General features: G+C 37.9%; 21 protein-coding genes, 3 long non-coding RNA genes and 1 pseudogene across 35 annotated transcripts in view; 9 read left to right on the top strand and 16 right to left on the bottom strand.

The window, feature by feature from the left end:
• LOC109949125 overlaps window positions 1-4,339 on the top strand; it is a 5,048-nt gene extending 709 nt beyond the window's left edge. For 2 of the 3 annotated variants that reach the window (XR_002271613.1, XR_002271611.1), the window contains exons 2-6: window positions 1-62; window positions 1,350-1,504; window positions 3,343-3,434; window positions 3,621-3,683; window positions 4,018-4,339. The exon at window positions 1-62 is cut by the window's left edge. This is a non-coding gene — a long non-coding RNA (uncharacterized LOC109949125). Of the gene's footprint in view, window positions 63-1,349; window positions 1,527-3,342; window positions 3,435-3,620; window positions 3,684-4,017 lie in introns of all 3 variants that reach the window. The other variant, XR_002271612.1, reaches the window with a different exon arrangement.
• LOC109949123 overlaps window positions 1-5,670 on the bottom strand; it is a 6,732-nt gene extending 1,062 nt beyond the window's left edge. The window contains exons 1-3 of the mRNA XM_020563524.1: window positions 5,127-5,670; window positions 4,700-4,723; window positions 4,040-4,200 (exon numbers count right to left, since the gene is read on the bottom strand). Of these exons, the coding sequence (XP_020419113.1) occupies window positions 4,040-4,200; window positions 4,700-4,723; window positions 5,127-5,175 (234 nt within the window). The 5' untranslated portion in view covers window positions 5,176-5,670. The remainder of the gene's footprint in view (window positions 1-4,039; window positions 4,201-4,699; window positions 4,724-5,126) is intronic.
• LOC18778027 lies at window positions 7,981-9,936 on the top strand (annotated as a pseudogene).
• LOC109949130 lies at window positions 11,252-18,531 on the bottom strand. Its single transcript, XR_002271617.1, has 5 exons — window positions 18,212-18,531; window positions 14,031-16,248; window positions 12,752-12,871; window positions 11,748-12,207; window positions 11,252-11,405 (listed from the first exon to the last, which is right to left on the bottom strand). It is a non-coding gene; the product is annotated as an uncharacterized LOC109949130 (long non-coding RNA).
• On the bottom strand, window positions 21,551-24,679 carry LOC18777704 (3-oxoacyl-[acyl-carrier-protein] reductase 4). 2 transcript variants are annotated; one of them, XM_020563544.1, is made up of 11 exons: window positions 24,117-24,679; window positions 23,883-24,028; window positions 23,745-23,798; window positions 23,537-23,617; window positions 23,394-23,439; window positions 23,219-23,313; window positions 23,093-23,125; window positions 22,868-23,002; window positions 22,541-22,634; window positions 22,196-22,278; window positions 21,551-22,103 (listed from the first exon to the last, which is right to left on the bottom strand). In XM_020563544.1, exons 1-11 carry the CDS (start codon window positions 24,274-24,276, stop codon window positions 22,071-22,073), a joined length of 960 nt encoding a protein of 319 aa, XP_020419133.1. In that variant the 5' UTR covers window positions 24,277-24,679; the 3' UTR covers window positions 21,551-22,070. The 2 variants fall into 2 exon arrangements, with proteins under 2 accessions (XP_020419133.1, XP_007209370.1); XM_007209308.2 differs by having other exon boundaries at window positions 21,726-22,103; window positions 23,883-24,025; window positions 24,117-24,396.
• LOC18777822 (transcription factor GTE10) lies at window positions 25,815-32,353 on the bottom strand. 2 transcript variants are annotated; one of them, XM_020563543.1, is made up of 10 exons: window positions 30,182-32,353; window positions 30,026-30,068; window positions 29,747-29,905; window positions 27,944-28,017; window positions 27,651-27,720; window positions 27,479-27,559; window positions 27,281-27,396; window positions 27,093-27,159; window positions 26,842-26,972; window positions 25,815-26,751 (listed from the first exon to the last, which is right to left on the bottom strand). In XM_020563543.1, the coding sequence occupies exons 1-10, from the start codon at window positions 31,505-31,507 to the stop codon at window positions 26,380-26,382; spliced, it is 2,439 nt and encodes an 812-aa protein (XP_020419132.1). In that variant the 5' UTR covers window positions 31,508-32,353; the 3' UTR covers window positions 25,815-26,379. The 2 variants fall into 2 exon arrangements, with proteins under 2 accessions (XP_020419132.1, XP_007210895.2); XM_007210833.2 differs by having other exon boundaries at window positions 30,020-30,068; window positions 30,182-32,352.
• On the top strand, window positions 39,922-41,414 carry LOC18775976. Its single transcript, XM_020564769.1, has 2 exons — window positions 39,922-40,379; window positions 40,412-41,414. The coding sequence occupies exons 1-2, from the start codon at window positions 40,215-40,217 to the stop codon at window positions 41,159-41,161; spliced, it is 915 nt and encodes a 304-aa protein (XP_020420358.1). The 5' UTR covers window positions 39,922-40,214; the 3' UTR covers window positions 41,162-41,414.
• LOC18777105 (malate synthase, glyoxysomal) lies at window positions 48,115-50,957 on the bottom strand. The gene is made up of 4 exons (XM_020564882.1): window positions 50,345-50,957; window positions 49,746-50,074; window positions 49,302-49,632; window positions 48,115-49,059 (listed from the first exon to the last, which is right to left on the bottom strand). The coding sequence occupies exons 1-4, from the start codon at window positions 50,744-50,746 to the stop codon at window positions 48,400-48,402; spliced, it is 1,722 nt and encodes a 573-aa protein (XP_020420471.1). The 5' UTR covers window positions 50,747-50,957; the 3' UTR covers window positions 48,115-48,399.
• On the top strand, window positions 51,737-56,232 carry LOC18776051 (cyclin-dependent kinase G-2). Its single transcript, XM_007210222.2, is given in 5 exon segments — window positions 51,737-53,656; window positions 53,782-53,917; window positions 54,005-54,087; window positions 54,200-54,409; window positions 54,411-56,232. Coding segments are annotated over 5 exon segments (1,956 nt in total). The 5' UTR covers window positions 51,737-52,223; the 3' UTR covers window positions 54,505-56,232.
• On the bottom strand, window positions 56,366-59,429 carry LOC18775818. The gene is made up of 4 exons (XM_020564883.1): window positions 58,551-59,429; window positions 57,673-58,104; window positions 57,088-57,394; window positions 56,366-56,974 (listed from the first exon to the last, which is right to left on the bottom strand). Exons 1-4 carry the CDS (start codon window positions 58,977-58,979, stop codon window positions 56,832-56,834), a joined length of 1,311 nt encoding a protein of 436 aa, XP_020420472.1. The 5' UTR covers window positions 58,980-59,429; the 3' UTR covers window positions 56,366-56,831.
• Window positions 60,829-61,335, bottom strand: LOC109949270. Its single transcript, XR_002271834.1, has 2 exons — window positions 61,290-61,335; window positions 60,829-61,126 (listed from the first exon to the last, which is right to left on the bottom strand). It is a non-coding gene; the product is annotated as an uncharacterized LOC109949270 (long non-coding RNA).
• On the bottom strand, window positions 63,340-67,109 carry LOC18775963 (4-coumarate--CoA ligase-like 9). Its single transcript, XM_007209024.2, has 6 exons — window positions 65,971-67,109; window positions 65,065-65,254; window positions 64,754-64,899; window positions 64,566-64,633; window positions 64,058-64,160; window positions 63,340-63,934 (listed from the first exon to the last, which is right to left on the bottom strand). The coding sequence occupies exons 1-6, from the start codon at window positions 67,012-67,014 to the stop codon at window positions 63,809-63,811; spliced, it is 1,677 nt and encodes a 558-aa protein (XP_007209086.1). The 5' UTR covers window positions 67,015-67,109; the 3' UTR covers window positions 63,340-63,808.
• On the bottom strand, window positions 68,924-72,453 carry LOC18775759 (4-coumarate--CoA ligase-like 9). The gene is made up of 6 exons (XM_007209025.2): window positions 71,122-72,453; window positions 70,669-70,855; window positions 70,342-70,487; window positions 70,164-70,231; window positions 69,655-69,757; window positions 68,924-69,531 (listed from the first exon to the last, which is right to left on the bottom strand). The coding sequence occupies exons 1-6, from the start codon at window positions 72,163-72,165 to the stop codon at window positions 69,406-69,408; spliced, it is 1,674 nt and encodes a 557-aa protein (XP_007209087.1). The 5' UTR covers window positions 72,166-72,453; the 3' UTR covers window positions 68,924-69,405.
• LOC18776949 (mitochondrial pyruvate carrier 1) lies at window positions 74,593-77,189 on the bottom strand. 5 transcript variants are annotated; one of them, XM_020564572.1, is made up of 6 exons: window positions 77,043-77,182; window positions 76,069-76,136; window positions 75,527-75,641; window positions 75,375-75,429; window positions 75,149-75,284; window positions 74,593-75,009 (listed from the first exon to the last, which is right to left on the bottom strand). In XM_020564572.1, the coding sequence occupies exons 3-6, from the start codon at window positions 75,614-75,616 to the stop codon at window positions 74,970-74,972; spliced, it is 321 nt and encodes a 106-aa protein (XP_020420161.1). In that variant the 5' UTR covers window positions 75,617-75,641; window positions 76,069-76,136; window positions 77,043-77,182; the 3' UTR covers window positions 74,593-74,969. The 5 variants fall into 5 exon arrangements, with proteins under 5 accessions (XP_020420161.1, XP_020420159.1, XP_020420157.1 ...); XM_020564570.1 differs by having other exon boundaries at window positions 76,052-76,136; window positions 77,043-77,181; XM_020564568.1 differs by lacking the exons at window positions 76,069-76,136; window positions 77,043-77,182 and adding an exon at window positions 76,521-77,003.
• LOC18776784 (uncharacterized protein At1g04910) lies at window positions 79,672-82,366 on the bottom strand. The gene is made up of 6 exons (XM_007210064.2): window positions 81,419-82,366; window positions 81,006-81,174; window positions 80,803-80,892; window positions 80,391-80,674; window positions 80,040-80,298; window positions 79,672-79,922 (listed from the first exon to the last, which is right to left on the bottom strand). Exons 1-6 carry the CDS (start codon window positions 82,072-82,074, stop codon window positions 79,692-79,694), a joined length of 1,689 nt encoding a protein of 562 aa, XP_007210126.1. The 5' UTR covers window positions 82,075-82,366; the 3' UTR covers window positions 79,672-79,691.
• LOC18776372 (probable aspartyl aminopeptidase) lies at window positions 83,410-87,088 on the top strand. Its single transcript, XM_007209898.2, has 11 exons — window positions 83,410-83,655; window positions 83,835-83,970; window positions 84,122-84,200; window positions 84,324-84,526; window positions 84,694-84,763; window positions 84,960-85,082; window positions 85,268-85,423; window positions 85,632-85,799; window positions 86,032-86,106; window positions 86,183-86,323; window positions 86,574-87,088. The coding sequence occupies exons 1-11, from the start codon at window positions 83,562-83,564 to the stop codon at window positions 86,793-86,795; spliced, it is 1,467 nt and encodes a 488-aa protein (XP_007209960.1). The 5' UTR covers window positions 83,410-83,561; the 3' UTR covers window positions 86,796-87,088.
• Window positions 87,493-90,772, bottom strand: LOC18777377 (adenylate kinase 4). The gene is made up of 6 exons (XM_007209457.2): window positions 90,445-90,772; window positions 89,362-89,507; window positions 89,134-89,253; window positions 88,835-89,002; window positions 88,474-88,563; window positions 87,493-87,912 (listed from the first exon to the last, which is right to left on the bottom strand). Exons 1-6 carry the CDS (start codon window positions 90,560-90,562, stop codon window positions 87,811-87,813), a joined length of 744 nt encoding a protein of 247 aa, XP_007209519.1. The 5' UTR covers window positions 90,563-90,772; the 3' UTR covers window positions 87,493-87,810.
• LOC18778104 (nucleolar protein 56) lies at window positions 91,183-95,183 on the bottom strand. Its single transcript, XM_007210504.2, has 8 exons — window positions 94,513-95,183; window positions 93,648-93,862; window positions 93,320-93,477; window positions 92,931-93,118; window positions 92,583-92,835; window positions 92,296-92,444; window positions 92,042-92,176; window positions 91,183-91,851 (listed from the first exon to the last, which is right to left on the bottom strand). Exons 1-8 carry the CDS (start codon window positions 94,715-94,717, stop codon window positions 91,505-91,507), a joined length of 1,650 nt encoding a protein of 549 aa, XP_007210566.1. The 5' UTR covers window positions 94,718-95,183; the 3' UTR covers window positions 91,183-91,504.
• Window positions 99,662-103,822, top strand: LOC18777912 (probable inactive leucine-rich repeat receptor-like protein kinase At3g03770). The gene is made up of 9 exons (XM_020564953.1): window positions 99,662-99,982; window positions 100,152-100,273; window positions 100,445-101,774; window positions 101,895-102,028; window positions 102,161-102,404; window positions 102,793-103,004; window positions 103,082-103,104; window positions 103,211-103,322; window positions 103,445-103,822. The coding sequence occupies exons 3-9, from the start codon at window positions 100,463-100,465 to the stop codon at window positions 103,673-103,675; spliced, it is 2,268 nt and encodes a 755-aa protein (XP_020420542.1). The 5' UTR covers window positions 99,662-99,982; window positions 100,152-100,273; window positions 100,445-100,462; the 3' UTR covers window positions 103,676-103,822.
• LOC18776767 (beta-glucosidase 24) lies at window positions 103,860-107,499 on the bottom strand. The gene is made up of 13 exons (XM_020564954.1): window positions 107,319-107,499; window positions 107,137-107,231; window positions 106,990-107,059; window positions 106,832-106,890; window positions 106,631-106,706; window positions 106,331-106,408; window positions 105,713-105,800; window positions 105,357-105,615; window positions 105,124-105,239; window positions 104,758-104,981; window positions 104,630-104,658; window positions 104,291-104,505; window positions 103,860-104,089 (listed from the first exon to the last, which is right to left on the bottom strand). The coding sequence occupies exons 1-13, from the start codon at window positions 107,392-107,394 to the stop codon at window positions 103,915-103,917; spliced, it is 1,560 nt and encodes a 519-aa protein (XP_020420543.1). The 5' UTR covers window positions 107,395-107,499; the 3' UTR covers window positions 103,860-103,914.
• Window positions 108,161-112,495, bottom strand: LOC18776898 (argininosuccinate synthase, chloroplastic). Of its 2 annotated transcripts, XM_007209878.2 has the most exons (10): window positions 112,208-112,495; window positions 111,881-111,939; window positions 111,647-111,734; window positions 110,522-110,663; window positions 110,247-110,295; window positions 109,944-110,126; window positions 109,563-109,637; window positions 109,266-109,451; window positions 109,026-109,114; window positions 108,161-108,933 (listed from the first exon to the last, which is right to left on the bottom strand). In XM_007209878.2, the coding sequence occupies exons 1-10, from the start codon at window positions 112,272-112,274 to the stop codon at window positions 108,387-108,389; spliced, it is 1,485 nt and encodes a 494-aa protein (XP_007209940.1). In that variant the 5' UTR covers window positions 112,275-112,495; the 3' UTR covers window positions 108,161-108,386. The 2 variants fall into 2 exon arrangements, with proteins under 2 accessions (XP_007209940.1, XP_020419680.1); XM_020564091.1 differs by lacking the exons at window positions 111,647-111,734; window positions 111,881-111,939; window positions 112,208-112,495 and adding an exon at window positions 111,029-111,109.
• LOC18776290 (protein ROOT INITIATION DEFECTIVE 3) lies at window positions 112,861-116,350 on the bottom strand. Its single transcript, XM_020564092.1, has 8 exons — window positions 115,916-116,350; window positions 115,220-115,333; window positions 115,008-115,141; window positions 114,755-114,899; window positions 114,462-114,664; window positions 114,072-114,193; window positions 113,559-113,770; window positions 112,861-113,388 (listed from the first exon to the last, which is right to left on the bottom strand). Exons 1-8 carry the CDS (start codon window positions 116,141-116,143, stop codon window positions 113,143-113,145), a joined length of 1,404 nt encoding a protein of 467 aa, XP_020419681.1. The 5' UTR covers window positions 116,144-116,350; the 3' UTR covers window positions 112,861-113,142.
• LOC18777316 (cycloeucalenol cycloisomerase) lies at window positions 118,872-122,190 on the top strand. Of its 2 annotated transcripts, XM_007209368.2 has the most exons (8): window positions 118,872-119,077; window positions 119,171-119,313; window positions 119,488-119,571; window positions 120,179-120,220; window positions 120,652-120,762; window positions 120,843-121,034; window positions 121,574-121,671; window positions 121,804-122,190. In XM_007209368.2, exons 1-8 carry the CDS (start codon window positions 119,071-119,073, stop codon window positions 121,994-121,996), a joined length of 870 nt encoding a protein of 289 aa, XP_007209430.1. In that variant the 5' UTR covers window positions 118,872-119,070; the 3' UTR covers window positions 121,997-122,190. The 2 variants fall into 2 exon arrangements, with proteins under 2 accessions (XP_007209430.1, XP_020420282.1); XM_020564693.1 differs by lacking the exon at window positions 120,652-120,762 and having other exon boundaries at window positions 118,914-119,077.
• On the top strand, window positions 122,628-130,896 carry LOC18777440 (ribonuclease J). Of its 2 annotated transcripts, XM_007210436.2 has the most exons (17): window positions 122,628-123,033; window positions 123,163-123,385; window positions 123,722-123,845; window positions 124,664-124,720; window positions 124,959-125,150; window positions 125,229-125,306; window positions 125,644-125,826; window positions 125,953-126,033; window positions 126,559-126,624; window positions 126,723-126,815; window positions 127,234-127,359; window positions 127,902-128,015; window positions 128,747-128,842; window positions 128,929-129,026; window positions 129,138-129,589; window positions 129,829-130,271; window positions 130,365-130,896. In XM_007210436.2, exons 1-17 carry the CDS (start codon window positions 122,847-122,849, stop codon window positions 130,458-130,460), a joined length of 2,709 nt encoding a protein of 902 aa, XP_007210498.2. In that variant the 5' UTR covers window positions 122,628-122,846; the 3' UTR covers window positions 130,461-130,896. The 2 variants fall into 2 exon arrangements, with proteins under 2 accessions (XP_007210498.2, XP_020419886.1); XM_020564297.1 differs by lacking the exon at window positions 122,628-123,033 and having other exon boundaries at window positions 123,257-123,385; window positions 123,722-123,831.
• LOC18777392 (calcium-binding protein CML38) lies at window positions 133,280-134,138 on the top strand. Its single transcript, XM_020563465.1, has one exon. It carries the CDS (start codon window positions 133,459-133,461, stop codon window positions 133,879-133,881), a length of 423 nt encoding a protein of 140 aa, XP_020419054.1. The 5' UTR covers window positions 133,280-133,458; the 3' UTR covers window positions 133,882-134,138.

The following is a 134,380-nucleotide window of genomic DNA, read 5'->3' as shown; positions in this document are numbered from 1 at the left end:
AGAGAAGTACGAAAGAGAGAGGCCTCAGAGATCATAGTCGTCTTCTCTAATTCTCGAACAAGGTAAGTCTGCATAGTTCTCAGTGGGTTGGTTTTTAAATTTCCCGTCAAATCATTGTTTGTTAGGGTTTCTCAATTTGGGTGTTTGATTTCCGAATTTTAATTCTCTCTCTCCTTCTAAGTTTGAAAACTACCTTTGTTATCTGGTTGGAGTTGTTGATACAACCAGAACCATATTTTAGATTCAGTTGGGATTGTTGGGAGATAAGAATGGAAGATTTTTTTTGGCTGGCTCTTTGTCAGTTGGGATTTGTTTTTCTTTTCTTTTTCTTTTCTTTTCTTAATGTTGGTTAATTTCTGTTTTGCTTTAGCAAAGTGTTCAATTTGCTTGCATGAATTTGATCTTTCTGTTAACAGAGCATAGGAATTAGCTAACGGCACCATGTGAAAATGGGTTTAATTTTCTTTAGGTTTATAGTGGACAAGTTAATTGTTTAAAGGGCTTTTCTTCAAGAACAAACAGATAGTGTAATTTAAGATAAACAAAAGGAAACTAGTCTGACAGAGGGAAAGTTTTATTTATAAATTGACTTAAGTTATGTATGAGATGGATGATTTTTATCTCTTTAAAAGAAAGTTGTAGTCACAGACCATTTAGATTGATTAAAGAGAGAAAAAAAGACATTGGTTTGATGAAAATACTAAATGCAAAACATACCTGGGTATAACAACAGCACACAACATGGTTGAGGTCATTTGGGACCGTTGTCAGAGTAAAGGCTTTAGCCTATCAGACAGTAAAACTGGCTCGCCTTATGGTTTAAATAATTTGAGAAGGTCCAATTCTGTTCGTTAATGACTTGCAAAGTCTCAGCATTGACCAACATTGTGAATGTTTTGTAAATCCCTGAGCAGTAACCTAGGGGAGTCTAGATTGTCTAGAAAAACCTCCTTAGGGTCAGTTGCTTTGTTCAAATATATAATGCATTTCCATTGTTTCTAGCATATGCTATTTGCTTTGGTGTACATCTTTATTGTTTCTAGTTGCAGACAGATCTAGAATGCTTTTATATCAATTCTTTATTTTATGTTCTGTAAAATAAAATCATCTGCTGGCTTTGCTAACATTGCAAATTCTTTTTAGAAGTTTTATATTATACGAAACTGTCAAATTAAAGTATGACAGGACGAGTATAGGATCTTTTTTTTTGTGATTTGAAAAAAAAACAGTGTGATTCAGTGGGCCGAAACTATCAGGTCCATTTGGTTTAAGATTTAGAAGTTTATGAATAGATATGAAATTGCATTTACATGTTTGAGCTACAATTAAGGTGTCTTTTTGTGTTGCAGTTTCCACCAGTACCAGGTTGTTTGGAGGAAGCTCCCTACGGGATTTTATGAGCTCCCCAAGATTTACGGAATGAAGCTCTGGGCATAATCGTTCAGCTCAGCCTTTGTGATCCCAATTCTTCATCGGTGAATTTTGCATTAGACTTAATATTGTGGTAAGTGCTTGCCATTAATGAGGTTTGTTCTCTCTCCCGTTTATATTTTATTTTTTCTAATTAATAAATTTTGTACCCATTTTGATTATTTGTCAGTGTCTAATGTAGTAATATTTAACGAATTAATGGCTTGCTCATGGGTTTCTGAGCATGTTGTTGAATCCTTTGATTCCTTGCCCAAATTGATTCTACTGCTGTGATGATCTGTTGTAGTAATATAGTTGTCGTGGGAAAGTAAGCATGCCAATTTCGACAATTTGTAATGATTTTGCTGCTGTAATGGGTTGTTAATTTGTTGTTGTGATGATAGATAGAGTAATAACAATACTTAGAACTGAAAAATCACTCTTTCTCTTAATTACTTAGACAACAAAACATGAAAACTCTTTTAATCCAATAATATGCTTACAAAGGTTAGAACTAATACTTAGAACTGAAAAATCACTCTTTCTCTTAATTACTTAGACAACAAAACATGAAAACTCTTTTAATCCAATAATATGCTTACAAAGGTTAGAACTAAAGAATCACTTTATAATACTTCAATTGATTTGCTACTTATTATTGGATTCCTGGGTATTTTTTCTTCTTCATTTTTTAACTTTCATACCATATTAGTAAATTTTTCTGATTAATTAAGGATTGAGATTGTGAATGAGGACTTTGAGATGAGTTTTTGAAATTCTCCATTTTTTACTTTACAGGAAAAAATGGAAAATTGTTATTGATTATATTAGTATAATTTGTTTAGTCATCGTCTTTTTGGGATTTTGTTGCTTGCAGAGTTTATTTTCTATGTTTTTCGTTTTGAATCATTAAAACTGAGGTATTCTGGCTATCTCAGCCTTTAATTGTTGCTTTTGATTGAACTGGTTGATGATTTTGCTTTAGATTTGGATTGTTTTGAGACTTTTGTCATATTTTATTTTAAATTAAAAACTTTTGGGCTTCAAACAAGGAATTGATTTTTAATACATGAGGTTGATCAACAAGAGACAATTTCTCGGCATCTATGTTGGTAAATGAGTGATTGTTGATCGACAAGAAAACTTCAATCCAATTTAAGCAAATGCACAAATTGGTTAATCAGATTCCACGAATTATGTGTGAATGATGTGCTAATTCATAAATAAAAATAAAAAAAATTATCCAAATAGTGAAATTGATTTGATTGTGTTATTATTTTGATGAAATCAGGTTAAACAATTTAGTTATTAAAATACTATATGTTTGCTTTTGGTAAGTTTTTCTGTTTGGTTATTAAACATTAGTTGGTAAACCCTGAAAATCGGTATTTGAAAATGCTGGTTCCTTTGTTACAGGGTTTAGGATAGCTCTGTTTTGGTAAGCAGGATATGCTGCTATTTGGGTAGCTCTGTTTAAAGATATGTTTGTTCTTTTACTACAGGGTTTCAATTCAAATTCGTTCTTATACTGGTTTATGGGACACGGGATTTGAATTTGATAATTTTTGTTTTGGTAGGGGAAAGAAAATTTGGGAGTGTGATTCTAGGAACTGATTGCAATGTTTTAACATAGTTGACTTGAAGAAGACTGGTTTAGGAAATATGTGGGATTTGAAAATCTGACTTCTGAATTGGAATTCTGTTTGTGGACATTAGTAATGACGAGAAAGAATTCAGAAAAGTTAAAATTCATAATTTTTTTGTTTGTGGGTTTGATTTACCAAGCAGATTTTTGCTGATTTTTGCGTTGAATGGAGACTTATTGAAAACTAAGAAAGTTTGTATATCCTAATTTCAGAATGCAGAGTTTGGTTCTATTGTTTGTTTCCTTTTCATGGGCTAATAATTTGGCCATGCTTCTACTCTTTGCAGTTGCTAGGGACTGGAATGGTTACGCAGGATACATCTCCTTCAGTGTTGCTATTCTTTGACAAGCAAAGATTTATATTTAATGTTGTGGAGAGGTAAGGAACTCAATTACATACATTTTCCCTGTGGTTTCTTTCTGTACAGATTTTGCTCAAGCTAATTTTTTGGTTTAATGAAAAGATTGTGCATGCATGAAATACTCAAGCTAATTTCTTCTCCGACTTTTCTTCCTTTTTCTTCTCCTTTTTTTTAAAACCATGTTTTCTTTTGATATTTTGCAGGTGGTCTTTCGTTGCTTTGGATAGAGCGGTTTGGTTGGTGTTTTCAGGTCTGTTAAGTAAGGGGTGAGTTTCTTTGCTGAAATTTCAATTAATTGTTTTAAGTTTTGCGAATAGAGCATAGGAATTAGCTAATGGCATCAATTGACAATTGGTTGGTGTTAATTTGTTGTTGTAATGATAGGTTTAGATGATTACAATATTTGAACATGTTGGTAAACCCTTTGAGTGTTTTGGCAATTGGGTAGTTGAGATGTTCCCTGCCTATTTTCTTCACTTTATACACATTTCACGCAATTTTAAAACCCGCAGCATTGCGTGGGCACCTTTTGCTAGTAATAGCAATGCATCAATCACACCAAGCAAGCATTGTTTATTTTTTTATTTTTTTTATTTGTAGTGAGTAGAATGCAGGTATGTACCTCAACGGCAAGCTCAACCCATGACTTGCAGTCAGGAGCATTAGGATCAACATCCTTCCCATCCGATTTTGGAAATTTAGTTTTGTGAAAATCTGAACGACGAACAACCTTACGAACTCCGTCTGGGTATTTCACCACAACCTCAGGAGGGCAACTAGGACATGATTCCATTAATATATAGCAACATTATATTAGATTTCAATATTAGCTTGTTATTATGTATAGATAGAGATATTGATGTCAGCAGCATAACCATATGAAAACCTAAACTAATTAATTAATGTGGCCGTTTGATAACCATTTCAATTTTTTTTTTTTTTAATGATGAGTATAGAGGAAAATGAGAGTGAGGATGAGATTGAGCCAGAGATGAAAGGGAGGAGTAACAAAAGTGAAAACAAAATCTTGAAAGTGAAAATAAATCTAATTTTAAATAGATTTCAGTTTTTAGTTTTTGTTATTCCTCCCTCCCATCATCTCCTCTTTTTCCTCTATACTCATGGCACAAAAAATAAAAACTAAAAACGAAAATTAAAATTAAAATGGTTATCAAACGGGCCTAATGTGTCCGTCAAGTAGAGCATTAATTGATTATGTATGTTGATGAAACCCCAGCATGCAATGTATAAAATTAAATTATAAGGGCTCAGTTTTACTTACACCTCTTGGAAAAAGACCTGGATTCTGCAAAATTAGGGTAAAGGAAACATATGTCAATGTCAATACCAGGCCAATATATATACATATATATATATATATATATATATCATCAATCTAGACATACACTAATAAAAATGCTTTTATCAGTTAACCTAAACCCTAAAAGAAGAGAGAGGAGAGCAGAAGTAAGGTGAAAACTTAAATATCTATGTACCAATGAATTTTACTACCAAATTCATATCCAATATTTAATTATTCATACATAGTATAATAATTATGCAAATCCCAAGAAGAACCAAAAATCATAACTAGAAAGGAATATATATATATATATATATATATATATATATATATTACAGATTGTATTAGAGAAAACAGGGGTATCAACATAATAACCAGAGATAGAATTCTAAGCTTACTTAATTACCTAAGGAAGGGTAAGGGGAATAGGCACGGGCACGTTGAATATGAGACATATTCTTTGGGATTGACAAGGCAGCAACTGCAATAGCGATGGGGTATAAGGGTTCAGGACGGTTTTTCCTGTGCAAAGGATATGCAGATATTTTATCAATACAAAACCCTAACTAACTGTGATCTTAGGGCTCGTTTGGTACACCTCTCTAACTTGGACTGGTTTGGATAAACAATTATCCCATGTTTGTTGTCATACGGTTCTAGTTTTAAATGGGATTAATAATCTGGGGCCCACCAAATACACCTTCTTAACTGAGCTTAGTGAGACCCGTCTGTGAAGGGGGGACAAATAATCCCCTCCTCATCGCTCCCGACTTCCTCCCCTCTCCACGCCTTCGTCTTTGCCATTAGTTCCCACCCCACCACACATCTCATCACAGCCATCACCTCCCACCTAAGCACACACCTTGTCACAGCCATGGCCTCCAACCCTCATCCATGTCAACTGCTCTCTCTCTCTCTCTCTCTCTCTCTCTCTCTCTCTCTCTCTCTCTCTCTCTCTCTCTCTCTCTCTCTCTCTCTCTCTGCTACAAAACCCAAATGGAGGAAATAAATCAATTAATTCAAATCCCTTTTTCTTTTTATGAAATTGGGAATAACCTCATAAAACAATAGCTAACCATCAAGCCATTCATCATTAAAGAATCCACCCAGGCAGAAGCCTCCTCAAATAAGCAAATTCCCAAATTTTGATTGTGGGTTTGGGCATGTGGCTATTGAAGAGAGAGGAGGGTGAAGAGAGAAATAGTGAAATAGGAAAATGAGAGAATATAAAATTTTCAATTAAGAAGCAGGGAGACAAATAGATTGAGAAGAAGTGGAGAAGGAGAGAGGAGGGAGAAGAAGAAGATGAAGTTGCAGGTTGGAGATGAAGTTGCAGGTTGGAAGAAGAAGATGAAGTCGCAGAGAACAAAAGAAGAAAAGTTTAAAAAAACAGAACAAATAAATCCACTTGCCTTTTTTTTAAAATTAAAAATAAAAAAGTCAAAAAATTTAGTCCTAGTCTAATTGGCACCAAACACAGTACAAGTCTTATCCAGCTTATGCCAAGTCAAGCCAATCCAAGACAGTCCCAATATTTAGTCTAGTCCATGACAATCCCGCGTATCTTTTGTCTAGTCTTATCCAGCTTATTCCTACCTGTTGTCTTAGGTAGGCCTGTAAATAAAGCCCAGGCTAGCCCGAATCTGGCCCAATTTTTTGAAATATGGGCTTACTTGACCTGATGCAATGGGTGGGCTTAGCCCGCCCCGATGTTTAATGGGTAGGGCTTGGGCCATAATCTTTAAGCCATTGAAAAGCTCGGCCTGGCTCAGTCCGAGTATAATTAAATAATGTATAAATATATTTATTTATGTTTATTGTAACAAGATAATCAGTTTGGGATTTATTTAAAAAACAAGCAATATGCTTTCTTTTTTTTTAAGGACAAACTGTAGGGTCATTATTAAGTTTATACCTAAATTTAGAGACATTTACGAGTACACATTCAAACTCCCGAAAAACCTACAAATTGCCCTTTAGTTAGCCAAACCGTTAGTGAATCTATGATGAATGTGGGTTCCATATTTTACTGACCTGAACTTCCATATATCTTCTTTTTTGGTCAGTTCTTATAAATATAATGTTACTCTTACCACATTTGTATACCACATTTCCATACCACCTTATGTGGCAGATGAGTTGGACAACCACATCAATTAAAATTAATATAACATTTTCTTTTCTTTTATGATTTATTGACACTTTTTAGTTGATGTGAATGTCCACTTCATTTGCTACATAAAGTGGTATGAGAATGTGGTATACAAATGTGGTAAGAGTAGCATTACTCAAATTAATTTAATATTTTCTTTTCTTTTATGATTTATTGACACTTTTTAATTGATGTGGTTGTTCACTTCATCTGCCATATAAGATGGTATAAAAATATCGTAAGAGTAGCATTACTATAAATATAATGGGTTAATCGTTTTATTAGTTCCTAAACTTAGATCTGATTTACATTTGAGTCCCTCAATTTCCAAAATCGTTCCCGTGGTCCTTTAACTTCAGTTTCATTAGGACAAATGGTGATGCCATCAATTTTGTTAACTTTTCAGTTAAATGTAGGGGCAAAATGGTTTAAATTGATTAAAATATGAATAAAAAAATTAAAATTAAACTCTCTATCTCCCCCTCTATCCCTATTTTTACTGCCCCAAAACTTGAATTTTTTATTTTTTTATTTGGTTGGTTTTTTATTTGACTTTCTTTTATTGTTATTTTAAAGATATGAGTTTTTATTCATTTTTTTGGTTTTAATATAAAAATATCAGTTTACCCCTGCATTTAACAAAAAAAATAAAAACAAATTGACGGCATGACCAATTTGTCCTAACGAAACTAAAGAAGTACCACGGGAACCATTTTGAAAATTGAGGTACTCAAATGCAAATCGTGTCAAAATTCAGGGACTAATAAAAATGATTAACCCTAATATAAAAATATCAATTTACCCATGCATTTAACATAAAAATAAAATTGATGGCAGGACCATTTGTCCTAACGAAAGTGAAATTAAAAGACTACGAGAACAATTTTGAAAATTAAGGGACTCAAATGCAAATCGAGTCTAAGTTCATGAACTAATAAAATGATTAACCCTAAATATAATCTACGAAGATTACCTTTGTAGCCAGCTCAAGCATCTTGTTGCACGTCTATATGTACAAGTGTAACCACCACCCTAGCATAAGACAATTTCACGCCCAATTGAGAGAGAGAGAGAGAGAGAGAGAGAGAGAGAGAGAGAGAGAGAGAGAGAGAGAGATGGTGTAACAATGGGGAATGGGTTCTTCACAAGAATAGGCAAATCATGGAGCCAGTTGGAGAAAGGGTTAAATGATGGAGTCTCAAAGAGCAAAGTTGGCAAGTACTTGCCATGGGTGCCTTGGCAAATCTGCCCTTGGGCTTAGCCCCAAGCATGGGCCCAAATGCTTACTCGGCTTATAACTTGGTGGGTTCTCATGGAACTGGGAATATGTCTTACCAAACTGCACTAGCTGTGGTTCTAGTTAGAGGAATGTGCTTTTCTTGAAATTTAAGCTTTTGGGATCAGAGAAAAGCTGGCCAGGCTTATCCCTCAACCTGTTGGGCTTGCTCGTGCAGCAGGAATTGGCTTGTTCATTGCTTTTGTGGGCTTGCAAATCCACCAAGGTGTTGGCCTAGTTGGACCAGACCCATCCACATTGGTCACCATCGCAGCTTGTGCTAATACAAACCCACAAACTGGTGAGTGCCTTGGTGGAAAAATGCACAGCCCAAAATTCTGGCTGGGCTTTTAATTACATGTTATGGCCTAATCAAGGAGACTTAAGGGTAGCATGATATATGGTATTGTCTCTGTCACAGTTATTTTTAGGTTTTAGGGGCACACGTGTGAGTTTTTCCCAACACACCAGTTGGGGACACAAATTACAATTACTTCAAGAAAGTGGTAGATTTTCACAAAATTCAATCAACAGCTGGAGCTATTAGCTTGAGCAACTTCAACAGGTTTGAGGTTTGGGTGGATTTGGCTACCTTGCTATATGTTGATGATGTGCTTGCCACCACAGGCGCATTGTATTCCATGGCTGAAATGGGAGGGTTTGTGAATGATGCAGGAGGCTTTGAAGGTGAGTACTTAATTGGTCGACGCTGGCTATACTTGGTCGACGATGGCTAGACCATCGTGAGGTCCGCAATGGGGTGTCCCCCATTGCAACATATGTCGAATCTTCAGCGGGTTTGAGAGAAGGCGGACGAACAGGGTTAACAGCAGCGACAATTGGTTTATGTTTTTTTTGTATCATTGTTTTTCATTCCTCTGTTGTCTAGTGTGCCTCCATGGGCTATAGACCCTTCACTGGTCATGGTTGGGGCGATGATGATGAAGGTTGTGAAGGACATTAACTGGTGAAACATGAAGGAAGCTGTGCCTGCTTTCGTAACCATGCTTCTCATGCCTCTTACTTATTCTATAGCAAATGCGATTATTGGTGGCATTGGGCTCTACCTTTCTCTTAATCTATATGACTATTTGGTGGTGCGGCTTAAGTGGTTGGCTAAGATGAGAAGAATGGTGGTCAAAGAACACAATCAAGTGTCTGCCACAGCTGCTGTAGTCTCGGCAAATGAAATTATTTGAAGGGTTGGAGCTCAAAATGTAATTTTGTTGAGAAAGAAAAGTAGGGTTTGGTAAATTCAAGCAACACCTGTGTACAGATGTAGTTTATCAAATTTTATTATTTCATGAACATCCTCCCTTTCACGAAATTTATGCAAAAGCTCAGACCAGCATCATGTAACAGACAAGAACTACTGTAAAAGCATCTTAACACACAAAATGCAGGGCTACTTGCTCATGAAAGGAGCACCTAATCTAGGCCATACTATTTAGAATCTAGTGCATATTCATAACACGAGTGCTGGTTTTGCAGCTCTGCATAAAGAGTTTTCTTCGGATCTCAATTACCATCTCGTCATTTTCTAATTATCTGGATGGGACATATGCGTTCGACTCCATTTTCAATCCCAATAACACACCCATCTCCTGGTTGAATGTTGTTTGCCTTGCTGAAAGCTTCCCAACCGCTTGCCAATGTTTTGAAGTAATTTCTTTCAATGTAGAGGACTGGCCACAATCTCATTAATGGGTCTCGAAGGTAAACTACTCTCCTATCTGTTTTAGGCCTTCCTCTATAGGTCATGCGTATTGGCAACCCCATTGGCAACTCCTGCAAAAGTATCCAAGGAAGGCAAAGCCAGTTAAGCAAAACCAAAAGAACACTCGGTATTCAGTCAACAACGATAACATGGTGAAGGTGAATACAGGGTTAGGTGCAAAACTATACAAATATACAATTATCAGATGCCCCCTTCTGCACATGTATACGGCACGCAATGATAACTAAGTCTTCAAAGTCCCACATTGATTTTTCTTTTTGGGTCCCAATTCCTATATATTGATTAAAAAGTCAAACTTAATTGTCAATTGGTTGATTTTTACAAGATTGTCAAACTAGCACAAGTCTGAAGAGATAATATATCGCATATCATGGAGAATAGAAACGTTCTATATAAGAGTATAATTATCAGATGCAATTTTCTCACAAAATGAAATTACAGAATTTGGAAGACTAAAAAGATTATTGAAACAAAAGCATGCAGTGAAGGAGGCACCAATACCAACAAATGGTCAATCACTAAATCTATCACATAAAACCAGACTACAATTCAATGCAAGCAATGCGTATAAGAAGAGACAAAATATATACAGTGCAAAAACTAGCATACAAGAAAAGATTGGCTGCCTGCTTTCACCTGACAGGAGAAACTGCATGAGATTGGCAAGGTTATGACTGGATCAACAGGTTCAGATTTTACCACAGGAACAGCACAGTCATTTTCCGTTCTAATCATATTAGAAATCTTACTACACACCGGGTTGACAACCTTTACGAATCCCTGCATTTAGTTGCATTGTAGTTAAATCAGAGCAGCACACGGCAAAACACTCTCATGCATCCACATGCACAAACACAAACAGAGCTTTCCTTAACAAAATGATGTGGAAATACAGTTTTACCATTTATTTGTGGAATGATTTTCTGACTGCACGGATCTGAAGTTAACTCCACAGACTATTTTAGAGATGCTTCGCCTGTCTTCACATAATCAGCGTTGGAATCATTGGCAAATCTCTACTGAAATGAGAGCAGCAAGATCTCAGTACGACAATGTTTAGTTAGAGCATATATAATCTAAGAGGTATAATTTTCTCAAATTCCAAGAGAGAAGTATATTGCAATAACCCAAACCTTTATTGGAGCTGAGCATATATTTAGAGCCTCTTGCCTATCGTCAGTGGATGAACAGGTCGATGAGCTGCCAATTGCTTTCAATCAAGACATACTGTTCTGATTGAGCATTTACTTAGCTCTGCCCTAGCTCTTTTTAAACTTAACATCAAAACAAACAATTATAGTATAGTTACATTTCCACTTTCTGTATATATATATAACTGACAGAGCATATTGAATTTGAAAGCATACCAGCCGTCCAAGGTGCTGACCGAGCCTGATATATATACGCCTCCATTGCTGAAACATAATTCTTGAAGCTTACGTGCAGACCTGAACTTCATGCTTAGCTTTTGCCCTCTCACTGCTTCCCTCAGGCAGTCCCCATAGTGAATACTCATAATCTATCCACAAGGAAATATGGAACTCCATTCTAATCTGATTTTTCACTTACATTTAATGAATCTGATGCAACTAACTACAGAACAACACAAACATTCACAACTAAGCTAAACCTCAGGCTAGACCAAAAAAAAAAAAAAGAAGCTAAACCTCAGGGACTTAATGCTCGACTGAATGTAATGCTAAAACGACCACGTATCATGAACCCTAAACGCTAAGATTGCGAGGAGTACAAGGCTCCTCACTGAGGCTAGAACTGAATCAGCAACATTGTACAGCATATAACTCAGGTCTCAAAGAATTGCAAATATTGCGAAAGCACTTAACCCATTGTAAGAGCTCACCTGCAGTTCTGAACTGCCACTTCTGCTGCCCTGTATAACCAAATGATCAAAAGCTGGGTCAATGACCATATTCCAAGGTCTCATACTAAGAATCCCTGCAAATAATGGATACAAATCCTCTCCAGCACCCTAATTTTGCACTATTTTTTTCTATTGCTTTGGCATCAGCAAAAATCAAAGCCTGCAACAATCATAACAACATAGAGAGCACAACAAAGTAAGTTGCTAAAATATGGAGGAAAACCATTCCAAGAAACGCAATGGTGTACCTTCCACAGTTTAGCTTAGTTAGTTCTGGTCTCAAAGTCAAGATCCTTATACATACCAGGTCTAGAAGTCTAAACTGTGTTTTTTTTCTTGCCTGTACATGAGAAGGTGGGGAAAAACTATTTGAGTTGGGCATGGCCTACATAATGTTCCACATAATAAAAGAAAGCGCAACGGGCACAATATCCACCAACTGTATGAGTACGACAGAGATGTAATACACTTCCACAGTCAACATCATATTCTACATGGACTTCTGAAATAATATTTCTCAGGGTTTAGAGAACATAGAGACTTGAATTTTTGATGAAACAGGGGGGAAAGAACCCCAAAACCCAAACCAACAGCTACACAACTCGAACCAAATAGAGACTTGAATTTTCAACTACTTATGACCTGGCTATATTGTGCTTCATAATTTGGCCACAAAGTGCATCTACTTATGACAAACCATCACTATCACAGTAAGTTTTAGAAACCCCAAATATGATTGGAATCACACAAATACTACCAAACAAGTTTTCAGCAGTATTATAGTCATCATCGTGATTCAGATGATAAAGATATCATGAAAGAAAATATGCCAACTCACTCTCAGAAAAGTGCAGTGGGTATTATAATCACCTAAGAGCGAGGCAATGGTTTACTTTTGGTTGTGGTTACTAAAAATTAAAACCAAAATAACATTACTGTATAAATTCTCAAATGATAACCTCAACAACACAGGAGAGTCTCACCTAGAATGCTCTTGCCGCTATAAGGCTATAAGGCAGAGGTCGGACTAACAAGTTGGCAGCATGTGGGTCACAATGCACAAACCCGTGTTTGAACATCATTTCTGCAAAAGTTTCACTAACCTGCATAAAGTACATTGTGTCTTAGTTTCTTTTCTTGCCCAACTTGGTCATATTATATCCTCACAAAGAAATTGAAGCATAAACAATGAAAACATAAAGGGGCACAGGAGTCCAAAACCAGCATTTACTGAGGGTCTATCTATTTTTTCAGCTTCAACCTTCAACCGCAGACCCAAGGGTTCAGGCAAAAGGGAAAAAGAAAAACATAAACGCAACGTTGTGGTTCCAATGTCCTAATACCCTTCATTCATTTTGCAAAGTTAAATCGATTTGCACTATTATATAATCGACGACTGTAGTCAACAAATGATGAAGGGGATCTTTGAGAAGCAAATGTAATTCTGAATGGAGACCAGTCCAATTTTTTTTTAAACATGATTACCAAAATATAGATTGTCAGAATTTGACATGAAGCTCATGGACGTACTAATCTTGCAACTTCATCAAGTTGAATTCCAAGTCTTCTGATGGGCTTAGATTCCAATAGACCTTGGTGCATATACATAAGCTGCAATATGAGTAGAAAGCTTCTGAAAATTTTCCAAGCATTTCTCACTGTTCTTGGCCTCATTTATGAAATCTAGTTCCTGATTGCCACAATAACATATGACCAAATGACATATGTGTAGTGATAGAAAACTACTTCATATCTTAAGATGAGGTCCAAAGTCCCCTTGTTTTTTTCTCTCACGGGCACATTACGAAGTAAAAAAAAGCGTTTTGTGCCACAAAAACTTATGAACAAATAAACATTTTAGACTAATTGACATATAATGTGGACAGATCTCTACAAGTTTACAGAGAAGCCCATCAAGGGTGAGCCATTTAAGCAACTTGCCCTTGGTAAACTTTCATGCATCTCATCAATCAACCAACTCTTCATGAAAGTAAGAATGAAAAAACAGCAACGATTACCACAGAACTACCTGTAATCTAAAGAAGGGAATCACGGATATTGGAATAGGATCAAATTCAGCAAAAATCTGCTAATGTAACCACAAAGAAATTTGAAACTCCATTACAATCTAAGCAGTTTCACTTAAGTTTAATGAATCTGATGCAACTAACTTCAAAACAACACAAAAATTCACAATTACGCTAAAGGTAAGGCTAAGGCACTTAATGCTCGACTGAATGTAATGCTAAAACGACCACGTACCGTGAACCTGTCAGAAGTGAGAGTACCGAAGGCGATGTCATGGCATCTCGAATAAGGCCTAGGTTAACGGTTGTGTAGAGTCATGGCAGGGTCGTTGGAGGTGACCAGTCGCCGCCGCTGATGAGCGCAGTCGCCGACAGAAAGAGCTTCCCCGATGCTGTATTGCTATAATCCGCGGTTTGGTTCGGTTGATGCCTAAGTCATTCCAGTGACTACAATTTAAATCATTTAAAGCAAAAGCAGAGTGTAATTATAGTCTCTCCTCCAGAAAAAGAAGGGAAAATACAAATTTTTGTGACTGACTTATTGATTACACTATTCTCCATGTTCGACAAAAAATAAAAAAAAGACCGATTACACTAACTCTTCATTCTTCCTAACCTCTTTTTTTTTCATTTTTAAAATTCTTCCATGTCTTAAACCTCCAAATATCTCATGAAGCAAAGCTTCTCAAGAATTCCACCTTCTCCCAGCCCCCTCAATCGCACCAGCACCATCTCCTCCTTCATCACCAACAACTCCACCATCCGGCTTCCCATCACTAGGACCACTGCCACCTTCAGAATGCTTCCCATTATGACCGCCGCCGCCACCGTTAGCTCCTTCACGGCTGGGTTTCACAACACCTCCATTCTCACGACCATTACCATTCTCGAGTTTCTTAGCATGCTCTTTGTCCTCGCCTCCGGGGCTGGAGCGGCACTTGATGACGGGAACATGAGGCACCTTTGGTGGAGTCGTTGATCTTGGTCCCAATTCGGTGCTCAAGTCTGGCTAAACCCGCTCCTCTAACAATCGTTTACACTCTTGAAGGGTCCGCTATTCCACTGCTGTGAATCCACATCCCTTGGGTCTGCTCCACTTAGCATCTTCGTTTTCAGCAATTGCAAGCAGTGTTTCCTTGAGTTCTCTCTTGAAAAGGATCGGAAAAGTCCTAAGGCAGTGATGCCGGAGTTGAATGTGGGCACAATCCTCTCTTTATCCATACCACCATTGACATGGTTCTCACTAGAGCTATCGGTCTCATTGGAACAGCTCACAATACCGACACCGATCCTTTTGAGATCAGCCGGATCCATACCAACAAGTCGGCGTAATACTTGATAAAATGAATCCGGTTGATCTCAAAAGGATCGATGTCAATATCGTGAGCAGCTCCAATGAGACTGATAGCTCCGGTGAGAACCATATTAATGGTGGTATGGATAAAGAGAGGATTGTCCCCACATTCAACTCCAGCATCACTGCCTTAGGACTTTTCCGATCCTTTTTCAAGAGAGAACTCAAGGAAACACTCCTTGCAATTACTGAAAACGAAGATGCCAAGTGGAGCAGACCCAAGGGATGTGGATTCACAGCAGTTGAACAGCGGACCCTTCAAGAGTGTAAAAGATTGGTAGAGAAGCGGGTTCAGCCAAACTTGAGCACCGAACTGAAACTAAGACCAACGACTCCACCAAAGGTGCCTAATGTTCCCGTCATCAAGAGCCGCTCCAGCCCCGGAGGCGAGGACAGAGCATGCTAAGAAACTCGAGAATGGTAATGGTCGTGAGAATGGAGGTGTCTTGAAACCCAGCCGTGAAGGAGCTAACGATGGAGGCGGCGGTCATAATGGGAAGCATTCTGAAGGTGGCAGTGGTCCTAATAATGAGAAGCCGGATGGTGGAGTTGCTGGTTATGAAGGAGGAAACGGTGCTAGTGCGACGAAGGGGGCTGAAGAAGGTGGAATTCTTGAGAAGCTTTGCTTCATGAGATATTTAGAGGTTAAGACATGGAAGAATTTTAAAAATGAAAAAAAAAAAGGTAGGGAAGAATGAAGAGTTAGTGTAATCAGTCTTTCTTTTTTTTTGGTCGAACATGGAGAATAGCGTAATCAATGAGTGAGTCAGTCACAAAAATTTGTATTTTCCTTCTTTTTCTGGAGGAGAGACTATAATTACTCTGCTTTTGCTTTAAACGATTTAAATTGTAGTCACTTGAATGACTTAGGCAAACCCAAGGGATGTGGATTCACAACAGTGGAACTGACAGGAGGACCCGCCTCGAATTCCTAGAAACCCGGGACGAATCCTGCAAAAATTCCGACATCACACCGATGCCGGGCCCACTTACTAATACTATAACCTCCTTTCCCTAACAAAATGAATATGGACACGAGGCTTTCTGACGAAATTTCGACAATTTCCCATGTAAATTGGACTTTTCCCAAATTTTCAACCTGTAAAAAAATCACAATTAAAGAATCCAACTGTCAGCACACACAATGTAATAACAGTTTACAGACAAGGCTTCCAGCCTTCAAATAAATCAAGGCAGAATAACTAGCAATGCTCTTAAGTCGATTAATACATTAGCAATGCAATTAAGGAACTCAAATCATTTTACGAATACCACTGCAATCAACATAAAATAACTTTCCAAATTTTTAACCTATGAAAAGGCAATAATACTTTCAACAAATCTTCGGCATGCAACAACTACCATGTGAGCAACACCCAAAATTGTAAAAATACGAGTCATTCTATTTGGAACAAAATGCTGGAACATTCAAGAAAACCATTGTGATAACACAAGTATCTTATAGTTTCATAGGAGGCTACACAGTTATTCCTGAAATCACTTCTTTGGCTTGTCAAAGCAAACCATACAGCAAGATCACCAATAACACAATATATTTTGATTCAAACTTTTTAAATACTGTAAGCCTTGGAAAACAACTCATATCTTGTATTTATTGGTCTGGCCCCACAGCATGCATACAGGGAAGACATTAATTTAAAATAACGTATAAGAGTCTCTTCAAACAATAATGTACAAACTTTTTTGTATGCTTCAATTTATAGTACAAGATACATACTAAGAGATAAAACTAATGAGGGCACACTGCAACAACTCCACCCCATCATATACCATGAAGGAATAAACGTGTTCAGGATAATTGTAGAACTTTTAAAATCTAAATTTTTTCAGATTTTGTAACAGTCACTTTTATGTTGTAAACTTATTTCACTATCCGCTAGGACCATATCATATCTCAGTATTTGCAACACATCTATTACAGCATTGGGGGTCTAGTCCTTTCCAAAACGTTCTAGTCACTAAATGAAGTCAACTGTTCACTCACATAAAGTAAGATACACCTATTCCTTAACTAGAAGGATATAACTTACATTACCCTTATTCCTTTTTTACAAGATGAGTAGACATAATTCTAACAAACTGGGAGAAAGAAAACAACACCAGCATTCCAAATCAAGTGATCCACACTTTCTCCAGAAAATCTAAGTCAACATTATAATGGTTAATTGACAAAAACATGCGCACATTCTTTCGATTTTTTTTCTTTAAAAACACAATAACCTAATTACTAACTCTCACATCAAAATGACAAAAGAGCCTCTTGAAGAGCCATTGAAATTACATGTACTATTGTATATCAGAAATACCAGTTTCAGAATGATTAAGATGCCACCTCTTACTCCTAAAAAGACATGCAAATTCAATGATATCAACTCAATGTAGAACTAATGGATTCACATAAAAAAGTGTCTCAAACTGAAACATACACAACAACGAGGTGCTGCAACCAAGGCAAAGGTTCTAAAGCATTAATTACTACTCGGTACAATTGAATTTCACTTATTTTCTTTAATTGTTGCGAAGACCATGTTCCAGTTTACACTATGGCAATGCAAAACATAACCTATCAAGCAAGCAACATACACAACAAAGAGGTGTAGCCACCAAGACAAGGGCGATAGAATTTCAAACTTAAAACCCCAAACTTTCCAACATTAACCAATTGTTGATATGATCCTTCTTCCTGTTTACTTCCCGCCAAGCGTTCGAGTTCAAGGAATACGTCAAAGGTCAAAATTTCAGTTTATTTGATGTCCAATCAATGCTCAAATTCAAAAGCCGCAGTTGCCAATATGCAAAAGAACAAAAATTTCTGATAATGATCTAAATGAGGGATTAGGTTAAGCACCAAAGAATTGATAGATTCCCCAACTCAATCTAAGCAATGGGAATCTTCAAACACTCGTATTCAACCACTAACCCAAAAGAAAGTAATTCCAATTGCTCAATCTCTCAATACCCCCCTTTTCAGATAAAAAGCTCCTTTAAGAAATAGAGAGCTCATATAAATGCAAGGAAGAAAAAATAATTTAAAGACTTACACGAGCAAAACCTAAACTGGGTCTCTCTCTATATAAACCCCCAGGTTGAAAACCCTAGATCGCGATGGATGGGCCAAAGCCGAAGCTAAAATGAATGGGCGTGACGACCAATAGAATGCGCTTGGTAAAACAAAACCCTAGAACTGCTTCGCAGGAACCCAATTCAAAACCTCGATCTCGTTGCAGAGCCGTTGAAACGCGCCTCAAACCCTAGAGCCCTTCGTCGAATAGAGAGAGAAAAGAGAGGGAGATAGGAAGAGGAGGAGAGAGAAAGAGAGAGATCTTAAGCCTTAGATGAGTATGTGCTCTCCCCTCTGACCTCCTTTTAAAGGCCCGAGAGGCCTCAAAGACCGCCGCTGAAAAAGGAATCTTAGCCGTTCATCAGCGTGTTGGATAATCCAACGGCTCCTGTTTGAACATATTAGCACACGCAAGATTCAGATCTGACGGCTTTCTTTTACCACTTAGACATGTTGATTAAATTAAACTTGCAGCCCAGAAGCCCATTATAAAATCCAATAATTGAGAATCAGATAAAACCGTACTCGCTCGAGTATATAAACTACTAACACTCGCTATGTTGCTCGTGCATGCTTCCATGTCACGTTACGCGGAAGCGTGGCCTCGTTGAGAAGCGAGTATATTTACGATCACTTGCCAACGAGAAAACTGTTGTGGCCAATTTGAGAAAGTAACTGGCGGTGTCGACCACGTGTTGCGTTTGACTTTTTACCGCCACATGACGCCGGAAGCCATCTACTACTTTCACACGTGGTAGATATGGAGCTGCCAGCTCAGCGCATCTTTTTCTTTCTAGATCACTGCGGTGTGTCCAATAATTAATGTTTTCAGCTGCGTATTGGAGTTTGGGCTATTAATAAAACACTTGTCTTAAATGGACCAACGCTCACCCAAAAATAAAATGGGCCAACCCAAATTTATATACTCGGAATTGATTATAAACCTAGTGGATTCTTCGAGTGTTTCTGAAAATGACTAAAACCGCTATCAAATAACGACAAAACGTTTGGCAAATTAAGTTAAAAGCGCTTATAAATTATAGAAGCGTTACTTTGAAAGTAATTTTTGAAGAAGCACTTGGTGGCAAACCAAATTAATTTGGAGTTTCGATGACATAAAACCGTTACATCAAAATGCAATGGTTGGCAGTCAAATTAGATTAAATTTTGAGGCAACCCTAGTTGAGCACTGTGGGGTTTTTGATACGTACTTTGCGCAGTTTGGGTTGGGGCTAATCTTGTAAGGAACATTGACTCCACACTTGGCGGGAAGCTCTTCTGCCAAGGTTGGATTAACTCCGGTCAAGCTAGGAGCATTCTGTTTCAGACAATTGCAAATGGTCCGGCGCTCAGCGGTGGTTCTTCCCAAGTCATTGAGGTTGCTAATTCCTCTGCAACAAGGTTCAGGGACAGCACCGCAATTCCTCAAGTAGTCTAGGCATGGAACGAGGTTGTGGGACACTTGGTCACATGTTATGGCATAGGCTATGGGTACACTCACCACCATGCACAAGGCCACAAACACAGCAAGCTTAATCAATGCATAGCTAGCCATAAATAATGACTTTGATGCTCAGAGAAAAAATTGTGTATGAAAATTTCACTTGATTAGTTTGGGGACTTGGGTGAGTAGTAAGGCAACATAGTCTGGTGATTTATATAGAGAGGAAATTGGGTGAATGGAAGGTCGAGTGACAAGACTTATCATCGGATCATTGGATGAATATGTTGGTGTTGATGAGTAATTTTTGAGTGAAATTTGTCACACTATCATATAGTGTTTACACTTCACTCGTTATGTTTTATCTATTGATATTATATGTATAAACTCGTTATCTATGGCTAGCATGTGGATTAATGTGTACTTATTACATTAACTATTAATATTAAGGTGAGTATAATTACCTTGGTAACATGGTAAAAGAAAATGTAACCACCTATTAAACACATGTGAATTCAGGTGGGAACAGAAAGTTTACATGAGCCAAACACGTGCGTAGGAGTTGGGGAGAGCAAGTCGGTGTTACAGTTGAGTCCCTTAAATGCTGTTAGGCATAGATTGATCAAACTTAATTATAGCCTAAATAATCTGCGCAGTTCAGGTGGTGCACCGACCACCATGCACATGACCAACATACAGCCTACCATCTAGCTTCATTGTTCCGGTTGGTCTCTAAGATTGAGATATTTACCATCACAAGCCCTAGTTCCCCATTTTTTTAAAAACACAATATACATGCAAAAGACTCACTAATATTGTGATTTAGAGTATTTATTCTTTTAGACAAAATTTTAAGTTCGAATTCTAGCATCCGTATAGTTTGATTTGCTAAACGCAGAAATTTCTCAAAACTAACACAACCAGCAGCTAGAACACGTCGAGAGGTTGAAAAATCATACCTGGATCGTCCGAAATGGTGGCCGGAATCACCCGAAACGAGCTTGAGAAAATCTGTCAAAAATCCGGTCTGTTTCAGGGCTGTTTCCGGCGACCACGAAGGCACATCGAGGCTGGGACCGGTCGGGAATCGAAGAGGGAAGTGAGGCGGTTCTAACGGGACCGGTGCCGCCCCAAGTGGCGGCGTATGGTGGCGGTGGCGACGGTGGGAATTTGCTGCCGTCGCAAGCCAAAAAAGCAGAGGGGGGGGAGATGTTCTGTTCGCAGGAGAGAAGAGAGAGTAGGGTTTCAGATTTAATAAAAACACACTTCAAAAAAATTACGGTTATGCCATTGAACTTGTTTTGACCGTAACTGACTCGTCTCGATACTCATCTCGATACGATTTACACAAAAATATCAGTCCCTGCCCCGAAATCTTCTGAATTAATAAAATGATCAAAATACCTCTGATGGCAAAATTATAAATTCAAAAAAATTCCTGAAATTAATTAAATTCACATTTCATTTTATTTTTGGGTCAGGATGTCACAGGAACAGCAAACCCTTTAAGAGTGTAAAAGACTATTAGAGGAGCGGGTTCAAAAGTGGAAACATTTGTCAATGTCAATACCAGGCCAATATATACATATATCATCAATCTAGACATACATTAATAAAAATGCTTTTATCAGGTAACCTAAACCCTAAAAGAAGAGAGATTGATTCAGTGATAGAGAGCAAGAGACGAGAGCAGAAGTAAGTGGTGAAATATGTACCAATGAATTTTACTACCAAATTCCATATCCAATATTTAATTATTCATACATAGTCTAATAATTATGCAAATCCCAAGAAGAACCAAAAATCATTACTAGAAATGAAAATATATTACAAATTATATTAGAGAAACATAAAGAGTCTTAAGATGTATAGGAATCCTAATTAAAGTTAACATCCATGTTATGATACTATCCACAAAGTGGTTAAAAGATTTGTCCAAACCCAAAGGAGGGCTATGTGGCCTTTCGACCAATAGCTTTACAAAGTGGTTAAAAGCAAGCCTACAGGCTTCAGATTTTCTACCTCCACACAGAGAATAACAAAAGACTTCATATGCAACCCATATAAACGATACACAGCCTGAAAATTTAAACTAGTAAAGTAGAACGCTTTAGTATCATCTGGAGACTGAAACCACTACACAAAAATAATTCCTATCAAGTCTTTTTTTCTCTTACACTGTTCACAAGTGTCACAGAATATATTTTAACAACCTTTGCTAAACGAAAAATATATATATATATATATTATCCTTCTACTCTTCTATTCAGTTTGAAACTAGAAGCCGGTCAAGAATGGAATATAAAGAAATGCCTCTTCGTTTGAAACTTTCTGTAAGATGAAGCGTCATTTAAAACCTTCTGTAAGATGAAGCTCGTGGGGTGCAGGACTTGGCCTCTCACATCACCATCCCTCCATCAATGGTCAATACCTACAATGGACCAGTGCAAAACTTGACAGCTCAAATGGTGCCATTTCCCATTTGTCCAAGGAAAAATTATCAGATTTCTAATAAAAATTTACCTGTCCAGTAATGTAACTGGCAGCGGGATTGAGCGCTAAGAATTCCACCAGTCCTGCGACTTCTTCAGGTTGACCATATCGCCCTGAAAGAATTATAAAACTGATTTATTTTCTCTAATTTATATGTGAGTCTTCAAATATCAGGCTTTAAGTTTAGGCAAACCAGGGAGGAAGAATTAGAGAATCAATCAAATTTCAATCATCCCAATCCAATGACTCAATAACATTTATATCTCTCATCTAAGTTATATAACCAACACGAGTAGTCTCTCAATAATTCACATTAACTACGATAGATTTTGATAATAATGCTTAAATAACTAGTAGCCAACTGACTATTCTCACCTAGGGGGATGGTTCCCAAGATCTTCTTTTCTATGTCTTCTCCAAGCTTGGCAGTCATATCAGATGCAATAAAACCAGGTGCTACAGCATTGACCTATGGAAAAAAAGAAAGCTTTAGATGGATAATTGCTTTAGGCCCACCACGTAAGACTGGAAATATGCAAGAAATTTAAAAATATATCTGCTTGAATGTTGAATGTCATGAAACAAACCACATAGCCATTGCTAAGTGTGGAGTGGGGTTACACGTATTAGCAGGGAAGCCCCACACACCGAAAACAGATAATAAAATTAATTAATTAAAAACCTTGAATCACATGCACATACATTAATGCTCCTGCTTGAATATTCCTTGGCGACACTCTTCGTAAAGCCAATTACTCCAGCCTTTGCAGCACTGTAGTTGGCTTGTCCAACATTGCCAACAAGACCAACAACAGATGCTATATTGATTATTCTTCCCTGAAATATGATGAACAGACTAAGGATCTAGAAGCAAAATAGGATTTTCACATTGACATAATACAAGAAAGGAAGACAGAATTTGATTACCTTTCTCTGTTTCATCATAACTTTCGCTGCAGCCTGCAAAAAGCACAAACCATGCTAAAAAGATCAGACAATTCTAAGCTTGAACAACTACAATTACTAGATCAACATATGCCCTAAACTACACACCTGTGTGCACAGAAACACGCCAGTAAGATTCAAATCAATAACCTCCTGCCATTGGGATGTTTTCATTCTCATCAACAAGCCATCCCGTGTTATTCCTGAAAAGGACTGTGTCAATTGAAATTGAAAGGAAAGTCAAGATAAGAAGCTTAAATACAAGAAGTAATATGATGCTGACCAGCATTATTAACCAACACATCAACTGTTCCCCATGCATCAACCACCTATATTCATTTGATTGAAAAGATGTCACGTTGCTAGCGATAATTGCAACCACACAAAAAAAAAATGTAGTTAGCATAAAAGAGCGCATTTGCGTACAGTTTTAATCATTGCCGCTACATCTTCTTCGTTTGAAACATCACCCCCAAATGTCAGAGCTTGACCACCAGATGCCTCAATCTGCAGCATTTAAACCGCAATAAAACATGTTTAAAATGCGGGATATAATTAAAACCAAATATTTCAACTATGAACTGATTTCAATATATGCATTTCATGAAGGCCATTATTTTAACAAAAAAGGTACCTCCTTGGAAACTAATTCAGCTTCCTTAGATGACCTTGCGTAGTTTACCAGAACCTGTAACAGTGAAATGAAGCCTATGGTCATGCCTCATCGAAGAAAGCAATTGAATGGTGAATGATGAATGATGATGATGATGACCTTACAACCAGACTTGCCGAGAGCGAGCGCAACAGCTTTGCCAATTCCTCTAGAAGCTCCAGTGACGATAACCACAGGAGCCTCCACGTTCTGAGCTACAGCAGCGCTCGATTGCTCGACGGCCGCCACCTGCGCCCTAATTCCTGCTATTTGATTACATTTCCATTAAAACATCACCAAATTGTTCTGATGTAAACTTCAATTTACCATAACAAGAAAAAGCGATTCATTTACCAGAGCCAGAGGAGGAGGATGAGGATCTCGAAAATCGGGTCGGGGCAACGCGATGCAGTCGGATCCTGCCGAGAAGTGGATAGGAGCTTCGTGGGTGAGATAATTGGCGGGAGAGTCGACCCGAAGCTCCAACGGCGTTGAAGGCGATCGTGGCCGCCATTGAGAGTCTGAGAATGGCTGGTGCCACAGACGAAGAAGAGGAGGAGGAAGAGACAGAGGCAAGTAAGGTCGCCAGAAGATCAATCTATCAGACTGAGAACTGAGGAAGAATGTGAAGATGGGCGTGTACTCTCTCTGAGCAGGGGTTTTAGCATATCGGTGGAAATGCGTACTGTGTACAAGGAGTTTTTTAAACAAACTTTCAAATATATCCAAAAACTCACTTAAATTGTCCCAAATACCTCTAAATTAAAACCTTACAAAAAGAAAAAGAGCTAATTGTCATGTTCTTCCAAATCGTCGGCAGAGTACTGAGCACAAGGGGGCTAAGCCTCGCTCTCCCCCACCCTACCCTCAAACACAAGGACACCGTCCCTTGTCAATCGCCCTTAATGGATTTTCTTTGCAGCAGTTTTTAAGGGTTTGGATACATACATTTCATGGAAAACAAGTATCGACAATATCATGTTTTACATGCACCCACACTAGATGTATATTTATTTTTTTTACTCTTTTTTTTTCCATTTCATTTTATTATTATTTTTGTTTGATAAAGGTATAAGGGAAAGCAAAGTTAATATAGGCAAGTTTGTGTCGTGGCAGATAGTTTGCCTTGCAATTTTTCTGGAGTTCTTGTGCTGAGGGAAGGCAGAAGCACATATGCTGGTTTGCAAGAAAGTTTAATCCCCACATCAAATGCGGACCAAAAACAAATTTATTCATTTATGATACGAATTTTGCAAGAAAGTTCCACTCTGTTTTTTTCAATTAAAAATTATTATGTCAAGAAACTGCCTTTTAACCTTTTTTTAAATTATAAATTTATGATAGGATTCATAGGCATATATGACTGAGTTGACGAAGCCAATTTTGTTTTAGAGCTCATGCTATTTTGGGTTTTAGGTGTAATTGAGATTTAAATTAAAGGACATTTGGGTCAATTGAAGTGAGTTTTTGGCTATATTTGAAAGTTTTTTTAAAAATTAACATTTATGAATTTTAGGGCTAAATTTTAGCTAAATATGATAAAAACTCGTGTACAAGACGCTAAACACGACGTGTCGTTTGAGCCAAGAACCAAACAACAGTCGGTTTGCACATTCATTTGTAAAAGAACCAAAAAAGTTCCTTTTTTATAATCAATATTTTCTAGATCATCTTTTGCCTTTTTCTTGTTTTTTTCTTTTAAAAAACAACGATAATGTCAACAGAGTCTAAGCTAGTAAAAAAACGACTTTGACTTGCAAACCAGAGGTCTCATATTCAAACCCGAATGACATCATAGTTGTGTGTATGTAAGAAATCCCCTCCCTTGTAGTTTAAACTACAGCTTGTAATTAGTTTAGATTATCGATTGTACTAAAAAAATGATGCTCAATTGGTTTGCTAATTTGAATATAAAATTCTCTCAAATTGGAAAATTAAAAATCCAAAATTTAAAGAACAAAAAGAAAAGAGCAACTATAATTTATGAAGTGAAATGCTTAAAATTTAAGCCAGTAGCTTTGATGCTATTTAGCCAAAAGTAAAATCAAATCAGAAAGACAAAACACAAATGTTCCAATTGTTTTTCTAATATCCAATCTGTCATTATTCCTAGAACTCCAATAGAAGACATCTTTTTTTCCCAGGAAAAATGGGTAGAATGCCATAATAGTCTGAGGACTGATATTTTACAATTCTAAAAGCCGACCTTTTCTACCACCTAAAATTAACGCTTTTTACAGACAAAAATTGGATTTTTCCTTCTTTCATCAAAAACCCACAGCACATCATCATCCACCATGGGCAAAATTGATTTGAATGGGGGTTTACCTCCCCAAATGTCCACTCCATTTCCCAAAATGAAAATCAAAAAATCATTTCAAAGAACACAAGCCCAAAACCCAAAACCCAATCCATGACTCATCTTCTCCAGCTACTTCTTCTTCTTCCCGCTTTTCAGGCTTAACAGCTAAACCTCAAACAGGAAAGAGATAATATTATGGTCCACAAAGCCTATAAAAGGATCCCAAGTCACTGCCCAAATACCTCAGGACCATCATTTTCCATTTTTGCTTCTCAGTCGGTACAAGAACATCAAGAACATGAACAAAAAATCTCATCAATCAATCTCTCCTTCTTCAAAGTCATTTGCTTCAACGGCATCATTTGCTTCAATGGCATCATTTGCTGCTTCTGGTTCGGGTTTAGGTTCGAGTTCTGGTTCAGGTTCGGGTTCTGATTCTGGAGCACTCTGGGGAGGTTCGATTTCTTCTTCCTCTATATCATCATCCGCCTTCATGAACAAACCAAGTTGCTCTAAGGGATTACTACTTCCTTGTAGCTTGAAACTACCCAGCCTGGCAAGCTCATTCTGAGAATGCTCTGGGCTAGTCTCCTCCGTGAAATTTGGCACATGTTCATCATCAACAGCCCTAAACATTTCTAGATCTTCCATAAACTGACTATTCTCAATTTCAACAGTCTTTTCCATCTGCATAAAGCCAGATATTCATCAGCTGTCGTTTAATTAAGAGAAGGTTGTAGAATGCTTCCACCAACATAATAATACATCCACCCTTACCATTTGCAATGCCTGACGTGCAGCTTCTCTCTCTAGTTCCCTCTGCCTTTTAGCTTCGGCTGCAGCTTCTGCTTCAGCCTTCTTTCGAGCCTCTTCTGCAGCTTTGGCCTCAGCTTGTAAACGTGCTTTCTCTAATGACACACAAGAAAATTTGAATATTTTAAACGACTGCAAAACTGATGGCCACATTGACTTCTACTGCACAAAATGCCACATCTTATCTCAGATAACTCAAATTTTGAAAGCCAAACCTTCTTTTTGCCGCTTTTCAAGTTCCTCTCTTTCAATTCGCAATTTTTCTGGATCCAGCTTTTCACCCTGAACCACAAATATCAGATGAACTGACCACATCTCAAATGCAAAATGCAAAGAAGATTTTGGATGGGCACATCAAGGAAAATGAATAGTAGGTTGCCCAATGTGGCAAGTGGAAACCGACCTTTTCTAGTGCCTTTTCTCGGGCTTTTAGTATTGTGTCAGCAAATCTATTCCGCAATAAAGCTGCACGGTAGAGCTTATCGGGGGAGACTTGCCTCTCAGATGGAGCACTCTCCCCTACGATGTTACAGCATGAATTGTAAGATTGTACCCCAAAATTTAGAGCAGACAATTTTTCTTGATGATTATTCATGCTTACCCTCTCTATGTCCACCCTCCTCAACAGAAATTGGTTTAGACCCGGAGTCCTGATCCAGTGGGGCCACCCCATTTATTGAATCTGCACAAGGGTCATGACAGAGGTTTTTAGAGAACACTCCTGAACTACCTATTCCAATAAGTAAAAGATGCAGCATAAATTCTCAACTCACCATTGCCAATTTCTGAATCCCCAATATCATTTCTCTTTTGGTCTGAATTTGCTCCAGTACCCACATTTTCCTGCCAAATGAAGATGTAAGAAATATTTTCCACAACTCATACAAACAAACAGAAGGATACAGTGGGGGGAGAGGGTATGGCGGCTCAAATATATATATATATATATATATATAGAGAGAGAGAGAGAGAGAGAGAGAGAGAGAGGGAGAGAGAGATTGATGGGTGAGAATTTAACTCCACACAAAGCAGAAGAACCAGGTTTAAAAATTTTACAAGATGATACCTTTCCTCCACCAAATGAAGCTGGAACTTTAGCATCATCTGATTCACTTTCAGAAGAACTGCCAGAGTCGGAGTCTGTGAAGAAATTATATCATGTGAGCAACACCCAAAATTGTAAAAATACGAGTCATTCTATTTGGAACAAAATGCTGGAACATTCAAGAAAACCATTGTGATAACACAAGTATCTTATAGTTTCATAGGAGGCTACACAGTTATTCCTGAAATCACTTCTTTGGCTTGTCAAAGCAAACCATACAGGAAGATCACCAATAACACAATATATTTTGATTCAAACTTTTTAAATACTGTAAGCCTTGGAAAACAACTCATATCTTGTATTTATTGGTCTGGCCCCATAGCATGCATGCAGGGAAGACATTAATTTAAAATAACGTATAAGAGTCTCTTCAAACAATAATGTACAAACTTTTTTGTATGCTTCAATTTATAGTGTCACATAAGTACAAGATACATACTAAGAGATAAAACTAATGAGGGCACACTGCAACAACTCCACCCCATCATATACCATGAAGGAATAAACGTGTTCAAGATAATTGTAGAACTTTTAAAATCTAAATTTTTTCAGATTTTGTAAGAGTCACTTTTATGTTGTAAACTTATTTCACTATCCGCTAGGACCATATCATATCTCAGTATTTGCAACACATCTATTACAGCATTGGGGGTCTAGTCCTTTCCAAAAAGTTCTAGTCACTAAATGAAGTCAACTGTTCACTCACATCAAGTAAGATACACCTATTCCTTAACTAGAAGGATATAACTTACATTACCCTTATTCCTTTTTTACAAGATGAGTAGACATAATTCTAACAAACTGGGAGAAAGAAAACAACACCAGCATTCCAAATCAAGTGATCCACACTTTCTCCAGAAAATCTAAGTCAACATTATAATGGTTAATTGACAAAAACATGCGCACATTCTTTCCATTTTTTTTCTTTAAAAACACAATAACCTAATTACTAACTCTCACATCAAAATGACAAAAGAGCCTCTTGAAGTGCCATTGAAATTACATGTACTATTGTATATCAGAAATACCAGTTTCAGAATGATTAAGATGCCACCTCTTACTCCTAAAAAGACATGCAAATTCAATGATATCAACTCAATGTAGAACTAATGGATTCACATAAAAAAGTGTCTCAAACTGAAACATACACAACAACGAGGTGCTGCAACCAAGGCAAAGGTTCTAAAGCATTAATTACTACTCGGTACAATTGAATTTCACTTATTTTCTTTAATTGTTGCGAAGACCAAGTTCCAGTTTACACTATGGCAATGCAAAACATAACCTATCAAGCAAGCAACATACACAGCAAAGAGGTGTAGCCACCAAGACAAGGGCGATAGAATTTCAAACATTTTCTTTAACTGCTGAGAAGACCATGTTCCAATTTAACACTATGGTAATGCAAAACATAGCCTTTATAGGAAGCAGAACAGCTAGACAATAATAGAAGACAGTTGACACTAAAATGAATGGCTTAGGGAGACAGGGATAACAATCATATCATGCAATGGTCAAGGCAGACAGGGATAACAATCATGGACTGTAATATTACTCTCAAGCTGCACCTCAGACTTCATGTGTATCTATGCGTGTGTGTGTGTGAGACAGAGACAGAAACAGGGCATTTAGTAAAATAATAATTTGCATAGGAGGAAATATGTACTTCTCAACAGCATATCCTCTGTCTAACAAGCTCCAAAACTAGAACATTGAAAACAATTTATAAACCTACATAAATGAAAAGTAGGTAGAAACACAAACCACTGGATGAAGAGCCTGATTCACTACTGGAGCTACTTGAGCTACTGCATTTACTGTTTCTGTGAGCTGGATCTTTCTCTATCTCCACTGGAGGAAAGCTTGAAATAGGAGCATCGTTCCCACCAACAATATCCACTTCCTCATCGCCTGGGTCATTGCCTGGGTACATGCAAGTCATAACAATCCGTGCTGTTAGAAATAAGTTCCTTGCAGAAGACCTTTTTTTAACAGTTCACTAAATGAATATTCGTAGAGCTGTTATTGAAAATGAACCTTTACATGGTTGCATTGATGAGTTGCTAAATCCTGACTCATTAAGAATCTGCAGTAAAAAAAGGTGATACACCAATAAGAAATCCATGCACATATTCAGTTGGAAAACTAATTTAAACAGATAACACATGCAAACATTATAAGAAAAAACTACGAACATACCTCCATTTCACAAGGTTCAGCTTTCGCCTGCCTTTTCTGTTTCTCCAGCAGATGGTCATCCAAAAGCTTCCGTAAAGCAAACAAGGTATCATCACTAAAAGCTTCAAGGTCAACCTCGATCTCATTATCATTGGTTTGCCCTTCACTATGACTATGCTCTTGTAGGAAATTAACAATATTTAGAGGCACTTCTGCGTCCATCAAAGCCTCCAACTCCATGGTCAGTTTAGCCTTCTCCTCATCAGTCAACATGCGTTTCAGAGCTTCAGGCTTGACACTAGTATCATTTGGTGTACTTTTCTTCTTTTTTGAGGGTGGCATAGGTGCAGCAGTCACAGTTTCCACGCGAAGAGCCACCCTTGAAGGCAAAGACTGCACATCAGTAGTAACTGGAAGCTTCTTCTCTATGCCTTTCCATCTCTGTTCAAAATATTTACTAATCGTCTCGGCCATAAAGTGAAAATCATTTCCAGGTGGGTTGTAAGTCAAAGCATTTGAGAAAGTAAGCCGCACATCAGCAGCAAAACCTAATGGACATGAGTATATGCCTGATGTTATCTTGCTCTTCACAGTGCCCAAATCCATTGGATGCTTAATGACTGTAAAATAATCTGGTATGTTCAACTTCACCACATCAACGGGAGTATTGAAAACCCAACCAAACTGATGTGACATCAAGCGGCCTAGCAACTGCTCGCATTGTTTCAACAACATAGAATTTGAAGTGGTTGCTGGAGCCACCGGCTTCGTTGGCTCGACAGGCCCAGACATGCTTTTTTTTGTGCGGGCACCATTGCGGCCAGGAGGAGCCCTTTTCTTAGCTTGTGGCGCAGAAAATTCCAATGATCTCTGATAACTATCAAGTGGGGGCCTCTTTTTGCCATCACTGCAACTCCGAATATCACTGGATGGCGATAATACAGCAACATTTGAACTTACGGTAGAAATTTTCTTCTGAAGGATCCGCACCTGTTCGAGCTCCAATTTCAGCCTCGATTCCAAATCCTTCCTTTCAGACCGTGACATCCGTGACAACGGCAACACTTGCATAGGCACCCCAAAACCATCATAACCATCCACATTCAGACTAATGCATTTCCTTTTAGGCGCACATGAATCCTCTGAAGCTGTCATTTCTGTGTCAACCCGTCCTGAGCTTCCAAACCCCTCTGATTCAGCAATGGTCTCGACAGCATGCCGGTAATCTGGAACAAAACCAGATAAATGCCCTTTAGAGTACTTACGTGACTTTCCCATCATCTGTGAAAGCAAACACTTCCTTGATTCTTTCTGTCCAGTGAAGTCTATTGGAACAGTTGGTGCCATAAGATAAACTCCCAATTACTGCACATATCAGCTGTAGCAATTAGATTTAGTCCCTCAACCTTAATTTCAATGACACCCAAAATGTCCAAATTTACGACAATATAAGCCTTCCAAGTTCACAAAACCTAAAACCCCAAACTTTCCAACATTAACCAATTGTTGATATGATCCTTCTTCCTGTTTACTTCCCGCCAAACGTTCGAGTTCAAGGAATACGTCAAAGGTCAAAATTTCAGTTTATTTGATGTCCAATCAATGCTCAAATTCAAAAGCCGCAGTTGCCAATATGCAAAAGAACAAAAATTTCTGATAATGATCTAAATGAGGGATTAGGTTAAGCACCAAAGAAATGATAGATTCCCCAACTCAATCTAAGCAATGGGAATCTTCAAACACTCGTATTCAACCACTAACCCAAAAGAAAGTAATTCCAATTGCTCAATCTCTCAATAACCCCCTTTTCAGATAAAAAGCTCCTTTAAGAAATAGAGAGCTCATATAAATGCAAGGAAGAAAAAATAATTTAAAGACTTACACGAGCAAAACCTAAACTGGGTCTCTCTCTATATAAACCCCCAGGTTGAAAACCCTAGATCGCGATGGATAGGCCAAAGCCGAAGCTAAAATGAATGGGCGGGACGACCAATAGAATGCGCTTGGTAAAACAAAACCCTAGAACTGCTTCGCAGGAACCCAATTCAAAACCTGGATCTCGTTGCAGAGCCGTTGAAACGCGCCTCAAACCCTAGAGCCCTTCGTCGAATAGAGAGAGAAAAGAGAGGGAGATAGGAAGAGGAGGAGAGAGAAAGAGAGAGATCTTAAGCCTTAGATGAGTATGTGCTCTCCCCTCTGACCTCCTTTTAAAGGCCCGAGAGGCCTCAAAGACCGCCGCTAAAAAAGGAATCTTAGCCGTTCATCAGCGTGTTGGATAATCCAGCGGCTCCTGTTTGAACATATTAGCACACGCAAGATTCAGATCTGACGGCTTTCTTTTACCACTTAGACATGTTGATTAAATTAAACTTGCAGCCCAGAAGCCCATTATAAAATCCAATAATTGAGAATCAGATAAAACCGTACTCGCTCGAGTATATAAACTACTAACACTCGCTATATTGCTCGTGCATGCTTCCATGTCACGTTACGCGGAAGCGTGGCCTCGTTGAGAAGCGAGTATATTTACGATCACTTGCCAACGAGAAAACTGTTGTGGCCAATTTGAGAAAGTAACTGGCGGTGTCGACCACGTGTTGCGTTTGACTTTTTACCGCCACATGACGCCGGAAGCCATCTACTACTTTCACACGTGGTAGATATGGAGCTGCCAGCTCAGCGCATCTTTTTCTTTCTAGATCACTGCGGTGTGTACAATAATTAATGTTTTCAGCTGCGTATTGGAGTTGGGCTATTAATAAAACACTTGTCTTAAATGGACCACCGGTCACCCAAAAATAAAATGGGCCAACCCAAATTTATATAGTCGGAATTGATTATAAACCTAGTGGGTTCTTCGAGTGTTTCTGAAAATGGCTAAAAGCGTTATCAGATAATAAAAAAGCGTTTGGCAAATTTAGTTAAAAGCGCTTACAAATTATAGAAGCGTTACTTTGAAAGTAATTTTTGAAGAAGCACTTGGTGGCAAACCAATTTTAGTACGAATGTAGCTAAGTGTTGCTGATCAAACCAATTATCTAGTAACTGAGTTGTTGATCGTCATATAAAATCAAGATAATCAAGTAGCCTAATATAAGATTTCTTTTTTTTCTTGGACTAATAGTTATGAGATGGATTGCAAAAATAAAATTCATACCTTTCAACCCACAAATCCCTTGGGCCCCTTAGAATTGAGTGAATGATTTGGGTTGGGCCTCCTTGGGTGATTGAGAGCAAATAGTGAATCTTTATTTGGGCCATAAACTATTGAAATGTATTTTTAAACTTTTACAAAAAAAATTTAAAAAAAATTGAATAGTGTATAAACGAACGACCTTTTGAACAAAAAAAACAAAACAAAGGACCATGAAGTGGAAAGGATTGGGCCAACCTATGGCGATAGGACCTCATGAAAGGAACGGTAGATGTTGAGAGGTTCCACTTCCATATTGCAGACAGGGGCAGCGTTTGGCAGGAGCAAAGTACAGAGCCCCATTTTGAAGGTGACCTCACATTAAATTTTATTTTATTTTTTATTTTTATGGTAATATGTTGATGTAGCTTAATAATTACATTAATTTAATAATATTAATAGTTATTTTCCATTTGTCTTTCACTACAAAATAAGGAAAGTTTGGCCTCATAATAAATTGTATTTTATTAATGTGAGTTTGTTATATTGGTATATGCTTTGGCTTCTCCTATATTAATAGGATAATATTAATGTTGATTTTCCTATTCTTATTTAATATTGATTTTCATGTAGCCCATGCATTTTCCAGCTGCATGTATCTTTTTTTCTTCTTTTTTTTTGCAAGTTTCAGCCTTCAACCACTCAACTCTCTCTCTCTCTCTCTCTCTCTCTCTCTCTCTCTCTATTTTTTTTTGTATATTATTGGTTTTTTTAATTGGCTATTGATAATTAGTAATTTAATGATCACATAATTTTGATTATATAGTTTGATTTTTTTTTTATATAATTTTTTGTAGAATAATTTATTTTAAGAGGTTCTCCTGTTGTTTTCACACAAAATTCCCAAAATTTGAGGACCATCACTGATTGCCCAGCCGAAAGACAACACTTCCATGCATCATAATTGAAGAGATGATCTATATGCTACAATACATAGACTTAGCATGAAAATTTAAAGAATAAAAATTTGGAGAGACATAAATTACGATCATAAAATATTTGAAAGGGATCATAATTTGCATGTGTCTTTTGTTGACCTAAAGCTCTTTCTTGGATTAGGTATAATTGAGTCATCCTTGGAGTGGCATATGTAACAGAGCTCGACCCAAACACCAAAGCCCTAGCTTAGCCTAGGTGTTTGGTACCACATCAACACGTGTCACAATACTATATAACTTAAGCTAAAGCCAAATTATTCAGGTCATAAAGAATAGGATTAAAAATAATCACTTTAATAAACCAAATATTTAATTTCAAAGCTTTCTAGGTAAACCAAAGATGTGTTGAAAGCTAATTGGACCCAGCAGCTGAAATCATGGATGGTGGCCAACACTCAGTGCTAAAGTAGGGCAAGCAAAAGCAGGTTTATGATAAACAAGAGCTTTGCTTTTGTGTGGTGTTTCCCTTAAAAAAGTAGGGCTTGGGCACATCAATGTCAGCAGCAGCCAATCTATTCATGGCAACCAACTTTTGGGGCGCTTCTGCTTTTCATTTGTTTATTTTCTTCTTCTGGAACTTCACTATCAAAAGCAGAGACATCACCCCAGTTACATTCAAGATTCTCTTAATCCTTCTATTAATGTCAACAACCAAATCCCTCGTGTCCCTCATACGAATTCTCTGGTTTGACTCATTGACTGTGGTAGGCACAATTTACAGAATATATTGGATTGGTTTTCAACGAAGATAAGATCGTCATGCAGGTAGATCTGAAGACTTGATTTAAAGCCACAAAATCTAGTGGGTTGAGTGATATAGATCATCGGCAGATTCAAGGGACCAGCCTGATTAAAATTAGTCCATGAAATGATTGACCTAATAGCTTGAGCAAATCTACATACAATGGCTAAGTATATTATTGTATGTTAGAGCAAACTCATCATCGAGATTTTTGTATGTTAATTATATTAATTAGGTACCACTAGATCTTGGAAGTTTAAAAGACTATTAGTTAAGTAATTAAGAGTATACGCATACTCCTTATTTTGTAGTTAAAATTTAGCTAAAAATATGCAAAAATTATTTTAGGAGTTCTCTGTAAAACTTGAACTCCAATCATACTGCCTAGTTTGGAGAGTCATAAATATTATAATTATTTTTAACTTCAATATAATTGGTCTATCTCTATAAAAGAAAATGGTTAGCATTAATTAAATTTTTTAAAAATATGCATCAAATGAAGCAACTTTAAATTCTAAAGAGTCACCAAGAGTCTTTCCTTTCTCCTCAAATTTAGACGCTCCTAGAGGAGTATGGTTGGAGTTGTATTTCTTCAATTTCTCCCTAAAATTTGTTTAGAGAGCTAATTGCGGATTATGGATGAATGACAGAGTTTATTTTTCTCCTTTTAGGAATTAGTATATATAAATATTCACTTATATTATAATATGTGTACAAGATGTACCATGTGACTATACTGTCGTAATATTTTATAATATCTCCAAAATGAGATTTAGGATTTTATTAACATTAATGCCAACATTTTAATATGAAAGGTTTGCCTAACTCTGTTGGTACGTATAGAACAAACAAGAAGGTTACTAATTGTGTGATTTGAAAACTGAAAGAAGTCGCGATCACTTCAGTTGAATTATATGCCACGAAATAAATCTAATTGATCAATCAATCTCTCTCTCCCCCTCTCTCTCAATAACCACAATTACTAACACATGCCCGGCATGCCTTATAGTGGAATGACATGTGTCTACCATCGGACATTTGTTATTGCTAAGGTTGATCTTGCAATCTATGGTTTAATCAATCCAACAAATCAGATAAGCTCAGGTCGCTTGGAGTGCATGTTAAATCACAATGCCCCATCCTCCCAAAATAAGAAAGGGACAAATCAGATTATTGTATGTTAATATATAATAGGTTAGCTAGCTGATATACATATGCCTAGTAATAGTATATACATTATTGGTGAAGTATATATTTATTAATGTGAACATATAGTTGTTCCCCAGCACATTACCCGTGACGTTGTTATGCATATAACTAAATTAGGAAAGATGTCACTGTCTTAATACTCTCCCATTGTTGTTGATTTCTGTGACCTCTCGGTCTTCTTTGCAGACCTATATACATGTATGTTACATGATCTCATGCATATGTATCTATATATGCATGCATGTCCTTCGATCTCATTCTCTGATGCTTCTCTCAATAAGTCTTCCAGCCCTACCATATCTGATATTTAATCAGAATAATATATTCATGTAATTTTTAATTGAATGATAGTACACATACATTATTCTCGAAGTTTCAAAATGAATCAAATAATAAAGATATATATATATATGTATATGGAACATGACACCAATAATGTTCATCATCACCTCCCATAAGCCGCAATCTAAACTTCAACATATAAAGTTGAGTAGCGTACAAGTCATATCGAATTTGAGATATTTTTCTAATGCGGGAATGAGTTATATATGATCACTACAATCAGATTAATGCTAGTTAAACAGATTCACAATAATCATTATTTTTCATGCATGTATGCATAAAAAATATATCAATCAATAATTATCAGTTATCCGCATATAGTCAAATATTATGACAAATGAAGGACGATTCGATGACCCGAAAGTACTCAATAACAATAAACAACTCTAGACATGTATATCACGCCTAATTCTCCACATAATACACAAATATACTCCCAATTTGTAGACCCTCAATAAACTTTTAGTCAATAATGCAAAGGTTCATGGTCAACAAGTTGGCCATCCCGAAATTATTGAACCATTAATTTGTCTCTACGGATCTTCACAGTTGGAGGCAAGCTGGAAGGTTTAGGTTCTTTTCAAAGCTTCAAGAAAGGCCAAGCGTCTCCTTCAAACTCTGGACACGTGTCTTATAATTATAAGTAAAAATCGAAGCCTAATTTTCTCCCTATAGATTAGTATTAGTAGTAATAATTGAGAAAGTTTTTATCAACAATAGTCAAAATTTATTCTATATTTTCATAAATATCAGTTTTGATAAAAAAAATTTAAAAATAGTAAAAAATTTATGTAAATAGACTCAAATGCTCTCAAAACTCAAACTCACATAAACCTAAAAAGCAAAACCATGTCCTAACAATTGTTTGGTAGACCTCTACTCTTCGTGTGTGCAGCATATTCACAAGGAGACAAAGCACACCAAGTTACTTGCAGTAGACACCTCATTGTAAAGCTTCAAATATTTGAATTATTTTGGTGACTTTGCATCACTGTTGCACACTCTTGGTTGCGAAACAATAATTAAAGTTATAGTTGTTGATTTTATCTTTGGATTCCGTAAGCAAACATTCAAGTAAAGAGAAATAAATTTTACTAGTGAGAAAAAAAAAAAAAGAATCAACAAGCCAAAAATTTAAAAGGATATATATATATTTTTTTTTGTAGTTACACAGTTCTTCACTTTGTAGCTATGCTTTCTTCGTTGGTTTGATAGACCATTTGCCTTCAGTTTGTTGTGCTATGGGTGCCCTTGCGTTATTGTAGGGGCTTTTTTGTTTGTGATTGTTTGGGGGGGCCTCTCCCCCCTTTTGTTGGCTCCTTCAACCGTTGGTTTTGCACCATGTAGCTTTGGTTTTCTTAAATGATTTCATTTTACAAAAAGAAAAAATTATTTTGGAATATCCTCTTTAGATTTTGAGTTCATTTCACTGAACACTTACTTTTTGCTTGTTAGGTTTATGTGTGTTTAAGTTTTGGTGGCATTTGAGTCTATTTACGTGAATTTTTGGCTATTTTTGAATTTTTTATATATCAAAACAGATATTTATATAAGTATGAGGTAAATTTTGGCTATTTTTGATATGGCCCTAACTGTATTGGGTTATCTAGGTCTTACAATAAGGGAATGGAATCTTTACTTTCGTAATATTGCTTTTTAAGTGCTAATTAATTAGATTGATCCCGTGCTATCTAATCCATCCAAAGGATGGGCGCACACAAAATCCTTTGCACCATAGTGTGCAAAAGATCTTGGAAATGGCTTTTCACCTTCCTCCTCATATATGTTTTCTGGGTGGTGGTGGATTATGCTTCTAACATTTGTCCCAATGAAAGAGAAAGCATCATGTTCTTGGGTTAATTTGTGGACATTCCTTTTCCATTGAAAAGGTGTGTTTGGATCAAATCGGAAAACACAATGATGATGTTATGCAAACCAATTATACGTGTGTTTTCTTAAATTCACTCTTGATAAGGTTTAGATCATTCGTTGGTCCATGTGTTAGAAGTGATTTGGACTAGTGCTCTATTTGTGCTCCATCTCTACACGCCTTCCACGCTGTAGAGTACATTTATCTCCAAGGTATATGTAAAGCTAGAAGATTTCGAATTTCCATATCTCATTGATCAAAAGTATTACTATAGATATACACACACAAATTTACTGTTTCCAAGTCAACAATAGTGAATGTAGGTAAAAGTCTTGAAGATGATAGCAATATGTCACATATAAGTACTATTGTAACATGTGGGTGGAATCAGTTCATTTACATTTTCGGTTCAACTCTGACTTTTTTTCTCTTTTCTTATGAATCATAAGTATTATAGTGTGACTTATGTAAATATTTTTAAACGTTTATTTGTATCTCATATATATATCATAACTTCGTGTAACATATTCTTTTAATTTTCCTCGTCCATCAAAATAAAAGATGAGAAAAAGAGGGTAAATCATGTTGAGAGTCAAAGCTGACGAGGGTCATCTTTACACCAACCAAAATTTCAAAGGAGACTTTGGAAAAGGCCAAAGGAGAGAAATTTTTTTAAAAGAAGCCAAAATGGACAAAATTGCCCTTATTTAGTTTTGAATTTCTTAAGAAATCCTTTACATTTGCATGTATTTATTTTGAAAATTGAGAGATTTTTCTGTCTTATTTGAAATTTTTTTAATTTTTTCTAAAAATGAAAATTTTTTTGTGACTAAAACCTGAACTTACTAAATCACTCAAAGTGGTGAAAGCAACAGATGCGTGGTTCATAATAGTTGGGGTTAGATATGTGATATCTCAATCAGTCAATTGCAAGGTTGTAAATGAACAGTACCACAATCCAACCATACAGACAGGTCACCAATACAGAATACCCATTTTGCCCATAATTCTCCTGAAAACAACAGAAGCAAAAATCCTGGTTGGTCTACTCTTGATAATTTTATTGTATTTTGGTTTTGTCTATTTTCTATTTTCTTTCTACATTGGGCTTTCCCTGAACTGATAGGCTGAAACCAATCCACGAATCAGCAAATGCTAACTCCAACCAGAGCATGTCATTATCCAAACTCTCAGCTCACGAAACACGAGGGCATATGAGTCAAATCGCTCCCCATGGTTCTTACCTTTCTTCTCCAATCACGGAGACAAAGAAAAGAACAAAACACAATCCAACGTCCCTCATGGAATCTAAGCCCGAGGCCACAATCCGACCGTCCACCTGGAGAAAAACGCTTCATGCCAATTATAGAAACCCGAAACGCTTGTGGCGTCGTGTCCACCTTCTGGAATCTGCACTCAGTCACCAAAAACACTCTCTTCAGGCCTGACACCTTTCGCCCTCCCATTGGCAGGCTTGCAGGGCCCAATCAAAACCCTCTCGCAGCTCTCAATCACGTGGGCCCGAAACATCACAACGCCACGTCTCGGCTCCCAGCCAATCCCCTCTCTCCTCCCTTCGCTGTTGCGGTAACTGTTCACACACGTGTCTTTTCCCACAAGTGTCTCCTCCCACGTCGCTCTTATAAATCCCAAATGCCCTCGCCACCTCCATTGTTGAGCTATCAGCTTTGAGTGCGAGACTAAACAACTCTGCCCAAAAAAAAAAAAAAAAAAAACTTGGGTTTTGAAGAGAGAGAGAGATGGATGGGAGAGGAGGGTGTTGTATAGCGAGGTACGGAGGAGAATATGATATGTCGCAGGTGGATAGGATAATGTTGCGGTTCAGACCGATTGCTCCGAAGCCGGTCAACGGAGGAGGGTTGGATTCCGGTGGGTCACCCCCCGAAAACGGTGACGTTTACGTTAAGAGTGGAGGGGGAGGGGAAGGGGGAGGGGGAAGAGAGTTCGGAGGTGTGTGAAGCAGGGTTGCAATAATAATAATAATAATAATAATAATAATACCAGTAAGAGAAGGAGATCTTCGAAGGGTTTGGGTGAGGAAAAGACGGTTGTGACCCTGCCTCTGTTGCCGGAGACCCCTGAGCCAAAAGGCTCGGAGAGAGAGAGGAAGTCGAGTGGTTACTCGGCCACGTGGCTGAGTTTCGAGAGTTTCGAGAGTAATAGTAGTAGTATTTCTTCTACGACATGTCGTAGGAGTAAGGTGGTGGGGGAGGAGATGAGTACGATGAATAATATGCAGCAGCGGCGGCCGGTGAGGGTGGTCGGGTCGTGCGTGACGGTGGACTGCGTGACGGACACGTGGGTGGGCGGAGATGGACTAGGGCGTACGGACGTGGAGAGGAGGATGAATCTGGAGAGGGACACGTGTCCGGGGTTTGTATCGGACGGTGCGGGGAGGGTGGTGTGGACGAATGGGGCCTACAGGAGCATGGTGGGGGAGCAGGAGGAAAGGGAGACGATGGTGTGGCTGGTGACGAAGGAGAGGGCGGCGAAGGCGGTGGGTGTGATGAGTAATTACGACACGGCGGCATTCTCGTGCAGGGTGAGGGTGCAGTACAGCGGGTGCGGTGGGTCGTCGGCAAGGGATTGGAGCTCGTTGACGCTGCCGTGTGACGTGTGGAGGATGGAGAGTGGCGGGTTCGCGTGGAGGCTGGACGTGAAGGCTGCTCTTTGCTTGGGTCGGTAAACCGACATGGTAAAAAGCTTAGCTAGAGATGACAAATAACTGATGAGGAGTTGCTTTGCGTTTTATTAGCAGTAAGCTTAAATTAATGACCGTAATTAACAAGTGTGAATTATTTTTCCTTATCGCAGTTGCTTTGCGTTTAATTTCCTTACATAGCTAGCTCTCTGTGATCTGGTGAAAAGCAAAATTTGAATATGTTCAAATGTCATGTACTTTTATTTTGGGTGCAGTCAAGAACATTTTTTTCTTTCAATGGTTCACATGTGATGTGATATTCAGCACTGTTTATGCACAAAGCACAAACTGTACTGTACTCATCTCCGTTTCATTGTCCCCTGGTTCTATTTTTTTCTCTCATATCAGGGAGAAAAAAGAATAGCAATGAAACGACGACAGGGAGGCATTTTTCAAAGGTAAGGGCATCTGACGAGAGAGATGGTGTGTGTCATGTCATGTGGTGTTATATGTTTACTTTTTGTTGAGGTTGGAGAGAGAGAGAGAGAGAGAGAGAGAGAGAGAGAGAGAGAGAGCAGTGGGCTTGTGGCTGGATGGGGGGACAGGTGGAGGGGGTCAGTTGGATATGTATGCGTTTAATTTGAATGGTTTTGAGCTTATCATCTGCTGCTGTTGGGATGGGATGAAAGTCGATCTGTTCATCCTCTTTTCTCTCACTTTATTGCACCACGTAACCCTATCGGCATCATTCTCTCTGCATGCAGGCCACACCCATAGGCGTGTCGTGTTTCGCATACTACAGTCATTGGTCCTTTCCAATGGTACACGATTCCTATAGCTGTCTATGTATCTATGGCCGACCCACCCAATTTTCGGACAGGAAGTCTACTATTCCTTCGTACTTATAGTACTTGTTAAAATAAAATATTTATGTTGCTCATTTTTAAAAAATTCAACTTAAAAACAAATCAGAGGGCTCATTTTTTAAATTATAAAAAGTGAGGTTTCAAACTAATTCAACTTCCTCTCGTTTCTTTCGGGGAAAATTATCAACGTTCTTTCTAACATTCTCTTTTATGTATTGACTTAATATATTATCGCCTCTTTCATTAGAAAATGTCCTTAAAAAAAATTTAAATTTTTATTTATTAATACATCAAATAATACTTTCAATTATTTGTTAACAACTTTTTCTCTCTTCGAATAATCACAGACTTGCAGCCCCAAATCCAACCCTCCCTCTCATCATTTTAAGAGAGCCAGACCTTCACACCCGAAACAACATCACATCCCCAACAAAAAATCAAAATCAAAATCAAAATCCATCAAAATCATTTTGTATATTTCTCGGATGAGATTCTTAAATGTGGGCTGGGTTGTTGTTGTTGGTGCTTGGTGATGGTCCTCAAACCCAAATTTAGTATAACGGCCAATGCTTGCCATGGCCTTGAGGGTGTTCTTACTGTAGCCAAAACTTGCAGGGGCTTAGTTTTGTTTGAAGAGAGATTGGTGGAAGAGAGAAAAAGAGGGAGAGAGAAAAAAGAGAGAGTATGGGAAGGTGGTGAGGAGAGGGGTGGGTTGGGGATGGGTGGCGCTAAGAGCATGTACAGCGCCAGGGGTTGGCCCAGGCAAAAGGCAAAAATCAGCCCAAGTCCAGCTCCAGCGCGCGCAAAGCAGCCCGGGCAAGCTGCGGGTCCCACGAGCCCGGGCAGGCCCAAGGGCGAAAATCGACTGAAGTGCGCTGACGTCGTCGTGACGTCAGCGCTGACGTCACCACCAACGGTTACATGCCACGTGTCGGAACCGGGTGGCTCCGATTGGATTTTTTTCAGAAATCCTACGGTTCTCATTTTTTTGGCCAAAAAAATTTTAAAAAAATCCGAAAAAATCCGAAAAAATTCTGAAATTTTTTTTTAAAAAAATACCAAAAATGTATGTATTTTTTCCCTATAAATACCTAACCATTTTATCTACTTTCAACACCAAATCTTCATACAATTTCTTCTCCATACAATATTTTCTACTCTCCACTCACATAATTCATTTTCCACACCAAATCTCCATACAAACTCATCTCCTTCCAATATTTTTTACTCTCTACTCATATTTTCCACTTTCCACACCAATTCCATACAAACTCTTCTCCTTCTAATATTTTTTACTATCCACTCACATTTTTGTACTACTTTCCATTTGTAGAAAATAAACAAATGGCATCTTCTGTTGAAATCGGAGGCTCGTGGTCAACCCAGGAAGATATTGCGTTGTGCGAGTCTTGGGTGAACGTTAGTCATGACCCTATCACGGGCAATGAGATGAAGTTCCATCATATGTGGAGCAAAATTCATGGAGAATTTTGTCAAAGATCGGGTTCCATTCGGACCGAAATGGCTTTGTCTAGTAGATGGAAAATTCTAAACAAAGAGTTAGGGAAATGGAGAAATGCCTTGACAAAAGCAAAGGAGAACATTCGGAGCGGTGCGAATCTTTCCGATGAGGTAAAATATTTTTAATTGTCATTTTAATCAATTTAATGTAACTTTTTTTTATTGCATATTCTATTTCTTTTTGTTGCACAATGTTTATTTTATTTTTGCATTTCCTAATTGGATTTATTTATTTACATAATCAATTTTATTCTTGCATTTCAAATATGTTTATAATTTCATGCATAATCTTTATTTTTTGTTTTTGCATTTTCAATTTGTCTATATTTATTTACATAATCAATTTTATTCTTGCATTTCAAAATAGTTTATAATTTCTTGCATTGTATATTTTTTTAATGCACTTCCAATTATTTATTTTGAATAGATCATACAAGCACAAATGTGGTTCGGTGCCATGGGACAAGGGAAAAAAAGTTTTGTGCATTTCCAATGTTGGGAAATTGTCAAGGATTGTTCCAGATTCAAAATTATTCTTACCGCACCCCCGGTTGTGTTGCATGAGACGCCGCTCCACGAATCGCCATTAACCGATTCACCATTGGACTCCCCAATGGAAACGGAGTCACCACTCCCACGTCCGCCGAGACCTATTGGGAGAAAGGCGGCAAAGGCCAAGAGAGGGGGCACTTCGAACATTGATTGTGTTCAAATATTCGAGCAAATAGCTAAGAACAACTCTCTAAGATTGGAGAGAGACTTGAGGAGAGATGAAGCGGACAAGGCACGATTGGAAGCCTTTGCAATTGAAAAGCAACATGCAAAAGAAAAAGACGAGGATGACAAAGAGATGAAAATCATGGCCATGGATACGAGCCATATGTCTCCTGAAACAAAGGCCTATTGGAAACATAAACGAAGGGATGTGATGAGAAGAAAACTTTTCCATGACGACGGACCTAGCAATACGGATTGGCTAAATGATGAAAACCATTAGATTGTATTGTTGTATTTTTTTATAATTGTTGTATTTTTTTTAAATTGTTGTATTATCCTTTAATTTGTTGTATTGTTTCTTTTTTATTCAATCAAAAAAGCATTCTATAATTGGACTACTTATTAAAAACATTTGAGCATTCCTCACAAAGATTAATTAAAAACAAACCTTCATTTATTGCAAACAACACACAAAACAAACCATACATAAAAGCATAATAATAAAAAAGACCTCGCAATAATTCCACAAAACACAACACACAAAAACAAAGCATAATTAAAAAAAAAGCATAAATCCAAACAAAGCACAAATCTAGCCTTCATCCATTGTGATTGCCTTTCATCTGCCACAAGTGCTCGATCAAGTCAACTTGACGTCTTTCGTGAACATATGAAGATTGCATTTCTTGATAACGATCAATCATGGGGTTGTTGAATCGACCATCCTGAAGTAACGGTTCGGGCTCCAATGGTAGTCCATTTGGTCCTATCGGCCTTTCATATATTCTTGTCAACGCCGTGTTCATAGGATCGGGTTCAAACACCTCTGGAGCATCGTAGTCATACTCATCCTCCACAATCATGTTGTGGAGGATGATGCAAGTCATCATAATACTCCTCAGCACCTCCTCGTCTAGCATCCGAGCAGCACCCCTGATAATTGCCCAACGAGCTTGCAAGATACCGAAACACCTTTCCACGTCTTTCCTGTAACCTTCTTGAAAGGAAGCAAAGCTTCTTTCCTTCTCGGATTGGGGATTCGGAATTGTTTTCACGAATGTCGTCCACCTAGGATAAATTCCGTCGGCAAGGTAGTAGGCCCCAGAGTATACGGTATTGTTGATTTGGTATGTGACCTGAGGGGAATGACCTCGCAATACCTCATCGAACACCGGGGATTGACCAAGGACATTGAGGTCATTCTGAGATCCGGCAACCCCAAAAAAGGCATGCCAAACCCAAGTGACGAATGAAGCTACGGCCTCCAAAATGATACTTTTTTGGCCCTTCCGATTCCCATACTCTCCTTGCCACGCAGTAGGACAATTCTTCCACTGCCAATGCATGCAATCAATGCTTCCGATCATTCCTGGGAAACCTCGAGCCTCGCCTTTTTGTAGAAGCCTTTGCAGGTCCCTCGGAGTGGGTTTGCGAAGGTACTCCCTCGTGTACAAATTTTCCACTGCATCACAAAATCTCACCAAGCACTCTAGGATAGTAGATTTTCCCATCCTTGCAATCTCATCCACCTGCTCTGCAGATGCCCCATAAGCAAGCATCCGCAAAGCAGCTGTAAGTTTTTGCTCCGGGATAAGACCCAAAACTCCAACAGCATCATGCTTTTGAATGAAGTATGTGTCGTAATTACAAATATCATGCATGATTTTTTGGAACAAATGTGGCTGCATTCTATATCTCTCTCGAAATTTATGAGCAGGATATAACGAATTTGGGATAAAGTAATCCTCCAAGAGATTCTTACCCCGAGACTCTCTGCGTCTTTCCACATTCGGGGCACGACGACGATGGTGTTGGCTTGATTGATTCATCATACACACCGCCGCTACTTCAAGCATTTCTTCCTCTTCTTCATCGGCGTCCCGATCTTCTTCCTCACGTCTACGCCGGATTTCTTCCCATTCTTTCTGTTGCCTCTCCAACACCCTCCTGAAGTTTGACATTGAGAGTATAATGGGAAATTGTAAAATCTGAGAAATGAAGGAATATATCAGAGATTGTGTGAGAGGAGTGGTGTTGATGGTGTAGTTATATAGAGGGATTCAGAAGATAGAGATGACACGTGGCACAATTTTAGAGGGTGAAAATCTTATCTGAAATCTGAGATCACTATTTGAAAAAAATATCTGAAAATCTTATCAGACATGGGACACGTGGCACAATTTTAGAGGGTGAAAATCTTATCTGAAATATGACATTATAATTTTTTAAAATTATCTGAAAATCTTATCTGACATGGGACACGCGGCACAATTTTATAGGGTGAAAATTTTATCGGAAATCTGATATTATAATTTTTATTAATGAATATCCGAAAATTTTATCTGGAATAAGACACGTGGCAACCGAGATTCACATCCGAAAATCTTATCCGAAAATTTAATTACAAAAGATTATCAAAATTAATGATTTAAAGTATTAAAAAATAGGAAATAAAGTACAATGAATAGTAATTGCCCTAGACTTGCCCTAGACTTTGCCCTTGTGGGTGGAACCACAAATGGCAAGGCTGACACTATTCACGTGAATAGTGTCAGCCCTTGCTTGCCCTTGCTTGCCCTTGCCTTAGACTTTGCCCTAAGGGGTGGAGTTGCTCTAAGGAGATGGCGAGGAAGATGGATGTGCTGGGCTTTGGGGAAAAGGGTGGGGACGACTTGAGATAGGTTTTGTATTTTGAATTTTTTAATGTTTAATAAATTAATACAATAATTTTTTACAAAGTATTAAGAAAGCTGTAAAAAAAATTAATAAATTAAAGAATTGAAGTCAATACATCAAATAAGGGTAAATATGGAAAACTAAAGTTAGGTTGTTTGATGTATTAATGACATTGTTTTAAGTGTAAAGAAAATAACACATGTTATGATGGAAAGGAAGAAGATCAAAAAAAGAAGATTGGAGAGAAGATTATTTGCATTCTCCTTCTGGTCTCTATGTCTCCTTCATCTCTTCTCTCTCTCTCTCTGTGGTCCACCACCGATTGGGACACATCACTATTTGAAATAAGGTGTTTCTAAAATGCCCATATGAAATAAACTGCTTGTCTGTTCCCTAGAAAGAGATGCTCCTCTTTCCTTACGAATCACGATTGCGAGATACTCCTTATTTCATGCAAATCATTGTTTGACACATGTGCAAAAATAATTCATAAAAAAAAAAAAAAAAACTTATGCACACATGTTATGTTGCCATTGACAGAAATATAGGAGTTTTTACTTATAAAAGAAGGAGAGAAGTATTTTCCATATGAAAAAAGGAACCCATTGCCCTACTATTTTCAATTATAAAAGCGCAATGTGATGATGAAGATCATAGGGTGAAGGATGGTGCCATTGGTGACGTGTACCAATCGGTGTGAAACTTTTTTTAGAGCTTTAAAATAGTTTTGGAAATATTAAACAAGTTTTTAGATCTTAAAAGCAATATTTGAAACCTCGTATTTTTAAAAAATTATGGTTTTTAAGTCCTATTTTTTTTTAGTAAGATACCAAACGGGCTCTAAATGTTTGTGTCCAAAATTGCCACTCCACACAACGAGTGTTTTTTTTTCTTCAATTTCATAAGATATATATTATTATATATGGCAAAAAAAAAGGAAGATATATTATATATACATATGTGAGCTCCACTGTTTTGTGTCCAAACTTGCCACTTATGCTTAACGAGTACTTATTCGACTTTTATAATTTATGTTGTAAAAATGTTAATTATTTATACTTTCCATTTTTATTTTTCATTTTTGTCTGAAGAAAAATAATTCAAAGAAAAAAAGAGCGGAGAAAGCTGAACCATTAAGTGATTGTTCAATTCCAATGTAAGTTACAACTACTGGACGATTTCATTACAGAAGACATACATATCATGATGGAAAATATGTTTACAGAGAAGTACAGTTGGATTGCATGAAACCACCATCAATACATTGGATCATATATGAACCAATGATTCTCCATGACTGAATTACAGGGTGCACATGATCCATTGATCATCCATTGACTGATAACTGATGATCAAAAGTCCAGTTATTGGAGAGAGAGAGAGAGAGAGAGAGAGAGAGAGAGAGAGAGAGTACATTATTATTGATTTGGCAAAGACTGCTAGAGGAACTGATCCTTAAACTAAACATTGAAAAACCAGGTGATTAATTAAGATAATCTGATTTTAGAGCCTGGATGACCCCCTTGGATGATGCATGACAATGTGATTATAAGCATCTAGGGTGAGAAAATCATCAAGTGTTTGAGCAGTGCATTGCCTGGTGAAGAGCTTGCAAGCTTCCTTATACATTCCCTTCTTGAACTTCTCTTTCCCAACCTCTCTCTCGATCCTCTGCATTTCTTCCTCCACCACTCTCCCAAACAGCTCGTTCCCAACTCTCACTCCAAGCCCATCTCCATCCAGCTCCACTCCATACTTGATCCACTGCCAGTTCTGCACCCTGCTTATCTCAGCTGTTGCAGCATCTTCCATGAGGTTGTAGAGAGGCACTGAGCCTGTCCCAGTCAGCCATGCTGCCAAGTACTGGATCCCGACTCGGGTGTTCAGGCGGAGGCCTTCCAGCGTTCGAACGCCTCGGGGCCTCTCCAAGAGGTCTTCTTCAGTAATGCTTGATGCATCTTCTCTCCTCATGGATTGGATTTGGTTAGGGTTGTTGCTGCCCATGTTGTTGGTGAAGACTTCCATGCAGGCTGGGATTAGCCCTGGATGAGCTGCCCATGTCCCATCATGTCCTGCTTTCACCTCTCTTAACTTGTCCTTCCTCACTAAATCCAGTGCTGCTTCATTTGCAGCAGGGTCATCTCTGATTGGAATTTGAGCTGCCTGCTCAATCACAAATTGCCAACAACAATTAATGAATTTGGTTTTTTATCATTTCTAATTAATTTTCATAAATTCATATGAATCTGCAAGTCATTGTGCGACTGTTATCACTTAATTAGCTAACCAAGAATTTAGTTCCCATATGCATGTATCAAATGCACAAAGCTTGTCCATAAAAAATACATGCACAAAGCTTGTCTATGGCTGCAGACTCCTGCTATATATGTGACAGAAATGCTTACCATCCCCCCCATGGCGTGCACGCCCCGCCTATGGCATGTTCTGATGAGGAGATCAGAGTAATTCCTCATGAAATGCTGAGTCATGCCCACCAGAAACCGGTCTGGTAACAGTCGGTCAGGGTGACCCTGGAAGGTTTTGATATAGCTGAAAATGTAATCCCATCTTCCACAGTTCAGCCCAACAGAGTGATCCCTTAGCTCATGCAGAATTTCGTCCATTTGAAACACAGCTGGAAGTGTTTCAATCAGAACAGTTGCCCTGATGCTTCCTCTCTCTATCCCTGCCTTCTTCTCTGCCCTCTCAAACACACAGTTCCATATTTTAGCTTCCCTGCCAAAATCGTGACAGAAGCAGCACCGAAAAATAAGTCTAATTTTCATGCATCTTCCAAATTAGACAGATAAGCAGAGAGATAAATTTTCTAGGGATAAGTCATTGGTTACCTTGAATTCTCCATTTTAGGGAGATAGAAGAAAGGGCCAAACCCTGCACCTTGGGTTTGGCGGAAGCCTGCATAGTTGTGGAAGAAATAAAGGCCAAAGTCCACAAGGCAACCAGTTGCAGGCTCTCCATCAATTAAAATGTGAGCCTCAAGCAAGTGCCATCCTCTTGGACGCACAAAAAGCTTGGCTGTGTTTTTGTCATTCAGCTTGTAAACTCTGTTTCTGGCCTTGTCATGAAAGGTTATGCTCCCATCAACAGCATCCTTCAGATTCACTTGGCCTCTCATTAGGTTCTCCCAAGTTGGTGACAGTGCATCTTCAAAGTCAGCCTACATAGACAAGAACCATTTTCATTTGTGCCTATAAAATTATTTGTACAACATTTATTGGTCACATGTCACATTAAAGATGAGATTCATAAAATTGAGTCCGTATCTAATAGAGAGGTGATCTATGTTATAATTTAGAATTTAAATGAATCACGCTACGTGGTAGTACGGCGATGACACTCAAAAATCTCTCTCATGACTCCAGGGTGACAGAAGATTGCAAGACGTGCCAGCAAAAAAGATAAATAAAAATTGATTAATAATACTGACCATGAAAACTTTGGCTCCAGAATTGAGAGCGTTGATGATCATCTTCCTCTCCACAGGTCCTGTAATCTCCACCCTCCGATCAGCCACAGCTGGTGGGACAGGTGCACAAACCCAATTTGTTTCCCTAATGAACTTGGTAGCTGGATCAAACCCTGGCACAGCCCCCTCATTGTACCTCCTCTTGGCTTCCTTCCTACACTCCAATGCATACTTAATCCGGTTCCTAAACTCCCTCTGCAACTCCGCCACAAATTCCAAAGCCTCCTTGGTTAGAATCTTGGCAAATTCTTCATCGAACCGTCCCCGGATTTCGACCCCTTCAGGAACATCATAGCCTGCAGCAGCACCACCACTCCTACTGGTGCCTGGTGCAGTGTTCCCATATGTGCCAACTCCCATCATTTTCGTGTCTTTTTTCTTCTTTTTCCTTTGGCTATAACAAAACTAAATGCTATGCCTGTAAGAGGAGGTGTGGTGATAGATATGTTATATAGAGGCGTGACCAAAAAGATAAGTTTGTAGAGCATTATCGTTATGGGCTTGATCCTGATGTAGGCGGTGCATGGCATTATGTGCGTAAGGTGAGCAGGTTATTCATGAAGATTAGGAGGATAAGGAGGGGCGGTTTCTTTGAATTCTGTGCCCGCCTTGGGGTGGGAAATTGATGAGAGGATTGGTGGGACTATGCCACCGGGCTCTAGGGTCATTGGACCTTCACGTCGTATAACTCATGGGTGTTAGCAATTTGTGTCATGGGCTCTTTGTTCGTGTTGGTTCAATTTCTTTATTTGATTTGTTAATGTGTGGGTTATTCGTGGTTGGCAGTAGACTGACTCGTTAATTATTTGTGTTAGTAAAACTCGACATATTCGTATTTATGTCCAGCAAGCAATGATAAAGCAGAACATAGCATATATCAAGCAACCAAGTCACAATCGAATCGTATTAATTCTTCAGAGTTATTCTATAGTGAGGGCCTTATATATGATCCTTAAATGAGGGTTTATTTTTTAATCGGTGAATCAAGCTAACCAATTTGATTCAACGACTAATCAATTTGATCTAATAATTAAGAGATCCTCCCACTATAGAATTCTTGTAATTCATCAACATGATCTGTTCTTTTCGGAGAAGAGTACAAATTGGCCCAAATGGCCGAAAGCTTATGGTTTCTACAGAGTTTCTTTAGTTTTGTTAAATAAAAAGGCCCAAAGGGCCTAAATTTGTATCCGTAAGATGGGCAGGCTCAATGGACAAAAACCATGTGAAATAATTTGTAGGCCCAGAAACATAAACACCACCAAAAATGAAAATAAATATTTCCCATAACAAAAAGGAAAAGGGCACAAAAAATACAAGTACCGCGCGGTTTCCAAACCGACGCCAAAGGATATAAATATATAAGCTAGCAGGCAAAGTCAGAGGGCAGACTTTCTAAACGCGTAAAAGCGAAGAACCTTGGAGGCTGATCGGTGTTGTTGGCCTTCTCATCGCCGTTGCGCTTTCGTTTCTCTCTGTTAGCGATCTCTTGCCGGTAAGGCCTTCCGATACCTGTGAATTTCTCAAGGGTCTCACAGAAATCGAGGTCTAGGGTATTTGCTCACGGTCTTCGTTTGTTATTCGCCGATTTGCCTATCTGTTTGTGATTTTGTAATTGAATATTTTGTGCTCTGTGTTCTGTGTTTCTGTGCTGATTGATCTTGGGTTTGCTCGGAAAAAAAAGATTCAATTTGTTATTTTGGGTTTGGATTGGCTAGGGTTTGAACAAACTAAATTATTGACTTTTGGGGGTTTAGGGTTTTGAAAATTGATTGGGGGTTTTCTGTTTTGATTTTGATTGTTGAGTCTGATCACTGATTTAGAAGAGATTGTTAATCATATGGCGACAGGGCGAGTCGATGTTTTGAGGAGAAGGGATTCTTATAATTATTCCAAAAGAGAATTTGAATCTTATAGGAATGGGGTTTGTCGAGGTGATGGCGTCAAACATAAGAATGGATTCCATTTACCTTCCAATGTGCGCAATTCAGGAGGGTCTGAACGGTCGTCAAATTCCTCAGAACCGTGTTCTAAGAATAGCAAAACCCGAAAGAGTGAATGTTTGGTTCAATTGCCTCCTGAGAAGAAGAGGAAGTTTTCTCCTATTATATGGGACAGAGAAGAGAAGCAAGTGAGAGTCTCATCAAAGAATAGAGTTGTTCCAGTTATTCCTCCGTCCCCTGCTCATCCAACCTCAGTTCAGAACGTTCTTTTTGATGGGGTTGTTTCAAAGTCTCCAGTTACGGTGGTTAAGTCTCAGGAAGTGGAGGTCTCTGAACCCTCTGTGGCAGATTGTTTGGAGGGTAGTTGTCAATCGGAGGCTCCTGCTGATTTGTCTACACAGCTGCATTCTGAGCAGCCCGGGCAAGATGAGCAGGCTAAAAAAAACATGGTCCATCCACCCAACATCTCTTTGTCAAGATGGGCATCTGATAGTGATTCTCCAAGGGCTCCAAGGGATATTGCTGATGACCCGTGCAGTTCTCCTGAAAGCGGGGAGATCCAAAGAGAAGGCTCGGGGGGGAGCCGGACCAGAGTTTCTAGCTCTGACGGAGAAAGCAGCTTTGAGACGCCTGGAGAAAACTATTATGGAGAAGAGTTATGTGACGAAAACATGAATATTGATAAACATGATGGGAATGCTGGCGTCGGCATTAATCAGTTGTACTCTGATTCAGAGGATGATGTTGATCTTCCTAAGATTGAAGAGCCTGCGGTGCCTATGCGAGGAAGTATAAACATGCTTCAGGGTTGCAGAAGTGTGTTTGAGTATGAAAAACTCAACAAAATAAATGAAGGCACTTATGGTGTTGTCTATAGAGCCAGAGATAAAAAGAGTGGAGAAATTGTAGCATTAAAGAAGGTGAAGATGGATGTTGATAAGGGATGTGATGGTTTCCCAATGTCAGCATTGAGAGAAATAAACATTCTTTTGTCTTTTAATCACCCTTCGGTTGTAGGTGTTAAGGAAGTTGTTATGGACGACTTTGATGGTGTTTATATGGTCATGGAGTATATGGAATATGACCTCAAGGGGCTAATGGATTCTATGAAACAGCCATTTAGTATAGGTGAAGTAAAGTACTTGATGCTACAGCTTTTGAACGGTGTAGAGTATCTTCATGACAATTGGGTCCTTCACAGAGATCTGAAATCATCAAATCTCCTTGTGAACAAGGAGGGTGAGTTGAAAATATGTGATTTGGGGTTGTCACGCCAGTATGGGAGTCCACTGAAGCCATATACTCCTTTGGTTGTCACTCTGTGGTACAGGTGAGCTTCATTCTACTCAGTATTGAAGTGGTCAATTTATTATATTTTTTCTGTTAGTATCTTTAGACTAGAACAACACATTAATTGGGCAACTTGAAGTGATTGTGTATTGTTCTACTGTGCAGGGCACCTGAAATTCTATTAGGTACAAAACAGTACTCTACAGCAATTGATATGTGGTCGGTTGGTTGCATAATGGCTGAATTGTTGGCAAAAGACGCATTGTTCAAAGGGAAAACTGAAGTTGATCAGATTGATAAGGTTTGTTTTGTTCCATGTTGCTTAAGCTATTTTATTTCTAATTTTTCCTTGATTGTTTCATGATGTGTTTCACTAAAATGTTTGCAGATCTTCAGAATGCTTGGTACACCAGATGAGAAAAGTGGATTATCCAAATTGCCAGGCTTCAAAGTTAATTCTGTCAAACAACAGTAAGTTTCTTTCTTCTATTTTAATTTTAATGAGTTTATTCTTACCTGCAGATCATTTTATTACCCGTTTTCACCGTTCAGCTATCATTGTAATAGTTCTGAATCTTTTCAGGTGCTACAATCATCTGCGCAAGAAATTTCCTGCAGCATCTTTCACTGGATCATCCCCAGTGCTCTCTGAATCGGGGTTTGATCTGTTAAAGCGGCTCTTATCATATAACCCTGCGGAGCGAATAACAGCAAGGGATGCTCTCAACCATAACTGGTTTCGTGAGTCCCCCGAACCGAGATATGATTTCAAGCCGATTACTCCTGATCTGCATTCAAGACCGGTACCTAAGCAGCAGGCAGCGTGAGAAAAATTTAAGCAATAATCTTAGCCTTTTTTTGGCAGTTCTTCAAATTTTGCTAACCTGACCATTAGGCAGCTGCAAAGCACAACACGTGGCTGTAGGGCCCTTTAGGATCGCTACAGCAAAGGAGTTGCCTGGAGAGTCGGTGGGCAGTAATGGTTTGTCCTTTTAAGAGCAGCATAGTGGTGCAGTCTTTGTACATAATTGAATCATATTGTTTCTATTCCAATTTCTTCATTATTTTTATGTAAAACCTTTTGTTTTCTCTTTATTCATGCTTATACTTTTATTTGCAAGAGATTCTGGGCCTTAAAAGAATGGGAGGGTGTTATTGGCATTTCGCACTTGAAGGACAGGAATTTTCCCAAACGTAAGTTATTTTACTGCACACAATGGCTTTTGAGGTGTATCCAGTCTTTTACATGTATTGCTGGTTGCTTGTATTGTGGTGTATCCAATTTTCCATGTTTTCTTAGATCATGATGCTCTGCCTCCAATGCTTAGCTTATGGTTATCCTATGTTAGGCCATTGTCTGTTCATACTCCATTCAGCAAATATATAATTAAAATGCTGGATTTTTTTTCCCTTTATCTTCAAGTTCAGAGTAAAAGAATTACTTTAGTTTATTAGCGAAATGCAAGTTATATCTAGACCACTTCAAATACATGAATAAAAGAATACAATTTCGGAATATGCAATGACTGCTGCTAGGAGGTTTCATTCTTGCATCGATGGAATTCTCCCAATTAGAAGTTGTTCCATGTTTGTATTCCTTCTCATGTGCATACGTCTGCACTGTAAGTTGATAGTGCAGGTCAGTTTCATTGTCTAAGTAGTGTTGCTTGCCAGGACAATGTGGTTGTAAACTTATATTATGCTTCTGTGTCGTGTTGTAAATTTTGTGTTTCTTACTCTGCGTTTCCTTCATTTGGTTAATTTTTACTTTTGACTTGGATCTTCCCATGTGCATTCTTCGGTTAGGAATTAGCTTGCTATTACAAATGGAGAGTTTTGCTTGCCTGCAGCTAGACCGATTGGCTGGTAAGGTTGTTGGTTTTTATTTATTTTGTACTGATGTGTGAATCTAATGGCTGCTATTATATTTTTCGCCACGGGGAGTGAACATAGGTATCACTAGTTTTTGTATTGTACTTCAATCTATTATGCTATATCAGTAGAAAATTATGATGATGAAGAGTAAGGGTTTGCCCCTTTGTCCAACCGCCCATGTATTTTGTGAGCCTGCAACAAGGTGGCACTCTTAAATCAAAAAATCTAGTTGTGAAATCATAATGGAAGTTGGAAATTGATGGAAGAAAAAAAAAAGTTCATGCCTTTCTTTTCTGAAACCACTCCAGGTTAAAGATGTACAGGTTGAATTGCTATAGTCGATGTCTATTGACATGTTTCAATTTTTGTCTTGGCCACATAAGATCAATGTTAAAATTTGCAAGCCAGGGCCTCTTGATAGCCTGTACGAATTCGCAGAGTGATCAGCCACGAGGGAAATACCATCTAATGGCAAAAGATTGTAATGGCAAAGGTTTCTGTTCTTAAGATATCTTCAGAGCACTGGAGATCCAGTTTGATTTTGCATGCAATTTTTTTTCTTTAACTAAACTTTTATCCTGCAAATTCTTTTGGATTACAGATAAGTTGCGACAATCTGAGCGTGGCAGTGTGCTTTATTTGTATTTCATACCTAAAAGTAACTGTAACTTCCAAGTTTGCAACATCTGTATTTCATATTGAGTAATAATACTGAAGCAGCAGTAAATTTTCTTGTGCTACTACATCGTCCTTCGACATCTCATTATACTACCCATTTTGTTTTCGGATTCTAGCGGTGCTGATGTTTCCAACTGAATTTAGATGATCTTTGGGGATTTTAAACTAGTTGTCTTATATATTGTGCTTTGTCTCATTTGGGGTCTGTTTAAGTCCTCTTCGACAAAGGTTTGGGGCTGAATGGCATTGGTAAATTTTTGAATAGATATCAAAACGGCTTGTGCGTAAAGTATAGGGATCAAAGAAAAATGTGCAGCTACCAAGTGACCAAGCCTCTGAAAAGAAAAAAAAATTAAAATCGTTTAATCATAATCTCACATTTGTTCATCAGAAAAATAGTCTCACATCTTTGAGCCTTTGTTTACCCTAAAAAAGAAACTAGTCCGACATCGCGCCATCACACAATATACAATATGGCTTTGAATATGTGTTTCGTCGATCGATTTAACCAAAGTAAATGAAGTCCTTGGTAAAAAGTAAATGCTATAGCGCCCAGTGAAATTTCTGCCTCTGAAATACAGCAGAGAGTCTATTGCAGCCAGTCTGGCTCTTAAACACATCACAAGAGTAGTCAGCTGCCGAAAGAGTGAGTGCTCATAAAATCATGTGGTGGTGAAGGTAATAGTCTTCCCCAGCACAAAGAGAGCCAGTGAGAACTCAAGAAAGAAGATGGTGCCAATGAGCGCCCGATCCACCGTATAGCCATAGATGGTAAGCCCACCCGGATTTGATTGCATGTATGTAACTGAAAGCAGGAAAAACTTGTTAAACTTGAAAGAAAAACACAAAAGCCAATATCAGCAATGCATCAAAGCATTCCATCAAGTTACAAGATTTCTGTTGATCTTGGGGGCATACCAAAAGCTTGTCTTTTCTGATAGAGGGACTTGTCTGAAGCTATTTGTTTACTTGTCGGCACTGGCACATAATCAACTGACTCTAGATCGCTTTCTGAGTAGGTTATGGGTAATGAACCAGCAGAATAAGCAATCTCCAAGTTTCCCGTACTGTTGTCGAATCTCGATTGAGATGCATCGTTGGAGCCGCAGGTGACCACAGCATGCCATCTGCTAGTAACTGATGCAAGACCTTGAGCTCTGTGTGAAATCTTTGTTGCCCCATGCAGGCATATAATTAACCCAACAAGCTCAACAATAGAGGCGACCTGCAATAGTGATAATCAAGTGATACTAAGTATAGCTTGAGAAAGTTTGAACTGTAAATCCAAAGCCTATACCTCTGACAGTATTAGAAGACAAGAAAACAAGAAGAAAGGCATATATGTCAAGTGATTCATTTGAGCACTTTATTCATCAAAACCAGTCACAACCACATTATGAGATCAAATTTCTGAGCTAAGTTGAATATGCTTGTATGGCCAAAAAAATTGTTCAATCTCTTTGAGATCCATGTGAAACATGAAGCATATTGTTCTGAACTTACTGCAAAATCGCCTCCGTTGATGAGATTGACGATTCTGTGATTTCCTGTGGTCTGCAGTAGAGCCACAAATTGGCTGCCTGTCACAACTAAAATTTGAAAAATAAGATAGATTCGGAATCTGTGGCTGATCTTGGATAGATAATGCGTTAGACGAGTGTGTTCTTCGATATACGCAGAAACATCCATGTCGCTTTCCAAAAGCTTCCCATAGTTCTCAAAGTGTATCACTTGCAAACTGCACACCAAGTTGAACAAAGCACTGCCTGATAGGAAAATTATAGTTGAAAACGTCCATGACACAAGCAAAGCAAGCAATGCAAGAACAGATTTCCACCATGAATCGTAGTGAACATAAATTACGCGAGTGACTTCACGAGCAGTCTTCAGAAGGAGGCAAGGCAATACGCACACTGCCAGCAAGCGGAAGAAGTTCTGAAGAAGTGGGATATACAAAATTATGATCTCACTGCTGTATTAGCTATAATACATAATGGAAACAAGATGTTCCCAAAGTAGTTCATAGCAATTAGCACATCAAGCAAGATGGAAAATTTGTTCCAAACTTCAAAATCTTGAAGAAGGTTTGAGAGCTAAAACTTCAGCCAAGTGCAAGATACAGAGTGAGTCAAAGGGAGAAACTGACAGTAACTTGTAGTAAAAGTATTTGTTAATTTAAGTTTCTGGTTCTGTTTTCAACTAAAATTGATTTTTACATCAACTCAACTAGCCAATACATACAATTACTACAACCAGCTATCTGCATCAAATTTAATTTTATCCCCCAATAGTAGAATTACTCAGGTAGAACATAAAGCTCACAAGCATAAAATGAAAGGAAAAAAATTAAATAAGGGAGCTATGGGCACTGCCAAACTCACATTGATCTTCTGTATATATTCCTCACGGTACTGAAGCTTATGACCATGATACCTATCCACGAACAAGAACCTCCGTATGCCATACTTTCTGAGGTTGTAAGAAATACAAACAAGAGAAATGGCAGCCACAAGAGTCTCAGAAACCAGAATCTGAAACTCAAAATTTTTGATCTGATACTTCTCACTGCTGGAACTATAAGAGGTTTCAATGAGTACCACTGGAAGTGCAACACCCACAAGAAGGAAAGCAAGCCATGAGAGGCTGAAGCTCAGAAAAGAGTACTGGCAAAACCCAAAGAGCCTGAGAAAGGTCTCCAAGCTGTGGAGAGAGTGATCAAGTTTGGCATCATCATCATCACTAGGGTTTGTTTGTGTTTGTGATGCATCTATCAATGGAGTTTGAGTTGTTTGTGAGTTTGGGTTGGCCATAAAGTGAAGGAAAAGTGAGTGAAAAACAAATTTGAATGGTTGGTCTGAGATTGGTTTTATTCAAATCAGTGTTTCCATGTGTGCCTTCATATGGGCGCTGATTCTATGAAGAACAGCGGAAAGAGAAATGAAATCTGAGAAATGGGTTTTTCTGTTCTATAGTTTTGAACAAGGTTTGGGGAATGTTGAGATTGCTTTCTGTAACTGCAAGTCACAATAGAAGTACAAAAAGCCAGATTGACGGGGCTTGGCTGTGCGTGAGTTTTTATGCATAAAATTCTTGTACCACTTTATGGTATTTTAATGGAGATCTGATACTGGATTTGCTACTTTTGTCTATTAATTTTGTCAGCTAATGAGCATGGTTTTCAGATTATGCAGTCTACATACACGTATGGGAACCTGCAAGGGTCAAGGAGTTTCACGAAATTCACATTCTCTCACCAACCCAAGGTTTATTTTACTAATATTTGATAGATTAGCCTCTTTTTAGTCCAAAGGGAATTGGAAAATTAATAAGTGAACTAATTAAATAATAATACTGAACACCACAAAAATTCAGTGTGCTGCTTGGATTGCATCATCCGAAGACATAAAAGATGAATAATAAAAATACCTGACAGTCAAAGTTAGCCTTTGGAACAATTTAGATTACCAAAAAGTACAATCTTATATACAATTTGGTAATCAGTGGTTAATGCCATTTACATCATTCAGTGGTTTATTATGTAAATTTGCCTAGTTGACAAGTTGGACCGAAGCATCACCAACCTACCCAAGTTACCTAACGGTCTGGGACGTATCTGACATCAAGTCTTCATCCAATTTAGGAATGGATATGACCCGAACAGGAAAATGCGTATGTCGCGTGGGACCCACCTCTTCTTGTGGAGGTACAGACAGTGCATCAAGCACGAAAAGGATCTTTGAATTCTGATCAGAGACGTAACAACTGTGAATTCAAAGATTGCATTCATATACATGATATATTGGCGGATCATTCTGGTTTGAGATCAATTCAGCTCGTCAGGACTCTTTCAATAGGAGTGCTTATTGAAAGAACTGGCTCATGCATTGGCCTCTCATCCTCCTACTGAAGTTCCAATATCTACCATTAAGTTAGACATCTGCATTGCCAGAATGTCAGGTCAGTTCTAAGTTCTCACTGTTGATCAACTCCTTCCAGGTCAGTTCTAGTTGTGTTTTCTGTAAAGTTCTTTAGAACATTTTAAGGGAGTGCTTAGTGGTGATTACTTTTCTTCATCATAGCTTTTGATTTGTCGATAATTAAGGGTTGTAATAGTTTAGTTCTTTTATGTTGGGTTCCAGGTTCTTAGATCTTCTATACTTTGACCGCAACCATTGTTGGCTTGGCAGTTAGCTTTGAAGGATCGATAGATTTACCTTGGTGTGTTGGTCTTGGTAGGTTACTCTGTTTTATTGTTGGTGCAATGTGGCTATATTATTTCAACGGTCTAGCCGGGCGGCTATACTCTGTAAATAGAACCTTTTTTAAGTATAGCCGCGCGGCTATACTCTATAAATAGGGTATCGCCGCGCGGCTATACGCTTCAAATATAATATTTTAAGCTTAAAGCCGGGCGGCTATACTCTGTAAATAGAATATTTTAAACGTATAGCCGCGCGGCTATACGATATAAATATATGCGAATTGTTTAAGAAATATTACCATATTCCAGTTACATGTTTCTTCGGATTTTATTTTTTCCTTTCTCTTGTTTGCAAAACGTTTGCTGACACTTGTTAATCTACGCATTCCAGACTAGTTGTCTTGATCATCAATGGCAATTTCAACTCTTTCTCTCTAGATGTAATTTTAGAACAAAAATTTTGGAAAAGAAAAATTATATTTAGAAAGACAATATATGTACAGGGAAATCATATGTTTTTGGTTTTGGATCCATACGTGAAGCAACAACTCTAGTGAAAAGAGACTCTAGGGGACCTGTCTCTTCAACCGGTGCGAAATGGAATCACAATCTGCATCGTTTGGAGTGCTCCCGTCGACGGCTTCTAACACAAAATCGCTACATTTTTCAAAGGGTTTTTGCATCGTTTGGGGGATCAGTATGTGAACTCGCAGCGTATTTGCATCTGCACAGAGACTTCATTGTCCCCAAGCACGACTTCACCAGAAACATTCAAAACATGGATTAGAAAAGGAAAGGAGATTAAGATATATTCAGCAAGTAATGTATTACTCGAGTCAGGTACAAACATAAAGCTCACAATCATAAAATGAAAAGGAAAGAAATTAAATAAGGCAGCTATGGGTATTGCCAAACTCACATTGATCTGTTGTATATATTCATCACGGTACTGAAGCTTATGACCGTGATACCTATCCACGAACAAGAATCTCCGCATGCCAAACAAGACAAATGCCAGCCACAGGAGAATACAGTATAGCCGCGCGGCTATACGCTATAAATAGAATATTTTTAAGGTATAGCCGCGCGGCTTTACTCTATAAATAGAATATTTAAAACTTATAGCCGTTCGGCTATACTCTGTGAATATAATATTTTAAGAGTATAGCCGCACGGCTATACTATTTAAATAGAATATGCGGCTATACTATTTAAATAGAATATTTTAAAAGTATAGTCGAACGGCTATCGATTTAAATAGAATATTTTACAAGTATAGCCGCGCGACTATACTCTTTAAATAGAAAGCAGGCATGCCTCACACATCTTTCTTATAGCAGACAGCTCCTTGTAGTTGTGGCAATAAGCCTAGTGACAGATTCTTTTAACTTCGTCATTTCCAGAAGGACAATGATAAGATGAGAAAGTTTTGAATGAAACAGCATTGACAGAGGAAAACATTCATATGGCTCACACTGAACCACCAACGACAAGGAAACAGAACACTATTGATACAAATTCTTCCTCCTATCAAATAAGGCAACGGGAAAAGTTTTGAAGACCAAACAAACAAGATGCTGCGGGCAAAAAGACAGGTATCACAGTTGAATCACATATCTGGAATTGATATTTACTTGCATGTTTAGCACATTTGAATAAAATGAAAAGAAATAAGAGGCATAACAACAAGATATTGATCATACATACCTAAAGATATACCCAAATCGATCAATGTGAACTGTTAAATCAGGAGCAGGCTTGCTATTTAATGTGTCTGGGCCTTGGCTGACAACTCCCTGGTTGTTGACGGCATTAATTCAGTATCATCACCCACAGAATAATTTATATGTACACTTTCTTCTGGAAATGAATTACACACCTGTAAAGGAGTAACGACGGGCAAGCACAAGGCCTCCAAAGCTCTCTTAGCATGGTCAGGTGGAAGTTCAGTAATGACCTTACTGCAGAAGAGAGTTCAGTAGATGTTCAGATCATCAACAGCATATGGTACTAGATTGATCACGCAACGTCAGAAGATGCAGAAGATATAGTTTACCTTAAGGCTTCAACTCATGCAACGAGTCCTCAGCTGAACTACTATATATCTTCTTTGAAAAGGATCACTCCTTCAAAAAAGATATATCAATCCTTGAATATTTCAGACAGTGCTTTTCAAGCCTGAACATTACTAGTGTTAAAGAACTGGCTCAAGCTTTAGCCTCTCATTCTCCTTATGAAGTTCCAATATCTACCATTAAGATCTGCATTGCTGGAATGCCAGGTTAGTTCTAAGTTCTTACTACTGATCAACTCCTTGCAGGTATACCATTTAAATAAAATATTTAAACGGTATAGCCGCACGGCTCTACCTTATAAATAGAATATTTTAAACGTATGGCCGCCCGGCTATCCTCTATAAATAGAATATTTTAATAGTATAGCCGATCGGCTATACTCTTGAAGTAGAAAATTTTAAGGTATTGCCGCACGGCTAGACTATATAAATAGAATATTTTAACAGTATAGCCGGTCGGCTATACAGTTTGAATAGAAAACTCTTAATGTTTAGCCGCACGGCTATACTCTATAAATAGAATATTCTAACAGTAGCGCCGGGCGGCTATACTGCTTATGTGGAAAATTTTACAGTAGAGCCGCACGGCTATACTCTATAGAATATTTTAACAGTATATCCGTTCGGCCATACGCTTTGAATATAAATTTTGAAAGTCTAGCCGCCCGGATATACCCTTAAAAGTATATGAATATTTTAAAAGGATAGCCGAGCAGCCATACTATTTAAATTAGAAAGCAGGCATGCCTCACACACCTTTCTTGTGGTTGTGACAGATTAGTGCAATGGAAGAATGTCCAAATGGAATGTAATGTGGTATTTCATTGCTTCTTCCATTAAGTTGAAGTTCAGTCGTAGGGCAATTATTAACCATTTTCCCAGAAACAAATCTATATTCTATGACAAGATAAACTATTATTTATCATGAGAACAATAATGGTAACAAGTCTGTGGTGGTACGTATATGACATTCAGAATACAACATGAGCAAAAACACTTACAGGGAAACAAGTGACTCAAGTGTTCCGCCAATTTATAAACGGATATGGCCCAAACAAGAAAATGATGAATTTCAAGGATCAAGCACAAAAGGGTCTTGATTGAATGATGAATTTCAAACTCTCTCACAGATAGATATACAGTAAACATAAATAATGTGGACACAAAACAAAAACATAATGTGTGGAAAGGTTGTGCTTCACCCGGCCAGATTCAATTAGGCTCAAATATAGGTTTATCTTACAGAAGGACATGAACAACTGTGACTTCCAAGATCGATTGCATTTATATACGTGCTAAAACAAGTTGATATGTTGAATTGGAATGCAATGCTCAGCAAGCTTACATTTGTTTGAAGAAGTAAATCATAATTTAGATGAACGGCTAGATAGAGCATGACTAACGAGCTCCCTCCTTAAGATCTTTCCTGCTGGAGATTTTGGAATGGAGTTGATAAACGATACACGTCGAATCTTCTTGTAGGGTGCAACCTGCAATAACAAACCAACTTCAATATGATGGCCTGTAACATACACCTTCAACAGAACTGGAAGTATGGATGTTAATTATGAAAAGAATCAATTGGATTTTTTTACAAGTATTCAGGAGCATACTTGTTTTGCAACAAAATCCATAACTGCAGCCTCAGTGATATTGCTTCCAGCCTTTCTAACTACATAGGCCATGGGAATCTGCCCTGCTTCTTCATCAGGATACCTGCTTCAGAAACGCCAACGGGCAGAAATCAGAACTAGTATACCTTGAGGAGGTAACAGATACATGAAATATACTACAAATTCTTTCAGAAACTATGATCTTCTACCATGTAACCATGCCACTAACTACGCAAGAAAGTGGAGGCACAAGACCAGATTTCTCATAAAGGCAAACTTATCAGCAAAATATCCGTCAAAATTTTCTTCAGTGATCTCATAAATTCTTGAATTGCTTTTGTTTTTTGTTTTTCTATGGACCAGTTTCTTTTCCCAGCTAAATACTTCTAAATTTTTTCAAAAGTGACAAATAAGAGATTAAAGTCATCAATTGATAGATTGATGCCATAGAGCATGGAAATAAACTAGCTTTTCAAAAGCAAAGAAAGTCATAGTACTAGATACATACGGAATCACAGCGGCATCGGCAATGTCGGGATGGGATTGAAGTATAGGTTCCAACTCAGCTGGGGGTACCTGCAATTTGTTCCAGACATAGAGAGACCAAACAACACATTACTCAAATGGACTGACCAAATACTTATACAACCATCTTTGTTATGAGTTTAACTCTCAAAGGATCTCTCTTGCAATCACCTGATAGGCCTTGTACTTGATCAATTCCTTTAACCTGTCAACGATGTAGAGGAAACCCTCATCATCAAAGAAACAAAGATCACCCGTCTTCAACCACCCGGCTGAGTCCAAGGTCTCAGCAGTTGCCTTGTCATCTCCTACGTAACCTGTAAGTCAATGGTTTTACAAAGATCAATTAGATTAGGTAATGGTGTCACGACTCATGGCTAGAACTTGCTCCTATATTAACCAATTGGTAAGAAAAGGCGCCGAAAACTTATAAATTATCTTATAAACTATTTATGCAATGTGACATGAGAAAGTCTCATTACCCTTCATGACTGTTGGACCTCGCAGCCACAACTCGCCCCTCCGGCCAGGAGGTAAGGCCTCTCCGGTTTCGGGGTCAACAATCTGGGCTTCCATATTTTCGGCTAAGCGGCCCACAGAAGCATACCGTTTTGACTCTTCAGAGTCTATCATCCTCGTAGCCGCTGCCCCAGTTTCGGTCAAACCGTATCCCTGAACAAACCATAATATTAATCAAGCATTTGACAATTAGCAAGAGTAGAGTTTGGCATATCACAAATGTGATACCATATGCACAGCAGAATTATGCAAGTAACGTAACCAGTCATCATCGCTATTCTATTCCTGTTGGGATATGGCATAGAACAGAAGCAACCCACATTTTTGTATTAATTGGTCATTGACTCTTTGCTTCAAAACTGAAAAGTCATTCAAATGAATCACAAATATTGAAAAGTCTGTTCACATGTTTCAAACCCACAAAAGCAACCAACCCACATTGGCCTTGATGCATTCACAACTCAAAAGTCTCCTAAATTAATCAAAACTGTAGGATTAGATATGTCAACCTTAATTAATCACAAATGCCTTACATCAACTACAGTAAATACTATGCGCACAACTTTTTTTAAAAATACACCTGATTTTCATACACTTCTTAATATACGGGAAAAAAAAAAAGAACAATTTAAACACACATAGGGTACTTGCATTTTATTTTAATTATAAGTGTATTTTATGTGTATTATTAATTATCAACGTATTATTCACTTACCAGTAATATAAGTTGAAAAAATAAATAAATTGTGGGACCAAAATATCAAAACCCAACGTTTTAAGCGTATTAATTAGTAACTAACTATAAAATCAACCGCCTAAAATTAAACTGCCGTACATAATTCCGACAACGGATAATTTAATTTTCTGACCTGCACAAGTTCCACATTGGGAAATCTCTCAGTGAATCTCTCAGCAACCTCCTTCCCCAGAGGCGCGCCGCCACATCCGAGAAGCCGAAGCGAGCTGAGATCGTATTTCTGAGCCAGCTCGGACTTCACCAGAGCCACGATCAACGGCGGAGACACCGGCATGTAGCTGACCTTGTACCTCTCCACGGCCCTCAGCATCGCTTCGAAATCGAACCGCTCCATCAAAACCAAGGTCTCACCCATCGCCACCGCCCGAACCAGCATGAAGAACCCGAACACGTGGAACAGAGGCAGCGTGAACAACGAGACGACTTGCTCTTCGGGTAGGGTAAGGTCGGGTTCGCGCCGCAGCGTGTGGAGCCCGGCTAGTAGGCCGATGAAGTTGCGGTGAGTCAAGATAACACCTTTCACTCGGCCGGTGGTGCCGGATGAGAAGAGAATCGCCGCCGAGTCTGTTTGGCTGACCTCGATTCCGAAGTCGGGTCGGGTGTCGGATGATCCGACCCGATTGAGCATGGACAGGAACTCGGGTGAGTCCAGGAGGATTATGGTGCGGAGCTCATCCTTGGGGAGCTTGTGAGCGGTTGCTGATGTGGCGAAAGCGATGGCGGGTCGGGTGAGTCGGACCTGGTAGGCGATCTCGGAGTCGGACCCGATTGGATTAGCGGGCGAAACGACGACGCCTAAAGCGAGGAGGGAGAAATAGAGCACGGGGACGTGGAGGGAAGTAGGCGAGAGAATGAACGCCACGTGGCCTTTGGAGAGAGCGGGGGCAAGGGACCGGAGGGAGAGAGTGAGGGAGTGGACTTGGCCGATGAAGTTCTCGTACGACACATGGTGGTCGGAGGCGGCGTCAATGAGGACGGTTGTGGTGGGCGCGACCGCAGAGGATTGGAGGAGGGAGAGAGCGAAATGGGTGATGGAGAGGGGTTGGGAGAGAGGCGGAAGTGGGACCGGAGGTCGGAGAGTGTGGAAGGTCTTGGTTTGTGGACAGTAGCCGCTCTTGGGATCGATCCAACGGCTGGGATTTGTTTCCTCCGCCATGGTTGATTAGAATTGGAGCTAAGCTAGCTCTTCAGAAGCTTTATATATATATAAAATATAAAATATAACTGCGACTCTGTGAGTGTGGCCAAGACATACTCATCGTCATTGATTATAAGACGCAGACAAACAAGAACTAAAAGAGTAGAGAGAGTAATTTATTATTACTATACACGTGTTTGACTTGGCTTTTTCTAGCTTAGGGAAGGAAAGGAAATATATAATTGTGGATAGATGTAGAATGGAGGAAACGTGGGTTTAATGCGGATGTTGTAAGTGGGGGATATTTTGCCTTTCTTTGCATCTGCCAAATGGCACCAAGCATGTGGTATTGGGAGGTTTTTACTTTAATCACCATGCTGTATATAGCGGTAAGTAACATGGAAGGTGGGTATAGATTTTTATGTTTCAGATGTGCTTAGGACCGTCGCATACGCTTGTGAGTGGTACGCATCCTAACCGTTGACATATGCAGGGTTCGTATTCGTAATTGATCAACGATTTGAAGTCCTTTACTCGTAGGTGTACATAGATCTTTTATGTTTGATATGTGCTCGAGACAAGCATCCGTGCACGCTTGGGCACCTCCGAAGCATTAATGTATGTATGTAGGGTTCGTAATTTATCAACGGTTGAAAGTCACTCATTTGTGCATCGGGAGTTTAGTATTCTAACTTATTTTTTTGCATGTGGTGTCTTAATACAAAGAGCATCTCTAATCGATATACTAAACGATAAAATTTGACATCATATAATGCTCCGACCGAAAAGTCAATGGTGACAAGAATTTGAAGGCTGTCATCTCAACGTTATTTTTGACCGTAACCAAAGTGAGGCATCATTTCTTATTTTAATAATTTTTTTACTCCAGGGTTTCATCTCACTATCAAAACACGAGCTATTCTGTGTTTTTAATTAAATTTTTTACTCTTTCATATTAATGTGTGGGTCCAATTATAATAAAATAATGAATAAAATTTTGGAATAGGATATGTCAAATGACACATCTGCCGTCAATTTAGCATCTCCAAGGGATATGCTCTAACAAACACAAACGCAAATCACCAACTAATTTGCTTGTCACTAACTGATTATGATGTCTTTCCAGCTGCTTGAGAAAGGAAATAAATTAATAAAGGAGCTATGGGTATTGCCAAACTCACATTGATCTTTTGTATATATTCATCACGGTACTGAAGTTTATGACCATGATACCTATCCACGAACAAGAACCTCCGTACGCCATACTTTCGGAGGTTGTAAGAAATACAAACAAGAGAAATGGCACCCACAAGAGACTCAGAAATCAGAATCTGAAGCTCAAACTTTTTGACCTGATACTTTTCACTACTGGAACTATAAGAGATTTCAATGATACCACTAGAAATGCAACAACAAGAAGGAAAGCAAGCCATGAGAGGCTGAAGCTCAGAAAAGAGTACTGGCAGAAGCCAAAGAGCCTGAGAAAGGTCTCCAAGCTGTGGAGAGATTGATCAAGTTTGACATCATCATTAGGGTTTGGAGTTTGAGGTGTTTCTGAGTTTGGGATTGCCATAAAGTGAAGGAAACGTGAGCAAGAAACAAATTTGAATGGTTGGTCTGCGATGGGTTTTGTTCAAATCAGTGGTTCCATGTGTGCCTTCATTTGGGCATTGATTCTATGAAGAACAGAGGAAAGAGAAATGGGTTTGTTTGTTATATTTTTTTTAAGGTACAGTGCATCAAGCACAAAAGGGTCTAATCATGATGTTTATACCACAATTAACGAACCAATAAGGAAACGACACGTGGACTAAAAGAGAATCGGTAAGACAGCATTCGACACCCAAGGCTGTTGATCGCATAACCATATCCCAAGACTTACAAAAGGGGGGCAAATCCCAAAATAACATACACACTTATCAAGACTTACAAAAAGGGGCGCAAATCCCAAAATAAATGTAACTGGAACTTTTGACATACTTAGCTATTATTTTGTCCATATTACTATTCATTCCGTACTTACTTAAGTATCGGAGAACCTTCGGACAGTATCACACCGATGCCAGAGGTCTTACCGAATGTTTATCTTGCAGATCGTTCGCTCCACCGAGGCCCAAAACGCTGCCGAAGGCCTAAACATCACTAAGTTGGGCTCAAAAGTACCGAACCATTTTTGAGCGTCAACGGATGAATTTCAAACTATCTCACAGAAAAATGTTCTAGATATACAAGTAACCCAAATAATGTGGACAGGGGAAAAAGAAACGAAACACAAGGATCTGATCAGAAAAATATCCAACTGTGACTTCCAAGATTGCGTGTTTACATGCTAAAGAACATAAACAAGTTGATATGTTGAATTGGAATGCAATGCTCGGCAAGCTTTCTTCCTTGGTTTGAATTAGTAAATCATAAGTTAGATGAACGGCTAGATAGAGCATGACTAATGAGCTCCCTCCTCAAGATCTTTCCTGCTGGAGATTTCGGAATCGAGTTGATAAACGATACACGTCGAATCTTCTTGTAGGGTGCAACCTGCAATAACAAACCAACTTCAATGTGATGGCCTGTAACATACAACTTGAAGACACTGGAAGTATGGATGTTAGTTATGAAAATAATCAATTGGATTTTTTTTACAAGTATTCAGGAGCATACTTGTTTTGCAACAAAATCCATAACTGCAGCCTCATTGATATTGCTTCCAGGCTTTCTAACTACATAGGCCATGGGAATCTGCCCTGCTTCTTCATCGGGATACCTGCTTCAGAAACGCAATCGAGCAGAAATCAGAACTAGTATACCTTGAGGAGGTAAACAGATACATGAGATATACTGCAAATTCTTTCAGAATCTTCTACCACGAGACCATGCTACCTAACTATGCAAGACAGTGGAGGCAATATTATCAGCAAAATATCCATGAACATTTTCTTCACCTCCATATAATTTTTTTTTCTGCTTCAATGTTTGATATGTTCTTGAGTATTTTCTTTTCTATGCACCAGTTTCTTTTCTCAGGTAAATACTTCTAAACTTCTGAGAAATGACATTTCAAAAGTGGCAAATAAGAGATTACAGTCATCAATTGCTAGGTTGATGCCATAGAGCATGAAAAGAAACTAGCTTTTTCACAAGCAAAGAATGTCATAGTACTAGATACATACGGAATCACAGCAGCGTCAGCAATGTCAGGATGGGATTGAAGTATAGGCTCCAACTCAGCTGGGGGTACCTGCAATTTGTTCCGGACATAGAGAGACCAAACAACAATGGACTGATCAAATACCCATACAACGATCTCTGTTATGAGTTTAACTCTCAAAGGATCTCACTTGCAATCACCTGATAGGCCTTGTACTTGATCAACTCCTTCAACCTGTCAACAATGTAAAGGAACCCCTCGTCATCAAAGAAACAAAGATCACCCGTCTTCAACCACCCGTCTGAGTGCAAGGTCTCTGCAGTTGCCTTGTCATCTCCTACATAACCTGTAAATGGTTTTACAAAGATCAATTAGATTTTAAACTACATTGTCTCTCACTCACACACACTAACAAAAAGGCAATGGTGTCATGGCTCATGGCTAGAACTTGCTCCTATATTAACCGACTTGTAAGAAAACGCGCCGATTATCTTAAGATAACTATTTCTGCAATGTTGGACACTTACCTTTCATGACTGTTGGACTTCGCAGCCACAGCTCGCCCCTCCGGCCAGGAGGTAAGGCCTCTCTGGTTTCGGGGTCAACAATCTTGGCTTCCATATTTTCGGCTAAGCGGCCCACAGAAGCGTACCGTTTTGACTCCTCCGGGCCTATCATCCTCGTAACCCCTCCCCCTTCGGTCAAACCGTATCCCTGAACAAACATAATATTATTCAAGCATTTGTCACTGACTCTTTGCTTTAAAAACCGAAAAGTCTTAATTCAAATGAATTGCAATTCTGTTAACCACAAAAGCAACCACCCACACACATCCACACACATTGACCTTGCTAGATTCAGAAGCTCCTCAATTACCCTTATCCCCACCCCTCTTGAATAATATGTATTAAAATAAAATCAACCGCCTAAATTTAAACTGCCGTACGTAATTCCGACAACGGATAATTTGATTTTCTGACCTGCACAATTTCCACATTGGGAAATTTCTCAGTGAATCTCTCAACAACCTCGTTCCCCAGAGGCGCGCCGCCACAGCCGATACGCCGAAGCGAGCTGAGATCGTATTTCTGAGACAGCTCGGACTTCGCCAGAGACACGATCAGCGGCGGCGACACCGGCATGTAGCTCACCTTGTACCTCTCCACGGCCCTCAGCATCGCTTCGAAATCGAACCTCTCCCTTAAAACCAAGGTCTCGGCCATCGTCACTGCCAGAACCAGCATGAAGAACCCGTACACGTGGAACAGAGGCAGCATGAACAACGAGACGGTTTGCTCATCGGGTAGGGTCGGGTCGGGTTTGCGTCGCAGCGCGTGGACGCCGGCTAGTTGGGCGATGAAGTTGCGGTGAGTCAAGAGAACGCCTTTGACTCGTCCGGTGGTGCCGGATGAGAAGAGAATCGCCATCGAGTCGGTTTGGCTGACCTCGATTCCGAAGTCGGGTCGGGTGTCGGATGATCTGATGCCATTGAGCATGGACAGGAACTCGGGTGAGTCCAGGAGGATTATAGTGCGGAGCTCATCCCTGGGGAGCTTGTGAGCGGTTGCTGACGTAGCGAAAGCTATGGCGGGTCGGGTGAGTCGGACCTGGTGGGCAATCTCGGACTCGGACCCGATTGGATTAGCGGGTGAAACGACGACGCCTAAGGCGAGGAGGGAGAAATAGAGCACGGGGACGTGGAGGGAAGTAGGCGAGAGAATGAACGCCACGTGGCCTTTGGAGAGAGCGGGGGCAAGGGACTGGAGGGAGAGAGTGAGGGAGTGGACTTGACCGATGAAGTTGTCGTAAGACACATGGCGGCCGGAGGCGGCGTCGATGAAGACGGTTGTGGTGGGCGCGGCAGCAGAGGATTGGAGGAGGGAGAGAGCGAAATGGATGACGGAGAGGGGTTGGGAGAGAGGCGGGAGTGGGACTGGAGGTCGGAGAGTGTGGAAAGTCTTGGTTTGTGGACAGTAGCCGCTCTTTGGATCGATCCAACGGCTGGGATTTGTTTCCTCCGCCATGGTTGATTAGAATTGGAGCTCAGCCACAGCCAGCCAGTATCATGGTAGGTAGTTGGATCTTGAGGATCCATTATTTTATATTTGAGTTGTGCTCGGAACAGTCCCATACGCATGGCAGTGGGCGCCACTTAATCATTGACATAATTATGCAGGGTTCGTAACAAGGATTTAATCGTCCATGCGTGCCCATGCGCCCATGCCTTTGATTTGTTTACTTTTGGAGCTTCAGCAAGGGCTTCATCATCACTGTATATGTAGTTGTAAGTGAGTTATATGGAATTAAGTAGACATATGATATTATAAAGAAGGAAAATAATAAGGTGTGGAGATTTTGGTAAGAGTAAACAAATCAAATGACCAAGTCTTGGTGGCAGGCTTCACCCATCTCTAAAAGCTCTACGCAACAATGTACGTACACGAATACATCCTTACCATATGCATGCACCATATTGTTACGTAATCCGTTTCCACAGTAATCAGATATTCTTTTCCGGCATTCTGCTGCTGTTGCTGTTGTTGGTGTTATTATTGTCACAATCATCAACAACAAAATTGTATAGCATTTGGATAAACGTTGTTGAACCTTTTTCACTAGAAGTCAAGAAACTTCATGTTAAATGCAGGGAGACGGGGCAACGGTCCACTACTAACAACACCGATATTATTCTCAACTTAACTACTTATAAAGCCCAGTAATAGAACTATTTATTATATTTTGTATTTTATTTGGTCAAGTTTCAGATGTTAAACTTATATTCTTTAACACTTCATAGAGTTATAAAATATGTATAAAACAAAGCAGGCTCAACATTATATTATAGGGAGTTCATTGCAGATGCTGAACTCAATTTTTTTTTTTTTTTATAATTGAGAAAATGTATTACTATACTTTTTAGCTTCTTGCTATTATTAATTATGTGAGTTTTTCTTTTTTAAATTTGCTAATTTTTAATCTCAATGACCAATTTCTTTATATAAAAATATAATATTTTCAATTGTGACTACGTTAATTTAAATTATATGGCCTTGAAATTATGTAAGAGCTGTTTGATAATCAGAGTATACATTATTATTTAAAAATTAGAACAATCAGAGTCCAATCCAAACATACAGACCAAATACAAAATCGTAATATTTAAATTATTCAACCTGTTTTTTTGACGCAAAATTATTCAACTTCTTAGTCCAACACTGCACCATAATATAGGATAAGTTGGCCAATCCAAGTGAATCCAGTGTGGTCCCTACAAAAATTCCCGTCCAAAAACACAAAACTGAGGAAAATAGGAAATGTACGAATACCCTGCAGGAAAAGGGTAAAATCTTCCTGAAACCATGATGAAGCTGTAGGCAAAGAAACAGCAAATTTATCTAATCGACATTTATACGCCAAGTATTGATCCATTTAACATTAATAAACACAAACGCAAATAACTAACTAATTTATTTACTATTCATCAACGGTTGGAAGTCGCTAATTTATGTGATCATGTCTTAACACTAACAAACACAAACGCAAATCACCAACTAATTTGCCTTGTATTAAGTTAATAATAATGGCAAAATTGAACAACATTTATCCAAATGCTATTATAATTTTATTGGTGATCGTCGTGACAATAATAAAAACAACATCAGCAGCGCCAGCAGTTGCAGCAACTCCGACCATTTCTGTATCGGATTCGGAATGCCGCAAGAGAATCACCGATTACTGTGGAAACGAAATACGTAATAATATGTTGTATGGCGATGATGTAAAAATGCATATACATTGTTGGATGGAGCTTTGGGAGATGGGTGAAGCCTGCCACAAAGAAATGGTGAATGCAGCTCTTGCAACACCTCCTCCCAACGTAAACAAAACGAAGGCTTTGAATATTAGCACATCACAATGGGCTCCGTATGATCATATCTCATCTATATTTACCAAAATCTCCCCACATTATGATATCTTCAAACTAAATAAACGGGAGGCTTTGACGAATTTTATCAACACAATTGTGTGTGTTTATTTTACATCTTAGTGATCGATTTTGATTATATATTTGAAAGCAATATAAATATGTGATGGATTATGCTTAACCCTAAACCAACAATATTTACTAAGCCTGAACACGTCAGAGATTAACTATAGCGTCTAAAATTGACAATACAAATACAACTTTTTAACTCTCGCAAATAACAAACACCCAACCCACAAAGAGTTGATGCGATTATTATAACTCAAGAAACTGTAAACACAAAAAAAATAAAAAAATAAAAAAATTACAATTCGATAATTTTTTATTATTTTATATATAAATAAATTAGTCATGAAGATTGGAAGGAAAAAAAATCCCTCACACAACTAATAGCAAGAAACTCACAGTAATTACAACTCGGAAATAATTGCAAGGGTGATCTACGAAAACACATCGATATTAAAACTGAGCAGTTGAAGAAACATTATTATTAAAATAAATAAATTAGTAGTTTAACGTTTTGAGAGATGTCTCCAATTTTGCTATATTCCTATGTCACAGTCACTGATTTCTTCCAGAAGTTTTTATTTATTTAAAATCAGGGGTATTGTTCCCTCAGTGCATACAGTTATGGATCTTTTTTCAATTATTGTCTACTGTTGGGTCTTGCACTTTGCTTACGTATACAACAAAAGGAAATGCAAGCATGAGATCCTTCGAAATGAATAAGCCAACCGCTGAAGTTGCTTCTACTGGTTCTTCAAGAACATGGAGTGCAGGTGGTTGTGGCAGTATCTTCTGTTTTTGGCAATGAACCAGGAAGGGAATGAAAGAAGCAGCAAGCTACTGGGACTCCGGTTCATCCTTCTTCTGGGTAAAGTACCTATAATAAAGCAAGCAAATAACAATAAATCTCCGGATATTGGGTTTTTAGGCAATTGACAACTCAACTAAAGAAAGCAATTTGTCATTTTATCATATATTTACAATAAAATTGATGATAAAATCAGCTAGTCACTTACCCCTGACCCCTTGCCCAGCGAGAGAGTTGATAGAGTTGGACAGTCTCATTTGAGACATGGCATGCCAAAAGTAGATAGTTGCGAGGTTGTACCATCCATGCGAATCTCATAAACAATGCAGAATAAACGCACATTGCTACAGAACCAAATCAAAAGTAAATTATACTCCTGCCACATAATATATACTGAAAGTAACTTATATCCTTGAAAACCAGTTATTTTGGACCTGCTGTCATGTTGCCAGAAATCATTTCTGGAGGTTTGTTCATATCCGCCAATCCCTGTTAAATCAACCCATTATGATCAGAATTAGTCAAAAAAGCAAGAAACCTCATTTGAAATCAAATACATTCTAGAAATTATGGAAGTGAAGCATACAGCGGCAACGAAGCCCCAGTTTGCCACAGGTCCCCAAAAGTGAGTTGTTTTTGGACCAACTGGACTGTTCAAGAATGCTCGGAACGCCATATTTGATAACTGCCGCTTAGAATCTCTGTAAAGTTGGAAGAAGAAAAAGACAATTCAACAACGACAGGATACAGTGCCAAGAGCACATATGGGTAAAATCTGAAAATAGGCCTCGTTTGGCATGCAGGATTGGATAGGATTATTACATAGTACTATATTATACGGGATCATATTTAACATCTTTAATCCTATCTTATGATTGGTGTTACATGGGATAAAGAAGTTGGATAATCCTAAAAATTGCTATTTCAGACATGAAAATTGAACACTGGCTAACAAACAATGGCTAACAAACAAACTTTTCAACTGAGGAGCTAGCAAATCTGGGTGTTTTAACTTGAAACCAGTTGACCATACTAGCTATGCCAAATTCTTAACTCCCGGACATGACCCCAACCGATATCATATAGCAAGTATGCGAAAACATAAACTCACTGTGAGAAGGAGTTTGCCTATTTCACAAGCTCTTTTTTTTCTCTCCCAGCAATTGGGTTAATGCCGTATCAATCTTTGATCCACTCTGTGAAGAACAAAACCACCATATGAAAATTTCCATTTTCACAACAAGAATTCAACTTTCATGTGTCGAAACAACGAATGCATTAGAGCATCAAATGCATGATTAAGATAATGATTTTGCATCAAATTACTGTTTAATTGCTTAAATGAACATCAGAAATCATTGAAGCAGTTAAAAGCCAAAACTAGGACTTCAAACGATATACCCAATTGCAGTCTCAGTCACACACGCATGTACAGACATTTAAACATTGCAAATACCCGTGAAATGTAAAAGGGAAACAAACCCAAATTCAATATTGTATGATCAAATGAAAAATTCAAGCTTTATCCTAACCTAAAAGAATTTCAAATATTGTCAGAGAATTCAATCATTAAAACTCACATGGCAATCGAAACAAAACGCAAGATCTTAATCGGCGAAGACGATGAAGGAGAAGCACAGGGGACGAAGGAGACACCGACCACAGAAGAATCACTTATGACGAAGAAGTCCAGAAAAGAAATAGGAGATCGGAGATGACATGGTTTGAGCCAGAGATGGGTGAGGTTCGCTGGAAACAGCTCAAGTTCGCCGGAAGTGATTGGTGAAGAACCTAGTTTTATCGGGGTGATATGATGAAGACTGGATTGGAGGGAGAAGGCTCGGTGTGGGCTCGAATCCAATTCAAGCCCACCAAACAGGCCCATGACGATTAGAAGTGAATTTGCCACCAATCTGCCTATAACGAAACTTGCTCCTGAAAACTCAGCTAAGAAATGCTCTCACTGGCCTGAAAACTCAGATGCAGACGGTACCTACTCCCACCCCTAACCCTAACCCTAATTCTAAAACGCCCACAACTACCGTGATGATGGTAATGATTGATATATACGTCAGCTATGTCTATATGTATGAGAGGCGTACCTTATCGGAGAAATAGCCGGAGTGATTGGGGACGATCGGCTATTGAATTACAGAGAAGGGTCTCTGGAGGGAGATACCGGTAAGCTAACAAGGTCAGAAGCATGCGATTTTCTTTTTAAAAGTCTAATTTAAATTTTTAATTTTTTTGGTCAATAGAAGCAGGCAATGTTAACAATATGAAATGGTACTGTTATTCAGCGCCAATGTTATTATGCCACGTGTCAAAGTAAAGATTTTAACCAGTGAAATACCGCTCTATCTCCATCATCCAGTATTCTTGGAGTAGCTAGTTTGTAAACATATGGTTTGCACAAATGGAGTCCTAGCTCTCAGGCTCAGCTGCCTGCCCCATTTCCACATTGGCTCAACTCAAGTAAGAATTTCCTACTTTTTGTTTGAGTTTCTTACTTTTTTTGTTCATCTGATGTACCATGGAAACTTCTGGAAGGTATTTCTTATAGACACACCCCCACTTTACACTGCTTGCTTCTCCTCAATGGTTGTTTTTTTAGCAAAATGATTTGAAATGAAAACTCAGCTAACCTAAGACATGCTTTTAATATCTACCTTGGATTCTCTAGTTCTCTGTATTATTGTGTTGATCTGATTGAAGAAACTACAGAGATTTATGTTTGCTTTCTTTCTTCTGTTTCCGACTGCTTGAATACTTCAAGAAGCAAACTCTGCAGCTATGTTTAACTGCATTTTCAGACAAATGGTTATGTAGATTCTTGCTTGAACATAGTAAAAACAGACGCATATACAAAATATTTCACAAATGGCCCTAGAAAATGCCTGTGTTGTGTTTACACATGCACTCAGGCACAAGGTATGCAATCACCAATGGAGGCAGCATCGATCGCTTGTTAGGCTTTATAAACTGTGTGTATCCCACATAGGCATGGTGACCCTGTCAAGTAGAAAATACAAAGCAAAGATGAGGAACATTTAATCAAATGTACCGATTCAGGGTTAGTTTCACACGGAATTATCAGAATGAAAAAGCTTTTGAATAATATCTTACCTGCATTGCTCGGCCCATTTTTCCACCATTTGAAGGTACAAAGACATCACTGCTCAGAGAGACAATGTAGTCAATGGCAGCCAGAGCTGAAGTTCTCCGTCTCTCCCAACATCTCCTTTGTCACTTCCCAAATGCCTCACCTCCTGCGCCGTATATCCATGCACCTCTTGGAGCTCCTAGAGCCTTAAGAAATCTGCATTAGCACAACTTGTGAACATGCCACTGAAAAAGAAAAAAAGTACTTCGAACTGTAAAGTGACAACTTTGCAGTTCTACTACTATACCTTGCTATTTCCAATGCATTTAGAGGGCAGAGTCCAGGAAGTCGACGCTGGATGTAGCTCATGTTCACTCATCCAGTGAGGTATTCGGGTTGAGACTACCGAATCTTGGTGATAATGTCATCATATTCGGAGCCTAAACCAGTGACGCATCTGGTTCTGACCCACACATCCTTCTCTAGCCAGAGATGGAGTGCAATGTAAGGCCCTTCAATCCACATTTTCTTTGCACGGTGCTGCAAATCTTAATGCATGAAAAGCTACCCGAAAAATAAACAGGAAACAGAAACAACGATCTCATGAACATACAAACATATAGTAGTAGGATATAGATATACAAGAGATGCCCTCTGCTGTGAATCTGATGGTGCTGATTAATTTCTTTGTTTACCTTACATCGAAGCTTCTGCAGATCAGGAGGAAGACTCTTGGAGAGCTTAGAATCCAACCTTTTTAACACAAGAAGACTTCTCTCTTCAGCTGCATAACATCCCAAACAAATTTTGAGGAAAATGATTTTTCTTTTGTAGTTCAAATCAGTTCTGAATTAGAAATTGCTTCGAAAACAAGTATCAACTTGACAAAGATTCCCTTACTTGATTAAAGAATCTGATATGGATCCATTGTGGAGACATCATGTGGAATCTTGTTTTCAATTGTCTGTCTTCACTTGACATCAAAGTGTGTGGAGGGAAGAGATGACACAACTCGTACATCAGCTTGTAAAGTCTTCTCGAAGATTATATTTCAAACGTATAGTATTTAAAGAGTCAAGCCGCGCGGCTATACCATTTAAACATATTAAAATATTTAAAGGGTATAGCCGCGCGGCTATACTGTTTTAATATATTAAAATATTTGAAGAGTATAGCCGCACGGCTATACATTTTAAATATAAATATATTCGAATATTTAAAAACAGCATGGCACTGAAGGGATTATAATATCATCTGCTTAATTGCATAACTCATGATTATATGATGAGAGCAATAAAAATCTGTGATTAAATTCTATCACAGTCATTGCTTTTATTTGTCTTTGATTTGGTCACCGTTTTGTCCTCTTGGATGGATGCATGCAAAAGGAAGTTATTTCATGCCTTCAGGATGGTGATAAGTGCTAAAACTAGAAAGTTCACCAATTTCCCATCCAGAAATATAAGGGTTCTTTTTTACTCTACTTCTTTCGGCCAGACAAAGTCTGCAGCTAAGCTTAACTGCATTTTCAGACTGTTGATTATGTGAATTCTTGCTTAAACGTGCAGTCCAATCTTAGTGCTACAATGAACAGAAATTTTCATTATAGTAAAAACAGACAGATATACAAAATGTTTCTGAATTAGCACTAGAAAATGCCTGCGTTGTGTTTACACATGCACTCAGGCACAGGGTATGCAATCACATCTCGGTTTCTCCTGTAACCCCTTGGCTCAGGCTTCCCCTGAGACTTCCTATGCAACTCTCTCATGATGCTTCCAAATTCTGCATCACCAATGGAGGCGTCTTCGAAATGAGGCAGCATCGCTCGCTTGTTAGGCTTTATGAACTTTCTGTGTCCCACATAGGCACGGTGACCCTGTCAAGTTGAAAATACAAAGCACAGATGAGAAACATTAGATCAAATAATGTCCTGATTCAGAGTTAATTTCACACAGAATTATCAGAATGAAAAAGCTTTTGATTAAGATCTTACCTGCATTGCTCGGCCCATGTTTCCACCATGTGAAGGTACAAAGACATCACTGCTCAGAGAGACAATGTAGTCAATGGCAGCCAGAGCTGAAGACTTGTTCATGTAAGGAGAGAGTTCTCCATCCCGCGCCAACATCTCCTTTGTCACTAAATTTGGAAACTCTGCCACAAGTGGCTGCAGAGCCCTGCTGTCCCCAAATGCCTCACCTCCTGCCCTGTATATCCGAGCACCACTTGGTGCTCCTAGAGCCTTAAGAAACCTGCATACAACAACTTATGAACATGCCACTGAAAAGAAAAAATAAGGTACTTAAAACTATAAAGTGACAGCTCTGCAGTTCTAATACTATACCTTGCTATTTCCAATGCATTTAGAGGGCAGAGTCCAGCAAGTCGCCGCTGGATGTAGCTCATGTTTACTCGTCCTGTGAGGTATTCAGGTTGAGACTCCCGAATCTTGGTGATAATGTCATCGTATTCGGGGCCTAAACCAGTGAGACATCCGGTTCTGACCCACACATCCTTCTCTAGCCGGAGATGGATTGCAATGTAGGGCCCTTCAATCCACATTCTCTTTGCAAGTAGATTTCCAAGTTCTTGAACCGGTGATGCAAATCTTAATGCATGAAAAGCTACCTGAAAAAACAAACAAGAAACAGAAACAACGATCTCATGAACATATAAATATATAGTAGTAGGATATAGATATACAAGAGATGCCCTCTGCTGTGAATCTGATGGTGCTGATTAATTTCTTTGTTTACCTTACATCGAAGCTTCTGCAGATCAGGAGGAAGATTCTTGGAGAGCTTAGAATCCAACCCTTTTAACACAAGAAGGCCTTCTCTCTTCAGCTGCATAACATCCCAAACAAAATTTCAGGAAAATGATTTTTCTTTCATAGTTCAAATCAGTTCTGAATTAGAAATTGCTTCGAAAACAAGTATCGTGACAAAGATTCCCTTACTTGATTAAAGAATCTGGTATGGATCCATTGTGGAGTGACCTCATGTGGAATCTTGTTTTCAATTGTCTGTCTTGACATCAAATGTGTGGAGGGAAGAGATGACACAACTCGTACATCAGCTTGTAAAGTCTTCTTGAAATGCGCCACATCGAAAATATCCGAGAATTCACTGCAATTTCAACTGAAACAAATTAATTCATTCCTAAAATTTCATGTACACCAATTATCATCAATGCAGAACGATTCTTTCTGTAGAATGAGACCATGTTAAATTAAACAAGAAACTAAGCCCAAAGTATACAAAAGAAAAAACTAACATACTCAAAAACCAATGTACCCAAATTGTAGAGGCATTCATTATTTGCATTAAAAGGACCAAGAACATCAAAATTGATTAAAACAGAAAGCCAAACCTCTCATCTCCCCAAATGAGATTAACCTGCAAGGTTGGTACAACCAATGCAGCCTCAAGAATTCTTGCAAGAACAACAGCATCAACAATCTGATTTCTCTGCTGGTTCAAACCCCCTGATGCCACCACCACCAAGAACCTCCTTTTCTCCTTGGAAATCCTGGCAGACAGTTTTCGATATCCGAGGCTGAAATCCAAGCAAGGCTCGTAGCCCTCGCCATTGGGCTGTTGCCAGAACTCTCTCTCAGCCTCTGAAACATTCCCAACAGCCCCATGAGCTGGGAATGGCACCATGGCGCTGGTTGACAATCTTGGCTGATCATCTTCATTGTTGAATGAAACTGTGGAAGAAAGTGAGGCAAAGAATGAAGGAGAGAATGACGACGTGGGAGATGGCGTTGAACAGGGAATGGAGTCGTGGAAAAAGGGGATGAGGGTGAGAATGGAAATTCCCAAGAAAGTGAAGGAAAATAGGAGAGAAAGGTAGAAGATTGAGAGAGTTAATGGGTGCTTGGAACAGAGCTTGGGGTGCCTTAAACGGTTCGTCTTGGGGGAGAAGAGGAGGGTGGTGAGTGGAGTGACTGGAAGTAAGTGAAAGAATGGTGATAGTGGGTTTGTGGTGAAGGTGGAGGTCTTCATGTTCCTTGCTTTTGCCATGAAATGAAAGCAGAGCTTTAAATCAAACAATGGCGTTTTCTGTGTAGTTGGGATTTGGAAGATTGCTCTGCTTCTCTGAAAATGTTGGGTTTTTGAGTTATTGGAGAGAGAGAGAGAGAGAGAGAGAGAGAGAGAGAGAGAGAAGAGGGAAGAGTGAGAGGTTTGAAAGATTGTAAGTGAAGAAAACAAATGGGAATTGGATGAAAGCAAGGGAAGCTTGTTATGGAAGGCGAATTCTTCGATTCTTGGTTTTTAATGTGAAATGTCCAGTTTGCCCTGGTTTGTTGCAAAATTAGCGCAGTAAGAGAACTATGCTAAGAAATTCATAAAAGGGTGTTTTGGTAATAATGCAACACACCAGGAAATCGACGGTTTTTCCGTTTTGGTTTTCCCGGGGAAGAAAAAACACATGTTAACGCTTGCTGGCATACAAAAGGTTCAAAGTGCTTCTTATAATCTAAATAGTAGTTATGTTAGTTTTTATTTATTTATTTATAATTAATCATGATCAACCACAAATTATTTTACTTTTGTAGAGATCATTTAAAGGCAATTTATTTTATTTTATTTATTTGAGAGTGTGCTTATTTGTTATGTGATGTTATTAAAGAATATTGCTTTGATTGACACGTGGGGAAAAAAAAAAGAAAAAGAAAAAGAGAAAGAGAAAGACAACATGGTTCATACATTTGGAATAGAATGAAGGATTCAAAAGAGAGCTTACAAGTCATTGGCAAGATTGGATTTGGAAGCTTACATTACATACATACAACGCCAATGGAATCAAAGGGTAGCTGTAAATTAGAATTAAGAGTCATTCATTCTAAAATCTAATGGACCTGCATTGTACTCATACATCCTTAAGTTACACAAATCCTTCATTTTTTTAATCAATAAGAGAGACAACTTAATAATTTTTTTCAGTATTAGAACGAGAAATATTAACGAACAAATGGAAAATGCTAGGGAGATCACATTTATAGACCCAATGTGTTGGTAGGTCACGAATGGAACCTTGTGTACCACACATCTCTAATATTAGTGAGACTCAATGTATTAGTGGGTTATGAATGGAAAATGATAGGGGGATCATGAAAAAAAAATTACAAAATCAGATTAATCATAACAATCCCATATCACCAAAAAAAAAAAATTGATAAAGAAAAGAATAGAGATGATATGCAAGTTAAATGATAGAGTATGCATATCAAGCTAAGGGCGTAACTATTCCGGTGATATACAAGTTTTTCTAGTAGTAAATTTCTAAAATGATAACTGAAATGGGTCAGTTTGGATACGGGCCTGTACAGCCCACAAATAATCTGGTTCAGTAAGTAAATCTCACGCAGAATCGGAGTCCCATTGAAAAACCTCAAAAGCTTGACAGCTGCTTGAAAGCCAGAAATCTTGGAATCTCCAAATACATACAAAAGAAGCTGAGAAAGAGAGACTTTACCATCAAGAGAGAACGGAGAACAGAAACAGAGATGGCAAAGCAAGAACCGAACTGTGAAGGAAGCTCAGTCGTCTCTGATCTCATCAACTTCCTCAACGCTTCTCCCACTGCTTTCCACGCCGTCGGTAATAATCCAAATCTCTCTCTCTCTCTCTCTCTCTCTCTCTCTCTCTCTCTCTCTCTCTCTTCTTTTCCATCAGTTAGTATTTTCAATCCAAAGTTCGTTGCTTTTGTTGGTTTTGCGTTTGAAATGTGGTTTTTTCAACTGCCTGACTTTGTTATCTGCTTCGATTTCTTTTGACAGACGAGGCCAAGAAGCGCCTGCAAAACGCAGGGTACGAGCCAGTTTCAGAAAGAGAAGATTGGAAATTGGAAGCTGGTAAAAAGTATTTCTTCACCAGGAACTACTCCACCATTGTCGCTTTCGCAATCGGTAAAAAGTACGACTTCTTTTCATCGATTTTTTCCTTTGTTTTGTAGTTCAGTTCCGGCCTGCTTGCTTTCTTTCATTGATTTAAGCTCGGTTTTTAGACTTAAAGATTCAGTTTTTCAGAAAGCTAATTTTGCTCATATTGTGGAGCTTATGTTTAGATATGTTGCTGGAAACGGATTCCATATAGTTGGTGCTCATACTGATAGTCCTTGTCTCAAATTGAAACCCGTCTCCAAGGTAATATCTTTTTCTTTGTTTTTGGTATTTGAATATAAGTATTAGGCAAATGAGCTGATGAAAAGTGGACACACTTTGGAAACAAAATTGAACTTTGTTTTGGAATATGGGGGATTTGTGCAGGTAGTTAAAGGTGGGTACTTGGAAGTGGGTGTCCAAACCTATGGAGGTGGCTTGTGGCATACATGGTTTGACCGTGACTTGACGATTGCAGGAAGGGTGATAGTAAGAGAAGAAAAAGATGGCTCTGTTTCTTATTCACATAAACTTGTCAGAATTGAGGAGCCCATAATGCGGATCCCTACTCTGGCAATTCACTTAGACAGGTAATCTTGCTGTGCTCAATATGCTATTCACATGTTTGATTGTTGAGTGATTTATGATTGGGACTGAAATATGCGTTGGTGATTCTTTTTTTTCTGGTTAAATCGTGCTCTCTTACCTTTGTCAAATTTTTTATATAGAAATCCATATTTTCATTGTCTTTTGTCAGGGATGTCAGAGACGCATTTAAGGTGAATACGCAGAGTCATCTTCTTCCTGTCTTGGCAACATCAATCAAGGTAATCTTGGACTTGTGCACTTTTATAATGTTGTTATACCCATGCTCATTAGATATGTAATGAGCATGGTATTTAATTATTGAAAGTGGAGTAGCTAATGTTTTTTTTCTGGCAAAGTTTATCTTAGAATAGAATCAATATGCCTTCCTTTCTTTTCAATGTTGCTTTCTTTCACTCAATGAACTAACTTTTGTAGGCAGAGCTCAATAAAGTGGTTGCTGAAAATGGTCAGGCCGATAGCGATGCTCAGACTCATGGAAAGAAATCTAATGAGAGAAACACCTCAAATAACTCAAAGCATCACTCACTTCTACTACAGGTTAATTTATTATGGAACCTAGGCTTTCTTTTCAATGTTGGAGGATCAATTGATTTTTTGGTTGATTTCAAATTACATGAACGAGTTAGCTGGATAACAAGACAACTAGTACTCTTTTAGATGGTTTCAACTATGGTTATGCTTTTATGGTGATTATATTGTTTATCTTCTTTTTTTCCTTCCAGCTGCTTGCAGATCAGCTTGGATGTGAACCAGAACATATAAGTGATTTTGAATTGCAAGCATGTGATACTCAACCAAGCGTAGTGGCTGGTGCCACAAAAGAATTTATTTTCTCAGGAAGGCTTGATAATCTCTGCATGTCATTTTGTTCTCTAAAGGTAGGAAATTAATAAAAAACTTGTTTATGCTTTCTTCCTCTGCCAAGATTTTAATTGTTGGTTCATACTTGTGTTCTCTGCAGTACATTACCAGTATTGATTTTTTTTTCTTTTTCTTTTCCTTTGGCAGAAGAGAAAGTATATTGTATTATGTGGTTTCAATTTGGAGCGGCTGATTCTTATTTCCGGCCTTATTGTTTACTTGCAGGCATTGATAGAATCTTCTGAAAGCAACCTGGAAGATGAGACTGGTGTTAGATTGGTGGCTTTGTTTGATCATGAGGAGGTTGGATCTGATTCCGCCCAGGGGGCTGGATCTCCAGCCATGTTAAATACTCTTTCACGGATTACAAACTCCTTTACCGCAGATTCGAAGGTAGTGAATCTTGGATGCCCTTTTAATTGTATGGTATTCTCGCCCTATTGGATTTGTTTTGATACAGAAAGGATTGTTAGTTGCTGCATTTCTTTGGTCATTTAGATGCACCAATCATTTGTGTCATAGTAAAGGGTCCAGTGCCTTACGACATGCTCAATGGTTGTTTATTAATAACTGTGTTTTAACCTGGCTTGCTTATTTTTTTTGCACTGCACTGATATCTTTCCAGCTGCTTGAGAAAGCAATCCAGAGGAGCTTTCTTGTGTCTGCTGACATGGCGCATGCCTTACATCCTAATTACATGGTATGTTGTTTGATGTACTAATGAATTTTCCAGTGCTATTAATTTTGCTCCTTATTAATATAGGGATCCATTTCAGGACAAACATGAAGACAATCATCAGCCCAAGTTGCACGGGGGACTTGTGATCAAACACAATGCAAATCAACGCTATGCAACCAATGCTGTGACTTCCTTAATATTCAGGGAGATAGCAAGGAATCATAACCTGCCAGTCCAGGTCAGCCTCTCCCTATTTTTGGTATTCTGGTTTTGGAAATTTTAAGGTACTTAATTTCTAAGATAACGTAAAACATCATTCAGTACATGCACTTGATGCAAAATGCAAGGATAGTAGTACAAGGAATTGGAAAATTAAATAACTAACTGAAACCTAGCATGCTTTTTGTTAGTGGTCCAGAATCAGTCTCTGGTGAGAGATCTGATATGATAAAAGAATTGATGATATCAGAGCTTTGCTTCAAATGCAGGATTTTGCGGTTCGTAATGACATGGCATGTGGTTCAACCATCGGTCCCATTCTTGCAAGTGGAGTGGGAATACGTACAGTTGATGTAGGAGCACCGCAGCTGTCAATGCACAGCATACGAGAAATGTGTGCTGTTGATGATGTGCAGTATTCATATGAGCATTTCAAAGCCTTTTTCCAGGAGTTCTCTCATCTGGATGAAAAGATTAAAGTGGATGCGTAGGTCTGCAGTCCTGCATTCTTCATCTTCTGTGAAGTTCAGTTGAAAGGAGTCTGCCAGTTGCTCTTGTGAGGTCTTGCTTCCTCACCGATGGAAAACACAGTAGTTGACTTAGGAATAAGCGCTATGAGTGGTTACTTTTGCGTTCATGCATTGTACTATGCTTGGAGCATCTTTTAATTTATTTTGCCATTTGCTTAATCGTGCATTACATCTATAATGTCAATCTCGGAAATTCTCACCGGATCGAGAAAGTAAATCATAAAAAGCGAAAAAGCTTACTGACTTATTGTTCAGCCTCCCCTACATTTTAACAACAACGCCTTTGCACTTGGAGATAAGCGAGTGTTCTTGCTGCTATATCTGTGGCTTCTCTCGACAATTTCATCACTGTCTAAATCCTAATGCCGTCTCATTATCCTTGTTTCCTAGGGGCACATGATGCTAGTAGTTCGGTTTAAGGCTTACCCTCATGTCGCAAAAGCATGTATGGACCAACCAGGTTTACCTTAATGTCGCAAAATCAGGTATGGACCAACAAGGGCTTACCGGCATATAGAAAATTTGAGTTCAAGGCTAATTCATCAAAATTTAACATCAGAAAAGCTTTTTATGGTCCATAGGAGAGCAATATGCGCTGCAAGGAAAATCCCCACATGAGCTATCAGGGCTTAGAGCACTTAATAAAGAGCATCAGAAGTTCCAACTAATTTATGTCTAAACTAATATAAGCAGAGCGGTTTTTGCAGTACAAGTAACGGTACATAGTGAAAAACATTGCACTCTAACTATGGTTCAGTCGCACACCGTGCTATAAAAAAGTGATTCCATAAATCTTATTTGACAAGTTACTCCTCTCATTGGACTATCAAGAGTTGACAACAGCCGGTACTTTCAGTTTGAAATTCAATAAAATAAGCGGAAAATCGGCAGATTCAATTGTATATCAGGATGCAGATGGACAAAAATACTACAGTTTTTGGATATAACATCCAAGTTGAAAAGGGAAGGGACCCTTCTAGGAAGAGAGCGCTTTCTGAACCTCGACAGTGACCTCTTTGGGAGGTTTCTCGGCTTGCAGATTGGCAACAATGCCTTTCTGGGAATAATAACCAATAACCTGCAAGTCAAAATAATGAAACCCATTACAGAAAATAATGAAAAACGAAAGGAAACCATACAAAACATCAATTGGAGTAATAAACAAGAAAGTTGAGAAATATATAGCACTTGAACAGAAAACAAAGAAGATTTTGACAGGAAGCAAAGAATACAACATTTCAAAGAAGGATATCATCCCAGAAACAGTGGCTGAGATATGTCTGCACAACTATGTCCTACCAAATCCAATGTTTCAGGCACTTATTGCCTGAGGTTTTCAGATTATCTATCACTTAACTCACTACAGCTCTACAAGAGAACAAACAATAAAACAGATGCCTCAAAAACAAAAACCACAAGTAACACAGATGCTTCAAAAAGAAAAACCACACACATACGCATCATCATCATCATCATTGCAACCTGAAGACGAATCATAACACACATTTTACACAAGAAAACCACCTAATAATAATATCACCATTCCAGAATGTAGATCATGCACAATTATACAAAAGGGATAACTTCATTAATTATTTTCTCTTCCAAACTTTTCAAGACAAATGTAAAGAAGCCATACTGGTTCAGTTTGCTTGTGAAATGCTTCCAGCCTTGACCTGAGAACAGCTGCAGTATCATCCTTTCTTTGAATCAGAGGTTCTCCAGTTACCTTGAACAAAACAAGAACCAAGTGAAGCATGATTTTTCTGCACAAATTCATCTAAAAGCATAACTGAAGCTCATAAATACAAGCAGATTGACATCCACTACTGGCTTACCTACTAAATATTTAACTTCCTCATTACACCTGCCATTAATATGCTGTTTTTCTTTCTATAGCCAATGTTTCTTGTCTGTCTCTCTTTTGATATTCTTAGATGCATGAACAATGTTTTTCAAACCAAATGACCAAAAAACAGAAAAGAAATTTGCCTCCTTACATCATCAACACCAGGAGTCTTGGGTGGTGCAAATTTCGTGTGGTAGGTTCTACCACTGGATGGGTGTATCCAGCGACCAGTAATCCTCTCTTCCAAGATTGCGTCATCAATTGCAAAGTTGAGCACCTTATCAACTTTAGCTCCCTGCTTTTTCAGCATCTCATCTAGCTGCATTAAAATGAATATAACCATACTTACTGTTAGAACATAAGGGCACACCAACACAAGACACTTTTGAACATGAGAAACTCAAGAAGTGTTGATTGCAACATGTATTCAGATGCCAGAGAATGGAACACCTTCTCTGCTTGGACCACAGTCCTTGGAAATCCATCAAGAATGAAACCTTTTTGACATGAAGGCTTCTTCATTGCTTCATCTATGATGCCAACAACCAAGTCATCAGAAACAAGCTCTCCCTGAAAAACAGTTACATTATAACATATCAGCAATTCTGTGGGAGATAAAAGAACACAGTACAAAGGAAAAATCTTACGGTATAAAAACATACAAAGATGAGTTTCTACCTTATCCATAGCCTCTTTAGCTTTAATCCCAAGAGGAGTCTTTGCAGAAACAGCAGCTCTCAACATATCACCAGTAGCCAAGTGGCACAAGCAATAGTCATCCTTAATTATAGGTGATTGGGTACCTTTTCCTGACCCAGGTGGGCCTGCACCATACAACTTGTATGATTACACACATGAAAACAGCCAAGGAAAGAAAGAAAACACTCCTAGCATGAAACCCAGCAAACTGTGAGAAAAATTTCTTAAAGCCTGGAAAAATTTGGTGCTTCATGTATCACCACCGTAGGAAGCAACATAGGAAAGACACGTCTAAAACTCATAGATTTCCCTATTTTCTTTTCAGGGAAGGAAGGCGGAAATAAGATCTCAAATTAAAACAAACACACTGATACACACAGGGATACCTACATGTGTATACAATGTATTAAAGGTGGCATGCAGGCATGCCAGAATTCGTCAGCATAACATCCTTTGGGAACAATGTCTCAGCATTTTACTGCATAATAGAGAATACAATAGGAAGAGAGAGAAAGAGAGATGAATAGACAATTGATCACCCTATCCGTCTACAGCTTAAAAAAATGAAAACAAACAAAAAAACCAGGATCAAACCATCAAAAGTCTAAAATCTCAATCACCATTTGGTTTATAGGTACTGAGAGCAAAAGGGCAATAACTGAAAGACATAATTGAACTGTCAACCGAAAAAGAAAAGACATAATTGAAATAAATCAAGCCTCTTTCAGCAACCTTATTTTCTTCCTTAGAAATATGATTCCAACTATCCATAGGATTTTCCTACATTTTCTCAGTAACCAATCAAAGGAAAACAATAAATCGAGGGCACAGTCGCAAGGACATCTCAGTCAGGAATGAGAACAAGATAACGAGAAACACATAAAATAAGCTAAAAGGCACCAAAATTTTGAAACATAAACACATCGAATTCTCGGATCTGGGCGGCTATTAAAAATCAAAACTTGACAAAAAACTGAGAACAAAATAAAAGCTTTAAACTCAAACAACACACATATATGCATATGAAAGAGTATAATGAAGGATGGATAAGTAGGGATTCACCAATGAGAATGAGGCGTTTGTCAGGCTTGGTGGAGCATTTCATACGACGAAGGAGCTCGGTCATGAGATCAACGGAAGGCACATCTTCCAAGTTAGCTGCCGCAGAAATGCTTGCCATGGCTGATTTTTTTCTCTGTGCTTAGGGTTAGGGTTTTTTTTCACTCTGGAAATTACGCTAAGGGAGAGAGAGAGATGTTTAAGGTGAGGTGGTCGTTGCACTTGTTCGGACTTCGGACCCTCCAATGCTTCAAACACAAGCAGCGGTTTTACCTACCAGGTCAATGAAATGACTGTTTTGTCCCTGACCCTTGGATCTGCTATGAAAATCTGAATGAATGAATGGACAATTTTCTTTTTTCTTTTTATATTAAATTTTGATAATGAAATAAAAAATTCTGAATGGGCAAATGGTGCATTGCTCTAGAGAGTCAAAAGGACAAAAGCATTGTCAAAATATGATTTTCTTAAAATTAAAAAAAATAGAGAAAAAGTCAAATTGTGATTATTGTTTTTCCTTCCTAATACATGCGAATCCGGCCGATGCTTCGGATTCAATCCATTGAATAATTAACCAAAAAAGGTAAAGGTAAAAGGTAAAAAGAGAGGCAAAAACAAAAGAGAACTAATTTTGACACTTCTTTAAAGTTTTGTTCTCTGGGAAATCAGTTGCGGCTATGAATTGAGCTTACATGTCTTGCTTCAGGCATGAAGGGAATCACATTACAAACACTTGGCATATATATAACCTTGAACACAAACAGCTTTATAGAACGAGAAAATCGTCGGAAGCCTACATTGTACTACAATTTCTATTGTCTGCACAACTATAATATGATCCTAAGATCACAACCATTGCCAAATCCGCAGAACACAGATGTTAAAAATAAATTCAAATTAAGAGAGTGCAACTAGAAAGGTTACTACATAGGCGAGTATTCAACATGGTTCATATTGATAACATAAAAAGCTACCAAGAAACTGTAGAACAACAAAACAGCATAATGGCAGCAACCAAGGATATATCCACATGTCCCTCAAGCCCCAGAACATTCGTCAAAATTTAGTCAGTGTCCTCACTTCTTGATTTTTTCTTCTTCTTCTTCTTGACTTCGCTGGCAGCCTGTAGATCCTCTCCATTTTCATGTTTACTCTTCTTCTTTTTCTTCTGTTTGGCTGCTCCATCCTCCTCAACATGCCCATTATTCGCATCCTCCATGGGTTGATCCTCCTGATCCAACTTCCGCTTGTCCTTCTTCTTCTTCTTTTCAGATTTACCCTCACCAGCATCTCCATTTGTAGTCTCAGCTGGTTCATCCACAGCCCCATCACCATTAGCTGCAGCCTTTGACTTCTTCTTCTTGCTTTTCTTCCCTGAAGCTTCGGTAGGAACTTCTTCTGTCTCCATCTCTGTGTTACATTACAAGTATAATATCAAAATTACAGTAAAAAAGGCCAGTCTATAACTAGGAGCAACAGCAGGGTACTGTCCCAGTCCTCATATTATATCATTGACAGAATTCATCTACCGCTAGAAATATTGCATTCCTATGCTTGTACTGATGTAAAAATCTAGCACTAAATTCTCTTGGTTACGCACCTTTGATTTGAGTATTCTCGATTGCAGATTTCATGACATCAATGTTTTTGCGAGGTGCAACACCCTTGTCATAAAAGTCAAGTCGCTCCTCAACTTGCTCACGAAGTTTCTCCCCAAAAACAGTAGTGCTACTATCTGTACCACGGAAGGTTACAACAAAATTATTTATGCAAAAAAAAAAAAAAAAAACTGCAGTGCATAAGAAAAGAAAAGTTAGCCAGCCAAATATTTGTACGAGGAAGGCTCGAACTCACCTGCAAAGCAATCAATGCGAGAAGCAATAGAGCACTTGTTTGCAAGATAACGAGCCATTCGGCCCTTGTTCCTTGCAGATGCTCGACCAATAAAAGATGAATGAAATATCAGTCCATATTTGGGTGTGTTTCCCCTGGTTTTTAATGCCCTGAGGAGAAGAACAAAAGAGTCAACCTATGGACTTAAAAAAGAATCAAGAGGATTTTTTTTTACTTCTTTCTTGTCATACGGAAGTAGCAGACCCAACTTGTATGTAGCGTCTTTAGGAAAGGCAAAGTAAAAGCACCTGAAGAGAGCTTTCTCTGCCCCGAGGATCTGAAGGGTTGAAGAAGGGCATTTAGCCAAATTTGTAAGACTACCAGCATGAGAAATCAAACGCGCTCCAACTACTTCACCAATTAAGGAGGCCAAATTGGGTGCAATGTCATTCATTTTAGTAACCAGATAGTCATAAAGCCTTTTCCTGTACTCAGATAGGTCCATCACCCTCTGTGCAAATTGCTGAACATTAATCAAATCAATTGGAGACAAATCCTGACCTGTAAAAAAAATTAAAACAAAAATAACAATAAGAATGATGAATAAGTTGATAGAGAAACACATAAATGAAAGGCAATACATCATGAAATTCTACCCATGGATGCTTTGGCAGCTTCTATAATCTCCTTTGCCTTATCTTCATCTCCAACAATGTCAGTCAATTCTGGAAGTTTGTCTTCAGACAATGTTGACTTGTCCTCTATAAATTTTGACACTTTAGCATAGAGATAATTGTCATTGACAATCTTCACCAATTCAGGAAAATGCCAAGAGTACCATTCTCTGCAGGGAAGTGATAAATAAGAATACACAAAACTATTATTTCTTTTCTTTTCAATTTCATACCCAAGCTTTATCAAAATAATACAATTAACAAATTCTAAAGAAGGATATAACAGGTTGAATGTTTTGGAAATTGTCTAAGGTAAGAAATCATAATTCCAACTACTGAACTTATAATATGTGTAAATGCCAGTATCATACCTGACTCTCATGGAGAAGGAATTGACATCCTTATCAAGGGTATCTAAAAGGAAGATTGCTTGAATCACCATATTGTCAACGCGGTTCACATTGAACTTGACCTTGGCCCTGCTGTAACTGTGCCCTAGACCAAGCTGGGCTTTCTCTAAGTCCCCAGGCTAAGGTGAGGAGAGAAGGAAAAACAAAAACAAAAAATTGAATTATGAAAAATATTAGAATATTGTCTTCAAATATTAAGCCCACCAAAAGAAGAAAAAAAAAAGGCAAACAAGAAGAAGAAAGAAATTTATTGTGAAAAAATAGGATGTGTAGATAAGAAAATTCAAACCTTCAGGTCCTTGATAAACCTATCAAAATGTAGCCGCACTCCACGAATCAGCTCAAGGACAAAATCATTACTTTGGCAAGGAATTTTTGTCGCTTCAAAGATGTGAGACCCGATCTTAGGTTCAGCCAACCCCAAACTGAACTTTGGCTTCTTACCATCCTTCACTTTTGGGAGATTAATTTCCAAAAAGTTTCTCAACTCATCAGTCATAACCCCTGAAATGCAACCAAAATTAATAAGCAATACCCTTTTAGTTGACAGAACCTCACCAAAAACCAAATTAAAAGAGTAAACGTCATTTAAATACACCAAGCAACCCAAGAGATGCAAAAGTATACTTCAACTATAAACATTCTAATATATTATATAATCTATTAAGCTAGTTCCAATTCACATATGCAACATGAGATACTCTAGCAAGTTTTTTGGGAGAAGAAAGGAGAAGGGAAAAAAGTTGACCTTCAGTACCTCAACACAACCAGTTAGACCATTTAAGCATTCCCCATATAGAAAACCCAAACAACCCAATCAGTAAAATCTAGAGCTTCAATTTTTGCAAGGTTTTCAATAAACCAGGCAAAATGCAAACTGATTTAGTTGGGTCGAATTTGTGATGAATTTCTTGAAAGTTGAATGTGGAAACAAAAGCCTAATGTATGCATAAATCATTTCCCTTCATATTCCCATTCAACAAGGGATTAACAACAAACACACAAGCAGAATGACATTCAAACTTGAGCATCCATGAGTCACCCCAACTAAGCAACTTAATCAGAATCAAACAGAAACAAGGTCAATAAAAAATAAACCTAACTAATTACATGCATAAACAAAACCAAAATCTAAACGAGCTTCATTTATCTACCTTCAGAGATTGAGTTGCATTGGTTAAGGGCATCGAGGGCAGACTCAAATGGGTGGAAAGCTGTGAGCTGGACCACCTTCCCGAACCGGTTTAGGTCAGAAACGGAGCTCCGAACCGCGTCGGTGTTCTGACCGATTTCGTCGATGCCATGAGCTAGGAACAGAGAGTAGCCTGAAGCTGCTTCATAGAGCAGGTAAAGCGCCATCGAGCAGTAGAAACGCAGGCGTTTAGAGCTTCAACTTTATCCGTGGAACCCTCTCCTAGTTTCTCTAAAGCAGTCAGTATCGGCGTTCTATAGAGAGGCAAGAAGAGGTGAAATTGGAGGGGGTTTAGGGTTTAGGGTTTTTTTTTCAGCGAGGAAAAGTGGGCTTTGCTTATGTAGGTGGCGAAAAGTGGACTCAAATGGGCTTTGCTTTGTATGACATGGAGAGGTGTGGGTCCCGAGTGGGGAGCTTGTTCGTGTGTGTAGGGTAGTGGGGATGATGGTTTTTCATTTTTATTTTTTTATACAAGCTATATTGAGGGTGGAAAAATCGAATTTTTTCTTTTTAAAAAGTAACTATTTGGATTTTGCCCACACTCAAACCGTTTTCTCCTTCAACTTTTCATACTCAAATTTTAACTTTATTAAATTGTTTAAGAATGGTTTAAGTCAAAAAAAAAAATTTTAAATGGATAACTTTTTTTCATTGAATCTTTTTAAATAACTTCACAGCTTAAATTTTTTTTTAAAAAAAAAATTGACTTAAAAATTTGAAATTCTACAAATATAATTTTTGGTAGATTATTTGATAAATGAGTGGGTATTTACAGAGTTTGGAGTGAGTTTTGGGGTTGGATCTAATTTAAAAAAATATTATTTTGACCTTTGAATTTAAATTTCAGCCGTTGGTGGTTTTTTTTTTTATACGAATAAAATAGCTTGAATTTAATCTAGATCGTTGATTTGGGTTACTATTGAAATATAAAATTTTTAAAATGGGGTTGTTTGAATTGCGTCGTTGGATTCCAACAGCTACATCATATGCACCCAACACATGGAGCGAGGAGGTTTGCTGCAGCAGTGTGAGCCCCTTTCACAGTTGCTCGCACATGGCCTACGTCAGCTTTTAGTGGGCTCCATCGAAAAAAAATTCCAGTCTAGGCAATAACTGGATTGGTGTTTGGCCCCAAGTTTGGGTTATCCCAAATTTTGGCTCCTTAATTTTGGGTCGGAAGGGGAATTAGGCTGAAATTTGGGATATTTTGGGTTTGGCCTCATGGGTTGGAGATTAAAGTGCAGGATTATAAGTAGGGGTGTTAATGGCGTAACCGGAAACCAGCCTAGATCTTGCAATATAGCCAAAATCTAAACCATCGTTGAACCGCACAATGTCTGTTATCGAGGGTGATGGTTATTGTGGTGGCAATCAGTATCGGTCAGTTACTAAATTTGCAAAAAAAAAAATTAAGAAAAAAAAAATTGAGAACATAGAGTGAGAGCAGCGATGTCGTTAAGGCAAAGGGGAGGGTGGATTATGGACTTGGTTCGGCGTCATTGTTGAGGCAGAGAGATCGAGATAGAGAGTGGTGATAACGTCGTTGAGACAGAGAGATTGAGACAAAGAGAAAGATAAGAGGAAGAAGATAACCGAGAGAGAGAGAGAGAGAGAGAGAGAGAGAGAGAGAGAGGAGAGAGAGAGAGAGAGAGAGAGAGAGAGAGAGAGAGAGGAGAGGAAGAAGACCTCTGTATCGGTTCGGTTGCGGTTGTCAACGAATTTTGGTATCCTGCAACCGCATTTGCACCATTTTGGCTCTGTCATCCCACCGCAACCAGTTGTTGACTAGAAAATTCAAAAGTTTGCCGACCGAAAATTTCGATCGAAAAACGGCAATTTCTAGTATCTACGGTCTAACTGCACAACCCTAGTTATAAGCCCCTTATTCCCCTTATTTTTCTTTCTTTTTTTGGTAAGTTATGTTTGTGTATTTTGGATAGGCATATAGGGATTGTTTGGTGCCTATAATATAATTGGATTAGATATGTCACTAAATCTAAGGTAAGAAGGAAATGACGGTATAGGTCACCTAGGTGAATGATTTTTCATTTTGGAGGGATTATGCGGGATAAAGTGTTGATATCCTACCATTTTGTGAAGATGATACATAATTTTTTTTTTTTTGGGACATTTTAGAAAAGACAAAGGAGAGAGAAATATTTTTAAAAGAAGCTAAAATGGACAAAAATGTCCTTATTTATTTTTGGATTTTCTAAAGAATCCTTTACATTTGCATGTCTTTGGTTTGAAAGTTGAGGGGTCTTTCTGTCTTTTTTGAAAATTTTTTGACTTTTTTCAAAAGTGAAAGTTTTTTTATGACTAAAACCTAAATTTACTCATAAATATTTAGAAGCTAAGCCAGTGTGAGTCCACGCACAAATAAAATTTGTAAAAGAAAGCATAACCCAACAGGTCCATGCTTCCAAAGCTCCCTCTGTGACCCGTTTGGTCTCATTGTTGGGCCTCAGTTTCTTGGCAAAGCATTGCTTGGGGCCGACGGCAATGGGTTCTTCTGGGCGTATTGTTATTTATTTATTTTAGTTATTATGATGATAAAAAGTAGGGCATATTGTCATCCTTTAATATCATAACTCTTATCACTAACACCCTGTGAGGTTTAAAAAAATTACACGAAGACCTCCTAAGGTTTCAAATTATTTCTTAAAACTCATTTTTATTGATTGTTCGTCTAAAAATTGATGATTTCATACATAAAAAATTTAGTTAAATTAATGACATATTTAACCTCAGTGAATGTATGGCAATCTAATCTCAAAGGCTAACTTTGTCATTTGGATAAATTTTTTATATAAAATATCAATCTTCGAACGAAAAATCAACAGAAAGGGATTTTATGAAAAATCAATAGAAAGGGATTTTACGAAAAAATTGAAAAGCTCAAGGGGTGTTAATTAGTGTAAATAACTCATATCATAATTCCATCAAATGCTCATTTCTTAAAAGATCTTCCTTGATGCTAAAGATGTATGAAACCATGGATTGGTAGGCCCCATCTTGAAAGATAGATAGATAGATAGATAGATAAAAATATGAAAATGATATACATATGTATAGTCAGTTTTGTCATCTCCAATATGGCCATGCCAATGCAACTATTTATCCCCATCCAAAAACCTCTGTAAGATTCATATCATTTATAACATTTTAAAATGCTGCTTGCTTCGCTGTGTTGTTACCTGTCTGTGTTGGCCAGGCCAGTCTGAGTCTGAGCAACCTGAGATGAGATCAGGGTTGGCTTCATATTATTATGGATGAGATGAGATGGGATGGGAGGGTGGGACAGCAGCAGATGATGTGCTCTGGCTCTGCTCTGTGTAGATAGATATGGTTTTCTTTTCACATGGGGTCTCATAATAATAAGATGTCGTACTAGATGCGGTTCTTCTTCCACTCATTGTCGTTTCATGGGGAGCCCTCATGACATGGCCTAGACTTTACCTAATTACTTTCCTTTGCATAAATTCATGTGGGGTTTTCCTTTTTTGTACTTTTAGTTTAGTTTTTAATCACATATATATCTTACTTAACGATGAATCTACTGTTGATTAATAATGCATAATGATGAAAAAATGATATCTATCAGCTGTATTTTCTTGGGCTAGAGGGGAAACAGAAAATACGCCTGCATGCACCAATCACGTTGGGCAAAGAATGTCTTGGCAGTCTTGCTATGATGAGCCTTCTCATGTTGCCAAGTTTGAAGATGCATATTGTCATCGTCTCTAATTACTGAATGCTTATTGTAGAAATAGTGAACTTTTATGTTACGGTCAATCACCTACGCATGCATGAGTGAATCATAACTATTGATGCATGCATATATAACTCGCAATATATTAGAGGTCAAAATTCATCAACACACGTGGGCACGCGCGACTACTCCATCTTGGCGTGTACCGGGTAGTGGGCAGAGGGGTACTTTTTCTGTTTAAGTGGTATATATATGAGTCTTTTCTATTTAAGTGGTATGTGGAGGTTTATGTTTACTCTAGATTTTCCAATAACTTTTGATTGACTGAATATGTTTGATGGTTATAGAATTGGTACCCACCAAGCATGTGGTATTCGAAATATGATGTAGGCTCATCACACAAAGCTGCTTTAGGTAAAAAGACCTTTAAAGCCGTCTACGACCAGTGGGAGAGCAAATCCTGACATGTTGTTTTGAGGCTTATATATACCACATATATTTACTTGGAAGTGCTAGCTCGCTCTCTAAAAGATGCAAACAAAGCCATGTAGTGGTTCATGTTGTATTGACTTAGTCAATCTTGCAAGTTGTTCATTTCATTTTAGTCCCATTTCCTCTGAATCTGAAGCTGGGCTTATTTTGTGGTGCCAAGAGATGCTAATCTATGTCATAATTTGAGCTTCTACTTGTCAATATCTTATCCCATGTTGTGATATTATGACATGTTTACTTACTAAGAATGAGTGAAGTAAGGAATTATGGAATTTAGGAATGGGAGAAGTAATCGGAATTAGTATGGGAAGAAGTCATTCCCATTAAATCAGCACATGAATGAGAATTCTAAAATTGAAAGGTTATTTTTGGGAGGACATGAATGGGAATCGGATCAACGACCCCCGCTAGTTGATATGATTCCTAATTTTGAAGTCATGTGATTATGGATTTTATTATGAGACCCACATATTTATTCATTCCTTATGTGTTAACAAATGTGGGAAAGTCGGGAATCCGAATAATTCCATTTCTTCCCAAATTGTTTGATCCATAACTGCTTAGTCAGAGAAGCACCTAGTCATATTAAGTACAACAAATATCAAAAGAATTTTAAACTTTAGTAGACACCAACTGACATGAAAGGTGATTTTACAATGCTTTTTGTTCATATCTAATCCCATCATATGATAATTTTCCAATCATAATATATAGCTAAGAAAACTTCTGGCAACTAGTCTAGTATTATTGTGCCCTTGTATTTTCAATGAACTGCTGCTGATATCGTTTGCTACACAGCCTGTAAAGTTATATGGTAAGTTGTTGCAACCACAGGTTCCAAGGATATGCATTCCTTTTACCAATCTACCCTTGCAAAGATTAGTCATAATGCAATTAAAAGAACAAAAAGAGAAAAGAAAAGAGCAGTTGGAACACAAACATCTGCGTAGTGTCATCAACCTACTGAAAAAGAAAGAGAGAGCAGAAAGCTAGGTAAAATTACACATGCAGCTATAAAACTTATAACTTAAGAACTCAACTTTTTCATGAGCCAAAAACAAGGTGACGGACAGATGTTTCTACGTTTTCAAGTTGCTGCTGAAAGAGGGCAAGAAGACTGGTTTGCAGAGTATAAGAAGTAAATCCTACTCCATTAATGCTGCAGACAGAGAGCCCTGATCTTCAAGAAAGAGCACCATGTGGGAAAACTTTAATGCCATAAATTGAGGTACCCCACTTTCTCACTTCTTTATACAACAAAACCTTTATTAGCAGCAAAGCAAGTTTCTGGTATAATTCAAAAAAAAATTTCAATGGTTATTGCATTCATTTCACATGCTGCTCAAATATATATTTGTTTTTCCTTCGTGGGTTTTGCTTGTTTTGCTTGAATGCAGTGAAATAAGTTGAGTGATCATCTTGGGACTTCAAAGCTTCTGCCTTTTCTCTGTCTCTGCCGTGCTTCATATGCTGCGTGGAACTTTCTCAAATGCTTGAGGAATCTTTTGTCTTTTAGCTTGTACGGTACTTGCTTTTTTTGTCTTTTCCTCTGTTTCCTGATTTATTGTAGCTTCTCTATACCTCCACAACTGTATTTCTGTTTCAGCTTCAATGAGCCATCCCCTGTTTCAACTCTGTTGGACTAATAATTTTTAGCCTTATTAAGCATTCTTCTTTTATTTTGGTGCAGATTTCAGACAATTTCCTCATGGGCATTGTTAAGAAAAGGGAATTTTTCATGGGGTGTTGTAGATCATTTCTGCTATTCTGTTTTGCTAGTAGTTTCTTTTTTCTGGGTACTCATCAACTGCAGTCATCTCAGACCCAAGTGCTTCTGCAGCTAAGGAAGCATTTAGAGTACCCAAGGCAACTGGAAATTTGGAATGATCACACCATAGATTTTTGCTCTATTTCTTCACTTTCACAAGTACACATGACATGCTTGGACAATCTTGTCACTGAGCTCAGAGTTGTGGGTGATAAGCCAGCAACAGTTAGTGACTTTAATGGGTTTTCAATTCCAAACCAAACTTTATCAGAGGCCTTCTCTTTGGATTCTTTTGTGACTACTTTGGCAAGGCTAAACAGTTTGAAAGTCCTCAGTCTTGTGTCTTTGGGCATCTGGGGTCAACTTCCAGATAAAATTCATAGGTTGTCTTCCCTTCAATATCTGGACTTGAGTTCAAACTACCTCTTTGGCTCAATTCCACCCAAGGTTTCTGCAATGGTGAAGCTTCAGACTCTTAAATTTGATGACAATTTTTTAAATGAAACTATGCCCAATTGGTTTGATTCACTCTCCAATATTACAACTCTAAGCTTGAGGAACAACCAGTTGAAGGGTTCATTACCAGATCTTAGTAGCTCAAGCAGCTTACATGTGCTGGATTTGAGTGGGAACAAATTGAATTCTAAGCTACCCTCAATGCCAAAAGGGTTGATCATGCTTTTGCTCAGCAACAACTCCTTCTCTGGTGAGATTCCTAAGAAATATTGCACACTAAGCGGGCTTCAACACCTTGATGTGTCACACAATGCAATCAGAGGCACACCTCTTGCTGCCCTATTCTCTTTGCCCAATATGAGTTACTTGAACTTGGCTTCAAATTTGTTGAGTGGTTCACTTCCAGGCCACCTAATCTGTGGAAGCAAACTTGATTACATTGATATATCAAATAATAGTTTGACAGGTGAGTTGCCTTTTTGTTTGAGAACTGAATCAGAAAAGAGAATTGTTAAGTTTGGTGGGAATTGCTTATCCATTGGTATGCAGCATCAGCATGAACTATCATATTGCAAGGAAGTGAGCCCGAAGGAAAAACAATATGGAGGAAAAGATGTAGGGATCTTGGTGGGTGTGATTCTAGGATTAGTTGTGCTTACAGTGCTTTTGGTTTTAAGCTTTATCATTTTCTGCAGAAGATATTACCCTCGGGGGATATCGGAGCAGCATTTACTGCATAAATCAGTGGAAGATAACTCAGCAGTAGGGCTCTCCTCTGAGATTCTAGCAAATGCAAGTAGGTCAACCACTAACAAGAATGTAGATTTCTTTTTTTCTCATTTTCTGTAGACAGATCCTCATTTAAAAAATGGATGAACATTTAAGCTGGCCAAGTTGGTTCTTTTATGTTCTTCAGGGTATATTTCACAAGCTGCAAAAGTAGGTATACAAGGTCTCCCAGTGTGCAGGACATTTGCTTTAGAAGAGTTGATGGAAGCTACCAACAACTTTGACAACTCTGTCTTTTTGGGTGAAGGTTCATATGGGAAGGTATAGTTTCATCTCTGTCTAAGTTGAGCCCTTTCAATCACTTTAAATAATGATTGTGATGCCAGCTTAACTAAACCAACGAACCATTAAAACTTTAATCTGCATTATAAGCTTCTTTCCTTTGACATTCAGCTTTACAAAGGAAGACTATACAATGGGACTCTAGTTTCTATAAGGTGCCTGCCATTGTCAAAGAAGTACTCAATTCGAAATGTTAAACTCAGGCTGGATCTACTTGCCAAGCTCCGTCACCCGCATTTGGTATGCCTTTTAGGGCACTGCCTCCACGGAGGTGTACGAGATGAATACAGTCCAAACAAGGTCTATCTTGTATCTGAATATGTGCCAAATGGGAACTTCCGTGCTCATCTCTCTGGTAAATTTAGAAACTAAATATGAAATATTTTCTTGGTGCATTTGAAATGTGCACCTCTTTTTGCATGTGTTTTCCAATATAATTACTTCTTGATATTTGCTTGCATATATTTCAATTCTCAACTAAAGCAGCCCATGGGACTGCACTTGGCATGCTGATTCTTGCAATTATTAATATGGTTAAAGATACAAAATTATCATCTTTTCATCATGTTAAAATACTTTATGTACATGAATGGGTACTAGATTCGACAAAAAAATGGAATCTTTTCAAACTCAAGTCAAGCTCATAAACAGTTTGCTTCAAAATTGATTTGACCTGATAGCTTTCTTTCATCATATTATTCTTTTTGGAGAACAACTTCTTTATTACAACAATGCATGTGTAGGGAATAGTCCTGGAAAGGTTCTCGACTGGTCAGAGAGATTGGCAGTTCTAATTAGTGTGGCCAAAGCTGTGCAATTCTTACATACTGGAATTATTCCTGGTTTCTTCTGCAACCGATTGAAGACGAACAATATCTTGCTAAATGAGCATGGCATGGCAAAATTGAGTGACTATGGATTGTCCATTCTTGCAGAAGAAACTGATAAATCTAAGGTGCGTCTCGTCATAATAAAGAAATGATTGGTTGGCCCTTCAATTGTGTAGTTCTGATTTGTGTTCTTGGTTTGTAGGCAAACGATGGCCTTTCATCATGGTAAGATTTACTTCATATTTTGCTGTGTATTGCTGCCTGTTTTCCGTAGTGAGTTATTTGATTGTTGAATTTTAACCACAAGGTTGACTCTAATTATTGTGTTCAGGCAAATGACAAGTTTAGAGGATGATGCTTATAGCTTTGGATATATATTACTTGAGGCTCTTGTTGGACCTTCCAAGTCTGATAGAAGAGAGGCTTTCATGCAAAATGATATGGTAAGTAAATTAATTTCTGGCCTAATGCAGATCTTATTAATATATGCTACTATCAACAATCATGCCCTCTTTCTGATCATAGATGGATATTGATTGATCATAATTCTGCAATTTTTTCACAGGCATCTCTTAATAGCCTAGACGGCCGGAAGAAAATAGTTGAACCAATTGTTCTAGCTACTTGCTCACAAGAATCTTTATCGATCGTGATCTCTATAACAAACAAATGTATTTGTCCAGAGTCAAGCCGTCCATCTTTTGAGGACATCCTTTGGAACTTACAGTATGCAGTTCAAGTCCAGGCCACAGCGGATGGAGACCGAAGATTTGACTCTGCATCACATCAATATTGAGTTGTAAATTGTAATTTTGTTGCTACTCCAAATCATTGCCATTTCAGTATTGTAATTTTCAATTTATAGCGTACTTCTGAGGCTAAATAAACAAAGGAATGTGCCTCAATTTGGTAGTTTTTACTAGATTTGTAATTGGGATGTGTATCTCATCTACTACCTCTAAATATGAATTGTGTTGGATCAAGGAGGCATGATCAACCATCTAGAGCTTTATTATGTCTAAGATTTTGAACACATCAAGCCTGACCCTTTAGGAACTTAGGGAGCCACTTAGCTGACACTTTAGGAATGCGCTTGAGATTGTCTTTGTAATCGATATAATAAACCCCGAATCTTGTGGTATAGCCATTCCCCCATTCAAAGTCATCAAATAGAGCCCAGTGGAAATATCCTCGGACATTCACACCGCTCCTGCAGCAAAAACAGAAATGACAATTAAATGGAGCATCCAACTCAAAACCAATTGACAATGGATGGAGATGCCCAAGATCTTTAAGCTTTTGAGTTAATCTTCCATGTAAGAAACTCTCAAAAGCAAACATGCATCGCATTCAACTCTTGACAAGTTGATCTTGATCAGTACTTAATAGAGTAAATAAGTTAGTCACTTACTTGATTGCCATCTTGATCTGGTACAAATGCTGAAGAATGCATTGAATTCTATGTGGATCCTTAAGTGCTTCATCAAGCCCTAGTTTATCGTCCCTTTTTTCGGTTATTCCATTTTCAGTAATGTAGATTTTAGGGTCTCTGTACTCTTTCTTAATGAACTCTAGAAGTTTCTGCAGACCTTGTGGATAACTGTAGAGGAACTTGCTTCCTGAAGCCTGCACCGTAAATGAGTTCTAAGTTTTGCTACATTTATATATATATAAAGCTGGAAAGAACCGTCCAATTTATTAACATAACAAGTTCTGTTACAAAACTGCAGAACTATCCAATTTTTCTTACCAGAGGACCAATTTGGATTCCATCCACATCTGCAACAAACACGAGTAAGAAAACCATGTTAGGCTTGAAACTTTCCACCTATTATTAACACACAACAAGCAGTTGTGGTGAGATAATATAAAGTTTACTTTTAGTCCACAACGAAGCTAATTGATCGTTGCTATAGGAAATTGGTTTTCCTGAACTTGCAGGCTCATTTCTGCCATATCTGCTGGTATAATAGTTGATACCAATAAAATCGAAGGACCGCTTGACCATCATCGTCTCTTTCTCGGTGAAGGTGGGTAGCCTGCCCTTGACCAACTGTCTCATACTCCTTGGATAAGCTCCATACACTAATGGTTCCACAAACCTAAATAAGAAACACCATTATTGGTCTAAGTAATATGTAATATGCAAGGGGAGGCCCTGAGCATAGGCGGGTAAGGCGGCCGCCTAGGGCCCCTAATCTGTACCAAGCAAGTAAATTTAGGATCAAAGTGGAATATACTAACCATCCAAGTTCAAAATCCAAAATTCTTTTTGCTGCAGCTTTGTCTTCTGCTGAATCTGAATAAGGCTCAACATATTGTCCCACAAGACTAATTCCAATTTGTCCACCTTGTTTTCTCTATAAAAAAATGTATATATTAGCCAAGACAAAAATGATCCCATCAATTTGAGACATGCAGAGGACAAAACTCCATTAAACAAATTCAATCATGGACTGAGAGTGTGCCTTTCTCACCTGAAACTTCTCTCTGTAGAGCTTAACAGCACCGGCATGCGCAAGGAGAATGTTATGGGCAACAATGTAAGGCTCAGTGGCTGAATTACCACCAACACTACATGGATATGCTGTTTGAACAGAACACCTTGCTGGTGGATCAACCCCAAGATCATACCCAAATTTTGCAGTAATTAATGGCTCATTGATTGTAATCCAATTTTTTACTCTATCTCCAAAAAATTTAAAGCAAAGTTCACTATAATCCTTGAAATCATTCCTGTAAATTGTGATATATGGAAGATATGAGTAATATATTTTTTTTTGCAAACTACGAGACACGAAAAAATAGTATAATTATGAAGGGGTGTGCTTACACAAAGGAGCGATTTAGGAGGCCTCCATACTTGTCTGTCAAAGCTTGTGGTGCATCAAAGTGCAATATAGTGACATATGGTGTGATGCCTGCATTAGAAACATAGGATGCAAAATGTCATTAAAAAAAAAAGGAAAAAAGAAGTGGTGGTTCAACTGGTCTCAACCCATCAGGCAATTTGGGTTGGTGGAGCACCGACCCGTTATCCTTCCACTGCCGTGAGCGGGAGGTTTTCGCTGCTCTGTGAAACCAGCCTCACGCTGTACCCTCCGGTCTAAGAGACACGCAGCCCAAGCCTTCGCATGGACCACATGACCCAACTCACAACTTGGAATGGGCGAGTCAGCAGATTGCAACTGCCAACCCTGCCAGATGAGTTGACCCATAGTTCTACCACTTCAATGCCCTCGCTTGAGTCACAAGCTAGCGCAACATAGCTCGGCGATATATGTGCCATGTAGCTGGGTTTATGAACTGTTGTTTCTATTTTGCTTTGGCCGATGTGGGATAAAGTGGTGCAATAGGAACAAGGTCCAATTGGCTTATATAAACACTCATTTTGTGACTGCTAGAATTGATATTGATAATAAATAATAATAATAACAGCATAGCTTCTTACCATTCTTGATTAGTTCATCAATCAGGTTGTTGTAGTGATCAATACCTTGTTGGTTTACTCCACCACTCAAGGTTCCCTCTGAAACACATCCAATAACAAATTTGCATATGACTTTGTGAAAAAGCACAAAAACAAAGCTATAGTTTCTAGCTACAAATAAATTAGACATCAAATTATAGTATTTCAAGATAAGCAACATACAAACACTACTACAAAATAGCTAAATGACGACACAAACACGACGACGGTTAGCACAGAAGCATTTTGACAAGAAAAACAACAATTAGATAAGATGCTTACTAGGAAGAATCCTGGTCCAAGAGATGGAAAATCTGTAAGACCCAACTCCAAGGTTCTTCACAGCCTTCACATCTTCCTACAATTACAATTGTTTATTGGCCAAATATATGTCAAAAATTAAAAATTCACATCTATGCAAGGAATAGCAAATGAAATTTGATGGGAGAAATTTAATTATCACAGGCTCCTCTTGCAATGCACCTTGTATCGCTTGTATGAATCGAGGGCCGTAAACATGTTGGAGTGATCTGCAATCCTTTCTGAATGTAAAGGAAAATAGCACAGATAAAAAGAGAATGAACATGATACTCTGCCAAAGAAAAGAAATTCTGCATTATATTTGAGATATGATTAGGAACCTGGGAATTTCTCAACATAGTAGTCCCAAACACTTGGTCCTCTTCCTGCTTCTTTTGCTGATCCTTCAATCTGCACCCAACGTAGTTATAAATACACCCATATATGTATACATGAAGTTAAATAACATAGCATAAATTATTATGCACCTGTGTAGCAGCAGTAGAGACTCCAAACACAAAATCACCAGGGAAGTCAGACCACTTGACTTCCAATTCTTGAGGGTTGGATGCATTTACAGGACCTGGAATATCATTGTCTTTTTTTTCTTTCTTTGATTCAAATATAGTCCCGAAATATTAACTAAAAAGAAATATAATTAATTACAAACCTTGTGTTAAACAAGCAAACAAAACAACGGCACACATCCCTTGTAATATCCTTGACCATGGCGGTGAGAAATCCATGATCCGCAAACGTTTTTTGCCTTGTATATGACTAAATATCTCTAATAAAAAGGTCTAACTAAAGCAGTCTGGACATTGATATATAGTGGACATGTGTGTTGCAATCAAAGAGAGTTATTTATGTGACTAAAATCAACTAAAAGACAAATACGAACAATAAATGTGGTAGAATTTGTTAGGTATAATTCATCACAAATTCAATAATAGAATTGTTTTAATAAAAATCGATTTGGTTTGAAGTGAGTTGTTGAATTTTGTACATCTAGATGACAGAAAATAACTGAATTCGCCGTCATGAAGTTAATGAGACTATGAAAATAACATGTTTCGGTCAATTTAAACTCACATGGACGATAGTTTTATACTAGAACCGTTGTCTGAATTGTTAACATACGACGGTGAAAAAAATGTCGTCTTGCAAGAGACAACGCTCACTTAAACGATGGTGTTGCATCACACAAGACGACGGTGGATCACAATTTGTTCTAGTGGGGGGAGATTAGGCAGGCTTTAACTGCCTAGCTTTGAAGGAGGTCTGCCTGTGTGGCTTTGAAGGACTAGGCTTTTTTGGCTAACGTTGACAAAAATTAGAAGGTATAATCAATAGGTTTTCTAGAGAAATTTAATCATTTCTATGTTGATACAAATTAAAAAAAAATTCTATAATTCAAGTGTGTATGTTGGGTGTTGAGGATATTTTGTGACAAATTAAAATTTTTCTTTTTTCAAGAGTAGATTTCCCTTATTTATTTGAATTAATAAATAAACTATCGAACAAAAATAAATATATAAATAAAACAAGTAGCACATATGCGAGTGCCTTAATCTAACTACTTGTTCTTGTGTTTATTAAAGAAGGGAATTATAAGTTGAAGCCACAACTTAATTTTTGTTCAAACCACTGGCTAACGTTTATATAAGCTCACTCCTTGGTTCTAATTCCAACGCCGCAAATAAAACTAAGACACCCATTGAGAGCCTAGCCTCATCCCTCAAGAGTCAAGCATTGCTCGCACCCTAATGGGAAGGCCGTACAGCCTAATGAACCCAGCTGCATCAGCTTGATCATATACATCCCCACTCTCAAATGACGAGATGTCTTGCCTGTACAGGCTGTACGGACTCTTCCTGCTGGTCACAGTAATCGAACCCTTGTACAACTTGAGAGTCACTGATCCTGTGGTTGTTTTTGAGATTTCCTCCATGAATGAATCCATAGATTCGCGAAGCGGGTCGAACCACCTGCCTGCATACACCAGCTCGGCGTATTTGAGTGCTAACGAGTCTTTAACCTGCATTGTTTCTCGGTCCAGTGTTAGAGACTCGAGCTCACGTGCAGCAGCGAAGAGGATGGTGCCTCCGGGAGTTTCATACACTCCACGGCTCTTCATACCAACGAGTCGGTTTTCAACCATGTCCACACGGCCAATTCCGTGTCTTCCACCAATCTGGTTTAGATGATCAAGTAGAGATGCCGGTGACAGATTCTTCCCATTGACTGAGACCGGAATCCCGGAAATGATCCCGATATCTACATACCTATAGGAAATGAGCATGGGCAAGATACGTAAGAAAATGCACTCAGAACACAAAGTAAGAGCTAAAATATATAGATTCAAAGTGGGACTTACTCAGGTTCATTTGGTGCGTCTTCTGGATCGACTGTTAACATGAACATATCCTTCTTAGGCTCATTTTCCGGGTCTTCCAATATATCACCCTTTGATCAATTCCATAAATACATACACAAATGAGAGAGAATTATAGAACTCAAACAGCAAGCTAGAGACGAACCAAAAAGATTTGATATGAAAAGATAGTAGTTATCCAGACAAAAGAAAAGGCTAATAGAAGAGATTAAAAAATTGTACCTCATGACTAAGGTGCCACAAATTGCCATCTCTGCTGTATATGGATTTCTTTGTCACCGGGACAGGCACATTATGCTTCTTAGCATATTCAATAGCATCTTCTCTACCTGTAATATCCCACTCCCTCCAAGGAGCCACAACATTTAGTTTGGGATTGAGAGCGAAAAACGTCAGCTCAAAGCGAACCTAAGCAGACAAGATAGGTTGTGTCAGAAGAAATACATGAGTTGGTATGACCAAAGAAAAAACGAAATACATGAGTTGTTGTAATATTAAACGCTGAGTTGCAAGGCATGCCTGATCATTTCCTTTCCCTGTGCATCCATGAGCTACGGCATCAGCTCCAACTTCTTTGGCAACATCAACCATGGCCTGTTTTCATGAATGTCATTGTATGAAGTAATCATTGTGATATTTTTTTTTCAATGAGAAAAGTAACAGATATATCATGATGTGGACACGAAAAAATATATGATAAAAGTTCTAAAACTAAGTAATTAAGGAGCTATACTCAGCTCTATCTACCAGAATCAAACCAGACAGAACAGACCTTGGAAGAGCATATGCATTTTTCAAGAACCTATTCTTTACATTTGTCTTGGCTGTGTAAATATCAATCCATAAAAGTAATGAATTTATAACTAAAACAACATTCCAAGCATCAAATTGAGAGATCACCTTAGCAATAACAGGGCGGGCCATTGAAGTCCCCAGCAAGTATTTCCTCTCATAGATTGCACCAGCTCGCAAGCAAGGGAATATATAGTCTTTTACAAACTCCTCCTTTAGATCCTTAACTACTAACTGAGAAGCCCCACTGGCCTTGGCCTTCTTTTCCAGACCTTCCAATTCTTTTAAACCCTGATAATTTTAAAACAAGTAGCAAACACGCAAGTCAGAACCAATTATCATGGTCTTAAAGAACATTGCAGAAACAAGAAAATTTTGACTTTGAAGTAGATGTTGCTACTCCTAACTTACTTGACCAACATCGGCCGTGAAGCAAACAACATCACAACCATAGTTCTCCCTGCAAGTAAAATATTGTACAAAACCATAACGAGAAAGTAACTGTGACCTTAGAAAACACAAGAAACGACACATGCAATATTCATCAATAGGCATTAACATTGAGTCTAAAGAAATGGTGCCTGGAATACATAAAACAGGCTGTATGCTGCACACAGAAGAGAACTATCCAATAAGGGGATTTCACTAATCTTTAATCAGACAGTATGATAATACAGGGGGAATACCTTAGCCACGGAACAATGACTGATGTGTCTAAGCCACCACTATAGGCCAGAACAACCTTATTCAACTTGCCACGTAATCCTCTTTCCTTCGTAGATCCAGATACTTCTGTCTCACTATAACTGGGCAGCACTGCTCTAATAACTGCATTGATATGAAGATAACATTAGCATCTTAGACCTCAAATATTAGTATATTACAGAATCAGTGGATGGGTGAATTTAGAAAATAAAATATCATATAATGGCATCTCATTTAAACTCCTTTATCTCTCTAACAGCAACGTTCACTCCTTGGAATGTGAATATGTTGTGATCCAACAATTCTAAATTTTCTGTGGCTAAACATATTCCTAGGTATCCAATGACAGTCAAATTGCAAGAAGTATCTGTAGATACAGTATGACTTAATTAAAGGGGATTTCAAAACCTCATCACAAAATAAATTCTAGAGGACACAGGTCTATAAAGTTATTGCATGCTTAAAATAAACAATCATAGCAAACATACCTGTAGCCATGGTTTAACAGTAAAATAAAAAGAAAACTTCAAGCTCGGAAGGGCCTTTTCTACCTTATTATCTAATTCTCTATATTGAGGGCTCAAGTGAGTTCAGCAGCTCAGAAATAAATATCAGGGGAGGCAAGGACCTGATGTTTTGTTTGCTCTTCCCATGGGCTGAAATGCTGGCATTAAACTAGAATGCCACCTAACATACCCAAGCATCTTTACAGAAGAATCCTACATATCATCCCCTGATTTGGAAGTTCTACTGTCTAGATGTGCACATTCACGGATATGCACAACATGTATACAAAATTCTAATTTGCTAAACTTTTCACAATAGTCCAAATGTTTCACTAATGTCATCTCACCATATCAGATCACCACAATGAACTCATTAAGTACACTTATAATAACTGAGATGCCACAAAACATATAATATACACATGTGTGGGTGTCAGTATAAAAAACACAAGAAAAACCAGACAATTACAACATGCATAGGTTCAGATCAAATTCCATAGCCAAAACATTTAAACATAAATAAAAGAAAACAACAGCGGTAACATCCAAAATCAGAACCAAGGCCAACGTGTGAAAGAACCACTGACTAGGCAACCCCACCTTGCTTGTCATGAGCTCTAGTTACACTCCCATTGCCACTAGAAACCGCAAATGCATTCCCCTGTAGCACACCCTTTCTTGCCCCCAACTGCAGAAACCAGTTATTTGTAAAATTTATAAATTGAAAAAAAGGGTAAACAACCCAGGAAGAAACCAAAATCAAGTAATCAACAACAGTTATACGGGGAGAGAAAATTGATATGTACAAGGCATTATGGATATAGTTATAGCTACCTCTTGAAATGAAGATAATTTCCCTGGACAACAAACTTTGCCATGATACGGAAATGACTCTGCTCAAATAAACAAAAGATGTGATACATGTTGATATCAGAATATATATACACCATCACACTGCAATCCAACTATTTTTCCATTAAAAATTAAGCATTTAAGTGTCTGGGTACTGTTAATTTCTCCGCAAATTTTACAAAATCCTTAATGATCAATCTGAAATGAATTCTGGTTTCTCTAAGAACAAATGGAACCTATTTTCTTCTAGAATTCTGTGAATTTGCTTTTGAGAATATGTACTATCTCTGATGAAAAGAAAGAATGTACCTCTTTTGGGACCGTGAAAAGCGAGGTTGGAGGATGAGAAGGCGGAAATGGACTTCAATTGGGCCATGGTGGCAGTGGCTGAGACCAGAGCAGAGTGTTTGTCTGTGAAGGAATGTGAGCTATGAGTCTGTATGTATGTATGCGTCTCTGAGTGTCAAGGGTTTTGAGTTTTTATGAGGTTTTTGGTTTTTAAAATAGCCAAATTAACCAATACTTTTCCGACCAAAAAAGGAAAATTAACCAATAGAATATTTTTGCTACTCTGACCAAAATGCCCATCCACCCAAGGGTGATCTCGCCGACGGGGCAGACTGCGTTTGGAGGAGGGAATCTGTCCTCCATGTACTTATTCAACTTGTGCCCGCATTTGCTTCGTTCTTTTTTTTTTTGCCTTTTCTTTTGGTGCGGATTTATAAATGGCGAAAATATGAGGGCATATTAAATATTTGTTGACGAATTCTTACTTAATTAGGATTTTGTTACATACATATATTTAGTCTTATTGTAATTGAGATTTATTTCCTATTATATTTAGTCCTTTTTTTAATAATACAAGCAATAGTCTTAAGGGGAAGAGAAATTTCTTATACACAAGCACTACCAAAGTATCATGGAGATTGACCCCGTTGGCTTAACATTTTCTTATTTTGTCCTTAAATGTTCAATATATACTTCTTGTTAATAAGAACAAGAGGGCATATTTGACATTTTCTATGTTCAAGTTGACAAAAGAGAAATTTCTTGATGGACAACGAGTACATTGTTACAAGAAGAAAGAAACAGTTTTTAAGTTAATCACAATTCTTGCAAAGATAAAAGAGAGCAGCCAAGCAAAAACTTGCAAAGTTGGTGCGTTCCTATTGCACCATTAACTTCTATAGACAAAAGGAGGAAACACATGTGACATGGGATGGGAACAAGATGAGTTGAGAGGATTATGGTTGCTCCTCTCCCTGAAATGGGGGACTCTCATCAAACATGCGAGTCTCTCTCTTTTTTGTTGGAGGTGAATCCATTTCAGTAGACGTGGACCGCAACAATCCGCTCTGCATCAAGTCTAACAAACGTGTCTGCAAATGCGTGTTCATCTCCATCACATGTTTTGCCATTCTTGTTGCCCACATCCGGTGCTCTAGGCTGGTTTCCAACTTCATTTGCATTGCTGCAGGACTGAATTCTTCCTGCCCAAATTTGTATGACAAATAATTAAGATGTCTCTTGATTAATTGGTGCTTAGGCATATAGCACAACATTACTAGCTGAGTCATATACCCTTTTCCTCTGTGTGTGTGTGTGTGCGCATGTGTCCTAACGTTACGTGCATATATGTATGAGAGAGAAAGAGAGAGACCTCTGTGTCACATATTTGTTGTTCAGAATGAGTGGTTTGGTTTCCTTTGAGGAAGTGGCATGATGAAAGAAGAGGCATTTTCTCCTTGGATGAGTTGGGAGGCTGTGGATACTTGTCGAGCGAAGAAACACCAAATGCATTGGAAACTCTCCGATGGTTTGACACAGAAAGCAATGAGGACCGTGGAATCACTGCCAGATTAGTTACAGCCCCTGGTAATAGAAGAGAGCAACAATCTTGATCATATAAAATAAAACTCAGTCTAGTATAATCTGTATTAGAAAGCAATTGCACATAATACGTTTTTGCAATTATAGGCATGCCTCTCAATCAATAATTACAAAAGCCCTTATAGTTTTTTCTACTGTATGCCACTTTTGAGCAACCAATTGGAGCATGGAAAAAATGCCTTCAACAAAATAAAAGTTAGATACATACCAAGAGAAATAAAATTTAGCTCACTCAAACCTCTCCAAGAAAAGGGAACAGAATAAGGCTATAGGCTACGATTACCTTTTTTATGGTCGAATCTTCGGATGATTGCCCAATTGGTGATATCCCAGATGCAGATGGTGCAGTCCTCAGATGCAGATACCAGACCTGCTTGACTGAAGGTTAATGCAGTGACAGCTCCCCTGCAGGGATTATGGGTCTTTCATCAGCAGACTATAGAATGTAAAGAAGGACAAAAATCAATAACTCATATTTGAAGATTTGACAGAAAATGCACTCTGCTTGTGTGAAGAGTCTGAAGAGCATGTGCATGTTTATCTCCAATACAAACCCATAAAGCTCAGCCATGTAATAAAAAAGACATTCTTGAGATCTTATAACTATTTCTGTTGAGAAAAAGGACAGTTTTATCTCCAGTGATCTAAAAAATCTTGAAACACCATACATTACTTGTGTCCTTTTATCACAGATTTTTGATCTTCAGCAGCAGCCAAAGAATTTTCGACCAGTCCGATTTCAAGTTTGTTCACAAAAATTCTTCCATCTATACTTCCAGAAAAAAAGAGCTGCTCTGTTGGGTGAAGAACAACTGCAGTTATTGCTAGCAGATAAACTTGAGTTTGCATAAGCTTTCCCAAGACTAAATCCCATACCTAACCACAGAATAATTTTCTTTCAGTAATAAGATATATCAGTCAAAAGATACAACTGTTAGGAGCATGAATAAATATGAGTTTGATAACCTTGCATGAGCCATCAAGTGAGCTTGATATTAAGACTACATTTGAGCTGCCTGATGTAGTTAACAGGCCAGTTATAGAGGATTTATGCTCCATTGAATAATGTAATAACGAGGGAAAGCTTTGAGAATCTTCCATGTCCAGCAAACTTCCATCAAAATGATCAGAAATTAGCATCACTGTGAATTCTTATTATCTGAAATTTTTTTCTAGCGTCTAAAAAGTGACAAGGCCAAAATCCAAGTTCAGTTATTACCCGACCATAGACCACACACATATCATCCCATCATCTGAAGCAGAAACGAGAAGAGAGCCGTCATCAGAAAACAGCATACAGTTCAAAGATCTATGATGTCCACGCCAAGTTTTGAGCAATTTTCCATTGGCAACCTACAGATAACCTGAAAGCCATTAAGGTCTTTATTGGAATGTTTCTGAACAGAGGAATTGATGACAGTGATTACAAACCTCCCAAAGGTAAACGTTTCCAGATAGGGCACCACCTGCAAGATATACACCATCCTTTGTGCAAGAAAGTGGCCCAATGGCCTCTAGTGGGTAGCTCCGAATAGGCTGCTGAGGCTGGGAAAATGTTGCATACAACAAACCATATTTGGTGAGCGAGGCCATTGGGAGCATCATGAGTATTAACTCACAAAAAAAAAAAAATATCATGGTACTATTTCCTATCTCATTTTTCAGGATGTAAAATTGAATCAAAAGCATCAGAGTTCTGTGAACACAGAGGTGAGTGAGTCAACAGAATACGATTCAAACCTATGCTTCAATGACCATAGACAAATTGCAGAGGCTAACCAAATTTCCTGGTGTAAAGGTGGTATTTTGTTACTAAGATCGTATCAAGCTTGCAGTTTTAAACACCAAGTATCTGTTTGGACGAAGGAATTGAAAATTGCATAGAATTCTGGCAATTAGGAAAAGTAGACAACAGAAGACTAAATACACATCTGCCATTTGGGGTTTTAGAAATTTGCACATATATGGTCATAAGGCCAAAATTTACACAAAAATGAGAGATCAATTACAAATTTCAAACCAACATGGGATGGGAATCAAATTCCTAAACCGATTTATTTACAATTGTTCCAGCACAAAAATTGATATAAACCCCCAAACAATCTGAGTCTAAGCAGTGAGAATTACCTTGTTCAAGGGCCACATAGAAATGGCCCCTCCTCCAACAGAGCCATGTTTGTGAATCTGAGAAGCTACAAGGAACTGGTTTCTCAGGCACACAAGACCATGAGGAGCAGAAGCACAGGTTGGTATGTGAAGAAGACGATCCCCCGTGTCTATGCCCCATATAGTTATCCCTATTCCCATGCTCTTGTCGCTGCACACAACCACTGCCTCGCTACCATTTTTAGCCATCTCTTTCTCTGTTGCTCTGCTTTTCTCTGTGCTTGAAATTGCGAAGAGTGATGTATATTATAAGCTGTAAAGGACTTCTGCTGTGTGAACGTGCATGGATTGAGTGACGCATGGCACGTAAAACTGTGAAAGAGACAAAGGCAGTTGAAGAATTTCGCACCATTCGATTGTCTTGCTCATTATAGCACCTAGGGAGTGAAGAGGGGATTTCGTTCTATTCTATGTTATGCAGGTGGTCTACATGCATATATAGGGGTGATTGCGGTTCGGTAACCGCGAATTTTTACTCAAACCGCAAACCGACCGACTATTTACGGTTTGGTGATTTTTGAAACCGCAAATCGACCGCGTTTTGCGGTTTAAAACCGCAAATTCTCAAGCACTCACAAAAATATAAATTTACAACCTAAATAAATAAATACACAACCTCAATTTCTCAAGCATATATAAATTCACAATCGATTCCAATTCTCAAGCATTCACAACCTAAGAAAATTAAAGTTACAATTCCAAACATTCCAATTAAAGTTAAACTTCTCAAGCATTCCAATTCCAAATCCTTTAAATTTACAAACCAAAAGCAAAATGAATTAAAGTTACAACCAAAAAGAAAAATCTAATTCACAGTTAATTAAAGTTACAAACTAAAAGGAAAAATGCAATACACCAATGTTACAAACTCAAGTGTTGGTGGTGAGTGGATTTGAAGAACCCCTTTGTATTGTTTGAGCACCAATGCTATCTACAAATAAAACAACATAGTTTAGTACATTTTATTATAAGAAGAAGCATAAATAACATTAGCATAAATAAACTAATTACTTACAAGTTGTCATATCTTCCATTTCTTTGTAGAATTCAACCTCATCATCTGTTGGTTCCTTGTAAAAGGAAAATTCGTCCGCTCTAAGCCAATCACTAGTACACACTAATGCCTCTACCATTTTAGGATGCAAAGAGCTTCTAAAAGGATCCACAATCCTCTTGCCTAGGCTAAAAGCATTTTCACTAGCAACCGTAGAACTTGAAATTGCAAATATATCCTTGGCAACTTGTGAAAGAATAGGATATCTTGTTTGGTTCCCTTTCCACCAATTCAAGAGAAAAGAAGGGTTTACAATTTTACTTAATTATTCATAGAGTATAGCCGTGCGGCTATACTTTGCGGTTTGCGGTAACCGCAAATTTTGAAAATCAAATACCGCAACCGCAACCGTAAATGCGGTTCGGTTCTTAATACCGCGATTGCGGTTCGGTTTACCGCGATTGCGATTTTATTGCGGTAAAATATCGGTTAGTTTTTGCGGTTTTTCGGTTTAAAATGCCACCCCTATGCATATACATGATCCGTTGGCCATGGCCAATGAGGAGAAAAACTTTGTTGCAAAAGAGGATGATACTTTTTTGTCATCTAGTTCAATAATGTTATGTTATGTGAAAGTATTATCATGCGTGTTATGGCGTTGTTGGTCGGAATAGCAAAATAGTGTTATTCCAATTTTATGAAAGTCTTTCTCACCAATAAAGGTGGAGACACATTTGTAAGCGAGTCCCGAATAAAGACAAATTATTTTAAATTTCTTGTCGAGGTTTTTTAATTTTTTTTTAATAAAAACAAAATAAACTAACAACGGTATTCATACAAACGGCTAAATCTCATAACATGTTTACTACATCATGAGTAACAACCTCTAAAGATAAATTTGTTACTATGTTTGAAGAAGAGGGGACCCTTGAGCTATTTTTTCTTTTCGGTTACAACCTTGACATGATTTGAACCTAATAAATTAATCACAAAATTCGTCTTATGAAAAACGTGCGTAAATGTTACCTCATAAAATTAATTAAGTCATAAACTAACATATATTGATAATTAAAACTTTGTGCTTTCCCAAAAGATAGAGCCTTGACTTGCAGACTAGAGGTCTCAAGTTCGAACCTTCATAGCATCATAGTTGTGTGTATATGTGAAAAATCATCTTTCCCTATAATTTAGACTATCGCTTGTACTCAAAAAAAAAAAGAAAAGAAAGATAGAGCCTTGATGTAAAACGATGTAGATAGTGTGGTTATACAATGTAATGTAACAAACATAATTCTATTCAAAGATGTGGATTCTTTATAATTTAACTATACCAAACTCTTATCAGGAGTTAGCGGGGTCTAGTCTAATAAAAAATGGCTTTGAATTGCACACCAGTAGTCTTAAGTTTGAATTTAAATGATACCTTGATAGTATGTGCATAAGAAAACACCATTCTCCTTCCTAATTTAACAAACATACAAAACCCTTTACAAGGAAAAACTTTCATTATTTATCATTTATCTATGTCAAACCCTTACAAGAATGAAGAATGAGAAATGAGAAATAGAATTTAGATTGACCCCCTTTCAATCACCTAGGTTGTTGAATTTAGATTGAGTCATTGTTTGGGTATATTGAATTAGAGTTTAAATGAGAAATGAGACTTGAGGTCTTTTCAATATTGGGAAGAAAAACATCATTAAATCAAAACCTAATTTATACATATTAGCATATTAAACCAAAAGCAAACTTGAAGTCTCTTCAATATTGAGAACTAATGTTATGAGCTTTGAATTGTCTCACACCTTAATAGTGTGTTTATGATATCTTTCGCCTTGTAGTTTAGATTATCATTTTCGCTTGTATTCATTCAATCGTAATATTAATTAATTAGATTATTTTCTTCAAGGGCGCTGGTACGTGAGTAAATAACTAACTAAACAGACCTATTTTCGCAAAACCCGCCACCTAATCTTCAGCACAGGATACATCAATCTCTAGGCGCAATCACGAAGGAGCTCTCTCACGCAGAGTGAAACTGAAACACTGAAAGCTTCACCTCCACACTCGCTCGCCCCGATCCCAAAGAAAACCCACCGTTATTTAAGTTCCGAATACCAAAATGGGCGGTAAATTCCCCATTCGTTGAATTCAAAAGTCCATTTAATTAGGGTTTGAAATGGCATTCGAATTTTGATTAACCGTTGTTTGGCAATGCACAGGTAAAGAATCAGCTTTCTCTTGTTCGAGTTTATGGTTAGCTCCCAATCCAAGCAAGAGATGGGGGGAGGTCTTTTTCCTTCTCTACACTCCTTTCTGGCTCACTCTCTGCTTGGGAATTGTCGTGCCCTTGAAGCTCTACGAGGTTCGGTTTCGTTACCGTCTGATTGGTTACTGAGAAAAAAAATGAAGAAAATGAATGAAAAGAGTAGTAGAAAAAGAAGGAAATGTTATTTTGATGAAGTTGTTTAATTTTTCTGATTTTTGTATATGTATTGACTAAGTATCTACCATCAAATTTGATCTGCGTCTGTGGCAGAGCTTTACGGAATTGGAGTATTTGCTGATTGGATTGGTTTCAGCAGTCCCTGCTTTCTTGTTGCCAATGCTCTTCGTTGGGAAGGTAATTACTTCAACTTTACAAAGTTCAGTTTAGATTTCTTATTAGACCTCAAAGCTTAACGAACGGTTGTCAACTAAGCATGAGAGTTCTTGCTAATATTTGGGTTTTGTACTGATGTGACTTTTGACACCCTTGTGCTTTAGGTGTAATTCATTATTTCAGATAAACAAGTTCAATCTATTCCAAATTTTGCTTGAAAATGGTGTTCCCGAATAAAATTGTTGTCAACTTACTGTCATTTCTCATTTATAATGGGGTATTCAAAATAACATTCAAAACTTTCAATTTGAAAAAAACAAAACAAATGATGGTTAAATTAAAAGTTCCACCAGCACTCAAATTGTGTTACTAACTCTTCTTTTTGCTAAGACTCACAACTTATTTTCTGTCATTGTCTACAAAACTTCATTTATCTCTTGAAATTAGTTGTACTTTGAATCTAATTTGTATCTAAAGATAAAAAGAATATACGAGAGAGTATATATACACTGATAGAACCGTCATATGGTTTAGCATTGGAAAGTCCAATAGAATGGAATGTGTCACCCAATATTTGTTTTTTTCTAACCATTTTTTTGTTTCTTTAATTTTTTGTGAGTGATTGCAGGCAGATAGCAGCTTGCCTTGGAAGGATCGTTATTGGGTCAAGGCAAGTGTTTTCCTGGGGTAAAATTCTTTATATATGTCATGATTAGGACAAGGTCATCAGACAATGGAACTTATACTGTGGTTTATTAGTTTCATTGCTTATTAATCATTTGTTTTTGTCATTGACTATACCCTCATGCTGGACTTATCGTTTATTCTAAATGCTGTGTATTTCTCTGTTTGGTTGTTTGTATTGCACTTAATGTGCTTATATGATATCACACATCTTATCAAGTTGCAAAACATGTGATAAAAAGGATATTTTTTTTTTTTTTTTTTTGGGTTTAAAATGTAGTTTTAGTAGTCCTATTCTTGTCTTTTGAAGGTTCTTTTCTCTTCATTGCCTTACTGCGCCAGTCAATCCATTAGCACTTGTCATCTTTATTTACAACTTTATGCTTAGCCTGTACCATAATTTAATTTTTGTTACAGGCCAGCCTGTGGATAATAATTTTTAGCTATGTTGGGAATTACTTTTGGACCCACTATTTCTTCACAGTTTTGGGAGCTTCGTATACTTTCCCATCATGGAAAATGAACAATGTAAGCTAAAGCTAGAAAACTAGAAACACTCTGTAATGGACTGCTTATCTTTTCTAACCACTTTTTTTATTTCTGTGCAGGTACCACACACTACCTTCCTTCTTACACATGTTTGCTTCCTATTTTATCATGTCACATCAAACATAACACTTCGCAGACTACGCCATTTTACTGCTGAATTGCCAGAACGAGTTCAATGGGTTACTGAGGCTGCATGGATTTTGGCTCTTTCTTACTTCATAGCATACCTGGAGACTGTAGCTATTTCTAATGTATGTTATAACACATTTGTGATATCTTTCATCTAACAACTCGTAAATTTTGACGAATTTCCAAAGTTAGCCTATCAATATGTTAGGTTCTAGATAAGATAGAATGCTGAAGTTCATATATACGTTGCTTCATGTCCCTCTAGTCTTAGTCTTGCTTATCCCTTGGAATTCCATTTGACCCCTATGCCCTCGTATCAAGAATCCCAGTAAACTTGTGATGAGAATCAAGTCAGCTTGAATAAGAAAATTTATATAGTAGTAAAGTTTCTTGGTCACCGTAACCACAAAAATAATGTCTGGAGTGAGTCTGTGATCAGTATTTGTTTATCTTTTACTGGTTTAAAGAGACAGGTTTGTTTCAGAAATTCTCTGTTGATAGGTAGACCTCTGCGATATAATAGACTTCATAAATGATTTATACAAGCTGTTCCTTTGAAATGCCTCCAGTTTAAGGATTTGTTAATATCTTACAATATAACTAGCCCACGTCAATGTGAATAGATTCTGTTACAATGATGTTTTGTTTTGAAAATGTGCAGTTCCCTTACTATCAGTTTGTCGACCGGGCATCTATGTACACAGTTGGGTCCTTGTTTTATGCCATCTACTTCATTGTTAGCTTTCCCATGTTTCTAAGGTAGTGATCAGAAACACATATGGGATCACTCAGAATTCTCATGATATTTCTTTGTTCATGTTAAAATATTTATTAAAATTTTTACTCAATGTTATACGAATTTAACTGCTGGTGATTCATCCATGTACACAGGATTGATGAAAAGCCTGGCAATCCATGGGACTTGCCTAGGGTGGCTATCGATGCTTTGGGTGCTGCAATGTTAGTGACTATAATACTAGATCTGTGGCGCATCTTTCTGGGACCTATTGTTCCAATCCCAGAAACAAAACTGTGTCTTCAACCCGGACTACCATGGTTCCCGGGACATGATGATCAACATTGACACCTACTTGCGCAAACTGGGACTTGGGAGTTAGTTCCCAGCCCGAGAAGATACCATGCTCCGGGATTTCTTGTAGTCGTTGATGGCATGGCAATGGTGTTTGTACCATATTGAATGATTGTTGTAATTTCCATCTTCAGGACATAGAAAGAATTTGGTAATGCACACGTTTTTACATTCCATCTTTCATAGTACGTGTCGTTGTAGCTTCATAACTGATCTGAATGCTGCTTTCTGAAAGCTGAGTTAACCTAATAGCGTACACAACTAGAATTGTGCTTCTCCAATCTAAAAGCCAACAAAAAATGCATGGCGTTTTGCCATTGCTTAAAGAAAAAGAAATTGAAGATGAATGTGTAGAATTTTCAAACAGCTGACTCAAAAATTTACACTTTGGATATCCAACCACTGATTTTTTTTTAAAAAAAATTTTATGTAAAGAAAAATGGATATTTAAAACCTCTCTTGCATCAAAACTGTTTTGTTTTTTTCTTTTTCACTCAAATCAAATAATATCAGGAAAAAAGAGGCAGTATATATAAGCATATACTAATATTCTATCCAAAATAAAAATAGGTGGGAAAATGTTTTAAGCAGGCTCGTTCGCACGTGCGAGTCCCTTTCACCGCTTCACTTCATTTACCATTGTCTTCTTTCAAAAATGATAAGAAAGATATTTCTGAAGCCTACAAAAATCCTCTAAAAACTCACTTCACTGGCCACTCTGCACTCTCTCTCTCCTCTTCTCTCTCCGTTTCCCGCTTCAAACAAAGCTCGGCAAACCCCAAAATCCTATCCGGGGGTTTCGTTTCCACCGTTTCGGCTCTCCGAAACCTCCAACTCGAAACTCATGCAATTAGGGGTTTTGGGGGGTTTATCTGTCCACCATTCTCTATGCTCAGCTCCCTTTAGACCAAGCGTCTCAACTCAAATGGCCGCTTTCGGAGCTCTCTCTCCTTGTCCGTACAGCCTCCTGTGGCGGCCGAAACCTACAAACCGCTGCGTTTCGTGCTCTGTTGGCTCTTCTGCTGTTACAGGTAGTAAAAGTTCAAAGAACATCATATTTTACGCATTTAAAATCAAAAAGTTTTCTTTGTGGTGCTCGGAAAGTTGAAGAAAATGAAAATGGGAAGTATAATGAAATTTTATTGGTTTGCTTTACTTAGGTACACGTGGGTCGAATGTTAAAAGATCGGGAAGAATGGAAGGGCCTCGGAAAAGCATGGAAGACTCTGTTCAACGGAAGATGGAACAATTTTATGAAGGCAGAGAGGGCCCACCAATCCGTGTTTTACCAATTGGTGGCCTGGGAGAAATTGGGATGAATTGCATGCTGGTTGGGAATTATGATCGCTATATTCTGATTGATGCTGGTGTCATGTTTCCAGAGTATGTGTCTACTATTGTTTATACTCCTGAAAGAATGCATCTTGGTGATAATTAGATGTAATTTTTCAAGTATGAGTTTCTTTTCTTAGAAGGTTTCTTCTGTCCGCATTTTGACTGTTATAGGTTTAGTTTATTCTAGGAGAATTGACAAATTGTGTAATACCAGCGTAAATGTACTCTATGCATTTGGAACTGCTAAAAAGGAATTTCTTACATGAAAAATGGATCCTTAATTGTATTTGCTTCTCTGAATCTATGCTGAAAGTGATCCTTATTTGCCTTCTCTTTTCTTCCGCTTATGCATTGACCCTAGATCATATGTTATATGTATTGCAGCTTTGATGAGCTTGGAGTCCAAAAGATTATACCTGATACCACATTTATCAAAAAATGGAGCCACAAAATTGAAGCAATTGTTATTACACATGGGCATGAAGATCACATTGGTGCGTTGCCTTGGGTAAAGTTTCCTTCTGATACTTTGGAAATGCCATTTTGACTGAATACCACACTTGTTACTTCTATTAAGTTCCTGTCATTGACACCTACCATTAAGATTTTGTAATAGGCTTGAAAGCCTGGTGTTCGCTTACATACTATGGTAAGTGGATTTGGAGTCCTGTGGGGCTTGCGTGAATTTTTGGTGGAATGCATATTGGTGCCTTGGGTGATGGTGGAAATGCTGTAATATAATGAGTTGTGCGAAATATCTTTTGACAACCATTAGTTGTCAACGTGCACAGTTGGTCCCTGGCCTATGGGATGCTAAGGTAGTCCTGAATTGTTGCGACCTACGGTTGTAGCTTGCAGACAGAGTGAGAGCAAAGTGGGTGAAATGAGAATGTCAATAACCAAAGCAGCATGCACACATAAAAATATATACCAGCAGCTAATAAATCTACTGCATTTTTCATGTTTGTAGAAAGAAACATCATAAAAGGACTGATTCCATAAAGTACTTTTCTTTTACTTCTAGCTGCTTTTCTAGGTGAAGATGAACTTAGATTGTAAATGTTGTTCTAGTACAAAAGGGTTGTATAATATGGTAATGTCAAAAAAATATGGTAATTGCATCAAAATCTCTTTTATGTTCTTAAAAGAATGGCACTTGCACCAACTATTTTGAGAGACTTACCAACTAGTTTGAAATGCCTACCTGAAATCCTTGGAACTTAAATTCTCTCCTATTCGTATTTTATTTTAATTAAACTTTCTCCTGGAAGTTTATTATTTTGGGTTTCATGTAATTTAGTTGATACATCTTTTTTCTCTGAACAGGTGATCCCAGCTTTGGATCCCCGTACACCAATATTTGCATCATCCTTTACCATGGAGGTACTTGCGTAACTTTAATTTGGCAGCCAAAAATTTCTTTCACGATATGTAAATTTCAACGTACTTGTTTGTTAATGTTGACCTTCCTTAGAATGTTAGTACTTTCTTTGCAGCCCTTAACCATGTGGTTTTGAGGTTTTTTTGTGTGATGAAGATGCTTGTCCTCTTGAATTCCTGGGTTCTTTACAATTTTGTTGCTACCATAATGTTCAAAAAGTTGATATTGTTCTTTTAACAGCTAATTAAAAAACGCCTGAAGGAACATGGGATTTTTGTTCCATCTAGACTTAAGACATTTAGAACAAAGAGGAAATTTATGGCTGGACCATTTGAGATTGAGCCTGTTCGGGTGACACATTCAATTCCTGACTGTTGTGGATTAGTCCTTCGCTGTTCTGATGGGACAATTCTTCATACTGGGGACTGGAAGGTAAAATTTTCTTACAGGTGTAGTATCTTCTCTTCTTTGATTAAGTTCTCAAGCTTAATAAAGAACTATGTTAAACAGATTGACGAATCACCATTGGATGGTAGAGGTTTTGACCGTGAAGCTTTGGAAGAACTTTCAAAAGAAGGAGTAACCTTGGTATGCCTCTGAGTCATAGTAATCATATATTTCTTAATTTCTTATAATTTGGGATCCACTTGGACTTGGTAGTGAGATTGGGATTTTCCTTGGGGACAAAATAGGGGTTAATTGTTGGGGCTGCTAAATCAAGAATATGAAGTCATATTGTTACTAAACTTGGGTGAGGCATATTTTATATGTTGTGAGTATAAAATATCTTCTCACCATGTGTACGTACACTGAAGAATTAAAAATGATATTCTGAACTGGGATGGAAGTGATCCACTTTTTTGGTCAAAACTGTTTTTCATGGAGGAAAAGATGAAGGTATCATTTAATGCACATTATTTGTCAGATGATGAGTGACTCTACGAACGTACTATCACCTGGAAGGACAACAAGTGAAACTTCTGTGGCAGATGCGTTGTTGAGGCATATTTCAGCTGCTAAAGGGAGGGTTATTACTACTCAGTTTGCTTCAAACATACACCGACTTGGAAGTGTGAAAGCTGCTGCTGATTTTACTGGCAGAAAATTGGTAGGTTCTTCCGACCTTAATCCAACACAATCCAGTGTGTTTCTTTTCTTTAAAATACCCTCCACTCCACCTTAGTACTATGAAAACAAAATGTGTCTGAGTAAGTGTTATGTTGTGATCTATTAGGTATTTGTTGGTATGTCCTTAAGGACATATCTTGATGCAGCTTGGAAGGATGGGAAGGCACCAATTGATCCATCATCCCTGGTAATAATGCATAAAGGTTCTGTTGTAGTGTTGTCTAGTTCTCTTTTACATGGGTAGATGCAGATCCTGTTTTCTTTTTCTTCCCCATCTCCGTGTGTATGCATGTTTGTGCTTATCTTATGAGGTATTGTGCTGCTCCATGTCACGTGAGGGTACAATTAAGAATTAGTAGCTAGCTTCATTTTCTATTGGTTGAGGAAAATTGTTTGCAGCCATAAGCTAAACAATGGACTGTGCCTAGACAATTTGACTCACGTCATTTTTACATTCAACCTTATTTCAACTAAATGAGCTAGTATGTGGAAGTCCTAGTTCTTTCCAGTAAACTCTATTTTGGGCAACATCCTCTATTAATTTATTACGTTGTAAGCCATTGAGTGGGTGCCTGATGGAATTATGCTGGGATTGGAGTTATGTGTGGTTATCGTTTAAATCTCTACATCAGTAATGGCATTTATTCGTATTTCTTCTCTCTTTAGTGAGAGATCTCATCATAAAGTTATGTTTTTTTATACTTTGAATTAGGTGAAAGTGGAAGATATTGATTCCTATGCTCCAAAGGATTTGCTCATCGTCACAACTGGCTCTCAAGTAAGTTTATAGATGGCCTCCTATGGCCGCCTAGTTTCATAAAGTAAAACCTTTTGCTGGACCTTTTTGCTGGCAAATGATGTATGCTATTGTGTCAGGCAGAACCACGTGCTGCTCTAAATCTTGCATCATTTGGAAGTAGTCACTCCGTCAAACTGACCAAAGAGGATATAATTTTGTATTCAGCTAAGGTAATAAAACTTGATATAATAAGCATCCGTTTCTAATTGTGTTTTCATATAAGTTACATCTATGAGTTTTTAGCATAACCAAAGTTGTTTGTACAAATACGAATTTATGTATCCTCATTTTCTTTTGTTAATTGACATATAGTTTCTATAGACTTTTAAGTTCCCTTTACTTGTGGTTAACAATTCTATTCATTCATTGAAAAAGAAAGGAAGTCCAAAGTTTAATTTCAACATGGATGCATAGAAAAAATATGAAATTCCCAAAATTGGAAGTTGCACACAGATCAGCTAAATCTTTTGGAAATCTTTCCAACTCTTTCTTCTGGTTTTCAGCATTCTGAGATCTACTTCGGTAGATTTTGTTGCTGCTTGCTGTGATTTTTTTGTTTTGGTTATTTTGACCTTGTTTACCTTATAGGTAATTCCTGGTAATGAATCTCGGGTTATGAAAATGTTAAACCGCATATCAGAGATTGGGTCCACCATAGTTATGGGTAAGAATGAGGGGCTGCACACATCTGGTCATGGGTATCGTGGAGAACTGGTAAGTCTTTTGCATCACAAGATTTTAATTTTGAAAGGTCTTAATTTCTTATGTGATTAGGTCATATTCTAATCTTCTCAAAACTGATGATAAACTTAATATTAATGTCACTATCGCATCTTCTTATCAAGGAAAAAAAACAGTAGGTATCATTTGTGTGGACTCTGTGCAGGTTCCCTGCTTTTGGAAAAATGTAGGCATGGTTGTCTTTCTATGTTTCACCTTGTTTCATATTTTCTATTTTCAAGGACTAAGTTGTAATGCCATAATGGTTATTTTCTAGCTAAAGAAGCAGCAGGTGAACTGCATTTAGCCATGTGTTGGGATCTGGTTATTGTTCAGTATTTAGTTCGCAATGATGTTATGCATGGGGAATGCCCTTTTTTTATGTCACTTTTCAATAGATTGACTCTTATAGAAGATGTAATTTGTATGTTATTCATCTGATTTATTTGTAACCTGATATGCCTTTTCATTTGCAATTTTCATTTGGTTTTGTTGTATATATTTTAACTGGGAAAGAATCTAATTTTCTCTTAAAGGAAGAAGTGCTTCAAATTGTGAAGCCACAACATTTTCTGCCCATACATGGAGAGCTCTTGTTTCTCAAAGAGCATGAATTGCTTGGGAGATCAACTGGCATCCGGCACACCACTGTGAGTCAATCTGTTTATCTTGTTATACTGATGAGATATCACTGTTTATGTCTGATAAGTCTGATTCAACTATGTTACATGAAAGAGCAAATGGTTCGTACTCGACATAGCTATTACTTGGAACTTTATAATCTGATGTCTTTATCACAAAGTCATCTAGTATTTTCTTGTTTCTTTCTTTGTCTTTAAAATCACCCATATACATTTCCAAATTAGCAACAATTAAATTACATTTGCATTATTAAGGGGGCGTTTTTTGTTATTAATATCAAATTTCCATACCACAGCTTATAGTGTTTACAGATTTACAGATTTTTGGATTTGAAATTATATTATTTCCTCATATCAAACTATATTATTTCCTCGTATCAAACAACAGTGGATTTTATTTGTCTCCTTGGTGTCAGCCTTGTACAAGTACCATTTGAAAGTACATAGCATTAAGATGATATTTTGTGCAATGTTGACAAGTTCTAATATTTTCGATACTTGTTACCTAAAACTACGAAAGGAGTAACTTAAAGTAACCTGCTCCATATTAGACTTTATTCATACCATTTTCTAATTGTTCCCCAACTCAAGGAATTTATCCTGTCAAACTTGCGTTGGTGCATGATATGGCCCAATGATATGTAGTATGCATGATGATGGTTAAAATTTTATTATGTAGTCATAATCCGAAGGGAATTATGGTATTCAGATGATAAAACATGAAATTTTTTATGCATCAGGTTATAAAGAACGGGGAAATGCTTGGGGTTTCTCATTTAAGAAACAGAAGGGTACTTTCTAATGGTTTCACCTTGCTTGGAAAAGAGAATTTGCAGGTTGGAGTTCTTCCTTAAGAAGTTTTCTCTGACTACTATGAGAAGTTAATCAAGCAATTTCTAATAAATCTACTCTTATATAACAGTTGAAGTTTAGCGATGGCGATAAAGCATTTGGTACATCAAGTGAACTTTGTGTTGATGAGAGACTAAGAGTTGCCTTAGATGGCATAATAGTGGTCAGGTAGATCTCATGGATTCTTCAATGACACATGCCTCCTAATATGAGTTTCTATATGATAGCATCCTGATTTTTATTTTTATTTTTTGGTTTTTATTTTTTTCCGGTTTTAAGCATGGAAATTTTACGCCCTCAAAATGTAAATGGTCTGACTGAAAATAGCATTAAAGGGAAGATAAAAATTACTACTCGATGCTTATGGCTTGACAAAGGGAAGCTTATTGATGCACTCCATAAAGCTGCCCATGCTGCACTGTCAAGCTGCCCCATAAATTGTCCTCTGCCTCACATGGAAAGAACAGTGTCTGAGGTATTGAGAAAATTGGTAAGAAAGTACAGTGGTAAGAGGCCAGACGTAATTGCTATTGCCATGGAGAACCCTGCAGCAGTTCTTGCTGATGAGGTCAGTGTAAGACTATCTGGAAAATCCCATGTTGGTTCTGAGATGTCCACATTGAGGAAAGTAATTGATCGACATCCATACAAGAGTCAGTCAACTAGGACACAAGCAGATGAAGGCAAGGACAACGCACGTTTGCAGAGCACTTCGCAACAAGATACGGAAGGTCCTTTACCCTCTCTCTCTGTGCACAGGCACCTCTGTGAATGTCATACACCTTATAGAAATATGTTCTGTGTTTTCCCCTTTCCAGCACAGAATGGTCACGCAGTGCTGTTGTTAGGGTGCATAATATTTCGTTACTGTCACCTCAATGTCAGTCTGATATATCTAAAATATATTCTATCCTGGACTTGTGATTTCTAGAATTGACGTCAGGTATGTTTTATTATTTTATCTCATCAGATTCCGTACTTGAAGATGATGGCATTGAAGTCGAAGTACTCCTACCTGAGGAAGATTCTGCTACCTCAAATTCCAAGTCAGAAAAGCTTTCTTCTGATTCAGAGAAGTCAGATGATTTTTGGAATGCAATCGTTGGGTTATCAACTGTTGACAAATCAGTAGAAGATAAAAATGGTTTGGCTGTGCAACAGGAACATCTAAAGAAAGATGGTCCTGACAACAGTGAAATACCTTCCTCAAAGCCGGTGAAACGCAATAAATGGAAGCCCGAGGAGGTTGAGAAGCTTATTAAAATGCGCGGGAAACTGCGAAGCAGATTTCAAGTTGTGAAGGGGAGAATGGCCCTCTGGGAAGAGATATCTAGAAACTTGTTGGCTGATGGGATCAATCGAAGCCCAGGACAATGCAAATCTCTGTGGGCATCCCTGGTTCAGAAATATGAGGTTTGTCCACCTCCACCCTAATGCTGGTGTTGCTTCATCCCTTTGTGCTTGTTATTTTGTTTTATCATAGCGCTAAGTGTCTTTGTGAAACAGGAAAGCAAGAGTGGAAAAAGAAGCCAAAAGAGTTGGCCATATTTTGAGGAAATGGATGGAGCTTTGTCTGATTCTGAGGAAATGGCAACAAAATGATTGGTTGAGGAGAAATGGCAACAAAAGCCCCCATGAACTTCTGAAAGATCCCAAAAACAATATTTAATCTGATAAAGCTGGAGGAGCAGCCAAATGATAATTCACCAAGACTCAAGGTTTGGATGGTTGCCAGATCAAAGGAATGGGAAAAGAAAAAAAAAAGTTAGGTTATTTTTTCTGTGTACCCACATAGCCTAGATGTATATCAGTCAAATCAGATAGATAAGCAAAGGGGTAAGGGTGGAATTTTTGTAGCGGGGGAAATCTTTGGTTCTATAATTTTTTCCTACATCTTGTTTTCCAATATTCTTATTATTGTTTGGCTGTCACGAATTCTACTTATTTTTGACGCTATCATCCTGATCAAATACAGGAGCATGACTGTATTGATTACATTAAAATTGTGAAAATAAATTGCGCCACCTTCACAAGTCAACAAAGAAAGCAGGTCACATGAAGGATTGACGCTGGTATTCTTTATAAATAGACAGGGTGGATCAATGTAAACAACAATTGAATTTTCATATAATAACGCATGGAGCAACAGCGTTCTAATAACTTTGTATTTTATAATAAAGTTTTGAAAAATGCTAAAAAAAGAAACCTCCATCCCACATAAAAAAAAACCCATAATATTGTATAAATTTCACATATTGTATAATGTGTAAATTCACCCTACGTTTTGTCATTGAACTTAGACCCATAAAATTCATTTTAAATCACTTACAACCCTTTCTTTTAGTTTTCTATTTAAAATACCCAATTTTTTCAAATAATACCTGATGATTAGGATCCAACTAAGCAAGTTACCTAATATAACTTAAAATCTAATTTATTGTATAGGAGGTGTGACTAATGACACATTTGGAAAGATCTCCAAATAGTTGTAATGGATATAGGAACTAATTTAGAAACTTATTTGAAATTAAATATTAAATTCCACATTAAAGTATCAGTAATCTATTTTTGAATTAATGGTGTTTTTCTTCTATGAATTACGACTAGTAATCTATTTAAAGTATTAGTAATTTAAATTCAATATTAAATTTAGGAATTAATGTTGTTGTCTTTTATGAATTGTACAACCAATATTCTTTTTTATTATAGTTTTATGAATAATAGTGTACATTCTAATTATGTTGAAAAATAATTTGATAATCTATTTATTGTTTTGTTTAAAATTTTTTTTTTTAATGAACCTATTTTTTCTCCAAATATTGTACCTATTTTTTTTCTTTATTACTTGTTTTATGAAAAATTATTTGATCATCTTTTTATTGTTTTTTTTTTATGAAAATATTTTTTTTTAAATGAGCCTATTTTTTCTCTCAAAATAATCTTTTTTTTCCCTAAATAATGCACCTTTTTTTTTCCCTAAATAATGTACCTATTTTTTTTCTTTAATAATGTACCTAGTAAAACAATTTACCTAGTATAATGAACCTATTTTTTTCTCTAAATAATGTACCTAGTTTTTTTTTTCTCCAATAATGTATACCTAGTAAAACAATTTACCTAGTATAATGAACTTATTTTTTTCTTCTAAATAATGTACCTATTTTTAATTTATAAAAAATGTGCATAAATTTCAATTATACAATACCTATTTTCTATAAATTATTGTGTACCTATTTTTAATTTATGAAAAATGTACGGAAATTTCAATTACAAAGTAATTGACCTATTTTTGTTAATTTTTTTTTGGGTAAATAATATACCTATATTTTTATATGTATATATTTATATTTATATTTTTTATATGTACATTATTGGATATGTAATTTACATTTTTTTTATTTGCAATTTTAAAGGGCCATATGTTAGAGGGAATGGCAACCAAAAGAAATAGGGTGATTGATATGCTATTAATAGGGAGTTTTAATTACAATTATGGCAGTTAATGAAATACTTGGAATAAATTATAAATAAAATATGAAGTCTGATGGCAAGGATGTAAAAACATAGGAATACTACGACCTCTTATATCCTAATGGTAATTTAAGTTTGAAATTGGGTTTTACACATAAATTTATAGAATGATGGGTATATGTCTAGGAAATAGAAATTGCAGGGACCTATATTGGACAAGCTCAATGTATATATTTAGATTGGATTCGGAGCAACTATGACGGTAGAAATGAGTTATAGAAAGGTTATTTTTAAGAGTGACTCTGTTCAGATAGTTTGAGCTCTTCAACATGTTCGGGTCACTCAGGAAGATTTTATCCATGTCTGTCATACTACTAATGGAATGACTTCATTTACAGTATGTATCATTTGTACTTTTTTTTCGTTGATCTAATAAATTTCTATTGCCTTTTATAAATACAAAAATTGTGTAAAAAATTTCTTGAATCAACGGAGAAAATGAGAGTTCAGATTTGCAAAATCTTTTATCATTGGACAGAAAAATATCACTAAACAAAATAAAATCTAGACTTCTATAGGAGTGCATTCGAATCCGCATGTTACGTCATGTATTAATACACAATAATTTCCCGTGATATAAGCGTGTGCGCGACGCAGTACCAGTGTTGCATGTGAGACATTACCCAGTCAATAAGTAGTGGGTAACAACAAGTCAGAAGGAGCAAGATGTTGACCATCAACTATAGTCTCTTCTAGAGCGTTGAACTTGTTCCATCTTCTTCCATGTAATCTGCTTCTTCGTCTCTTCCCTTTTATTTTGCTTACGACATAAAAAATACATCACACATGACCTGTGAGCCACCGTATACCCCGTCTCTTCTCGTTTTTTCCTCCCTTTTTTGAATTCTTCATTTCATTCGGATGTCCAGAAAACTCACAGCAGCTTCTACCCAGGATCATGGAACATGGGAAAGTCGGTTCCAACACTTCAACACGGCCTCCAAGTCTATATATAAGGCTGCATGCTTGTTATTGTTCCATTGCAATCAAACTGAGAGTTGGGTTTCTGTTAGGTTAATCTATATATATAACTAGCTAATCCATTTTGCATTGTGTTTTGCCATTGTAAATGAAGAGCAACAGAGGATTTGATCGTGTGCTCAGCTACTTTGATGAAGATGGAGATGGAAAGATTTCGCCTTCGGAGCTGAGGCGGGGACTAGGCTTTATGGGTGGAGAGTTATTGCAAAAGGAGGCAGAGGTTGCAGTGGAGTTGCTGGACTCAGATGGAGATGGCTTGCTGGGTTTGGAGGATCTTGTGTGTTTGATGGAAGGTGGGGAAGAAGAGGAGAAAGTGAAGGGATTAAGAGATGCTTTTCAAGTGTATGACGTGGAAGGATGTGGGTTCATTACACCCAAGAGCTTGAAGAGAATGCTTAGCAGCTTAGGTGAATCCAGGTCAATTGATGAGTGTAAAGTGATGATCAATCAGTTTGATTTGAATGGGGATGGTGTGATCAGCTTTGAAGAATTCAGAATAATGATGCAGTGATCATATTGATCTTGTGGTTGCAGTGCTTGTGTATACTGTATATACTTATTGGTTCATTCTTTGTTTCTTTCCTTTTTTCTAGGTTTAAGTAGTTGAGATTTTCATCGATTGAGCTGTGCTATAATTATTTTGTGTATACATGTTGGAGTTTTCTACCTGGGAATTGTGATGTTATTTTTCAGAAGTGGTCAAATTTTAGGAGTGTTTTGATTTGGTTGTAGTTGCAAAATAAACTCCTTTACCGCATACATATTAAAGTCGTAGTGCTGTCGATTTTTGTTTGTAAAGAAAAAATATATAAACCTTACAAAGATGAAAATCCATTCACATAGCCCCGAAAACCTGCTTATGATTTTTTGCATTTTTGGGTTCGTTGAGTTGATAGTATATTAAGGAACACTAAATTACGAAAATTCATTTGTGGAGGCCGGATCCACAGAGGAGCAAGGGTGGTCAATTGACCCCTGCAACTTCTGAAATCCTCCATTAGAACAGCAAA

This window comes from Prunus persica, chromosome G5, assembly GCF_000346465.2.
Source record: "Prunus persica cultivar Lovell chromosome G5, Prunus_persica_NCBIv2, whole genome shotgun sequence".
In the NCBI taxonomy this organism is placed as follows: Eukaryota; Viridiplantae; Streptophyta; class Magnoliopsida; order Rosales; family Rosaceae; genus Prunus; species Prunus persica.
The sequence above is the reverse complement of the archived record's forward strand: the minus strand, read 5'-3'. Positions and strand labels throughout refer to the sequence as shown.

Excerpts from the sequence above, each read along its gene's own strand:
- LOC18777822 (XM_007210833.2), bottom strand. The coding sequence starts at position 31,507 with ATGGCACCAACTGTTCCAATAGACTTCACTGGACAGAAAGAATCAAGG. Across the intron at positions 27,560-27,650 it reads GGATTCAGAAATTGGCAATG|ATTCAATAAATGGGGTGGCC; the intron begins GTGAGTTGAGAA and ends ACCCTTGTGCAG. Across the intron at positions 26,973-27,092 it reads TGAAAAGCGGCAAAAAGAAG|AGAAAGCACGTTTACAAGCT; the intron begins GTTTGGCTTTCA and ends GTGTGTCATTAG.
- LOC18775976 (XM_020564769.1), top strand. The coding sequence starts at position 40,215 with ATGGATGGGAGAGGAGGGTGTTGTATAGCGAGGTACGGAGGAGAATAT. Across the intron at positions 40,380-40,411 it reads AAAACGGTGACGTTTACGTT|AAGAGAGTTCGGAGGTGTGT; the intron begins AAGAGTGGAGGG and ends AGGGGGAGGGGG.
- LOC18775759 (XM_007209025.2), bottom strand. The coding sequence starts at position 72,165 with ATGGCGGAGGAAACAAATCCCAGCCGTTGGATCGATCCAAAGAGCGGC. Across the intron at positions 70,232-70,341 it reads TCAAGTACAAGGCCTATCAG|GTACCCCCAGCTGAGTTGGA; the intron begins GTGATTGCAAGT and ends AACAAATTGCAG. Across the intron at positions 69,532-69,654 it reads TGGATTTTGTTGCAAAACAA|GTTGCACCCTACAAGAAGAT; the intron begins GTATGCTCCTGA and ends TTGTTATTGCAG.
- LOC18776372 (XM_007209898.2), top strand. The coding sequence starts at position 83,562 with ATGGCAAAGCAAGAACCGAACTGTGAAGGAAGCTCAGTCGTCTCTGAT. Across the intron at positions 83,656-83,834 it reads CACTGCTTTCCACGCCGTCG|ACGAGGCCAAGAAGCGCCTG; the intron begins GTAATAATCCAA and ends TTCTTTTGACAG. Across the intron at positions 86,107-86,182 it reads CCTTACATCCTAATTACATG|GACAAACATGAAGACAATCA; the intron begins GTATGTTGTTTG and ends GATCCATTTCAG.
- LOC18777377 (XM_007209457.2), bottom strand. The coding sequence starts at position 90,562 with ATGGCAAGCATTTCTGCGGCAGCTAACTTGGAAGATGTGCCTTCCGTT. Across the intron at positions 89,254-89,361 it reads CTAAAGAGGCTATGGATAAG|GGAGAGCTTGTTTCTGATGA; the intron begins GTAGAAACTCAT and ends ACTGTTTTTCAG. Across the intron at positions 89,003-89,133 it reads CTGTGGTCCAAGCAGAGAAG|CTAGATGAGATGCTGAAAAA; the intron begins GTGTTCCATTCT and ends ATTTTAATGCAG.
- LOC18775818 (XM_020564883.1), bottom strand. The coding sequence starts at position 58,979 with ATGGCCAACCCAAACTCACAAACAACTCAAACTCCATTGATAGATGCA. Across the intron at positions 58,105-58,550 it reads AATATATACAGAAGATCAAT|AACTTCTTCCGCTTGCTGGC; the intron begins GTGAGTTTGGCA and ends CCACTTCTTCAG. Across the intron at positions 57,395-57,672 it reads TCAACGGAGGCGATTTTGCA|GTCGCCTCTATTGTTGAGCT; the intron begins GTAAGTTCAGAA and ends TCACTATTGCAG.
- LOC18777316 (XM_007209368.2), top strand. Across the intron at positions 119,314-119,487 it reads TGCCCTTGAAGCTCTACGAG|AGCTTTACGGAATTGGAGTA; the intron begins GTTCGGTTTCGT and ends CGTCTGTGGCAG. Across the intron at positions 120,221-120,651 it reads AGGATCGTTATTGGGTCAAG|GCCAGCCTGTGGATAATAAT; the intron begins GCAAGTGTTTTC and ends TTTTTGTTACAG.
- LOC18777440 (XM_007210436.2), top strand. The coding sequence starts at position 122,847 with ATGCAATTAGGGGTTTTGGGGGGTTTATCTGTCCACCATTCTCTATGC. Across the intron at positions 124,721-124,958 it reads CATCATCCTTTACCATGGAG|CTAATTAAAAAACGCCTGAA; the intron begins GTACTTGCGTAA and ends TTCTTTTAACAG. Across the intron at positions 128,843-128,928 it reads TTGGAAAAGAGAATTTGCAG|TTGAAGTTTAGCGATGGCGA; the intron begins GTTGGAGTTCTT and ends CTTATATAACAG.
- LOC18777704 (XM_020563544.1), bottom strand. The coding sequence starts at position 24,276 with ATGGCGGCCACGATCGCCTTCAACGCCGTTGGAGCTTCGGGTCGACTC. Across the intron at positions 23,799-23,882 it reads TCGGCAAGTCTGGTTGTAAG|GTTCTGGTAAACTACGCAAG; the intron begins GTCATCATCATC and ends TCACTGTTACAG. Across the intron at positions 23,440-23,536 it reads TAGCGGCAATGATTAAAACT|GTGGTTGATGCATGGGGAAC; the intron begins GTACGCAAATGC and ends AAATGAATATAG.
- LOC18777105 (XM_020564882.1), bottom strand. The coding sequence starts at position 50,746 with ATGATGGGAGTTGGCACATATGGGAACACTGCACCAGGCACCAGTAGG. Across the intron at positions 49,633-49,745 it reads CCTAAAATGGAGAATTCAAG|GGAAGCTAAAATATGGAACT; the intron begins GTAACCAATGAC and ends CGATTTTGGCAG. Across the intron at positions 49,060-49,301 it reads TGCACGCCATGGGGGGGATG|GCAGCTCAAATTCCAATCAG; the intron begins GTAAGCATTTCT and ends GTGATTGAGCAG.
- LOC18776949 (XM_020564568.1), bottom strand. The coding sequence starts at position 76,825 with ATGGGCCTGTTTGGTGGGCTTGAATTGGATTCGAGCCCACACCGAGCC. Across the intron at positions 75,642-76,520 it reads CGTTTTGTTTCGATTGCCAT|AGATTCTAAGCGGCAGTTAT; the intron begins GTGAGTTTTAAT and ends CCAACTTTACAG. Across the intron at positions 75,010-75,148 it reads CGCTGGGCAAGGGGTCAGGG|GTACTTTACCCAGAAGAAGG; the intron begins GTAAGTGACTAG and ends GCTTTATTATAG.
- LOC18776898 (XM_007209878.2), bottom strand. The coding sequence starts at position 112,274 with ATGGCCCAATTGAAGTCCATTTCCGCCTTCTCATCCTCCAACCTCGCT. Across the intron at positions 110,127-110,246 it reads TCACGGCCGATGTTGGTCAA|GGTTTAAAAGAATTGGAAGG; the intron begins GTAAGTTAGGAG and ends TAAAATTATCAG. Across the intron at positions 109,638-109,943 it reads CCCGCCCTGTTATTGCTAAG|GCCATGGTTGATGTTGCCAA; the intron begins GTGATCTCTCAA and ends TCATGAAAACAG.
- LOC18778104 (XM_007210504.2), bottom strand. The coding sequence starts at position 94,717 with ATGGCGCTTTACCTGCTCTATGAAGCAGCTTCAGGCTACTCTCTGTTC. Across the intron at positions 93,863-94,512 it reads ATGCAACTCAATCTCTGAAG|GGGTTATGACTGATGAGTTG; the intron begins GTAGATAAATGA and ends GTTGCATTTCAG. Across the intron at positions 92,177-92,295 it reads TCGCATTGATTGCTTTGCAG|ATAGTAGCACTACTGTTTTT; the intron begins GTGAGTTCGAGC and ends TCCGTGGTACAG.
- LOC18777392 (XM_020563465.1), top strand. The coding sequence starts at position 133,459 with ATGAAGAGCAACAGAGGATTTGATCGTGTGCTCAGCTACTTTGATGAA.
- LOC18776784 (XM_007210064.2), bottom strand. The coding sequence starts at position 82,074 with ATGGCAAAAGCAAGGAACATGAAGACCTCCACCTTCACCACAAACCCA. Across the intron at positions 80,893-81,005 it reads ATACCAGATTCTTTAATCAA|CTGAAGAGAGAAGGCCTTCT; the intron begins GTAAGGGAATCT and ends GATGTTATGCAG. Across the intron at positions 80,299-80,390 it reads AATGCATTGGAAATAGCAAG|GTTTCTTAAGGCTCTAGGAG; the intron begins GTATAGTATTAG and ends TGTTGTATGCAG.
- LOC18776767 (XM_020564954.1), bottom strand. The coding sequence starts at position 107,394 with ATGGATTTCTCACCGCCATGGTCAAGGATATTACAAGGGATGTGTGCC. Across the intron at positions 107,232-107,318 it reads GTTTGCTTGTTTAACACAAG|GTCCTGTAAATGCATCCAAC; the intron begins GTTTGTAATTAA and ends ATGATATTCCAG. Across the intron at positions 106,891-106,989 it reads CTATGTTGAGAAATTCCCAG|AAAGGATTGCAGATCACTCC; the intron begins GTTCCTAATCAT and ends CTTTACATTCAG.
- LOC18776290 (XM_020564092.1), bottom strand. The coding sequence starts at position 116,143 with ATGGCTAAAAATGGTAGCGAGGCAGTGGTTGTGTGCAGCGACAAGAGC. Across the intron at positions 115,142-115,219 it reads GAAACGTTTACCTTTGGGAG|GTTGCCAATGGAAAATTGCT; the intron begins GTTTGTAATCAC and ends GGTTATCTGTAG. Across the intron at positions 114,665-114,754 it reads CACTTGATGGCTCATGCAAG|GTATGGGATTTAGTCTTGGG; the intron begins GTTATCAAACTC and ends TTCTGTGGTTAG.
- LOC18777912 (XM_020564953.1), top strand. The coding sequence starts at position 100,463 with ATGGGCATTGTTAAGAAAAGGGAATTTTTCATGGGGTGTTGTAGATCA. Across the intron at positions 102,029-102,160 it reads GTGAAGGTTCATATGGGAAG|CTTTACAAAGGAAGACTATA; the intron begins GTATAGTTTCAT and ends TTTGACATTCAG. Across the intron at positions 103,323-103,444 it reads CTTTCATGCAAAATGATATG|GCATCTCTTAATAGCCTAGA; the intron begins GTAAGTAAATTA and ends ATTTTTTCACAG.
- LOC18775963 (XM_007209024.2), bottom strand. The coding sequence starts at position 67,014 with ATGGCGGAGGAAACAAATCCCAGCCGTTGGATCGATCCCAAGAGCGGC. Across the intron at positions 64,900-65,064 it reads AGGTCCAACAGTCATGAAGG|GTTACGTAGGAGATGACAAG; the intron begins GTAATGAGACTT and ends ATTGACTTACAG. Across the intron at positions 64,161-64,565 it reads GCCGATGCCGCTGTGATTCC|GTATCCTGATGAAGAAGCAG; the intron begins GTATGTATCTAG and ends TTTCTGAAGCAG.